The 144,179-nt window shown below is 35.0% G+C and overlaps 7 protein-coding genes across 8 annotated transcripts; 5 read left to right on the top strand and 2 right to left on the bottom strand.

The window, feature by feature from the left end:
* Window positions 1-11,139: 11,139 nt before the first annotated feature.
* Window positions 11,140-13,406, top strand: LOC148304360 (uncharacterized). The gene is made up of 2 exons (XM_088268461.1): window positions 11,140-11,337; window positions 12,771-13,406. The coding sequence occupies exons 1-2, from the start codon at window positions 11,150-11,152 to the stop codon at window positions 12,877-12,879; spliced, it is 297 nt and encodes a 98-aa protein (XP_088124587.1). The 5' UTR covers window positions 11,140-11,149; the 3' UTR covers window positions 12,880-13,406.
* Window positions 13,407-18,905: 5,499 nt separating this feature from the next.
* On the top strand, window positions 18,906-29,112 carry LOC148304359 (glucose-6-phosphatase 2-like). Its single transcript, XM_088268452.1, has 7 exons — window positions 18,906-19,054; window positions 19,131-19,295; window positions 20,554-20,763; window positions 22,307-22,434; window positions 23,003-23,274; window positions 26,091-26,212; window positions 28,002-29,112. Exons 1-7 carry the CDS (start codon window positions 19,002-19,004, stop codon window positions 28,213-28,215), a joined length of 1,164 nt encoding a protein of 387 aa, XP_088124578.1. The 5' UTR covers window positions 18,906-19,001; the 3' UTR covers window positions 28,216-29,112.
* A 7,465-nt stretch (window positions 29,113-36,577) lies between these two features.
* On the bottom strand, window positions 36,578-49,240 carry LOC148304358 (uncharacterized). 2 transcript variants are annotated; one of them, XM_088268493.1, is made up of 7 exons: window positions 49,160-49,240; window positions 46,372-46,722; window positions 45,590-45,693; window positions 43,326-43,483; window positions 40,677-40,751; window positions 40,002-40,117; window positions 36,578-39,568 (listed from the first exon to the last, which is right to left on the bottom strand). In XM_088268493.1, exons 1-7 carry the CDS (start codon window positions 49,160-49,162, stop codon window positions 37,985-37,987), a joined length of 2,391 nt encoding a protein of 796 aa, XP_088124619.1. In that variant the 5' UTR covers window positions 49,163-49,240; the 3' UTR covers window positions 36,578-37,984. The 2 variants fall into 2 exon arrangements, with proteins under 2 accessions (XP_088124619.1, XP_088124620.1); XM_088268494.1 differs by lacking the exon at window positions 49,160-49,240 and adding an exon at window positions 48,726-49,103.
* Window positions 49,241-50,048: 808 nt separating this feature from the next.
* On the top strand, window positions 50,049-56,213 carry LOC148304357 (uncharacterized). Its single transcript, XM_088268439.1, has 4 exons — window positions 50,049-50,204; window positions 53,254-53,424; window positions 53,865-54,011; window positions 55,263-56,213. Exons 1-4 carry the CDS (start codon window positions 50,174-50,176, stop codon window positions 56,063-56,065), a joined length of 1,152 nt encoding a protein of 383 aa, XP_088124565.1. The 5' UTR covers window positions 50,049-50,173; the 3' UTR covers window positions 56,066-56,213.
* Window positions 56,214-61,767: 5,554 nt separating this feature from the next.
* LOC148304356 (angiotensin-converting enzyme-like) lies at window positions 61,768-88,110 on the top strand. The gene is made up of 15 exons (XM_088268463.1): window positions 61,768-61,987; window positions 70,938-71,014; window positions 72,386-72,605; window positions 73,686-73,935; window positions 75,356-75,541; window positions 76,387-76,578; window positions 78,176-78,290; window positions 78,780-78,932; window positions 80,106-80,230; window positions 81,693-81,777; window positions 82,789-82,882; window positions 84,883-84,957; window positions 85,113-85,187; window positions 86,618-86,751; window positions 87,806-88,110. Exons 1-15 carry the CDS (start codon window positions 61,880-61,882, stop codon window positions 88,089-88,091), a joined length of 2,175 nt encoding a protein of 724 aa, XP_088124589.1. The 5' UTR covers window positions 61,768-61,879; the 3' UTR covers window positions 88,092-88,110.
* A 2,880-nt stretch (window positions 88,111-90,990) lies between these two features.
* LOC148304355 (uncharacterized) lies at window positions 90,991-94,210 on the bottom strand. Its single transcript, XM_088268458.1, has 3 exons — window positions 94,127-94,210; window positions 93,360-93,547; window positions 90,991-91,142 (listed from the first exon to the last, which is right to left on the bottom strand). Exons 1-3 carry the CDS (start codon window positions 94,139-94,141, stop codon window positions 90,995-90,997), a joined length of 351 nt encoding a protein of 116 aa, XP_088124584.1. The 5' UTR covers window positions 94,142-94,210; the 3' UTR covers window positions 90,991-90,994.
* A 12,126-nt stretch (window positions 94,211-106,336) lies between these two features.
* On the top strand, window positions 106,337-143,881 carry LOC148304354 (polypeptide N-acetylgalactosaminyltransferase 1-like). The gene is made up of 13 exons (XM_088268448.1): window positions 106,337-106,835; window positions 123,436-123,697; window positions 125,413-125,623; window positions 127,089-127,180; window positions 128,568-128,695; window positions 129,697-129,792; window positions 130,390-130,469; window positions 133,110-133,246; window positions 137,350-137,529; window positions 138,891-138,951; window positions 139,589-139,775; window positions 141,907-142,129; window positions 143,607-143,881. Exons 1-12 carry the CDS (start codon window positions 106,493-106,495, stop codon window positions 142,122-142,124), a joined length of 1,995 nt encoding a protein of 664 aa, XP_088124574.1. The 5' UTR covers window positions 106,337-106,492; the 3' UTR covers window positions 142,125-142,129; window positions 143,607-143,881.
* Window positions 143,882-144,179: the final 298 nt, after the last annotated feature.

The following is a 144,179-nucleotide window of genomic DNA, read 5'->3' as shown; positions in this document are numbered from 1 at the left end:
AAAGTGGTATTACCATGTAAAATTTTAATAAAAAAGGTTACGGTTGATTTGCTTTACCCTTCAAAGTAAAACATATCTTACAAAAACGACTTCGAGTTTATTTCGTGTCACACCAAGTGTTTCCTTAATTATTTTAACGTTATTTTACCACAAAGTAAATGCCGAAACAATAAATAAAATATTTTATTCACAATTATTAAAATCGATTGATTAAAAAAAATATCTGAAAACGTGACTCGTATAAAAGTTTATCAGGATTTTAATTAAGCGGTTGAATGTTTTGACATTTTTTGATATTTTTCCTAAAATCATTCATATTTACGAATAACCTTCGTCTTGTAACCTTTTAGTTTTTTTCAATAAAAACTGATTGATATTTACCCTTCACTTGTATGTTTTCCTGTGTCAATTGGAAATATAGGACTATGGCAATTATGATTTGACTTTTAACATGGTTAAAGAAATATTAATTTTTATCGGTCTGAGCAATTGCGACGCGCTTTTTATGGTTACTTCTCCGTCTTCATATTACCCTGGTAGCAGACAAGTTTTTTTTTTTATATAGATGATATATATATATTCGTCATTTTCGAAACCTTATCCGCACCCCAATGGAGCATAAGGCACTGCATCATATAAACGAAGTGTTATCTTGATCGTTAACACACGAAGGAAAGGTGATCAGCCCTCCGCTTCAGGAGGTACCAGTCCAGGGTACTTATTATTTATTATACCCCTTTCTGAAAATCGAACCCCGGACCTCCAGAACGGTAGCCAAGCGCGCTGACCATTACACTACGGAGGCGGAGGTCGACACACATATATATATATATATATATATATATATATATATATATATATATATATATATATATATATATATATATATATTTATATATTTATATATATATATATATATATATATATATATATATATATATATATATATATACATATATATATATATATATATATATATATATATATATATATATATATATATATATATATATATATATATATATATATATATATATATATATATATATATATATATATATATATATATACACACACAAAAACGTGATCATTGACTATTTGAAATCTTACTAGCTTAATTATTGCCGTGAAAAAAATCCCAAAGGATTTTAAACATGGAAGTATAATTTATTAACTTGTTAAAAATGACTACCTGCTTATTTTCTTGCCAAGCAAAAATGACTTAAATGGCCTTCCTGAACATTTTACGTTTTGCTAGTTGGTTACTTTCTCCTGTACGACTACGATATATTGTATATACACACACACACACACACACACATATATATATATATATATATATATATATATATATATATATATATATATATATATATATATATATATATATATATATATATATATATATATATATATATATATATTTACTAGCCATCTATGCTGGGATGAGGAACGCTTTTATTAAGCAGAGACTCTTCTATACACCCATTCTACCCATGATTTGTCAATCATGGGTAGAATGGGTGTATGTTACAGGTGATCCAATTCTGAAGCACCGTACAAGAATCACTAGAATTTTCACTAGTGAAATCTATTGGTTAGACAAAGAAGCTTTTTTATTGAGCAGAAACTCGACCGTCATAGGCTGGTTTAAGCAATCACGTTACACACGTGTAATATTTATTTATTTGTTTAAACTTCATATACAGAAAAGAAATAAGTACATTGGCGGGCATATTGCTAAAAAGCAATATTCTCCAACCAACCAAAAACAGACTAGTGATATTGGTCAAAATGTTAGACACCATATATAGCTGTTTGCAATCAAAGGGTAGATAGTACTTGAACATTTAAAAAAATCATAAATATCAAATTGACATTTAAAAAAAACGTAAATTAAAAAAGATGATAATAAGGTGGGCAAAGGAAAAAGGGAGTTTAGGGAAAGAGGTAGAGGGAAAACTAAGGGAGGAGGTGCGATGGACAGTTAGGATTTTATATATATACAATTATGGTGATGAAAGCAGAGTGAACGCTGTTGAAATGCGCTCCCTCAGACGAATGTGTGGGAAATCATTGTATGACAGAATTAAAAACGACGATATAAGGAAGGAATGTAAGGCTAAACGAGGAATAATTGAAAAGATTAGGAAGAGTTCTTTGCGGTGGTATGGACATGTGGAGCGAATGGATAGCGAGAGAATGACTAAGAAAATATATGTGGCGAATGTGAGAGGGAAAACAGAACGTGGACGACCGAAAAAGACTTGGCACGATCAGATCAATCAGAACATAAAATCTGGCGGTGTCAAAAGTCTGCGTAATCGGAGGGCATGTATGACTAGATGTATGGATTGGAAGGAGGTGAGGAGTGTATGTCAGGACAGGACGTTCCATCCTCTCTGCCTACCCCTGCGGGGAAACGGCGTAGTAGTAGTACAATTATGGTTATTCGACCAGTTAGCGTATGAAGCTACGGTAATTGGTCCATTGAAACATTAAATATATAAAAGTATTGGAGTAAAAAAAACTATTTATCTTTTCTCCACTAAAAATCACAGCTCGATTTGCTAACCACTACACTATAAACGCAGATATATCGCTCACTCCTTTCAACAACTTCATATATCAAAAATCGTCAATTTTCAGTTGTGCATGTTTTCAAAATGCCCAGAAAATGTACTTTATCCCAGTAAAAGCGGCAAATTTTTAACTTAATATCTACCCGTTACAGGGCAGAAAGTGTTGTTTTTGCATTTTGAAGAAAAGGTATTGTTTAATCGTTTTTTTTTTAATATACTAAATATTTTTCAAATGGAACAAACTCTTCACGTTTAACCTAAAAAGATTTGTTGCACAGTAAAAAGTTCAATAAGTGGCTTGATATTTATTTTTAATACATTTATTATATTCTTAAACTTGAATAACGATATCCCGAAAAATCAAGTTTTTTGATTTATGACGTTGTTGAAAGGAGCGAGCAATATATATGCATTTCCATACCCAATGGTCCATAGGGCACTGAATCAATTTGAGGCAATGTTAATTTGATCGTTTATTTTACGGAAACAATGTGATCAACCCTTTGATTCGTGTACCAATCCACAATTACGTATATAAAATAAATTTAAGAGTGCAAAAATACTTTTATTTATTTGCCCCTCACTGGGAATCGAACCCGGGATCTCCAGTGTGGTAGCCAAATGTGCTAACCACTGCACTATAGAGACAGAGAAAAAAATCTCTGACGATGTAAAGGCCAATATTTTTCCTTCTTCTGCAAATTACGGTAACATTTCAAATTAATTTTCACCTTTTCTTTCTTAAATAAGAAAAAATGTTTTTTCACTAGATGATATTCAAATTATCAAATTTTAATGATCGCAATTAATATCTGGTATTTGTTCGCTTAACTAAGTGAAAAATTCACGCTAATATTTGCTTAAAAGCAGAATAAAGAAAGGTTAAGTAAACACTTTGATTAGTATCTACACATTTTCAATCGTAAGATTTGTTGATTGGTTTTAATTATTTTTTCATAAATATTTCAACCCTTCTGACCTGGATAATTTCTCTAAGAAAAAAACGACGACCCGACTCCTTTGATAAAAAACAACGATGAAATATAAACGAGTACATACATCACGTTGAAACACGAAGAGGGGTAGATTTACTGTTTTTTTTTTTTAATTATCAGTGGGAACATGTACAATAGCGGGGAGGCTTCATTACTGTCATATTTTTAATTAATGTTTTACTTAGTAAATACCACTATTTATTAAAATTTACTTTGTTACGTGTTTCGATGCATTCCGCATCATTTTCAAACACATTTTCATATATTATTCTATTTTTTATTTATTTCATAAATATATAAAAATAAATAAAAAAAATACTATATGTATTACGGCTCTTTAGGCATGGCCTGTGTTGAGTGGAAATACTTTCATGTTTTAATATAGAAGTGATAATATAGAAGTATATAAAGTGTTGGGTTGTGGTCCCGTGGTTAGTGTCGCGGGCTCTTAAGTCAGAGTCTCTCGGTTCGAACCCACTCTACCACGATTTGATACCTATTTCTAATAATGAGCCGCTTAGGCTCACAGAAATAGTATGAAATTGAAATATTCGTGTAAATAATAAAAACACAAATATTTATCTTTTCTTTAGTAAATAAAAAAATAATTAAAAATGGATAGATTTTACCACAAAGTGACTGCCGATTAAACTAATGAAATTATTGCCATTTTGTTAAGTGTGGATTTTAATTATTTTCATATGAATTACACGTACTCACACGTATAGCAACAAAATTATAAAAAATCCAAAAAACAATTTTTTATTAATAAAATGGCACTAGCTGTAATTTTTTGAAAGTATAAAAACTTGTATTGATAAATATATATATATTGATGTGAAAACTAATTATTTACGTACATATTTTGTTTTTAAATATAAATTACTGACATATATAAAATAGAACCCAGTCAGGGATCCAAAATGGATGAATTGAAAAAATACTTTGTATGGTTGTGGTCCCGTGGTTAGTGTCTCAGACGCTTAAGTCAGAGTTTCTCGGCTCGACCCCTCTCTACCACAATTTGATACCTATTCTAATAATGAGCCGCTCAGGCTCACAGAAATAGTATGAAATTGAAATATTTTTGTAAATAATAAAAACACAAATATGTATTCCTCTTATTTTTAATATATATTATATCGTCTATATATATATATTATTTGTCCGCCTCCGTAGTGTAATGGTCAGCATGCTCGGCTACCGTTCCGTACCGTGGAGGTCCCGGGTTCGATTCCCAGGGGGGGGGTCAAATAAATATTAGTGATTTTTTCACTGTAATATTTATTTAATATTACCCTGGACTGGTACCTGAAGCGAAGGGCTGATCACCTTTCCTTCATGTGTAAATGATCAAGATAACACTGCGTTAATATGAAGCAGTGCCCTATGCACCATTGGGTGCGGAAAAGGGTATGATGATTATTATTATATAACATTAAACCACGAGTGTAAGTCCATCTCCAAGCACAAGAGCACAGTCTCTTTTATGGAGAGGCACAGCGAACCGAAATATAAAAGTCCTCCATATGTATAAATGATTCAAATGTATTATGTTATAAATAAAAATGTAAATATATTAAATGAATAAAAAAAAATATTATAAACGAGACCTACGTATGTAATCTGTTTTAAAATAAACAAATAAATGTTAAAATAAGTGATCTGAAAAAATACTTTATGGAAAGAAATATATGTAGCAATTAGTCATTTTTTATTATTTTGTTTTTACCTTATGTTTTGATATTTTTACCTATTTATTATACCTGTTAATTGTTTTTATAATTTGCCATGTTTTAGTGTTGGTTATTTGAAAAAAATTATACTACTTAAAAAGTAGACTGAATGCAGTCGAAATGCGATCTCTCAGAAGAATGTGCGACAAAACGATGCATGATAGATGTTCGAATAGTGAAATAAGGAAGGAATGCAAAGCTGAGATAAGCATTATCGATAAAATTAAGAAAGGTGTGTTGGGATGGTTTGGACATGTAGAACGAATGAGTGAGGAAAGAACGGTAAAACAAATTTATGAGGCGAATGTAATTGGGAAAAGAAGCAGAGGAAGACCGAGAAAAACATGTCACGATGAGGTATGCCAAATACTTGAAAGTGGTCAGGTTAGGAGTCGAAACAATCGGCGGGTATGTATGAGGAGATGCATGAACGTGGAAGAGGCGAAGAATGCAAAGACAGAGTGGTATGGCGTTCTATTCTCTCTGCCTACCCCTGCGGGGAAGCGTGATGGTTAGGTAGTTAGTTAGTTTTTTTTTTTAAATCTTTTTTGTAACTTTATTATTTGTGTTCCAGTCTTGTTAACCTTAATCCCATGTCCCAAAATGAGAAATAGAAATTACTCATCGGGAATATTATATATATTTATATATATATATATATATATATATATATATATATATATATATATATATATATATATATATATATATATATATATATATATATATATATATATATATATATATATATATATATATATATATATATATATATATATATATATATATATATATATATATATATATATATATATATATATATATATATATATATATATATATATATATATATATATATATATAGTCCGCCTCCATAGTGTAATGGTCAGCACGCTCGGCTACCGTTCTGGAGGTCCCGGGTTCGATTCCCAAGGGGGGTAAAATAAAATATAAGTGATTTTTTCACTGTAATATTTAGTCAATATTACCATGGACTGGTACCTGAAGCGGAGGGCTGATCACCTTTCCTTCATGTGTAAACCATCAAGATAACACTGCGTTTATATGACACAGTGCCCTATGCACCATTGGGGTGATAAGGGTTTATTATTATTTATTATATATATATATATATATATATATATATATATATATATATATATATATATATAAATATATATATATATATATATATATATATATATATATAAATATATATATATATATATATATATATATATATATATATATATATATATATATATATATATACACATATATATATACATATATATGATTTATGTATGTAAAATGTTTTGAAGAAAGAAATAAAATAAAATAAAAATTACTGTGTTTCGCCTGTGAGGTTTTAAATTTCTCACAAAAATAAAACTGTCAAATAAAAAATTAGGACACCTTTTTATCGAACTGAATTTTGTGACCAAATTAATCGGATGTTTTATTTGCTTTTACCGTTTCAAATTTACGTCATAATTCTTTTCAGCAAAGCCAGTATTAATGATGTATTTAACTGCAATAAAATGTAAATTTAGTCCAGAATTAGCTTCTTTAAAACAACCCTTTCATAATCAATTTTCTACCCCTTTTATAGTATTTTTGAAGAGTTAACTCATTAAATTTTCTCAGACAAAAAATGTACTGAATTTAGTGTCCTTTCAATGTAATAATTCAATTCAATTCGAACCCTTATCCGCACCATGATGGTGCATAGGGCACTGAATTATACAAACACAGTGTTATCTTGATCGTTAACACACGAAGGAAAGGTGATCAGCCCTCCGCTTCAGGTACCAGTCCAGGGTAATATTGAATACATATTAATGTGAAAAAAACACTTATATTCATTTGACCCCCCCTGGGAATCGAACCCGGGACCTCCAGAACGGTAGCCGAACGTGCTGACCATTACACTACGGAGGCAGACAATGTGATAAACTATGTGTAATATTACAAAGTGTTTCAATGTAATAGACCACGCGTAACTGTGGCTCAGTCGGTTTAAACGGAAAATAAAGAGTATAGAATGATGAAAAAAACTAATTTTTTCTTCAAACCCTTATCCGCGCCCCAATGGTGCATATGTCATTGCATCATATAAACGCAGTGTTATTTTGATCGTTAAAACATAAAGAAATGGAGATCGGCTCTCCGCTTCAGGTACCAGTCCAGGGAAATATTGAATAAATATTAGAGTGAAAAAATCACTTATATTTATTTGACCCCCCCATGGAAATTGAGCCTGGGACCTTTCTTTCACGTGTTAACGATCAAGATGACACTGCGTTTTTATAATGCAGTGCCCTATGCACCATTGGGGTGCAGATAAGGGTTTGCAGAAGAAAGTGATCACCTAAACCAAACCTGAAAATACCCAGGCTTCCATATTCTTCTTCGACTGCGTTGAAATGTCAAAAATTAACATTTTTATTTGTATATTGTAGAAAACCGAAGAGCGAATTCATTTACCTATTAAATTTATTAATACATTTTAATGAAGGTTGAAAATAGCGAGCAATAAATTAATAGAAAGAAATTTCTGAGTTGACGAATGGGTATATTATGCGCTGCAAAAAATATGGCCAAATTTCGAGGCTTTTCAAGCACCCCTACTGCCAAAGGGGGATGTTTTACATACAATTAATTTTTTTTTTTAATATTCGGAAAGCGCTTAAAAATAATATTCCTTTAATTAACCACCAAATAAATTTTACTTATAGTCCATTATTTGATTCAACATCGGCTAAGCAAGATTCGTCAATATCCAATTCAAACCACGCCCACTCCTTTCATCCCACGAGTATATAAGCTGGTTCAATAATATGTTAACCCTAGTGCATGCTTAACCTCGGCTCGTAACGCATGTTTGTGCTGAAACCTTTAGTGCATGTTGGTCTTCGGGTCAACCAAAAATCGCATGTGTTAAACGTATTGTGTAGTTTTAAGTGAGTAAATAGTGCTATGGTAGTGAAGGGTAGTATTATATTATTTATTGATTCGGCATTAACTTTGTGGAATGACATGATTATTTTATTAAAATTAAACAAAAATGTTAATAAAATTAGTATATAACCACTCACCGAGATTTTTACGTCTACCGGTTTCGAGACGTACCCGTCTCTTCGTCAGGACAATCACTAACACAGCATGCAAACAATACTACCCTTCACCACCATAGCACCATTTACACACTCAAAATGGTAAATGGTGCTATGGTGGTGAAGGGTAGTATTGTTTGCATGCTGTGTTAGTGATTGTCCTGACGAAGAGACGGGTACGTCTCGAAACCGGTAGACGTAAAAATCTCGGTGAGTGGTTATATACTAATTTTATTAACATTTTTGTAAAAAAATAAAAATAAGTAAAAATGACTAACCACAAAGTAAATGCTTTAAATATTAATAATATTGAGAATATTAAAATTAAACACTTGAATAATCCACTTTATCGAGTTTTATTTTTATTTACGACTAGTTTCGAAAACGACAATTGTTTTCATCTTCTGGTACACCTTATGGATTTTAATAATTGTGCATAAAATATTTTATTTATTGTTTCGGCATTTACTTTGTGGTAAGACAAGTTAAAATAATTAAGGAAACACTTGGGTATAAGTAGCGGTATAAGTGAGGGGTAAGTTGGGGGAGGGGGTTAGTCAAGGGGGTGGAGTTTGAATATATATATATATATATATATATATATATATATATATATATATATATATATATATATATATATATATATATATATATATAAATATACAGACATACACATTTGTACATATATATTAATATATATTCGTGTATCTCAGTGCAGACGGCTAGAGTACCTGCCTAATTAACGATATATCGTTATCATTCGTAAAAATAGACAACAGTTTATTTCCGGATTTAGCGGATTTAGCTATAGTTAAATTCTATTTTTTTGTAAATACAAGTATTAAAGTATATCATAAAATGAATATCTTAAAAGATTGTTGACACGAATGCACTGCAATTATGCCAATCGTAAAAAAAACGGGTTTTTATGCCAAATGAAAGGATCTACAAACATGTAAAAGAAATAATCAAAGCAGTACCTATATAATAAATGGGAGAGTGGGAACATGAGTCTACTTATTGCTCACTCCTTTCAAGAACGTCATAAATCAAAAAACGTCAATTTTCAGTTGTGCATGTTTTCGGAATGCCCAGAAAATGTACTTTATCCCAGCAAAAGAGGCATATTTTTAACTTAATATTTACCCGCTACAGGGCAGAAAGTGTTGTTTTTGCATTTTGAAGAAAAGGTCTCGTTTAATTATTTTTTTAAATAAACTAAATATTTTTCAAATGGAAAAAAAACCTTCAGGTTTTACCTAAAAAGGCCTGTTGCACAGTAAAAAGTTCAATAAGTGGCTTGATATTTATTTTTAACACATTTCATTATTTTTTAAACTTAAAAAACGTTCTCCTGAAAAATCAAGTTTTTTGATTTATGACGTTCTTGAAAGGAGTGAGCGATATATACAAAGTACGTGTGAAGCTAGGAAGCGAGTGTTTTTGCCTAGAATTTTCACTCATGAATTACATGAAATTATAGTAACTTTAAACATAAAGAGTAAATCCACTCACGAATAGGCATAGGCTATGAAACTTATAAAGTTGAAGCCTGAGTAGGGACATGATAAACGGTGTTGCGTAAGCCGTAGCTAGATTTCAGAGTCACTTGGACGTGAGGTAATTAAAAAAAAATAGAAGCTAGGACTGTATGCCAGGGTTAGGATCGAAGGAATGTGCGGCTGAGGTAGGTATAATTGGGAAGAATAAGAAAAGAAATTTAAGAAGATTTGGCAACGTGGAGAGATTGGTTAAAGCGCTTTATATAGGAGAGTGGCAACTAGAGTCTACACAGCATGTGTGACTAGAAGTTAGGATTGTATGCCAGGATTAGGAATGAAAAAATCAGAAGGAATTTTTAGCTGAGACAGGTATAATTGGGAAGATTAAAGGTCTATAAGATCTTTAAGAGACTCGCAAAAGCATTTATATATGTAGTTCCTCCAGGAATAAAGTACTCGGATCGTGTTGATTCCTCGTATTTCCGCATCCTTCTCCAATTTCCTTTCTCGTGTCCATTCATTCAATATCTTTCCCTTTGTGACCCAAACACGCCAGTCAAACTAAAGTAAAAAGCCTACCAAACAATTCGCTCACTCCTTTCAACGACGTCATAAATCAAAAATCGTTCAGTTGTGCATGTTTTTGGAATGCCCAGAAAATGTACTATATCCCAGTAAAAGCGGCATATTTTTAACTTAATATTTACCCACTACAGGGCAGAAAGTGTTGTTTTTGCATTTTGAAGAAAAGGTATTTTTTAATTTTTTTATTAAATATACTAAATATTTTTCGAATGGAGAAGAAACATGCCGGTTTTACCTAAAAAGATCTGTTGCACAGTAAAATGTTCAATAAGTAGCTTGATATTTATTTTTAATACATTTCATTATATTCTTAAACTTTAAAAACGATCTAAAAATCAAGTTTTTTTATGTATGACGTTGTTGAAAGGAGTGAGCGATGCGTGACTAGATGTATGGACGTGAAGGAAACTGTAGCAGTGTATGTCAGGACAGAAGAGTGTATGTAGTCTACGCAATCGGAGGGCATGTATGACTGTATGCAGTAGCGTGCTCAGAGAATTAATAAGGGTAGGGAGTAGAGGTAGGTAGTAAGGTAAGCTAGCTACTGCTTACTAGGGTATATCAGACTCGCACTCCTCTATGTAGGAGCCATGCTGGCTATAAATATCCTGCCTTTGTTTCCAGGGATTGAGTATGAAGTGCACTTTGCTGATTCTGATGGTCGCCGTGAGCCTGGTGGCCTTCATGGCCACCAGGGCGGTTGGCTGCGTCGGCGACCTGCCCATGAGGCCCAGGAGGCCTGCCAGATTTGGGTCCACACAGGAAGTGAGGGACTACGCGAGGAAAATCCAGGAGTTCTACTCCATCATCGGCAGGGGAAGGTAGAACGATTTTCTATACTTTTGAGCTCATTAACCTTAGACCACGGGACTTCATATTGAAAGCTGTCCCGCCGCATTCCCAGATCTGATACAGAAGCATCTAGGCTTCCTGACAGACCTTCTCTTGCGAAGCAAGACTACGGGACTTGTTTCAATGTGCCTAAAGGAGGAATTCACAGAATTATAATTCAGAACGCGGACGTTTGCGCAATATATATATATATATATATATATATATTATATATATATATATATATATATATATATATATATATATATATATATATATATATATATATATATATATATATATATATATATATATATATAATAATAATAATAACCATATCCGCTCCCTAGGTGGAGCATATGGAGTCCACAAACTGTCTCCAGGCTTTTCTGTCGGCTGCCAGCTCCCTTGCATCCTCCCAAGTCAGATCCGCGTCGCGAAGTTCTGACGAGAACTGCCTACGAATTGTCAGCAATGGTCGTCCTGGGCGGCGCGAACCTGATGCCTTGTAAAAGAGGCAAGCTTGATTAAGGCTCTCAGGAGGCATGCGGAGTACGTGGCCAAGCCAACTGAATCGCCTTTTTATATATATATATATATATATATATATATATATATATATATATATATATATATATATATATATATATATATATATATATATATATATAAATATATATATATATATATATATATATATATATATATATATATATATATATATATATATATATATATATATATATATATATATATATATATATATATATATATATATATATATATATATATATATATATATATATATATATATATATATATATATATATATATATATATATATATATATATATATATATATATATATATATATATATATATATATATATATATATATATATATATATATATATATTTTTTTTTTTTTATCTAAATTTGATTTTTTTTAGATTATATATTGAAAAATTCTTTTAAATAAATTCCTTACCTTTCATTAACTCTTTTCTTTTCTAAATTATAAATATTTATTTCGAAGACTTAACAGTGAGTATTTAGAAAAATGAACCAATAACATCAAATGATGTCTAAACCCATTAATATGTGACTATCTATTAATATGAAAATTTATGTAAAATACTAGTAAAAAAATTTAAGAAATATATAGTCATGACTACATTCTTTACATGTGTTGCCTCAGTGCTCCCCACAAATTTAGAGCCCGTCATACATTTTGCCCTGGCATTACTAATAATTTATTTTTTAATTTTCGTCTTTACAGATATGTAAAATGAGCCTCTGTGGATAATAATCAGACTTCCTAACAATTCAATTTTCAAATTTTGTCTTTACATATATGGAAAGCGAGGATCTACGGCTGAAGCAGACGTCCTAATGATTCGATTTTCAATTTTTGTCATTACAGGTATGGAAAGCGAGCCTCCACGGCTCATGGCATGTCTGGCCGTCAAACACCACCCAAGAAAGCGATGAGACCGTACAATGTATTCGACATGCCCTTGCAGTTCTACTAAGCATTTGATACGAAACCTGGCAAACGTTCTGACAATTCGTCCACCGCTATGAACACTTCAGGAGTCTAAGGAAAACTATAACAAAATAAATAAATATCTTTCAATCTAACTAACTAACCGTCACCCGCTTCCCCCCAGAGAGGATAGAACGCCACTGCACTCTGTCTTTGTCTCCCCTTCCACATTCGTGCATCTCCTCATACATACCCGCCGATCATTCAGACTCCTGACCTTCACACATTCAATTACTTAATATTTATTTATTTATTTCAAAACATATTACATACATAAATCATTAATACATATAATATTCCCGATGAGTAATTTCTATTTCTCATTTTGGGACATGGGATTAAGGTTAACAAGACTGGAACACAAATAATAAAGTTACAAACAAGATTTTTTTTTAAATAACCAAAACTAACACTAATACATGGCAAAATATAAAAATAACAAACAGGTATAATAAATAGGCACAAGAAGCATATTTAAAAGAAATAAATGAGAAAACACAAGGTAAGAAGCATATTTAAAATAAACAAATGAGAAAATGTAAAAAATGATAAAATATAAAAAACGTAAGGTAAAAACAAAATAAGAAAATATGACTTATCACTACATATATCTTTCCATAAAGTACCCTCTCAGATCATAAGCTATAAAATACCTAACTAACCATCACACCGCTTCCCCACAGGGGTAAACAGCGATAATATAACACCACACCACTCTGTCTTTGCGAACAATCTTCTCCCCTTCCACATTCGTTCATCTCCTCATACACACCCCCCGATTATTCCGACTTCTGACCTGACCTCTTTCAAGACTTTAAATACTTGCTCACACCAAATTTTCCTCAATCTTCCCCTGCATCTAATTCCATCCATATTCTTCACATACATCCGGTTTACCGTTCTTCATGTACTCATTCCTTCCACTTATCTAAACTATCTCAATGCACCCTTATGTTAGAAATTACTCAAATTTAAAAATTAGAATATTGCTTAAATTATTCAAAACATAAATGATTAGATACCTAGAATGGAATATAGACGTCCGGGTATTACACGGCCCACGACCTGCCATCGAATGGTTTAAGTGATCACCCTGTGTACGCTTACCATCTTACCCATGATCGACAAACTAATTCACCTACCTACATAAATACTCCCTAGTTTTATATTTCATTTTTAAACGTGCGTCTGAAGTAGATTTTTAAAAATTAACTTATGTAATTTTTAATATAATTTAAAAATAAAATTAATAATCTAGTATAATTTGTAAAATATAAAGTACAATTAAAATGTAAATTTGTTAAAGAAATCACTATAAATATGTTATTATAACTTAATTATATAGTCCGGTTTTGAAGCTATATATATATATTAGTCCGCCTCCGTAGTGTAATGGTCAGCACGCTCGGCTACCGTTCTGGAGGTCCCGGGTTCGATTCCCAAGGGGGGTAAAATAAATATAAGTGATTTTTTCACTGTAATATTTATTCAATATTACCATGGACTTACCTGAAGCGGAGGGCTGATCACCTTTCCTTCATGTGTAAACGATCAAGATAACACTGCGTTTATATGACGCAGTGCCCTATGCACCATTGGGGTGCGGATAAGGGTTTTATTATTTATTATTATTATTATTAAATAAAGAAGCGAAATTATAAAGAAGCGGTTAGCTTCGAAACCGGTAGACATTATAATTAAAATATTTACAGTGATTTTTAAACAAAGTTACATTTTATTATTTATATTCAAAGCATTTACTTTGTGGTCAAACATTTTAATTGATATTAGTAATGTTAGTAAATAACCACTCACCGACTACTTCTGTCTACCGGTTTCGAGACGTACCCGTCTCTTCGTCAGGACATACACTACAATTTAACAATCATGCGAACAACACTACACCACACCCACTTAGTACTATTCACATACACTATCACTACACATGCAAAACATGCAGAGTGAGTTGTTAGTCCCACCATGCTTTTGGGAAACTAAACAATAAAGTAAAAAATGTAATATAATATAAAGGGTCCGCCAAATAACTTTTTTTTTTTGAAAATGCTATAAGTGCTATCGAGTGTAGCTTCGGCTGTGTGGCACGTAGCGCCGTCCTGTTGAAACCAAATGTTGCCAATATCCTCCTCTTCAATTTTTGTGAACAAAAATCCGTTCAACATGGCCCGATAACGATCGCCATTGACTGTAACGGCCACTCCTTGCTCATTTTCAAAGAAAAATGGCCCAATTATGCCTCTGGACCAAAATCCGCACCAAACAGTGACTCGTTTTGGGTGTACCGGCTTTTCAATGTATGCGTGCGGGTTTTCTGTGCCCCAAATACGACAATTTTGCTTGTTTACATACCCGCCAAGATCAAAATGAGCTTCATCCGAAAAGATGATTTTTTTGGCAAAATCGGCATCTTCTGTAAGTCGATCGCAGGCCTACTCAGCGAAGCGAAAACGCATTGGATGGTCAGTTGGCTTCAACTCCTGAACCAATTGGACTTTGTATGGCGTCATACCAAGGTCTTTATGCAAAATTCGTCTCAATGATGTCTCCGAAATGTTCAATTGTTGAGAACGACGGTGAATTGATGTTGATGGCGCTTCACGCACACTTTCTGCCACAACATCGATATTCTCGGGTGTACGCACTGTTTTTGGCTTTTCACGCTTTGGTTTATCGATGAGGATGCCAGTTTCTTTCACTTTTTTCACAAGATAACGAACATACGGAGCTGACGGTGCTTCTCTTCTTCCAAAAACCGTACGCAATTTTCGCACACATTCTGCAACATTACCATGATTTTCAAAGTAATGTCGCAATATTTCCCAGCGTTGTTCAAGCGTATACACAACCATATTCGCTCAGCGGAAGGATAAAACTAATTATCTGTCAAATCAGACATGAGCTAAGTGTTACCATTCACGAAATAAGCACTAGTTGAAAAAAAAAACTTTAGATGGCGGACCCTATATAATATATATTATGTATGTCCTGACGAAGAGACGGGTACGTCTCGAAACCGGTAGACAGAAGTAGTCGGTGAGTGGTTATTTACTAACATTACTAATATCAATTGAAGTTACATTTTAATTATACAATGTAAAATCACAAAGTTAGTGCTTTATATATAAATTATAAATATAATATATCCATACTATCACTAACTCTATATTTTTATAATTTTTTCGGGTTATATATAAGTTTCTCGGGTTGCCCGTACAAGAATTCGCTACATATCGTCTGAATTGACAAAAATCACTAATTATATCAACTACAGTCCAATGATGATAAATTTCATAAGGTAACATATGTATTTTTTGCCGAACAGTTGATATTCGTATATAGAGGTATTGTTTTTTTTCTCTGGAGAGAGGCATATAGAATTTATTAACTCTATCAATTAATATGTATTTTTTAAATGATTAACTCGACAGTCACTTTGTGGTTACATCAATCGATTTTTAATTTTCATTTTCTTGGTACCACCACATTTAAAAAAAACTATTGTGTTTGATAATGTATTGTTTACGTGTTTTGATGCATTCACCATCATTATCAAACACCGTCGAAGCTTACAGGTCATAAGTGGTTTAACTACACTACTTAGTAAATACGTTACCTTTTTGCTTTAATCCCAGGCCAGGTCAGTGAGGGTTAACTATACTGTATAGTAAATAGGTTACCTTTTCACTGTAATCCCAGGCCAGGTTAGTAGGGGTAAATTATACTACATAGTAAATATATTACCTTTTTTGTTGTAATCCCAGGTCAGGTCAGTGAAGGTTAACTATACTGCATAATAAATACGTTACCCTTTATTGTAATCCCAGGCCAGGTTAGTAGGGGTTAACTATACAATATAGTAAATTCGATACCTTTTCACTGTAATCCTAGGCCAGGTTAGCAGGGGTTAACTATTCTATATAGTAAATACGTCACCTTTTTGCTGTAATCCCAGGTGAGGTCAGTGGACGTTAACTATACTATATAGTAAATACGTTACCTGTTTACTGTAATCCCAGGCTAGATCAGTGGACGTTAACTATACTATATAGTAAATTCGATACCTTTTCACCGTACTTAGTAGGGGTTAACTATTCTACATAGTAAATACGTTACATTTTTGCTGTAGTCCCAGGCGAGGTCAGTGGACGTTAACTATACTATATAGTAAATTCGATACCTTTTCACTGTAATCCCAGGCCAGGTTAGTAGGGTTTAACTATACTACACAGTAAATATATTACCTTTTTGCTGTAATCCCAGGCGAGGTCAGTGAGGATTAACTATACAACAAGGTAAATATATTACCCTTTCACTGTAATCCCAGGCCAGGTCAGTGAGGGTTAACTATGTTACATAGTAAATACGTTACCTTTTCACTATAATCCCAGGTCAGGTCAGTAGGGGCTATCTACATAAGTTAGTAAATACTTTTTTTATTTTTTGCTGTAATCCCAGGCCAGGTCAATTGAGGTCAAATAACGTTTTGGTATAAAATTAGATATATATGATATATTTATTTGATCCTTTAAAAAATAAGTCGTTTATTTTTATGATATAGGTTAGGTCCCGAATTTATATTTATTTTAATGTATAAGAATATTTTAAATTATTGTGGTTTTATGAATATTAATTACCTTGATAGTTGATAATTTTAAGGACAATATTTATACTGATAACTTTTTTGTAAATAAACATACATATACCGTCGCATTTAACTACGAGTTTTATTTGTAAATCCCTCATAACTCCCCTCTTTCAGATTTTGTATTCGCCTCCGTAGTGCAGTAGTCAGTGCGTTTGGCTACTGTGCTAGAGATCATGAGTTCGATTCCCAGGGGGGATTAAACAAATACTAAGGTTTTTTGTCCGCCTCCGTAGTGTAATGGTCAGCACGTTCGGCTACTATTCTAGAGGTCCCGGGTTCGATTCCCAGGGGAGGTCAAATAAATATAAGTGATTTTTTCACTGTAATATTTATTCAATATTACCATGGACTGGTACCTGAAGCGGAGGGCTGATCACCTTTCCTTCATGTGTAAACGATCGAGATAACACTGCGTTTATATGAAGCAGTGCCCTATGCACCATTGGGGTGCGGTAAGGGTTTATTATTATTATTAAGGTTTTTTTAATCAGTCTAATATTTTCATATTATTTTTTGACATCTCATCAAAGATGAAGAAGAATATGGAAGTCTAGGCATTTAGGGGGTGACGACCGTCGTGATCGGAGAGTTGCAAAAAGAAGAAATATTATTCTTACATCTTTAAGAGCCAAAAAGCAGTTAATGATGAACTATTATAATCGTAAATATTCCTTAATTTAGAAAAATCTTCATATCAGCCTGTCTGTTGTTTGGAAAACATTTCGTGTCTTATTTGAAAAAGCCTTTCTTGAACCTTAAAAGAGTAAAAAAAAATTATGTAAGAAAGATATCTTGAAGGGACCTAGATGAATAGACAGGGATGAGGTAAAGTCGAAAAAATTTGTTCAATCAAACGAAGGAATGTCGAATATTTGGGATACGAATTCAAACCGATACCAACTTTTGGAAGAAATAATAATAAGAAAAGGTTTAGAAGAGGTATGAAAAGTATGAAGAAGTCCTGTATCCATAACAAAAGAAAGTGGGACCTTTCAACAATTCCACTAGATGTACATCAACTAGAAAAATACAAGACAAAATGCTAAAAACTGCCAAGATTTTCATAAAGGGTTTTCTGCAGATAGGATAGTAAGGATATGGAAAAAAAAGTGAAAAATACATCACAAACACCTACACTAATTAAAATAAATCTTTCTAGAACTCATTTTGCAATTGGCGGGAATCAAACCCGCGACGTTAGTTTCGTAGTCGAGCGTCCACCTAACTACGCGGCGGCGCCTTATAATGAAATACATGTTGAACTTATAACCCCGTTTTTATGTAATGATGCCTATCTAGGTAGGTAATAATAGTGTCAATATAAAATCAATACATTACTTGGCAACACCAATTTTTAAAATTATTTTTTGACATCTGTCACACTGTTTTTTTTCCCAATGTCGGGATCGATTTGAACAATTTTCTGTTGTTTTTCAACAGAAAACATGGAGTTTGTGTACGCGTATGGTGCGGGCTTAATTGAAGAAATACAAAAATAGTACGATAGTTTTGATTTAATGGAGTCCGATAGATTTTAATGTAGTGTTATGTTATTTTGTTGTTTTTTGTTGCAGTTTTTTGGGATACGATGAATTCTTCACTACTGTCAACAAATTGGCGGACCCACACTATTGTTTCTCATTTATTTTTCCGATTGTTTCTATTTTTGATTCCGTATTCGCCTCTGAGTTCATTCTCGTCACCGCAATTGGACAATGGCTGAATGCAATGCTTAAATGGTAGAGTATTGATTTTATTCACTATAAAACTAACTACTAACTAACCATAACGCCGCGTCCGGTAGGCAGAGAGAATAGAACGCCACACCACTCTGTCTTTGCAAACATTCTACGCCTCTTGCATGCATCTTCTCATACATACCCGCCGATTGTTTCGATTCCTAACCTGACCGCTTTCAAGTATTTGGCATACCCGATCGTGCCAAGTTTTTCTCGGTCTTCCTCTGCTCCTGTTTCCAATTACATTCGCCTCATAAATTTGTTTTACCGTTCTTTCCTCACTCATTCACTCCACATGTCCAAACCATCTCAACACACCTTTCTTAATTTTATCGATAATGCTTGTCTCAGCTTTGCATTCCTTCCTTATTTCACTATTCGAACATCTATCATACATCGTTTTGTCGCACATTCTTCTGAGAGATATAGTTATAATATTAATAATAATTTAGATAATTTATATAGTGCATTTACGTAAAATACTACCTCTGGGGGGAGGGGGGTTCACCGTGATTGAATTGTGGAAGAGGAGATAGTGGAAACGATGAAGCAAACACACTCAAAATGCTGTAAATAAATTAACTGGTTAAATTATAAGCTATGTAAAAAAAACATATTTTCTGGCGTTTCTCATGTATGTGTGATTATAATCCAGGATTCGGACCTCACATACTAATATAAGAGTTTCTGCTCAATAAAAAACTTCTACGCATCGCCAGTGGGTAAGAGTGACACACGATAAGTGCTTTGATTTTGGTTTATTAACTAAATACATGATAAAAGTAATTATTTTAAAAACGGCAAAATACCGCCGCATACGGGCGTCTCTCAGGAACAAAGTTGACGCGGTTAAAAGGTTAATGAGTTATCAAAATAATAATGAAACAATTTATTTTTTTATTTTTTTTTGACTTTCTAAATATCATCTCACTCTCACTGTTTCTTACTGTAAGTGGAAGAGCATTCTACGCCATCAGTCTCGCAAACAGCAAAGGTAAGCTTGCCAAATCAAGTGCGCTGGTTGCAAGCAATCTCTTTGAGATACTCTGGAGTCATATTATGTTTATAATATAGTAGCGTGTGGTCCCACGGTTATGGCGTAGTGATAATACTTCCAATATTTCCAGTTTATGCCAGGATTTGTACTACCAACGCCATCTATTGACGATACAACACAACCAAATCATTACACATTTTACTTACTGAACAAACCATGTTTTATCAAATCTCTAGTGATCAATATGGTCCCCCGTTCCAGGATTCTGGCGGAGCACCGCCCGTACTGGTGGATCAAGGAGACCCGGTTCTACGAGGTCCGCGGGGTCGCCAAGCCGCAGCTGCAGTGCGGCCCGCAGACGTGCGAGACCGGGCCGGGCTCGCCCAGCGGCCACCTCATGTCCGCCACCTCCGTGCTGCTGCTGTTTGGCTGCTGGATCCTGACCTTGAGGAGGAACGCCAGCAAGGACGGGTGAGAAAGGACACTTAAGGAAGGAAAACTTGTATTTTGCATATTTAAAGCCTCGTAACACATTGTAGTCGGGCGCTTCGAACAATAGATTCTAGCCTATAGCGGATGTTTTTCGCAATTACCGCAAAAATATATCGTTTTCTTAAAATTGACACAATTTCTAGACCAAATAATATTTTGGATTGAAATTTTCAAAGAAATCATATATGACATTTGATCATCAAAAATTAATTGTAATCATAATTTTTAATTAAGTATTCCGTATTTCACAATTTTAGAAGCATTGTAAACTCTAAAAAATAGTCCTCCCCTCCGAGGTATCATTCCTTATACAATGCTAATAAATTCAAATAATAAAATACCAAACAGTGAACAAAACAGTGCGAGGGGTATGAAAAATAGTCCAAATAGAGAAATGACTCAAACTAAACTGGAGATTGAGATCGCGTAAAAACTCTAGATTTCTGGCGATGCCTTTACAAGCGGCACACTAGCCAATCCGGACAAATACTCAAATAAGGCATCTCAAATAACGTGGACAGACTATCGCCTAGCACCCAGGTAGCAAATTACCCTTCAAGGCGTTTTATTTCACGCTGATAACAAACCCGTATATTGCCGTTTCCCGCCGAAAACTGACAGTCGACAAAAACGGCATTTGCCGTGTCCTGCAGTTGACCGACAGTCCGCGAAAAACGGCAAATGCCGTGTCCCGACGATAATGTGTCAACTTTTTGGTAACAACACTCCTTTATCACATTGTTGTCGGGTGGTTTTGTCATGTTAATATATTAATTAGAGTCGGTGTTGCCCGCTAATTATTATACTAATTAGGGTCCTATACTTTTTTTTAACCTATCCGCCTACCGGCCGCCAAACGTTGGCGGTAGGTATGTTTTTACATTTGCAAATCAGCCGCCGTTTAAGCCACGCCCCCATCCGTGGTAGTTCATATTATAAAGATACTTTCCTGTGATATCTACAAATCAGTAAAGAAAGCTTTTTGTAATGCATTATTTCTTATAATTTTAATACAAATTTATTGACGACACTTGACCAAAGATGTCCCTGTAAGGATAGAGTTATCCTTTTGATTGAAAAATCAACTGAAATCAGTGAGAAATCAAAACTTTACATCCCAGGAGTAATGTTTTATTGAGTTATTTTTTTTTCATGTTAATTTATCACATTTCTGATCTAGACACACGATAAAATACGTGCGTAATAGTAATATGTACCATATTTATTGGTAAAACAGTAAAAGTTATAATTTTATGAGATGGCGTGATTGGTCGGCCTGTTGAACTGCGCACTAAACATCAATCTGTTTAGTGCGCGGTACCTTTCCTGCATTAAAGATTATTCCTATGTTTGTTCTCGTTTTATCAGGTGCAAAATATTAGCGCCCCCTTGTTTGACAACCCATATCACCTCCCCTCCGGGCGGGGCAACTTTCTCACTTGCGGATACATTCAATTAGTGTCTTTATATACATGTTTTGAAAAATAAGTTTAGTTTATTTCATTGTGATTTTGTTGAACAGGCACGTTGAGGTATGGCTTCGCAGAATCCTGTGGATATTGTCGGCAGCGCTGCTGGTCATCGTCGCGCTGGCCAGGATGTTTGTGGCGACACACTTCGTCCATCAGTGCGTCCTTGGAGTTCTTATCGGTGAGTCATGCTGATGAAACGTTTGCATGTCTCTGCTGAATAAAATGCTTATTCTACTCAACCATAGGTGGTGTACAAAACCAATTAATAATGAATTAGAAAATAGAATATTAATAAATCAATAAAAATATAAAGAATATACAATATATATAAAGAAGTTCCAGTAATTTAAGTAGTGTGGTTGTCAATCACGGGTAGAATTGGTGAATGTTACACGCGTGCAAAGTGATCACTTGAACCGTAAATGCCCAGACTTCCATATTCTTCTTCATCTATGTTGAGATGTCCGATCCTTATCCGCACCCAACGGTGCATAGGGCACTGCATCGTATTGACGCAGTGTTATCTTGATCATTACTTACATGAAAGCAAGGTGATCACTCCTGCGCTTCAGGCACCAGTCCAGGGTAATATTAAATAAATATTGGTGGGTAAAATCACAAATATTTATTATCACCACCCTGGGAATCGAACCCGGTACCTCCAGCACGGTGGCTAAACACGCTAACCATTACACCATGGAGGCGGACATATTGCTGACTAATAAATAAATAACGTTTATTTTTAGGCGCGCTGACGACATACTTCGTCTCAAATCGCCTGCTGAAGCCGTTCTTGGAGCTGGACCGCGATTTCGAAGAAGAAGACACCAAGAGGGCGGCCTCCGGCCAGCCGCCGCAACAACAGCCGGACAGCACTACCAAGTACCTGTACATGCGGCTGCTGGGACTGCGCATCATCCTGAACGCGGGCTACGCCAGCTTTCTCATCTTCATCGCCTTCTTTCTCTACTGGGGACTCAAGTTCTTCGGCTTTGACCCTCTTTGGAGTGTCAAGCTGGTGAGAAAGCTATTGCAATGTGTTTGTTATCATTTATATTATTACATTTTCGACAGACTTTTCAGACTTCCATATCGTAGTAATTTTTTTATTATTTTCTTTTATTTTTATTTTATTGAAAGGAAAAACAACAGTTACAATACATATATCGCTCATTCCTTTCAAGAACGTCATAAATCAAAAAACTTGATTTTTCAGGAGATCGTTTTTAAAGTTTAAAAATATTTTACCATGTATTAAAAATAAATATCAAGCCAGTTATTGAACTTTTTACTGTGCAACAGATCTTTTTAGGTAAAACTTGAATGTTTTTTTTCCATTTGAAAAATATTTAGTATATTTAAAAAAATAATTAAATAATACCTTTTCTTCAAAATGCAAAAACAACACTTTCTGTCCTGTAGCGGGTAAATATTAAGTTAAAAATATGCCTCTTTCGCTGGGATATAGTACATTTTTTGGGCATTCCGAAAGCGTGCACAACTGAAAATTGACAATTTTTGATTTATGACGTTCTTGAAAGGAGTGAGCGATATGATAAATCAGAATACAAAAACAAATCATGAGTACCAATTACAGTTCTTCACAACTATGTATAAGAGAGGTCTGTATAAAGGAAGAGACATGAGACAAGGATGGGATAGAGAGAAAAGGAGATGGCAGTGATAGGAAAAGAAGAAAAGGAAAGGACAGGGAATAGAATTACCCTTTTAGGTATATAAGATTTCGAACAATTTAGCTTTAAAGTTTGAATGTTTGAAATACATCATACAGGAGAAAGTGACCAGGTGCATTTTTTACAATAACGTGATCATTGACTATTTGATATCTTACTAGCTTAATATTGCCTGAAAAAATCCCAAAGCGATTTTAATCTTTGAAGCATAATATATTGACTTGTTAAAAATGACTAACTGCATTGATGTTTATTTTGTTGCCAAGCAGAAGTGACTTAAATGGACCTCCTGAAAAGTTAGTTGGTTTTTTTCTCCTGTACGACTACGATATATTATATATGTAGTATATATGTACACCGACGCAGCCAACCGCCTGGTCGCCATGAAGGCTACCAGGCTCACGGCGACCAACAGAATCAGCAGAAGTATAATACGAGGGGAGATTAAGAAATTCGCGGAATGACAGGGAAGGATAATGAAATGAAACATTGAACTATTTTACATTTATTACATTTATTAGATCTGTCAAATAACTTATTAATACCATCGAAAAAAAAAAATTGTGTCGGGCGTTAAGATATCTTACTAGCTTTATATTGCCCTGAAAAAATCCTCAAGGATTTTTAACTTGGAAGTATAATATATTGACTTGTTAAAGGATTTTTAACTTGGAAGTATAATAAATTGACTTGTTAAAGGATTTTTAACTTGGAAGGATAGTATATTGACTTGTTAAAAATGACAAAATGCATTAATGTTTATTTTGTTGCCAAGCAAAAGTGACTTAAATGGCCCTCCTGAACACTTGGTCACTTTCTCCTGTACGACTACGATATTCTTCTTTATCTCAACATAGATAAAGGAGAAAATGGATGTCTGGGTGTTTACAGAGCTTATGACCTGTCATAGGGTGGTTCAAGTGATCCATTTAAACGCGTGTAACATCACCATTCTACCCAACGTGAATGAACGACTACATTTGACTGTTATAAATTTAAGTATTATATTCAATAGTATTATTTTCTTCATCAAATCTTCAAACCCTTATCCGCTTGTATTTTATATATAATAATATAATAAAACCCTTATCCTCACCCCAATGGTGCATAGGGCACTGCATCATATAAAGGCAGTGTCAATTTCCAGTTGTGCATGTTTTCGGAATGCCCAGAAAATGTACTATATCCCAGTAAAAGCGGCACATTTTTAACCTAATATTAAACTCCATTTGAAAAGTGTTGTTTTTGCATTTTGAGAAAAGGTATTGTTTAATTTTTTTTTTAAATAAACTAAATATTTTTCATATGGAGAAAAAACCTTCAGGTTTTACCTCAAAAGATCTGTTGCACAGTAAAAAGTTTAATAAGTGGCTTGATATTTATTTTTAATACATTAAAATCAAGTTTTTTGATTTATGACGTTCTTGAAAGGAGTGAGCGATATATGAAGAAGAATATGAAAGTCTGGGTGTTTACAGGGCATATGACCTGCCATAGGATGGTAAGGGATCACTTTACGCACATGCTACCATCACCATTCTACCTACGATTGACAACCACACTATTAAAATTTTTGGAACTCATGCATATATTATTCATCTCGTGACACTGTACATGTGGGTTCACTAGAGCCGTCTATGGGATCATCTATCTCAACTCTTTAAAAGCTTTTACGTTTAACAGGTGGCGCTGCCATTGCGGTAAATATATGTAATAAAATACCTAGGTAACTACCTATACATTTTATTAAGTACTTACAAATAGTACCTACATAAAACAGTTCTACCACCAGATGTCGCATGCGTCGCACTGAATAAAACAATAGACATCAGATAGAAAAAATATAATATTGTTAACTGTCAGAATCAGATAGATAGAAATTTATTGCAAAGATTAATTAAGAATAAACTTTTATTGTCGTTTCTTTAATTACAAAGCAATACATTGTTTATTTTATTATTATACACCCACTTTACATATTATTTACACCCAATTTACGAAGGAAAATATTACCACGTTATGTATATATATATTTTTTTTGAACATGATTTTGCCTATCACAGATGTGTATATAACCATAAATCTGAGCTGGTGAATATTTTGTCATACATTGGTAATATTTTTTATTTTCTTTTTCCAGGCTTTCAAGTGGTGTCCTTCACCCGACTACCTGCACTACGATACAACTCCACTTTTCGCCATTGTGGAATCTACTGGCTTGGTGCTGGGTACTGCCATTTGCCTGACGCCATCGGTCAAACGGTATGTATAAAAGCCTGTCGACGGAATGCAGTACATCTATCGTTGACGGAATGATGTCGAATGGTGTCCAAAGAACGCAAACGATTTCTATGGATTTTGTTGGCTGTTGACAGAATGTAGTGTATTGCTGACGGAATGTTGTATATTGTTGACGGAATGTAGTATATTGTTGACGGAATGCAGTGTATTGTTGAAATGTAGTATTTTTTTGACGGAGTACTGTCTGTGAATGGTTGGATGTAGTCTGCCGTTGCCAGAATGTTGTTAATTGTTGACGGAATCGGAACGTAGTCCATTTTCATTAGATTGAAGTAAAGTGTAGTGTAATGGTCAGCGCGCTCGGCTACTGTTCTGGAGGTCCCGGATTCGATTCCCAGAGGGGGGTCTAATAAATATAAATGATTTTTTCACATATTTATTCAATATTACCCTGGACCGGTACCTGAAGCGGAGGGCTGATCACCTTTCCTTCATGTGTTAACGATCAAGATAACACTGTATAAAATGCATAAAAAAAGAACTCCACCGACAAGACACACAAGGTGGCTTGGTGGGTCTCTGAAAAAAAAACAAATTCTACCTATGTAAAAATTATGATTTAAATAAATATATACAAATAAAAAAAAATTAAAAAAACTGCGTTTATATGATGCAGTGCCCTATGCACCATTGGGGTGCGGATAAGGGTTTGAATGAAAAATGAAAAAGTGTGAAGGAATGTAGTGTTAATACACTAATACAATAATTTGCGGCAAATAGTCTTTTATAGACGACATGCAGTATATTGTCATTGGAATGCAGTCTATTTATGACGGGATATAGTCTATTGTTGACGAAATGTATTGTACTATTATTGGTGAAATGAAGTATTATATATTGCGACAAAATGTTTTAAATTGCAATTTTTTTTGTCAGAATATAGTATATTTTCTGACAATATATCGACGTGCCCTACGTAAAGTGCTCTAACTACATTTATGTCAATTTTGAGATATTTGGTGTACGTTATCAACAGACCGTTATCTACAAATAAAAATAAATTAAAAAATATATTTAAAAAAATAAATTACGCCTAGTTTTCAGGCGTATAATACGCTATCTACATGGAATTTTCGAAATGAACGGAACTTCTAAAACGCTAACTGCTTAATTTTGACAAAGCATAAAGTTTTAAAATGATTTAATCTATTATTTTATCATGTTTTTGAATGTATAATACTAGTTTAGAATTTCAGATGAAACCGTTAATTAATAATAAAAAATATGTTAAAAAAATCTCCTAAGCTCTCTCCTGTAAAGTAACATTTGGAAACCCGGTATGTGTGTTATTGTGCGGGAAGCCAGAATAGGATATTTAAAAGAAATGCTTACTTACAGTTTGTTTACTGATATAAATTCTTACACTTTAATTACTATCGATATTAACTATTATAATTTATCTAATTGATTATGGAACTTTGAATTAAATATGAAGCTAAAATATACGTCCTTCAGAAATCAAGCGATGTAGCGAATCCCGGTCTCCGCGCTTCGGTTGGCCGCTTTTGTTGAATCCGCTCGGGAATCTCCGTGGCGAATTTGTATATTTCAGTGTTGTCAACCTGACAACACCAAATGGCGTGGCCAGACACCTACAAACAGATTTGCATATAGAGTACTTTACGTAGGGGCCGTCGATACAGTCTGTTAATGACAATATATAGTCGATTGTAGTCTTTGGTTGTTGGAACATTGTATATTGATGACGGATGTATTTGGCATGGCAGAATTAACCTTTTTCAATATTCAGTTTCAGGTACAACTCCAAGAAGCACTCTCTGATCATCTCTATCCTCGGCGGTCTGGTCCAGTGCTACATCTTTGATCGTTGGATTTCAAACATCGATAAAGAGAGTGCTACCTTCTTCTACGCTATGCATTTCATGGCTAATCTCATGCGTCCAGTCTTTTGCCTGCGATTCATTCCGATGTTTTCCATGCTCAAATACCCCTTCACCTCATAGAGACAAAATTAATCATCAATTGATTCGGCAGTCACTTTGTGGTAGAATCTATCCATTTTAACCTGTCCGGGAGTATGGACGTAAATTAACGTCAGTGCAAATATTCCTTAACCTTTTAACCGCGTTAACTTTGTTCGTGAGAGACACCCGTGCGCGGCGGTATTTCGCCGTTTTTTAAATGATTACTTTTATCATGTATTTAGATAAGAAAAGATTTATTTTCCTAAACAAAAACGTTCAATGGGATTCATTGTGCCTTTTTGGTACTCTATAATACACTTGTGTCACATTATTCTTGAAATATATAGTAAAATAAACAAATTAGATCGTAACATAAATAAATCAAAGCACGCATCGTGTGTCACTCTTACCCACTGGCGATGCATAGCGTCGAGAGTGCGACAGATATAGAGCATGATAATGGCGTGGACTAATTACGGACCGCAAGAAAAATCAGGGATCTGTTCTTTTATTTATCCTTGTGATGTTACAAATTATTAGTCAGATATTTCAACAGATGTCATAAGGCCAAGGATTGACGTATTATTTTATCCAATGTTCCACACCATGAAACAATCCCTCCAAGTTGTACTGAGGTTCGAAACTTGGAGCAAAGTAAAAACACATACGGTTATGTCAGCCGCGTATGGGCATGTTTTGCGAAAACACATATGGTTATGCGAGCCGCATGGATAAAGGAGTATCGACGTTAATGAACATCAAAGTCCGTCTGTCAGTTAGTATGATGTAACTGTATAGCAATGACATCTGTGGATATTTTTGTGTAATTTTGTCTTAATTGAAAAATATTTCAAATAGGTGTTTTTTTATTAAATTATTTAAACATAATTTCTATCTTCATAATATAACGATTAAATGAAAAAAAATAAATAAAAAGAGCATCCCCAGAGAAAGTCGGACACCAATTGTTGTACTCCCGGAAAGGTTAATGTAAGTTTTACTTAGTAAATATTTTATGTATTATTGTTAAATCAAATACGGATTTTTTGAGTCTACTAAGTTGTATTTCATATATAATACTATAATAAAACCCTTATCCGCACCTCAATGGTGCATAGGGCACTGCTTCATATAAACGCAGTGTTATCTTGATCGTTTACACATGAAGGAAAGGTGATCAGCCCTCCGCTTCAGATACCACAAAATCAGTTCTGTCCATGTTTCTCCCGATGTAAATACATAGTCTTTCCGCACATGTTGACATATTTAACTTGACATTGTATTTGAAAAAAGGTGTAATAACGTTGTTGCTGCACCAAATGAGCGATATGGTGCTTGAAAATGTTGCGAAATGCATCGAAACACATCGGCTGTCCAAATTCAAAACACAGTAAGGGACATTTTTTTTGTAGTACGTTTTTTTTGCATTTTTGGACGTAGTAGATTCTACATCATTCGAACATCTATCAAACATCGTTTTGCCACACATTCGTTTGAGGGATCGCATTTCGACTGCATTCAGTCTGCATTCATCTTTCTTTTGCCAACTCCATGCTTCGCTTCCATACATAAGGGTTGGAACCAGAACTCCATTGTGTACTGCCAGTATAGCTTCCGCTGATAGATTTTTATTTGCTAAAACTGATTTTTTTGGGTATGTATGAGGAGATGCATGAATGTAGAAGAGGCAAAGAATGTTTGCAAAGACAGAGTGGTGTGGCGTTCGATTCTCTCTGCCTACCCCTGCGGAGAAGCGGCGTAGTGGTTAGTTAGTTAGTTAGTTAGTTAGTAGATTCTACTTACTCCAAAAGTGCAAAAAAACGTACTACAAAAAATGTCCCTTACTGTGTTTTAAGTTTGGACAGCCGACATGTCACAAGAGATTTTCAGACATAGTGGTAATTACTAAGTACAATTTTAATTAAAAACAAAATAAATCACTGAAACAACTCGAATGACAATTGACAAAAAAATTAATACATTTTTTTTAAATTTTCTAAATTGTGTAAATTTCAGGCGTTACCCAGTATGCAAAATAATCCAGGTTTGGATGTGGCATACAAATTATATAATGATCTGTCTATAAACCATATCAATTAATTTTTTATCTATGTTTAGACTGCTCTTATAGGAGTATGTGAAATTGTTAAGTACATGTACAGTGGAACCTCTTATAACGAGTAATTCGCATAAAGGGCAGAAAAAAAGGGAAAAGGTTGCTCTCTTACGAGCGACATTTCGCATAAAGAGTCGCAGGGAAAGGGCAAGTCCCTTTTTTATGGCATTCACTTGTGAGCCGAGACTTCAGCGCCAGACAAAACAAAATAATGTTTCTTTTTTGCTTGTTGTACGAATTACCCGTTATGAGAGGTTCCACTGTACTACAATGGAAAAACTTGATTTCTTTTATAAAACCAATGTGATATATTTTTAGTTGTTATATATGCCTTCTAAAGGTTAGTTGAAATCTTTTTTTAAATTCTGAATGTAATTTTTTTTTTGTTAAGGAAAATTGGGTGTCAACACTTTTTAACCTTAAAGCGCCCATGAGCTGTTTGCGAAACAGAGATAATAATCTTATCTTTTACAGGGCCGAGGGCATTGAATGATGCCAATCCATGGTCCCATAAGGGACCACAGGATGAATAAAGGTTAAAATTACAAACCTAAATTTTCCACATTGTGACAAATTGATATTATTTTTGTTATTTATTTCGTATGTGATTGTTGACCAAAGTTTCTACGCATAATTTTCTAGATTATAAGAGTGTTGTGATGTCTGTCAATAAAAACTAAATGTAAATGTTGCCTTTTATTTATATATGACATGTCATAAATCATGTTTTAAACATGTTTTGATATATCGCTCACTCCTTTCAAGAATGTCATAAATCAAAAAATTTGATTTTTCAGGAGAATGCTTTTAAAGTTTAAAAATACAATGTATTAAAAATAAATACCAAGCCACTTATTGAACTTTTTACTGTGCAACAGATCTTTTTAGGTTAAACCTGAAGGTTTTTTCCCCATTTGAAAAATATATAGCATTTAGAAAAAAAATCATTAAATCATACCTTTTCTTCAAAGTGCAAAAACAACACTTTCTGGTACATTTTCTGGACATTCCAAAAACATGCACAACTGAAAATTGACAATTTTTGATTTATGACGTTCTTGAAAGGAGTGAGCGATATATCACGTCATAAATCATATTTTCTATTGGTCGTACATATATACGACCATACTCTTGGAAGGGTTAATTTTATTGATAATGCATTGGAGGTTTGTATAAGTGTTATGTATAAATTTGGGAGGAATTTAGAATGATCGAAATCATAAGTATGATACAGAAAAACACGCATTGTCAAGAGTGGCGGCATATATCGCTCACTCCATTCAACAACGTTATATATCAAAAATCTTCAATTTTCAGTTGTGCATGTTTTCGGAATGCCCGTAAAATGTACTATATCCCAACAAAAGCGGTATATTTTTAACTTAATATTTACCCGCTACAACAGAAAGTGTTGTTTTTGCATTTTGAAGAAAAGGTATTGTTTCATTATTATTTTAATGTACTAAATATTTTTCAAATGGAGAAAAAACATTCAGGTTTTACCTAAAAAGATCTGTTGCACAGTAAAAAGTTCAATAAGTGGCTTGATATTTATTTTCAATACATTTCATTATATTTTTAAACTTTAAAAACGATCTCCTGAAAAATCTAGGTTTTTGATATATGACGTTGTTAAAAGGAGTAAACGATATGTGTTCCTTCAAGTTTCTGATGTTTCTCCATCAATGTAAGCCGATTGGTCAGTCAGCTTCTTAACCCTTTGCCTGTACCACATACGGGCAAAAAATTGACCTTTGCGGATTTAATTCAATCATTCATTCAAACCCTTATCCGCACCCCAATGGTGCATAGGGCACTGCATCATCCAAACGCAGTGTCATCTTGATCATTATCACATAAGGGAAAGGTGATCAGCCCTCCACTTCAGGTACCAGTCCAGGGTAATATGGAATAAATATTAGAGTGAAAAAATCACTAATATTTATTTGACCCCCCTGGGAATCGAACCCGGGACCTCCAGAACGGTAGCCGAGCGTGCTGACCATAACACTACGGAGGCGGACAAAATTTGCAGATTTAATTTGATGGATGCAGATATACTTTGATTGGAAAAAGGAACAGAGGAAGACCGAGAAAAACTTGGCACGATCAAGTATGCCAAATACTTGAAAGTAGTCAGGTTAGGAGTCGAAACAACCGGCGGGTATGTATGAGGAGATGCATGAACGTGGAAGAGGCGAAGAATGTTTGCAAGGACAGTGGTGTGGCGTTATATTCTCTCTGCCTACCCCTGCAAGAAAGCGGCACGATGGTTAGTTAGTTTTATTTTATTTGATGGATATATAATCTCAGCCTTGCATTCTTTCCTTATATCACCATTGCAACATCTATCATACAGGGTTTTGCTGCACTGAGAGATGGCATTCCGACTACATTCAGTCTACTTTCATCCTTCTTCAGCCAACTCCGTGCTTCACCTCGATACATTAGGGTTGCTACCAGTACTGGTTGCGCACTGCCAGTTCAGCTCTCGCTGTTAGGCTCAATTCAGCATTGGTTATTATAATACTAAAATAAAACAACAAAATAGCTTATCAGCATTATTTTAATGCAATCTCTTACAAATACTACTCCTTTCAGTAGTTCAATAGGACAAATTTCATTATAACTTATTTCATACACTTACAGGTATACCAATTGATGAACTATACCCAAATTATTCCATACTTTTATTGCTAATTCACAATATATACAAAATATTAAAAATCAAATGTAATAACGACTTCATCACATATTCAAGAGACTAACTAAAATACTTTTTTTAAATAAAAAATTGAACCTAATATACATCAAAAAAATATCTTATTTATAAAGTTTTTGAAGTGGTCAAGATAAGATTGCAACTGGGACATAATGCATGAATATGTAGGTACATATACATATATATATATATATATATATATATATATATATATATATATATATATATATATATATATATATATATATATATATATATATATATATATAAAACTCAGTATGTGTCCGGTCTAGCACATATATCGTATTGTTGGGTAATATATCCAAAATTAAACAAGGTTTATTTGGTTGAATTCTTCATTTACTTATGTATATGTTAATACGTGACGCGTTTCGTCTTCTTGGGACATTATCAAACACTGAGTGTTTGATAATGTCCAAAGAAGACGAAACGCGTCACGTATTAACATATCGCTCACTCCTTTCAAGAACGTCATAAATCAAAAATTGTCAATTTTCAGTTGTGCATGTTTTCGGAATGCCCAGAAAATGTACTATATCCCAGCAAAAGCGGCATATTTTTAACTTAATATTAATATATATAAATATATATATATATATATATATATATATATATATATATATATATATATATATATATATATATATATATATATATATAAATTCATTTCTATAAAATTATGGCTGGCATGCTAGAATATTATATCATGGAACAAAAGGGACCAAGAAATCATCATAGAACTCAACAACCATAATATCCACATATGTGGAGTGTCAGAAACCAAAACCAAGGACAAGGAACGTCTAAATTCTCCAATATATTTATATATAGTGGAAAATAGAAAGGTCATTTTAAAATGTTACTATTATTGCCATACAATTTCTGCTAACCACCGCACCAATAACGCGGATTGACAAATTTAGTTTTACAAACTTAATTTAGCAAATAATATTTAGTTTTGTGTAAATAAACAATTTAACACATCGCTCACTCCTTACAAGAACGTTATATATCAAAAATCGTCAATTTTCAGTTGTGCCCATGTTTTCGGAATGTCCTAAAAATGTACTATATCCCAGCAAAATTGGCATATTTTTAACTTAATATTTACCAGCTACAGGGCAGAAAACGTTGTTTTTGCATTTTGAAGAAAAGGTATTGTTTAATTATTTTTTTAAATATACTAAATATTTTTCAAATGGAGAAAAAATCTTCAGGTTTTACCTAAAAAGATCTGTTGCACAGTGAAAGGTTTAAGTTGCTTGATATTTATTTTTAAAACATTTTATTGTATTCTTAAACTTTCAAAACGATCTCCTGAAAAATCAAGTTTTTTGATATTTGACGTTGTTGAAAGGAGTGAGCGATAAAATTTCATGGGTAAAAATAGTAGTGAAATATGGCCACGCCATGAACTTCTCATTTTGAGCAATTTTGATTCGAAAAAAAAACCACCAACAGATTTCAACAGTAATTTTGAATTAAAGTAACATTAGTATTTGCTTATACGATTATTCTTATACCACTGAAAAACTTCCCCATATCTCCACAACGGCAATCGTAATTTTTTTAGTTATAATTTTTTTTAAACAAGGACATTTTTGACTTACAGTTTATTGCTAGCAGTTATTCAATTTATAACATTATTTTATCACTTTTTTTTTACAACACCTTGCTTTTTAAAATTGCTCTCCGTCTTTTACAAACTAGACAAGCTTACGCGAATACCGCTAAAACTTCTTTAAGTGGATAATTCTAGTTTTGCCCCAAACACTCTCGTATTATTGCTTATGATACTCCTTCTAACCCTTGTCCGCACCCAATGGTGCATAGGGCACTGCTTCGCACGGAAACAGTGTTATCTTGATCGTTAAACACACAAACCAAAGGCGATCAACCCTGCGCTTCAGACCCCAGTCCAGGGTGACATTTATTGAGTAAATTAAGTAATTAGAATGAATAAAACGCCGATGTTTATTTTGACCCCCCTCCCCCATGGCAATTGAACCCGGAACCTAGGGCATGACAGCAAACACGCTAATTGCTACAATACAGAGGCGGAGGTGACCATATACAAATGTAAATTATGAAAAAATTGCAGTAATAATTATTAAACAATTACTGTAGTGTATTCTGGTAATTTCGTAGATTGGCATAAGCGAGGGACGCGCAAGGAATAGAATCAGGTAAGGAGTTGAGGGGGTGAGGGAGAGGATCAAAGGAAGGGGTCATACGATGGTCAGATTACCGAGGATAGATAGTAATTTAATGGTAAAGGAATAAACACAATTTCTATGTAAACTTTGCTTAAAATTTGGGAAAATCATGATTAACTAATTACTTTTTACATCACACACAGAATTTTTGAGTCTACTAAGTTGTATTTTAATAAAAACACATAAAAATTAATAATAAAAAAACACGTAATACTAAGAATGTTTGAAAATGCCATAACTAGGCGAAAAAATAGTCAGGATATTAATTTTTATGCGTTTTTAATAAAAAAAAACAACTTAGTAGACTCAAAAAATCTGCGTTTAATAAAACAATTAATTCAATTAAAATGGAGTTCTAAAAATTAAACGCCAAATCGATAAATAAATCATAATTGGTATGTTTTCCTTCTAAGGCATCCATATCTAAAATTATAACAACAAAACAGTGGTCAGGTTTACGATATTAAGGAAAATATTTTTTATACAATTAAAAAAAATACATAATAACGGGCGTCAAAAAAAAAACTAATACTAAAACGTTCTCACATCACAGAAAATCACAGACGTGAGATTTTGGTGTATCGAAAATCGGGCAGGACGGTGAATGCTAAGTTCGCCTGAACCGCCATCGGCCGGTTATAGAGACACGCGTTTGACCCATTCTCGAAAAAGAAAAATCGTCCCAAAAAAATCACGATACATAAATTTGAAGCATTTTTCATTGCAACGATAATTGCATACGCTATAGATACATATTTCAACCATACGTCACTAAAACCTCTATGGTTTCCTTCACACCGTGCTTCCATACCGGTGTGCGAATATATCGTCGTAAGAAACAAGCGCCGGCATTTGTTTGCGCGCCAAATTTTCTCGGGTATACAACGTACTAATCCAATTGCAGGCGGATGTTTCTTGCGACAATATGACTGTACCCCCGGCAAATAAGGTATACAATGGAACCTCTCGTAGCGAGCATAATCATTCCGGAATCTTAATCGTAAAGTGAAACATTTTTTGTTTGGACTGGCGCTGAGGTGAGTGAATGTCGCAAAAAAGGGACTTGCCCTTACCCTGTAAGGGAGCATGTTTGTTAACCGTCCCTTCCCGGTGTTGTGTACCTAGTACACATTGCTTCTAATAACCATAATATCTCTATAAATATAATAAATACAGAGCTAAGATTTTAGGTATTCCTCCATAACATATTTACGCATGGATTTAAAAAATAATATTAATAATAGTCAGAATTTATGGGGTACATCGGACGTATTTTGTGAATATCGGAAACAAATTCGCGTATAAATAGCGCGTGAAGAGTGCGCGGGAACCGCGACACTATATTCGCATCTCACCCTTGCATACATGCACTGTGCAAGCGTGAGGAGCTCAAAGCTCAATGTTCTCAGGCTAGCTAGCGAATTAGCAGCAGTCGCTCTTGAGCTTGCGACAAGAGTGGACCTATGCTTGTTCCGTGAGCGTTGCCAGATGGTTTTTTTAATGTTTTCAGCAAATAAATCTAAATTATTAAAAAAATTTACTTCATTTATAATAATTAAGGGGATTAGCTATGAATGTCCGTATTTTTCCGATTTAAAATGGCTATTTTTTTATTGTGTAGTGACTACCCAACACCGGGACGCGCGTTTTATTTGAGCACCGGAAGGGAAAGGTTAAGGCAGTAACTTTTTCACTTTTTTTTGCTCGTTTTGCAAATTATGCGCTGTGAGAAGTACTTGTTATAAGAGGTTCCACTGTAATTATAAAATTAAATACATGAAAATTGTCTACATCTTAAAACCTACTTAAATTAGTTTTATTTTAAATGTCTAATTCTCCATTAAAAACCATATTAAGTATAATCAACTCACCAAACATTAGATGTTCAACATTTTCGGCGTGTCAAAATTTAATAAACGCAATATAATTTCCAGTAGCTACATTCAAAATTGCATGTATTAACTCTTACCGCTCTGTAGGCCAGACATTCTGGCCCGTATGATTCTAGTAGGCAGCTCCGTGGGCCACAATGTCTGGCCCGGCGCAGGTATCACTTTGATCACTGATTTCTCTATCACCCAAGTGTATTCTACCAAAAATATTTGAGATAAACGCGGTTAATCATCGCAACATATTGAATTAACCAACATTTCTTCAATAAAACTTTCCATTACTTAGATATAATCTAGGAAAAATAGATTATCATTTAGGGTGATAGAATATTTGTCATACGCTCATATTTTTTGGGACAGTCAATCGTTACCCTTCATTTATGACAGTTCTCCAAGGACACTCCCACTTTTTGTGACCATATTTTCTTGTTTTGTGGAGCTATTATATTTCAAAATTATGTGATATTACTGTTAGTAGTTGAAATAACAGAAATTGCATTTATTTATGTGTTTATAATAAATATTTTATAGTTAATCCGCCATGGAAAACGATGAAAGTTACACTTTCAAGTTCAGTTATAAAAACGAATGGTCATACGAATTGCCAGACAGAGTGTCCCAAAATTAAGGAGCCAAAATGTTTATTTTAATGGTAGAAAGTTATGAGAAAATATGGTCAGAGTGGAAAAGGTTAAAATCATTTAAAATGGAAATGTAACGTTTTGACGAGGACCTCCACAATTACAGTATTGATAATACGTACGATTCCGAATGCCGACCATACAAATTAAAATTAATTGTTTTAAACACGATTTATAATTAAATTTTTATTTAAGTTTCATCAGCCGTCATAGTCTCTGTCGCAGCGGTCGTCGTGAGTCCAGTAACTGGCGCTCCGGGACACCTCCATGGGATCCCGCTTGGGCCTCCCGGGGCGCGCCTCGCGCCTCCCGGCCGCCTTGGCCTTGTCGTCGCCCTCCGCCCACTCCGCCTCCTCGGTCCGCTTGGCGCCCCACTTGGCGTCGCTCGCGTCCTTCTTGGCCCCCCTGGACTCGTCCGAGTCTCTCCGCCGCCAGTTGGAGTCTTTCTCGTCGTTCTCCTTGCGCTCGCGGTTGTAATTCCGGGTGTCGGAACCGCGCCTGTCTTTCTGCCTGGCTCCCGGATTACTCCTCCTGGCCTTGTCGCCGTTCCTATCCAATTCCGGCTTCTCGGGACTCTCGCCGGACTCCTGACTCGGCTTATTCCACATCAGCGTTCCCGTTTCGAACTGTAGCTTCTTAAACCGCTCTTCTTGGCCTTCTAAATCATCCTCGACCGAATTGTTTCTCGGTTTGAGCTCCCTCGCTTCCGCGTTTTTTCTCTGTCCGGCTCGGAGATCGCATTTGGCCGGCAGCGGCTCGACTTCGCAATCTTTGAACGTATTATTGGCGTCGTCTTTCCATCCCTGACTCCACTCGGAGTCTGTCGCGTCGTTTGGCGAGCCGTACGCGTTTGTATTTGAAGTCTTGACTTTCTCGAGCAGCCCGGAGCTTGCATACTGTTTACGTTGCGTCTCTTTATCTTCATAATCCGGCTTGTCGTAGTACTGTTGACTTGCACTGAAGCTTTGCATATTTGAAAAGGTGTCTTCTTCATTGGGATTCCCGTTGGCCTGCTGTCTCCAAGAGTTGAGGTCGAGTCTCTGCGCCAGTCCCGACGAAGGCATCTTGGGAGCCGGAGCGTCCGATTTTTTACTGATGGCCGGCGGAGGTGTGTTCCAGAAATCGCCAGTCTCTTGGCTCGCCGACGTGACTTGCTTCTGTCGCGGCGTGAAATTGGGCGGCGGCACGCTCGGGCAGAATTTGGGAATGCCCAGATCGTCGCTGCTATCCAAATGAGGTATGTTCTGTTCGTGAAACTCAAAGTCGCTCTTGACGCTACTGTTGTGCACCATCCTTGATCCGGCACCTAGAATCGGCCGCGGTTTTCTCTCGGAATGGAAGTTATGCGCGCCGTTTGCGTTTGCGTACTCATTATTATCTGAAAAGTTTGATTCCGAGACGCCGGAGCTGTCGTACGAAGAGTCGAGTGGATTCCTCTCATCGAAGACTTCGTCTCTGTACTTGGGGTGCTCCGCGTCGTGCCTGGCGTCCCCGTTGCTGTGTATAGACCAGCGGTCGCTGGAGTCCGACTTGCGCGGCTTGGCGGGCCTGGGCGCGGCGTCCTGGGCGGGCGCGGCGTCGTCCAGGTGGCGCGCGTAGAACTCCTGCAGGTACTTGGGCAGCGGCTCCAGCTTGTACAGGCACTGGTCGGAGAGCAACAGCAGCCAGATCTTGCAGGAGGGGGCGGGGGACTGGCGGGATATGAGCAGCTTCCTGGCGCTGATCGAGAGGACCTCCAGCTTGTCGGGCACGCACTGGTACAACTTGCGGCCGTGCTGCATTAACTGAAGAAAAAAAACAATACTAAGTATCGGTTTGTCGGATTGAATTCTACATTTATTTATGTATATGTTAATACGTGACGCGTTTCGCTTTCTTAGGGCATTATCAATCTAGTGTTTGATAATGAAAATTGGACAGATATTCCCCTTTGCTTTATATTTAATTTTAAATCAAACACAGATTTTTTGAGTCTTCTAAGTTCTATTTTACGAACAAAAACACATAGAAAATTTATATTGTGATAATTGTTTCGCCTTAACTCGTTGTTAATAAATACAAATTAGAAGACTGAAAATAATCTGTGTTTGATTTAAAATTAATACATAAACTAAAATGGAGTTCTACAAATTAAACGCCAAATCAATAAATACCCCTTTGCCATTAAAATACTAATTTTTTCGACTGTGTTATTTCAAAATCAGTTTATATATTCACCTGGACATTTAGAGTGCGTAGGGCCAGCTGGGTGTTGCACTCCAGGAGTTCGATGCTGACTTGGACAATCAGTCTCGCCAGAGTTACCAATTCTTCCGCGCCCAACATCTTAGATTCTGAAGAAAATAAAGTTAGTTTAGAGCAAACTGTGCCGAAATAATGCGCCCAAGATTCACATTAAAAAATATATCTATCTATCTAATATGGAGTCCACAAACTGTCTCCAAGCTTTTCTGTCAGCTGCCAGCTCCCTTGCATCCCCCCAAGTCAGAACTGCCGACGAATTGTCAGCAGTGGTCGTCCTGGGCGGTGCGAACCTGATGCCTTGTAAAAGAGGCAAGCTTGATGGCAGCTCTCGGGAGGCATGCGGAGTACATGGCCAAGCCAACTGAATCGCCTTTTCTTGACGACAGTTGTGACCAAGATTTGCTGCGTCCTACGCCTTATCTCTTCATTCCTCACAGAGTCAAACCACCGTACGCCTAAAATTCTCCGCAGACACCTATTCTCAAACTACATCTTTCATCTTTGGCAATATTATTCTTGCTTATTTTAGATTTTTCTTAGTGAATAAGCCATAAATTTTGTGTGTAATGTGTATTAATTATGAATAAATAAATTTAATTTAATTTAATCCATCTCTTTCAAAAATCATAGTCATATTAATATATCTACCAGTATAAATGTCAGCCAGAAGCGAAGCAGCATTCACGAGGTACTGGTCGGCTCCTTCCAGAGATATCTCCAGCCCTACAACAAATAGTAATATTGATATAATATAGATGAAGAAGAATATGTAATATAAAAGAATATAAGAAAGGATTGTAAGGCTGAACAAGGAATAATTAAAAAGATTAGGAAGAGTTCTTGGACACGTGGAGCGAATGGATAACGAGAGAATGACTAAGAAAATATATGTGGCGAATGTGAGAGGGAAAACAGAACGAGGACGACCAAAAAAGACTTGGCACAATCAGATCAATCAGAACCTAAAATCTGGTGGTGTCTAAAATTTGCATAATCGGAGGGCATGTATGACTAGATGTATGGATGTGAAGGAGGCGAGGAGTGTATGTCAGGACAGAAGAGTGTGGCGTTCCATCCTTTCCGCCTACTACTGCAAGGAAACGGCGTGCTGATAGTAGTAGTAGTAAGAAGAATATGGAAGTCTGGGTTGGGGCAAAGTCTCTACTTTTAGAGGCTTGTCTGCAGGTAGGATGGTAAGGATAGGGAACGTAAATGTGAGAAATGCATCACAAACATCCAGATCAATTAAAAATAAACGTTTCTTGAATTCATTTTGCAATCAAACCCGCAACGCCAGTTCAGCAGTCGAGTGTCTACCCAACTACGCCACGGAACCTGCCTACAAAAGGATTTTTTTAAACATTTATTGTTATGGCAGAGCGTGTTTTTCACAACAAACAAATGCATTATTTCAACACATTGTAGTCGGGCGCTTCGAACAATAGAATCTAGCCTATAGCGGACGTTTTTCGTGATTACCGCCAAAATATATCGCTTTCTTAAAATTGACAATTTCAAAACCAAATAATATTTTCGATTGAAATTTTCAAAGAAATCAATCATATATGACATTTGATCATCAAAAATGAATTATAATCAAAAATTTTAATTAAGTATTCCGTATTTCACAATTTTAAAAGCATTGTAAACTCTATAAAATAGTCTTTCCCTCCGAGGTATCATTCCCTATACAATGCTAATATATTCAAATAATAAAATACCAAACAGTAAACAAAACTGTGCAAGCGGTATGAAAAATAGTCCAATACGTGAAATGACTCAAACTAAACTGGAGATTGAGATCGCATAAAAACTCTGAAAAGATTTCTGGCGATGCCTTTACAAGCGACACACTAGCCAATCCGGACAAGGCATCTCAAATAACGTCAACAGACTGTCGCCTAGCACCCAGGTAGCAGATTACCCTTCAACGTGTTTTATTTCACGGTGATAACAAACCCGTTTATTGCCGTTTCCCGCCGATAACCGACAGTCGACAAAAACGGCATTTGCCATGTCCCGCAGTTGACCGACAGTCCGCGAAAAACGGCAAATGCCGTGTCCCGCCGACAACGTGTTAATCTAATTTTATTTCTGATAACATCTATTGTATTCCTGCCAGTGCTCTTTACTATATATTTATTTGTTGATTTGGCGTTATTTTGTAGAACTCCATTTTAATTTATGTATTCATTTTTAAATCAAACACCGATTTGTTAAGTTGTATTTTATTAAAAAAACACATCAAAATTTATACTGTGACGATTGTTTCGCCTTTGTTTGAAAATGCCATAACTCGGCGAAACATCGGTCACAATATTATTTTTTATGTGTTTTTAAATAAAATACAACATAGTAGTCTCAAAAAATCTGTTTGATTTAAAAATTAATACCCTTTACAGTCCGCCTCCGTAGTGTAATGGTCAGCACGCTCAGCTACCGTTCTGGAGGTCCCGGGTTCGATTCCCAAGGGGGGTAAAATAAGTGATTTTTTCACTGTAATATTTATTCAATATTACCATGGACTGGTACCTGAAGCGGAGGACTAATCACCTTTCCTTCATGTGTAAACGATCAAGATAACACTGCGTTTATATGACACAGTGCCCTATGCACCATTGAGGTGCGGATAAGGGTTTTATTATTATTATTATTATAACCTAAATATATTGTATACCCGTACACAGGCCATGCCTTTGTGGGATCTTTTTTGTATTATATTAAAATAAATATAAGTGAATTTTTCACTGTAATATTTATTCAATATTATTACCCTGGACTGGTACCTGAAGCGGAGGGCTGATCACCTTTCCTTCATGTGTAAAAGATCAAGACAACACTGCGTTTATATGACGCAGTGCCCTATACATCATTGGGGTGCGGATAAGGGTTTTATTATTATTATATATTTTTTTGTAATTGTATTTATATTATATTTTAAAATGCAAAAGAATAAAAAAACAAAAACTTGCTCTTGAAACAAATCGAGTATGTTACGCAAGGCATTACTGCACGCCTGTCCAAAATTAAAACACAGTGAGGTACATTTTTTGGCATTTTTGGACTAAGTAGATTCTACTTAATCCAAAAATGAAAAAAAAACATACTACAAAAAAAATGTCCCTTACTGTGTTTTAAGTTTGGACAGCTGAGCGTACATTATAAATACATTTAAAATGTTATTTCCCGTTTGTGAAAGGACCCTATTAACAGGATTGATGCGGCTTTGGATATTTTCACGTCATCCATTCCCAGGGAATGTGAAGCCCCAACGGATTGGTGTGCGAAGGGTCTCACCGTCGATCTTGTCCGTCATGGCCTCGATGAAGAGGTGGTGCAGCCGCTGTCCCACGAGCTGCGAGTGGGAGAACCACATGGAGCAGCAGAGCAGCGACACGCGCGACGCCATGCGCACGTCCAGGATGGCCGCCGACGAAATGGCGTCCAGCGCTTGCCTGGAATATATCAACAGCAATTATAATTTACATAAGCGTTATAATTTCCTGTAATGGCCCTGCCATTTCTCATTCGCACTTTTATTATCCTACCTAGAAAGTCGAGGGACTTGTCATGTGTTGTCCGGCTTGGTGCGAGACGCATTCCCATGGCCATCATAAATCGGTAAAACATTTTATGATTCCCTATCCTAAAGCAAGAGGGTTTCTAAAATAGTCTAATTTGGTATTTCGTGAGAGCCGGGTGTAACATAACTTAACAGAGCTGTTTGGAAACACATGAGTATTGATATATATAGCCTGGAACGACTAGTTGTGATCGGTAGCCGGAGGGAAAGAGAGGGAGAGGAAGATCCCCCACACGATGGACCGATCAAATTAAGGCAGCAGCAGGCACCTCGGTGGTTGGAGCGCTACGTGCAGCGCAGTCAAGGGATAACTGGAGAAGTCATTGCTTCCACAAGGGTCACAACCCTCAGCAATGAGGAATAAGACGGAGAAGAAGAAGAATTATAATTTACATAAGCTATTTAATTTCCATAATGTACATTAAGCTGAAACAAGTATTATCGATAAAATTAAGAAAGGTGTGTTGAGGTGGTTTGGACATGTAGAACGAATGAGTGAAGAAAGAACGGTGAAACAAATTTATGAGGCGAATGTAATTGGAAAAAGGAGCGGAGGAAGACCGAGAAAAACTTGGCACAATCAGGTATGTCAAATACTCGAAAGCGGCCGGGTCAGGAGTCGTAATAATCGTCGGGTATGTATGAGGAGATGCATGAATGTAGAAGAGGCAAAGAATGTTTGCAAAGACAGAGTGGTGTGGCGTTCGATTCTCTCTGCCTACCCCTGCGGCGAAGCGGCGTGATGGTTAGTTAGTTTATTTTTTTTATAACCACAAGGTGACTGTCGAATCGATAATAAAACTGTTCAGTGTATTTTTCTCGATCAAGTATGCCAAATACTTGAAAGTGGTCAGGTTAGGAGTCGAAACAATCGGCGGGTATGCAAAACAGCGCTGTACAAAATCATAGAAATATTATAATTATAAAAGAACGTGCATATATCGTCCTGTCTCAGCGTACGCGCAACGAGTGACACGATACAAAGATCGCGGGTGAGTCTAAATACACATACATTCTCAAATACTGTGAAACGCGTGTAAAAAGCATGTAAACAAGCAATACTGGATGCGATTTGTAAATCGCGTGCACAATGTCAGAACCTGAGTTCTTTCCACGCAAGCGCACCGAGACCCGCAAACCAACATCCATATCAACTTTAAACGATATTAATGACGGCATCCGACGTACAAAAAACGCCTTCAATACTAATGTGTACAATGAACAGAAGCACATACTCTATTGGATTGTTCTTAGTGCGCACGTTGCTTAGACAGTTTACTTTTAAGCTTGAAGACTGAAGTTAAACAGTTATTGAATATTATTAACCTGCGATTTACTTAATAATTTAAATAAATAAAAATTAATAATAATAATAAAACCCTTATCCGTACCCCAATGGTGCATAGGGCACTGCATCATATAAACGCAGTGTTATCTTGATCGTTTACACATGAATGAAAGGTGATCAGCCCTCCGCTTCAGGTACCAGTCCAGGGTAATATTGAATAAATATGACATTGAAAAAATCACTTATGTAATATTGAATAAATATGACAGTGAAAAAATTAATTGACGATATTTTGTATCTGTAATTATAGAGTTTTGGATTTATGAAGATGGCGTCTAGATGTGCATATTTGATATCTAGTACGTAGTAAGTACGTGTATAAGCATTAGATGCCCAGCTTCCTTTCTACAAAAAGTCACCGACCGCCACTGTTGTCCACTACCCGGAATTTTACCGTCCGGCAGTCAAGAGCACCGATCCGTAGAAATATGGACAAAAGCAGAAGCCAAACATCGTTTTAAAACGCTAACTGACGTGCTGGACGGTAAAATTCCGCATGATTTCTTGTAGTGCACAAACGCCCTAAAGTCTTGCAAAAATTTGCTGGCAAATAAAATGTTAATATAAAAAGTCATAAACTGTGGAGTGACAGTGACCACTCCACGAGGGATATAGAGATGGGAGTGTTACCTTAGCATCTGCGGCTGCGTACATGACTTGGTGAGGATTGAGTCAATGTGCTGCAGCTTCTGATTGGTCAATATTCCATCGTCCTGTGGAGAGAGCAAGCTCACCTGCGGGCAAAACGCGCAATTAGTAAGAGAGTACAAAAATCCACATTTTTAATTATTTAAAGGTAATAAAACCTGCAGGTAAAATATAGGGAAGGTGAAGGTGGAAAAATAAATCACAAACACCCAGACCAGTTGAAAATACAACTTTCTGGAACCCGCGACACCAGTTTCGCAGTCGAGTGTCTACCCAACTAAGCCAGGGCGCCTGTCAAACACAACATAGATTGTTAATTAATCACCAGCTGTACCCCGCCACACGTTGTTATGGCTCGGTTTGGTTTAATGGAAAAGACATAAAATATAAATCACACATTTCTATAATTTCATAATGCAATAAATTTATGTTACCGTTCTTTCCTCACTCATATGTTCCACATGTCCGAACCGTCTCAACACACCTTTCTCAATTTAATCGATAATGCTCATCTCGGCCTTGCATTCTTTCCTTATTTCACCATTCGAACATCTCTCATTATATTTTTGTATTGAGAGTATGGATTAATTAGTTTGTATGAAATGTGGTTTTCTAAAAGAGGGCGTTACTAGTTTTATTTTATACTAGGTTTTCTAAACCGGCCGCTGCAAGGTCGGATAACACAGAAAATAAGAAAAATGACATTGAAAATGTGTTAATTTCATTTGCACATGGAAAACTTTTCAAATGGATGTGATTTCTACCTGCTTTATTAAGAAGGCATATCTCTCATCGATGTACAGCACCGACTGGCTGTTCTCATCCGACAGGCTTCCAGTGCCACAGAAATTCCTCTCCTCCTGCGAGACCTTCCGCGCCTGGGGCGCCTGTGCGGGGGATGCCTCCGCGGGCTTGTTCAGCACGTGCACGTTGGCCCCGTAGGCCGGCGCGGCCATGCCTGGCTTCTGCGGCCGCGGGGTGGGCGCGCTGGGCTGGACGGGGGCGGGGAGGGCCGGGGGCTTGGCTCGCGGGGGGGCCTCCGCCTCGGGCTGGCCCGGCCTGCGGAGCTCCTTGTTCTTGCCGCCGTAGCCGCGGCCTCGACCGCCTGACGAAGCCTGCAGGGAAATCGACAAGGGTTTATTTATGTATCAACCGTTTTAATGCGGACCGTCGATATATCAAATTATCGGGTAATATATCCAGAATTCAACACGGATATTGGATTGAATTCTACTTTATTTACATATATGATATGTGACGCGTTTCGTCTTATTAAGACATTATCAAACAAAGTCATTGTCAATGAAATAAAAAAACACGACATTATCAAATCGACAGCCCCTACGTAAAGTACTCTATCTGCAAATCTGTTACTTTACAGGAGAGAGCTTAGAAGAATTTTCAACGTATTTTTTTTTATAAATTAACGGTTTTATCTGAAATTCTAAACTAGTGTTATACATTCAAATACACTATAAAATAATGTATTAAATCGTATTAAAACTTTATGCTTTGTCAAAATTAAGTAGTTAACGTTTTAGGAGTTCAGTTCTTTTCGAAAATTCCATGTAGATAGTGTCTTATATAAAATTCTTCCGCAATTTTGGCATAATATGTGAAAAATGGCTCCGCGGTAAAACGGTTAGATTTTAAATCAAACACAGATTTTTGAGTCTACTAAGTTGTATTTTATCGTTTAAAAAACACATAAAAATCAATATTGTGACAATTGTTTTGCCTAGTTATGGCATTTTCAAACCAATGCTCAAACAACCAAGAAGCCGGAAATTGGATCAAACAAAAGAGGAGTAATCTAATTCTCTCACTCTCTCCTTGTGGTAATACCACATTTCGCTCACTCCTTTCAAGAAGGTCATAAATCAAAATTCATCAATTTTCAGTTGAGCATGTTTTCGGAATGCCCAGAAAATTTACTATATCCCAGCAAAAGAGGCATATTTTTAACTTAATATTTACCCGCTACATGGCAGAAAGTGTTGTTTTTGCATTTTGAAGAAAAGGTATTGTTTAATTATTTTTTTAAATATACTAAATATTTTTCAAATGGAGAAAAAACCTACAGGTTCTACCTAAAAAGATCTGCTGCACAGTAAAAAGTTCAATAAGTGGCTTGATATTTATTTTTAATGCATTGTATTATATTTTTAAACTTTGAAAATGTTCTCCTGAAAAATCAAGTTTTTTGATTTATGACGTTCTTGAAAGGAGTGAGCGATTTATTAAAGTGAAAGAAATAACATGTCGCTAGCAAACAAAAAAATTACATCCTGATATATATTTAGAACATACAGCATCATGCTTTTTATCAAAAACAATGTTTTGAAACATATAAAAATGAAAATGGGAAAATTTTCTTTGATATTTGTAAGATTACAAAAAAATATGGAGTAAGTAGATCTTATAATAGTAAATATATAAGGAAAAAACACTTCTCCTGCATAAAAAGGTTATGATAATTTTGACATATCGCTCACTCCTTTCAAGAATGTCATAAATCAAAATACTTGAATTTTCAGGAGAACGATTTTAAAGTTTAAAAATAAATATCAAGCCACTTATTGAACTTTTTACTGTGCAACAGATCTTTTTAGGTAAAACCTGAAGGTTTTTTCTCCATGTGAAAAATATTTAATTTATTTATAAAAATAATTAAACAATACATTTTCTTCAAAATGCAAAAACAACATTTTCTGCCCTGTAGCGGGTAAATATTAAGTTAAAAATATGCCTCTTTTGCTGGGATATAGTACATTTTCTGGGCATTCCGAAAACATGCACAACTGAAAATTGACGATTTTTGATTTATGACGTTCTTGAAAGGAGTGAGCGATATAAGGAAAAAACACTTCTCCTGCATAAAAAGGTTATGATAATTTTGACATATGGAAGGAAAGGATGAATGATAAACATCACGAAAATATATTTTAAATCTGTTGATGTTTTAAAATTGATATATGAAGAAATTAAATACATTGAATAAAATATTTTGGACAGTGCAATATCAAAAATCACAAGATGAGGATTTGAAATAACGTGGAAAAGGGATTATTAAAACGTAAGAATAGAAAAACTGTGGAGTTTTATCCTCTTTGCCTACCACTGTAGAGAAACAGCGTGCTGGTTATTTTTTCAGTCAATAAAAGTAAGCACTAATACATCTGATTTCCAATGAGTAATCGAAGCTAGAATGACTCAGATTGTAGTTTTTTCGTAAGATCCAGTTTATCAACATTGAAAAAAACTGCCGGAATTTTAACGCGGTTGGAAATTTCCTCACTTTAACATGAGATCACGTTGTATTTTCGACTAAATCTGTGTCGGTTTTCATAATCGGCAAAAAATTGTTTTACAGCTGTCACTGATCCGAAATCGTGCGTTCACGATAGAAAAAAGTCCAGCGTTAAAGTCGCAATTCGGATTTAAATAGCCGATACGCAATCGGCAACTAGATGGCATAAGTGGAACACGAGTTGCAGATGTTAATAAAACAAATGTTGACACAGGTTTCGGCGTAATATCAGAAATATTTACCATTTTTAGTACACAACAAAACAATTGGCAGGCGCCATTTATTGGCTACAGTGTTGCCAGAAGTGCAACAGTTTTTTGTGTGATGAAATTATACGGAAAACGAGGATTATTGTTCAACGAGAGAAGAGAGGAAACTTCTCATGCATATAAAATTGAGCATAGGGTATCATTATAGTAAATAACAATAAAATATTTTTAATTAATCTTACGCCACGGTAGTCATTATATATTTACATTATGCATAGTAAATATTACAATATAAAAACACTTTAGAACCCTGTGGGAGTCGAATATGGAACCTTAGACTAAAATCTTTTCTGAATCCTAATAGTGAATCTCAGATTCACGAAATACATAAATCTATGTAAAAAAATTAAACCACAGTGACGTTCGTTTTACTCCCAAATAAAAATATTCGAATTGCGAAAATTAATATATGGTGTGAATACTGTTACCTCTTTTTCAGAAAATAAAGATATTCGTGTGTTATATGTGTTAAAATTGAAAACATTAGTCCATTAGTCATTAGTATTAATCCATTCGGAAAAAATACAAAACGTTTATTCTAAAGTATTACAGTGTGTAATACATTTTACGTCTAATATTTTAATCAAATACGATTGAAGGAGTTTGAGGTAATGGTCATAGGTATTATATGGATGATAGCAGCCAAAGCAGAAGGGCTTAGGATTGCATAATTGTATCCGTACAAGTGTGTATAAATTGGGTTAGTTTCTGGCGTTACCGCTAATATGCACGTGAAAACAGTCAAACCAATATGCGCAAGCATTTTCTAGGTAGGTATTTGAAAAGTTCCAATCCGCCCGACATATCTCATTTTCTCTATTTGTTTATTTATCGATGTGGCAACTTTAGAATTACGTCAAATGCACTTCTCGTACGTGTAGTGGATTTGTTTGTATTTCGGTTCGTGATTTCGGGATTGAGTACCACAATTTCGCGTGTATCTAATGCCATTAATTTCTGCTAATTTATTAAATAAACCCGTCGAAAATGGCGCAGAATAACGTCAACATGTCGCTAGGTGAGTGTCACGAATGAGAGAAATTCGGCGGATGTGAATCCTATTTTTGGAATAATGCTCGACTATGGCTCAACTTTCTCGTATACCCACGCGAATGACAAAATAAAATATTTAGGTTATATTTATATGGCCGGGCGATTAAAAATTGAATCATATAAACAGTGATATACACGCGGAAATTAGTTTTAAGTGTTACTTCTACCCTTGTCATGCTGAAATAAATATATGATTTAAAATATGGTATAAATTCATATTTTGTATACAGACTGCCATTTACACATGGGGAGATGTTTGTAACTGCTATGGTCGCTAGCTTCGCTTTCCTAGCTAAGATTATTTGAGCTTTATAGCAACATTATTCAACCATTCATTCCTGCAGTAGTTAGCTCTTTCACTGTTAACTTGGGTTATGTTATTTGTCCAATCTGACACCTTGCATAGTCAGAATGCAAAAAACATCCTTTTATCAGAAAAATACTGATTTGCAGTCAAATAAACAATATCTCAACTCAAAATTTACTCTATGTATTAATTTTAAATCAAACACAGATTTTTTGAGTCTACTAAGTTGTATTTTATTAACAAAAACACATAAAAAATTATATTGTGACAATTGTTTCGCCTTGTTAGGGCATTATCAAACGAATGTTTCTTTTGATATTTGTTCGACATTCGTTTGATAATGCCCTAACAGGGCGAAACAATTGTCACAATATAATTTTTTATGTGTTTTTGTTAATAAAATACAACTTAGTAGACTCAAAAAATCTGTGTTTGATTTAAAATTAATACATAAATTAAAATGGAGTTCTACAAATTAAACGCCAAATCAATAAACAAAAATTTCTCTACGAAACATTGCAATAAACTGCACAAAAGCTGTTATCATTATTCAAAAATAGCAATACAATGTAATTTATTGTTTCGGCATTCACTTCGTGCCAAGATATGATTAAATTAAAAATAAAATACTTGTTTTTTTTACCCGTTGAGTATTATGTCATGACTAGTTTATATTCAAACCCGTAGATGGAAGCATCTGTAGCTTCTGAAACTAGTCTTAACAATATTTCAGCATTTCTTCTCCATGTTATAATGGATAAATGTAAACGTTGTGTTTCACTCTCTCTCGCTGCTCGCTGATAGTGTGTGAAGGAGACGTGTATTTACCAGTGCTTACTATTTGTTTTATTAAAATTAAACACTTGAATAAACCACTTTATCTAGTTTTATTTTTATTTACGACTAGTTTCGAAAACGACAGTTGTATTCATCTTCTGGTACAAATTAAAACTAACGAATAAAAATATATTTAGGTGTATATATAGGTTAATAAATATAGGGAGGGGGTTAAGGAACAACATTTTTTGTAAAAGGAAACATTGATAATAATGGTGACGTATTTTGAAACAGTATATTATTAATTATTGTTTTATCTGAATTAAAATTTTTATGTATTTTTAAATTTATTTAGATAAGATTGATAAAGACATAGAAAGGAGAGGGAATGCTGGGAACAGAGTGAATGGTGCACTAAAATCAGTTTTAGCAAATAAAAATCTATCAGCGGAAGCTAAACTGGCAGTACACAATGGAGTTCTGGTTCCAACCCTTATGTATGGAAGCGAAGCATGGAGTTGGCAAAAGAAGGATGAAAGCAGACTGAATGCAGTCGAAATGCGATCCCTCAGACGAATGTGTGGCAAAACGATGTTTGATAGATGTTCGAATGATGAAATAAGGAAAGGCTGAGATAAGCATTATCAATAAAATTAAGAAAGGTGTGTTGAGATGGTTTGGACATGTGGAGCATACGCTCCACGAGTGAAGAAAGAACGGTTAAACAAATTTATGGGGCGAATGTAGTTGGAAAAAGAAGCAGAGGACGACCGAGGAAAACTTGGCACAGTCAGGTATGTCAAATACTTGAAAGCGGCCGGGTCAGGAGTCGTAATAATCGTCGGGTATGTATGAGGAGATGCATGAATGTAGAAGAGGCAAAGAATGTTTGCAAAGACAGAGTGGTGTGGCGTTCTATTCTCTCTGCCTACCCCTGCGGGGAAGCGGTGTGATGGTTAGTTAAATTTATTTAAATGTATTTTTAATTTTAATAAAATAATCATGTCATTCCACAAAGTTAATGCCGAATCAATAAATAATATACTTACTATTTGTTATTTTATTATTATTTTATGTGTAAGACTTTTTTTTTCTCTGTTAGTGTATTCATTAGAGTATTTTTATATTAGAAATTGTATATATATATATATATATATATATATATGTATTATGTTAAAGGCATTAGCCGTTCAATAAATAAATAAATAAGTATGACAGGCGCTGTGGCGTAGTTGGTGACACTGTGTTGGCGAAACTGGCGTCGCGGGTCCGATTCCCGCCAGGTGCAAAATAAATTCAAGGAATATTTTTTTTCAATTGGTCTGGGTATTTGTGATGTATTTTTCACATTTAACTTCCCTATCCTTACAATCCTACATGCAAACAAGACTCTAATAGGGGCTTTGCGGGTTATTCCTTTAAAAAAAAAACATATACCGTAGAACAGGGCTACTTGAACTTTGATGTGGTACTTGAGCCCAGTATAAAAAAATATTTAGATTGTGGTGTCGATAGAAGTATCGTGACAATAAGTGTCACTTGTCAGGGAAACAATGAATCATGTCGATACGTTCATTATAGTAGACAAAATACAGATTTAATTTTTTTTTTGTACTGTGCTCAAGTAACACATCAATGTTCAAGTAGCCCCGTTCTACGGTAATCACATATATAAGACTCAAGTGGTGAAAAGAGTGTTTTATGTATAATTTGACACGATCGGGTATGCCAAATACTTGAAAGTGGTCAGGTTAGGAGTTGTAACAATCGGCGGGTATGTATGAGGAGATGCATGAACGTGGAAGAGGCGAAGAATGTTTGCAAAGACAGAGTGGTGTGGCGTTCTATTCTCGTGTGATGGTTAGTTAGTTAGTTAGTTATGTATAATTTAGCAATACATTAATATGTACATATTATTTTAATTTTTCAGATGACATCATCAAGCAGAACAATTCCCGGAATTCGGGCAGGGGTCGCGGAAGAGGCAGGGGTCGAGGCGCCTTCCGGGGAGGTCGCGGCAGAGGCGCTCCGGTGACACAGCGACTGGGCCGCGGAGGTCAGGCCACCGGACCAGGTCGTCTGGCCGGGAGAATTGGAAGAGGTATAAATATAACATCACTGTTGTCTAAAAGCGCACCAATATTTAGCCCTTCCCTTACGGTGCTAAGAACTGGCGCACCGGTGATATGTATTTTGTACACCATATGAAGTTTAGTCCACCTCCGTAGTGTAATGGTCAGCATGCTCGGCTACCGTTCTGGAAGTCCCGGGTTCGATTCCCAGGGGGGTAAAATAAATGTAAGCGATTTTTTCACTGTCATATTTATTCTGATCACCTTTCCTTCATGTGTCAACGATCAAGATACACTGCGTTTATATGATGCAGTGCCCTATGTACCATCGGGTGCGGATGAGGGTTTGAAGAAGAAGTATCTATTATATTTTATATTGATATTCTCATTTTTCAAGTCGAGTTGTAGTAAATACATATCACCCGGAGGGGAAGGTTGACAATCTGATTGCATATAAGAATCGTTGCAGGTGTAGGTCGAGGAGCTACGGCTGTCCCGCGAGGTCGTAGCAGGTCGAGATCGCAAGGTCGCGTCCCGGGCAGAGGAGGGGTCACCAGAGGTCGCGCTGTACCGAGAGGTCGCGTCTCCAGAAGAGATACCATGCCAAACACTGTCGGTGAGTAAATCTATTGTTTAATTTTATAGTATTTACTTATTCTCCATCTTATTCCTCATTGCTGAGGGTTGTGACCCTTGCAGAAGCAATGACTCTTCTCCAGTTATCCCTTGACTGCGCTGCACGTAGCGCTCCAACCACCGAGGTGCCTGCTGCTGCCTTAATTTGATCGGTCCATCCTGTGGGGGATATTCCTCTCCCTCTCTTTCCCTCCACGCTACCGATCACAACTAGTTGTTCCAGGCTATCCTCGTTGCCACGCGCAAAGTGTCCAAAGAACTGGAGAATCCGTCGGGTACAGATATTGGCCAGAGACAAGCCATACAAGCGTAGTTCCTGGCGAATGGACTCATTGGTGCGTCTAGCTGTCCATGGAATTCGGAGCATGCGCCTCCAACACCACATTTCGAAGGCATCAATTTTTCTCCTTTCTGCTGCTTTTATAGTCCATGTTTCAGCAGCATAGAGAAAAATGGAGTGGACCAAGCTTCATCTTGGTGTTGTTACAAGAACTGGAGAATAGTATTTAAGTTAAATTATAAATAAAACACCTGTTTTTTACTACTTGAATATTATATTGTATTACTAGTTTCGGAAGCTACAGGTGCTTTCATCTACGGGTTGAATGTAAACTAAAGATAAATTAGAATTAACGTTTGAAAAATAAAAATAAAATATTCTCTAGTGAAGTTCTAGTGATTCAAGAATAATGTTTCAAAATTAGTTCTCGATAATATAGAACTTTCAAGAATTTGAGTAGTGTGGTTGACAATAATGGGTAGAAATGGTGCTTTAGTTTATATTTAAACTCGTAGATGGATGCATCTGTAGCTTCCGAAACTAGTCATAACAAAATAACACAAAACTGGTAAAAAACAAGAGTTTTATTTATATTATTTTTTATATAGAACTTCCAAGAATTTGAGTATTGTGGTTGTCAATAATGGGTAGAATTGGTGAATGTTACACGTGTGTAAAGTGATCACTAAAACCAGACTATGACGGTCGTCAGCCCCGTAAATGCCCAGAATTCCATATTCTTCTTCATCTTTGATGAGATGTCAAAAAATTATATGAAAATTACTCCTGTAATTGAAGATAATCCAGATTTTGTGAACAAGTATTTGCACACACTCAAAATGTTGTTTTATTTATAATTTGGGTGCTAGATATGTGACTTTTCTTCATATGTTGTTCTTTTTTTATTATATTATCTGTGGTACCATGATTGCTTTATGATTTTTTTTCCAGTACAAGCCCGAGGGAGGTCACGCTCGCGCACACGCTTCCAGCAAAACAACAACAATAATAACTCTTCACAGTCGCGATCACGCTCCAGATCAAGATCAAGAAGCAGACTCAACACACAACAACCTAATTTAAGAGGCAGAGGCCGCGGAAGAGGCTTCTCAACCAGAGGAATCTCAACAAACCTCCTGAGAAATGGCAAATTCAACCGCGTAGGACTGCGATCCGACCAGATACTAAAAGCCCAGAAATTATCTTACGTTCAGAATAAAATAGACAGGGCGAGAGCCAATCAGGGTGTGATTCAGACGCAGACGTTCACGCGGTCTAGATCTCGTTCGCGGTCCAGGGCTCTGACCCAAGCGCAGGCGACGAGACTGACGATTAGTGTTGCCAATGACCGCGCAGGGCAAAGACGCCCGCTCAATCGCAAGCGCCGAAACAGCCTCTCCGGTAACTCAATCGGGTATCTGGACAAGGCAGCACTTGCCCAGCTAGCGAATGAGGTCATCAGAAGAGGCCCGGGCAGCGTGAGGTCGATGGGGTCGAACAGATCGCGGCGGTCCATGCAATCCGTCAGATCAAACCGATCCGCAAGAGGCAGAGGCCGCGGGAGGGGCCGCGGATCGTTCAATCGACCCATATTAAACCCCAGACTCCAGCAAGAAATAGCGGCTATCCAAGGAAAGGCATTTTCCAACGGCACGGCGACTAGCGATAGCGTGGCCGTTTCCGGGTTGAATAATTTTGCCCCGACGCCGCATCGTACTACCACCAGCTTGAGTGAGAGATTCGCAAACATGTAGACGCGGACAATATATATTATTTTGTGTGTGACAAGAGTGCTAAGAGACTGCACGGCTGACTATCGTAACGTTTACTTTAAGAGTTTTTTTTTTTAATGCAGTTTGTGTAATTAATAAATGAATATATTAAAATTATGCGCATTATTTACATACTGTTTTTTTTTCATCGATACAGTGGTAACTTAATACAGAAGTACCACTTTACGTATTAATTTTAAATCAAACACAGATTTTTTTGAGTCTACTGAGTTGTATTTTAATAACAAAAACACATAAAAAATTTATATATAGACATTCGTTTGATAATGTCCTAACAAGGCGAAACAATTGTCACAATATAAATTTTTATGTATTTTTTTAATAAAATACAACTTAGTAGACTCAAAAAATCTGTGTTTGATTTAAAATTAATACATAAATTAAAATGGAGTTCTACAAATTAAACGCCAAATCAATAAATACAGTAATACCACGCTTAACACATTCTTGTTGGCCACATAACCACAAACCTGAATTCCGATCTGTACAATATTTTTTGACATCTCACGCTCTATCAAATGTAAGCAAGTATGTAGAACGTTTATAAGCGTCTCCCGCTCTCTACCAACAGTATGCAAAGGACGCTTTTAAGCGTTTCCCGTAAACAATGTGTTGACACCACCCCTATTTATGGTGTTCAGTGCCAATTAACTGGATCCACGCGGCTCGCATAACCGTATGTGTTTTAACAAAACATGCCCCATATGCGGCTGACATAAGCGTTTGTGTTTTTACATTGCTCCAAGTTTCGAACCTCAGTTCAACTTAGAGGGATTTTTTCATAGTGTGGAACTTGGATGAAATAATACGTCAATCCTTGGCCTTATGACATCTGTTGAAATATCTGACTAATAATTTGTAACATCACAAGGATAAATAAAAGAACAGATCCCTGATTTTTCTTGCGGTCGGTAATTAGTCCGCACCATAATCATGCCCTATATCTGTCTCACTCTCGACGCTACGCATCGCCAGTGGGTAAGAGTGACACACGATGCTTGCTTTGATTTATTTATGTTACGATCTAATTTATTTATATTACGACATATTTCAAGAATAATGTGACACACGTGTATTATAGAGTACCAAAAAGGAACAATGAATCCCATTGATCGTTTTTGTTTAAAAAATAAATTGTTTCTTAACTAAATACATGATAAAAGTAATCATTTAAAAAACGGCGAAATACCGCCGCGCACGGGCGCCTCTTAGGAACAAAGTTAACAAAGGAACGGTTAAAAGGTTAAGGAAAAAATATGCAATCTTTTACTGGAGGATTGCATTATATTTATTCTGTTGTGTGTAAAACATATTGCTTGAACATATTGTAAACCAAGCGATTGCAATGGATCTTCCTTGAGCGAAATAAAGAGTTCACACATTCGTGGAAGCCTGAGTGTGATAACAATAGTAAGGTAGAGGAAAGGCAATTGAGATGGTATGGGCACATAGGACGCAGAGAACCTGAGCATATTGTAAACCAGGCGATCGCCATGGATCTTCCTCGAAGGACATCTAGAGGAAGACCAAAAAATTCATGGATGCTGCAGAAAGATAACATGATTCGAAGACATGGCCTAGGTGACGTTGTATATGATAGAAGGACCTACAGCCTGAGGACGAGGAGAGCTGACCCCAACAGCCTACAAAGATGATAAGTTGGGATGGAGCCAGGAAGAAGATTCTGTCGTGTGTAAGGTGTGTGCATTCACAATAACTTAATATACATGTACTACATTACTGTTTTGTCGTTTGAAATGCATTATTTTTTTAATATAAAATCCTGATAATTGAACACTGCGTCCAAAAATGGCAGACATTCGTGCAAGAATGTCTGCCAGTATATATATGTATATATATATATATATATATATATATATATATATATATATATATATATATATATATATATATATATATATATATATATATATATATATATATATATATATATATATATATATATATATATATATATACATATATATATAATTATGAAAGAGAAAAAGAAGACACATGGAATATTTCTAAAGTAGGACTTGAATTAAATTTTAATTAATTAATTTGTAAAATAAACTTACTTACCATCACGCCGCTTCCCCGCCAGGGTACGCAGAGAGAATAGAACGCCCTCCAATCTGTCTTTGCCAATAATCTTCGCCTCTTCCACATTCATGCATCTCCTCACACATGCACGCCGATTATTCCCACTCCTGACCTGAGCACTTATTTACTTAGTATTTGAAACACTTGATCGTGCCAAGTTTTCCTCGGCCTTCCTCTGCTTCTATCACCAACCACATTCGCCTCATAAAATTGTTTTCTGTGAAATGTAATCTGCACCATTATATTATAATACGCTCTCTTCTGTCTAGGGTTGGTACCAGGACTCCATTGTGCGTCAGTTAATTGAATGACTTTTGATAAGACAGTACCAATCAGAGATTTAAACATGCATTTGGATAAAAAATAAATAAATGCCAGATTAGAAAACGTCGTGTGTGGTGTTAAACACGCCATCTCACATATCAAGAAGCCATTGTGAACCACATATCGCTCACTCCTTACAATAACGTCATAAATAAAAAAACTTGATTTTTCAGGAGAACGTTTTTAAAGTTTTAAAATATAATACAATGTATTAAAAATAAATATCAAGCCACTTATTGAACTTTTTACTGTGCAACAGATCTTTTTAGGTAAAACCTGAAGGTTTTTTCTCCATGTGAAAAATATTTTTTTTTATTTATAAAAATAATTAAACAATACATTTTCTTCAAAATGCAAAAACAACATTTTCTACCCTGTAGCGGGTAAATATTAAGTTAAAAATATGCCTCTTTTACTGGGATATAGTACATTTTCTGGGCATTCCGAAAACATGCACAACTGAAAATTGTCGATTTTTGATTTATGACGTTCTTGAAAGGAGTGAGCGATATAAGGAAAAAACACTTCTGCATAAAAAGGTTATGATAATTTTGACATATGGAAGGAAAGAATGAATGATAAACACCACGAAAACATATTTTAAATCTGTTGATGTTTTAAAATTGATATATGAAGAAGTTTTTTTTTTCATTTGAAAAATATTTATTATATTTAAAAAAATAATAAAACAATACCTTTTCTTCAAAATGCAAAAACAACACTTTCTGCCCTGTAGCGGGTAAATATTAAGTTAAAAATATGCCGCTTTTGCTGGGATATAGTACATTTTCTGGGCATTCCGAAAAACATGCACAACTGAAAATTGTCGATTTTTGACATATGACGTTGTTGAAAGGAGTGAGCGATATGTGACTGTCTCGCTATTGTCAAAGCAAGTCTCGTCACAGAGCGTGGACACGACTGGAAGAATCGCACATTGTCGTCTGTCACCAGTCGAATCAAATGCCCAAATGTTTTTTTAAAGTAATTATAAATGCATCTACAGACGTCTGCACAATACTTCGTTCTATCGTGATTAAAGACTTTAAAATCGTAACCGCTGACTGTCCGTGATTTTCTATGGGCGCTTGTCCACTACACGGAATTTTACCGTCCGGCACGTCAGTTAGCTTTTTAAAACGACGATTGGCTGGGATTGGCTTGTGCTTTTGTCCATCTTTCTTCAGATCGGCGCGTGAACACGTTGCGCGTAAATTCGATCACGCTAAACTGTCGTACTCGCTTCATTTTTCAAAATCGGACTGCCGGATGGTAAAATTCCGGGTAGTAGACAATTGTTCATAGGGCGCTTGTCCACTACCCGGAATTTTACAAAAAAAAATAAATTAAAAACTAGAAATATGAATGGATTATTATCAGACGGGAGGAATATCTAATTTAACATACGCAACCTATAGGGGATTGCATTAGACTCGTTTTGTGTTTATAACAGCCGATATAATCAATATTTTCATTCATCATTATCTTGTGGAAAATTCGCCTTCGTAAATACGTTATTTTCGTAAGTTGGTAATGAGTGACGTCACAGAAACGATGGACTTATATTAATATTGGTATCATTGTTAAATTTTTGTCGGTTCTATTTATTGATGTCTATGGTCCAAACTCCCAACCCCCTCCCCTCATATTTGTATAACTCAAATGGTAGTGTAGTGGTAAACAAACAATCCATACTACTACTATTACAGCCATATTATTATAAACCATAGACAATAAACCATATGACGTCATAAAACGTTCGATGACGGAAATTTGATGACGTATGCAAACGCACGTTTTTCGTTTTACTCAAATATCTAAAGTTTAAACCGTAATATCTCCCAAACTTCGTGTAAGACTCGTTTTGTGTTTATAACAGCCGATGTAATCAATATTTTCATTCATCATTTTCTTTTGGAAATTTCGCCTTCGTAAAAACGTTGTTTTCGTAAGCTGGTAACGAATGTCGTCACAGAAACGAATCCACACTACTTCTATTACAGCTCAATAAAGCAGATACAAAAAGATGACGGATAGCGGTATCCGTTTAACGTTTTATTCAAACATCTAAAGTTTAAACCTTTATATCTCTCTTAGTTCTCTACAGATTTCAATTAGAATGTTATCGATAGTCTTGTGATTTTTATTTGATATAAATTTATTAGCCAATAAACCAACATCGTGACAAAAATCTATTATAGGCATGTATGTATATATGAATACAAACAAAACATGTTCTCCAAACACGATACAGTATTGTTTACTTGTATTGTAATGTGTTTCCAGTACCTACGAAGATATTTGGTTACGCTGAGTAACCAGAGATTCTTTTATTCTCTTATACGCTCAAAAGAAACTGGATGTCTCCTTTACGCTACACTGGATAGACACCCAACATCGCTCAGTTCTTCGCTTGCCTCTGTACGAACTTGGCGTGTCTTATGGTCTTCGAAAACCATACAAAAAAACATCGCGCATGTCGTATACACAACCAGTCATTTAATTACGCAACTAAAAGTAAAGAAATAATAATTAAAAAAAACACCGAATTGTAAGCGTTCGAGACGCCATTTTGTAAAAGAATTTTGAATTTGGCACCCGCCGTTTTCTGTGACATTTTAATGTTAGTACCTGTTCCATTTGTTGACATATATGTCGCTCACTCCTTTCAACAACGTCATATATCAAAAATCGTCAATTTTCAGTTGTGCATGTTTTCATAATGCCCAGAAAATATAGTATAAGTGGTCAGGTTAGGAGTCGTAATAATCGAAGAGGCGAAGAATGTTTGCAAGAGAGAGTGGTGTGGCGTTCTATTCTCTCTGCCTACCCCTGCGGGGAAGCGGCGTGATGGTTAGTTAGTTAGTTAGTTAGAAAATATGCTATATCCTAGCAAAAGCGGCATATTTTTAACTTAATATTTACCCGCTACAGGGCAGAAAGTGTTGTTTTTGCATTTTGAAGAAAAGGTATTGTTTAATTATTTTTTTAAATATACTGAATATTTTTAATAATAATAAAAAAATATTCAGATTTTATTACCTAAAAAAATCTGTTGCACAGTAAAAAGTTCAATAAGTGGCTTGATATTTATTTTTAATACATTTTGTTAATTTTGAAAAATCCAGTTTTTTTTATGTATGACGTTGTTGAAAGGAGTGAGCGATATTTGAATTCAGGCACCCGTTCCCTAATATGCAGTGATTACACTTTTTAAACGCAACTTTCGTTATTATTTATGGCTGTTGAATTTGTGATTATAATCCCAGATAAATATTTGTGATAAACTAATTTTAGATAATAATAACTTAATATGTATTGATTAATTAAAATATACGTGAAATAATGTTGAAAACATTAAAAAACATGTGTTTTGGGAAGACTGGAATGTTTTGGTTGATTTTATTGGCCGTTTTCGCGGTTCCTACAAAATGCCAGGATTTTTTTCAGCAGGTAAATATATATATATATTTTAAATATTACATTAAAAAATAATGAATTAAATACTTATTTAAGGTAGCTTATAAGGGGGTTATGAAAATTCACTGTGAAAAATATAATGCTTTGTTCACATACATATTTTTTATTTGAATAATGAAACATATTATTTTTTGACATCCCATCAAAGATGAAGAAGAATATGGAAGTCTTTTCAGATTTTTTTGTACTTATTCTACCTAGTTGTATTTTATTAACAAAAACACATAAAAATTTAATATCGTTTGAAAATGCCATAACATAAATTGTCACAATATGAATTTTTTATGTACAACATTTTGAGTGTGTCCAAATACTTGTTCACAAAATCTGGATTATCTCCAATTACAGGAGTTACTTTCATATTATTTTTTGACATCTCATCAAAGATGAAGAAGAATATGGAAGTCTGGGCATTTACGGGGCAGGCGACCGTGATAGGCTGGTTTTTTGATCACTTTACACACGTGTAACATTCACCAATTCTACCCATTAATGACAACCACACGACATTTTTTATTAGATTAAGATTTGGCCGCCTCCGTAGTGTAATGGTCAGCACGCTCGGCTACCGTTCTGGAGGTCCCGGGTTCGATTCCCAAGGGGGGTAAAATAAATACAAGTGATTTTTTCACTGTAATATTTATTCGATATTACCCTGGACTGGTACCTGAAGCGGAGGGCTGATCACCTTTTCTTCATGTGTAAACGATCAAGATAACACTGCGTTTATATGACGCAGTGCTGTATGCACCATTGGGTGCGGATAAGGGTTTTTATTATTATTATTAAGATTTGGCAAGAGGCCGATTTCTATCAAACTTTTTTTATTTATTTTAGAAATCTAAGATTCAAAAAAACTGTTCTATTGTTCTTAATTTAAAGTATCCCATTCAAATTAGGAACAAACAGTTCGGACAATCCCTTCCTGTTTCCCGCCCAGAACCTACTGAGGCGGAAAAAGCTGCAAGTCTGCGATACTAGTATTAAAAACAGTGTCAATAAGTATCAATGAGTGAAAATATTAATACACAATGGTTCTAAAATAGACTCATTGGGGGTTATTCCTTAAAAAATTGTAAAAGCAAATTTATGAGGCGAATGTGAGTGGTAATAGAAACAGAGGGAAACTTGCCATCATCAAATACTTGAAATTATTACTAAATCGCTCACTCCTTTCAAGAACGTCATAAATAAAAATACTTGATTTTTCAGGAGAACGATTTTAAAGTTTAAAAATATAACACTATGTATTAAAAATAAATATCAAGCCACTTATTGAACCTTTTTCTGAGCAACAGATATTTTTAGGTAAAACCTGAAGGTTTTTTCTCCATTTGAAAAGTATTTAGTTTATTTAAAAAAATAATTAAACAATACCTTTTCTTCAAAATGAAAAAATAAAATTTTCTGCCCTGTAGCGGGTAAATATTAAGTTAAAAATATGCCTCTTTTTCTGGGGTATAGTACATTTTTTAGGCATTCTGAAAACATGCATAACTCAAAATTGTCGATTTTTAAGTTACGTTAAGTGCTCTAACTACATTTTTGTCAATTTTGAGATATTTGGTGTATGTTATCAACAGACCGCTATCTACAAATATAAATAAACAAAGAAATATATAAAATAAATTACGCCTAGTTTCAGGCGTATTAGACGCTATCTACATCGAATTTACGAAATGAACTGAACTCCTAAAACGCTAACTACTTAATTTTGACAAAGCATAAAGTTTAAAAAAAATTATTTTTTCTTTATTTAGAATTCTTTTGCGTTACATAAATTCAAAAACAAAAAATATTTATAAAAAATAAAAATGAATACAAAAAAAAGATCCCACAAAGGCAAGGCCTGTGTGTGGGTATACAAAATAAATAGTCATAGTACAGGGTATAAGGGTATAGGTTTCTAAGTATAATTAGTTAATACAAAATACAAAAAACTTAATTTAAATACAAAAAAAAAATACTTGACTCTCAGGGAGCAATTTTTATTTTATTTTTTTAATTAAAACTTAAACATAAAAAAGATGACAAAGTAAAAAAGTAAAAAGCTAGCGATCGTGTGCTAAATGAAAAAGGAACTTAAATCTGTCTCTTTTATAAATATTCTAAGCAAATTTTTAATTTTACACGAACTTAGGGAATTAACATCTAACAAATAGTCTTTGTGGAATAAGTTGAACAGTTTTGGAGCTATGAAAAATGAGTGTCTTTGCGCAAGTCTGACATGATTTAATACATTATTTTATCGTGTTTTTGAATGGATAATATTAGTTTGGAATTTCAGATAAAACCGTTAATTAATAAAAAAAATAATACGTTGAAAAAATTTCTAAGTTCTCTCCTGTAAAGTAACAGATTTGCAGATAGAGTACTTTACGTAGGGGCCGTCGATATATCATTAATCTCATGACTCACATGAGCTCACAAGAGCCATCTATACTAGATTAAGAAAGCTTTTATTTTATTCAAAAAGGGTATTTAAAGTCTTCTTCTTCCTGGCTACATCCCAGCTTATTGTCCTTGTAGACTGCTGGGGTCCGCTCTCCTCGTCCTCAGGCTGTAGATCCTTCTGTCCTGGACAACGTCACCTAGGCAATCATGTTATCTTTCTGCAGCATCCATGAATTCCTCGGTGTTCTGCTAGATAACTCTCGAGGAAGATCCAAGTCTTTCTCGGTTTTCCTCTGCTTCTTTTTCCAATTACATTCGCCTCATAAATTTGTTTCACCGTTCTTTCCTCACTCATTCGTTTACGGCCATTCCGTTTACGGAAGAGAATTTAAATTAATTTTCTGACATCTCAACATAGATGAAGAAGAATATGGAAGTCTTGGCATTTACGGGGCTTAGTGTATTTATGTCTTACCACAAACCGAATGCCGAAACCATTTATAAAAATGTACATCTTCATTTTTGTACCTTCACTGTATACATTTTTTTTATTCATTTAATATATTTACATTTTTATTTATAACAGAATACATTTGAATCATTTATACATATGGAGAACTTTTATATTTCGATTCGCTGTGCCTCTCCATAAAAGAGACTGTGCTCTTGTGCTTGGAGAGGGACTTACACTCGTGGTTTAATGTTATATAATAAAAGATATAATAGTTTTTTGTATATTTTTTTAAGATTTAAATGTATAGAGCTTTAATATATTATTAGATTAAAACCAATATTTTTAGCTTTTTCCACTTTTTTTATTTGACCAGCGACCGGGTTTCGTCGTTACCGACATCATCAGACTGGTGATGTCGGTAACGACGAGACCCGGTCGCTGGTCAAATAAAAAAAAAAGTGGAAAAAGCTAAAAATATTGTTTTTAATCTAATAATATATTAAAAATGCAATTCCATCACGAAGTGTCAGTGGATAATATAAATGTAAATAGCTTTAATTTTTTCTTAAGAATTTTTATATCATGAATTTTTTTTTATTTCTTTAGGGAGTTTATTGAAATGTTTGATTGCCAAATATTTGAAGTTTTGCTGAAATTGCTTGGAAATTGCTAAAATTGCTTGAAATTTTGGAGTAGAAAAATCGTTGGTATATATTTCATCATTCAAAATATAGTTCATTCGAAGTAACGGTGCACTGCGAAGATAATAGCTCACGTTTACTTTAAACGATTGTTTTTAGTCTTAATTATATCTAAAACTTTCTTACTGTAAATATACGATGTTGTGTGCTTTCTCCATATTTTAGTAAAAAACAAAAATATGTCGCATTTTATAATTTCAATATAATCTCTTTTGCATTTGGTCATCAATCATGGGAAGAACGGTGAATGTAAACCAAAGGGCGCTTGTCCACTACCCGGAATTTTACCGTCCGGCAGTCCGGTTTTGAAGAATGAAAGCGACTACGACAGTTTAGCCTGATCGAATTTACACGCAACGTGTTCACGCTCCGAATAAAGATGGACAAAAGCACAAGCCAATCCAAGCTAATCATCGTTTTAAAACGCTAACTGACGTGCCGGACGGTAAAATTCCGTGTGATTCCGTGTAGTGGACAATCGCCCAAAGAGAGTGATCACTTAAACCAGCTTGAAAAACTTATAAATCAATTTTTAACACACTCCAAGAGGGATTTAAATGTAAATCATTTTAAAAATGCAGAAAGTGTATTACAAAACAATATAGATGATTATTTCTTAATTCATGAAGCGAATGTAGTTGGTAATAGAAGCAAAAGATGACAAACAAAATTTTGGTCAGGTCAAGAGTCGTAATAATCAGCGGGTATGATTTAGACCTTTATTTTTATCAAATGAGTGATTATTTTCTATTAAGTGATTGGCAAATTCAGAATAATTATTATTATTAAGGCATTTTCTATGCTCTTTACATCAATGTTAAATTGTTAAATTTCTAGATGTTTTTCCTATTTACATTTTAATTATAAAATGGAAAATCACAAAGTTAGTGCTTCAAATATAAATCATACAATATGAAATTATTAAATCGCACCAAAACGTAACAATTATACAAGCTAGAATTCCTGCTTACTTAAAATCATTTATAATGGAAATGTAACGTTTTGGTGAGGCCCTCCCAAATACTTAACTCAAATTCATATCAAGTTGTACGAGGGTGGCGCCATTTGCTCATTTCTGGTTGGAATTATTTGGTAGAAAGTGGTGTGCTGCAGACGTTCTGCATTTGAGACCTACGGCAGCAATTTAGCGATGACACACGACAGATGATGGAGAAACCGCGACGCGTGTCGTATGACAAATTGTTAGCACTCTCGCTCGAGTGGAACGGCTCGGCGAACGGAGTATAGTCTGCACTTAAGTCTGTCCTACTTGTAAGATAAACGGAATCATGGAATTTAAAAGTACCCTACTAACGTATCTGTGATCCTCGTATGAGATTGACTTCATAACGAGAAGTCCATCTCTTCTTCCTGACTTCATCCCAACTTATCGTCTTTATAGACTGTTGGAGTCAGCTCTCATCGTCCTCAGGCTGTAGGTCCTTCTATCATATACAACGTAACATAGCCCATGTTATCGAATCACGTTATCTTTCTGCAGCATCCATGATTTTTTTGGTCTTCCTCTTGATGTCTTTCGAGGAATATCCATGGCGATTCCTTGGTTCACAATATGTTCAGGTTCTCTGCGTCCTATGTGCCCATACCATCTCAATTGCCTTTCCTCTACCTTACTATTGATATCAGTTTGATATCTTTATTATAAGCTTAAATAATAAAAATGAAAATGGTATTTTCTGGCGTTTCTCATGTGTGTGATTGTAATCCAGGATTCGGACCTCACATACTAATATAAGAGTGTCTGCTTAGTAAAAAGCTTCTTTACATCTCACCAATAGATGTCTCCAGTGAAGTTCTAGTGATTCAAGAACAAGGTTTCTAAATTGGTTCATATACTTATACAGAACTTTCAAGAATTTGAGTAGTGTCGTTGTCAATAATGGGTAGAATTGGTGAATGTTACACGTGTGTAAAGTGATCATTCAACCAGCCTATGATGGTCGTCAGCCCCGTAAATGCCCAGACTTCCATATTCCTCTTCATCTTTGATGAGATGTCAAAAAATGATATCAGTTAGTTGTTTATATATGTTGGAGTCAGCTCGCTTCGTCCTCAGGTTGTTTGTCCTTCTATCTTGGAAAACATCACCTAGGCCATGCCTTTGAATCATGTTATCTTTCTGCAGCATCCGTGAATTTTTTGATCTTCCTCTAGATGTCTTTCGAGGAAGATCCATGACGATCGCCTGGTTCACAATATGATCAGGTTCTCTGCGCCCTATGTGCCCATACCACCTCCAATTGCCTTTCTTCTACCTTACTATTGATGCCTGTTACAGCCAGGCTTCCATGAATGCGTGAGCATTGTACTTTGCCTCTAAGGGACACTCCAGCTAAGCATCTAAGCATTCGCATTTCAGCAGTTTCTAGTTGCCTAGAGTAGGTGTTATACATCGTCCAGCATTCGGAGCCATAGAGGAGTGCGGGTCTGACAATTCGCTCACTGCTTTCAACAACGTTAAAAGTTATCAGAAATCAGATCAACGTTATCAGAAATCTAAAAAAAAAACTTGATTTTTCAGGAGATCGTTTTTAATGCTTAAGAATAAAATGAAATGTATTAAAAATAAATATCAAGCCACTTATTGAACTTTTTAATGTGCAACAGATCTTTTTAGGTAAAACCTGAAGATTTTTTCTCCATTTGAAAAATATTTAGTATATTTAAAAAAATAATTAAACAATACCCTTTCTTCAAAATCCAAAAACAACACTTTCCGCCCTGTAGCGGGTAAATATTAAGTTTAAAATATGCCGCTTTTGCTGGGATATAGTACATTTTCTGGGCATTCCAAAAACATGCACAACTGAAAATTGACGATTTTTGAAATATGACGTTGTTGAAAGGAGTGAGCGAATTGTTTGGTAACTAACCAACCATTACGCCACTTCCCCGCAGGGGTAGGTAGAGATAATAGAACGCCACACCAATATGGCCTCGCATAAAATCTTCGCCTCTCTAACATTCATACATCGCCTCATATAATACATGCACGCCGACTATTTCGACTCCTGACCTGACCACTCTCGAGTATTTGAAATACTCGATCATGCCAAGTTTTCCTCGGTCTTCCTCTGCCTTTATTACCAACCACATCACCTCGTAAATTTATCCAACATATGATTTAGATATTACGATATAATTTATGCACGGTATTACGATGGGTATGTTAGTAGCTGCTGTATGTAAGTGCGCGATACGGTGCATAATTTTCTAGGTCAGATGTACTGGTAACAGATTACATTCTATTACCGCTGTTTTGAATAAAAAAACGCATTTTTTTCTCTAAATATCTCAATGTTGCCAGATAAATAAATTTATCTATAAATCCATAAACACAAAACGAGTTTTACACAATCCTTTATAGGTTGAGTATGTTTAATTAGAACTTATTAATCGTCTGGAGCGTCTTCAGAATCATGGTATTCGCTTTATTTTTAACTTAAGGAAATGTGACCATGTTTCACCCTGTCGCACTGAATTAAAATGGCTTCATTTTAAACAACGCATAAATTCACAATCTCTCGCCCTACTATATAACATTCTTCACGACCCCAGTGCACCAATTTATCTTGTAGAAAACTTCGTTTTACCTTTCTGATCATGGTCTATCTTCCCAAGAGAGAACACTCTCCATTCCTTGCCACAACACAGCATTCCTCAGTAATTCCTTTACTGTCCAAGCGGCTAGACTCTGGAATGAACCACCTCTACACGTAAAAAATGCACCTTCAAAAAACGCCTGAAACATCATTATCTTACCTTAGAACCCTAACTGTCCATCTCCTCCTCCCCTGACCCCTCCTCTCTTCCTTAAACTTGCTACCTGATTCTACCTATTTATCATTAGAATCCTAACTGTCCATCAAAACCTCCTCCCTTAGTTTCTCCTTCTACCTCCTTCCCTAAACTCCCTTTTTCCTTTTATCATCTTTTGTAATTTATGTTTTTTTTGAAATTTCTTATTTACGTTTTTTTTAATGTTCAAGTACTATCTACCCTCATATATCGATTGCAAACAGCTTTATATGGTATCAAACGTTTTGATCAATATCACTGGTCTGTTTTTGGTTGGTTGGAAGATATTGCTTTCTAGCAATAAGCCCGCCAATGTACTTATTTATTTTCTGTACATGAAGTTTAAATAAATAAAATAAATAAATTAGATATTCCTCCCGGGTGATAATACCCTATTAGCTTGATGATTGACACGGTTTAAAAATGATAACTTGACAATTTTTCAGTCAGCGCGATTAAAATTCATTTCCCTACTGTGGACGCGTGTTGGGTGGTCATTAAAATATAAATGTAATAGAGTTTTATACACTCATTCCTCATAATTCACGAATCACATGTTGTTCAGTTACATATTATAAGTAATCACGATTTTCCACTTGAATCTGTCCTTGTGTCCACAAGATGGCGGCCGGATGTTGGTAATATAAATAATTATTCTTCTCTTATCGTTGTCATTTTATTCCGACATTTTTTTTTCTAGATTATACTATAAGAATAATTATTTAATATCAGAAAAGAGCATATATCGCTCACTCCTTTCAACAACGTTATATTTAAAAAAAACTTGAGTTTTCAAGAGATCGTTTTTAAAGTTTAAAAATATAATAAAATGTATTAAAAATAAATATCAAGCCGCTTATTGAACTTTTTACTGTGCAACAAATCTTTTTAGCTAAACTTGAATGTTTTTTCTCCATTTGAAAAATATTTAGTATATTTAAAAAATAAATTAAAAAATACCTTTTCTTCAGAATGCAAAAACAACACTTTCTGCCCTGTAGCGGGTAAATATTATGTTTAAAATATGCTGCTTTTGCTGGGATATAGTACATTTTCTGGGCATTTCCACAATTTTGGGCACTCTACCACAATTTGATACCTATTTCTAATAATAAGCCGCTCAGGCTCACCGAAATACAATAGTATGAAATTAAAGTATTTTTGTAAATAATAAAACACACAAATATGTCCGCCTCCGTAGTGTAATGGTCAGCACGCTCGGCTACTGTTCTGGAGGTCCCGGGTTCGATTTCCAGGGGGGTCAAATAAATATTAGTGATTTTTTCACTGTAATATTTATTCAATATTACCCTGGACTGGTACCTGAAGCGGAGGGCTGATTACCTTTCTTTCATGTGTTCAACGATCAAGATAACACTGCGTCCATATGATGCAGTGCCCTATGCACCATTGGGGTGCGGATAAGGGTTTGAATGAATGAATGAAAACTGATTTTAGTGCACCATTCACACTGTTACCAGCATTCACTCTCCTTTATATAAAATTTTAATCTATGTATAATATATTTTTATTGTTTTATTTTAATTTGTTTCAGGGAACAAATACGAATCTTGGAGAAGCCATGGAGTTCCTGAGGGAATATGATCGGGAAGCAGCTGGAATGTGTTACAGGTAGTAAAAATACCAAGTAAATAATAAAAAGTTAAAAAAACTTGTACAAATACAATGTTTAAATAATGTAGATTAAGAATGAAAAGCAGTAATACAAAACTAAAAAAAAATCATAATATAAATACAATATATAAAAAATACACATTATAAAATACAGAGTAAAAATGCAAAGCTAATAATATAATGTAGTATAAAAACAAATATTTTGCATATCACAATATATTAGAATTAAAAGTACAAAAAAAAAAATATAAATATATATATATATATATATATACATATATATATATATATATATATATATATATATATATATATATATATATATATATATATATATATATATATATATATATATATATATATATATATATATATATATATATATATATATATATATATATATATATATATATATATATATATATATATATATATATATATATATATATATATATATATATATATATATATATATATATATATATATATATATATATATATATATATATATATATATATATATATATATATATATATATATATATATATATATATATATATATATATATATATATATATATATATATATATATATATATATATATATATATATATATATATATATATATATATATATATATATATATATATATATATTACAAAAAAAAAATCCCACAAAGGTATGGCCTGTGTATGGGTATGCATTATATTTTAGGTTATATGTAAATGGCAACGTTACAATAGATATTATCAGAAATAAAATTAGATTCAATGTATTAATAATATAAACTACAATGCAATTCGTGAGAGTCTGGATGGTTCCATTCTCCTCACATGTGCATACCATCATCCCTCACACGCGCATACCATTGTCATTGCTAATATATCGATGTATTCTGTTAAATTCCTAAATAAAATTAAATGATCGATCAGGTATCATGGCACAATCAGGTATGCAAAATACTTGAAAGTGGTTAGATTAGGAGTCGTAACAATCGGCGGGTATGTATGAGGAGATGCATGAACGTGGAAGAGGCGAAGAATGTTTGCAAGAACAGAGTGGTGTGGCGTTCTATTATATTCTACGGTTAGTTAGTTAGTTAGTTTTAGTTAAAATGAAATGAAACTACCAGGGTAACATCGGCGCAGTGGAGCCTGGACGGTTCCATTCTCCTCACATGCGATATATCCCTCATACGAGCATCCCATTGTGATTGCTGATATGTTCTGTTAAATACCCATATAAAATCAAATAAAATGTACCAGGGTAACATCGGCGCAGTGGAGCCTAGATGTTTCCATTCTCCTTATATGAGCATAAAATTAAGTTCTGTTAAATTCCAAAATATAATGAGATGAAACTACCAGGGTAACATCGGCGCAGTGGAGGTTCGTGACCAACATCACGGAGCACAACCGGCGGCGCATGAGCGAGGAGCTGGCACTGAGCGCCAAGTTCGAGCGCGTGTCCTGGCGCCGCGCTGCCTCCTTCGGCTGGCGTCGGCTGCCGGATGCGTCCGCGCGTCGCCAGCTCGCCAGGATCGTGCTGCCCAGCCGGGCTGCGCTTCCGGACGACAAATACTTCGAGGTGAGGATGTTGCGGTCATATGAGACCTTTCCAGGTCTCGTGGTCAGTAGGCTACTGAGCCTGGGTACAATCGTGGACCCAAAGAGGTACAGCTGGGTATATCGAGGATCTCCAAGATGGTGTGGCCATGTGATAGGATTTGAAATTTCAAGAACCGGTTTGCCCTTTGGGTACTGCCCCTAACCCCCTCCCCTTTAAAAATATTTTTTACTATTATATAATTATTAAAAATTTTACTACTATATAATTATATAAAATATTATTCATTTATTTGTTTTTTATTCTGCACTTAAACAGAACATTCATATAACAACTGAGAATGCTCCAAATGCTGAAGCGTAAATCATTCACGATATTATTTTAAAGTGCAATAATTTTTTCATTATTGTTTTTTCATCTTTCCAAAAAAAAATTCTCTTCGTGAGGTTCAAATATTTTTACAACGTGGCGAACCAAGTTAACTGAGCGTGCTCCAATATCAATCGGAATATTGTGTGACAACAAAGGGTTAATCAGGTTCAGTGCTGCAGAACAGCGTTTATTATTTAATATAATTTTGTACTTAAGTTATACACATTTATACATAAACATATATTTATTATTATTTTTTTATTGGACACTGTCTATCCTCACTAGGTATTTGAAGATACCTGTTCTGAGGTAGGCAGGGTATGCTTATTCGTTTTATAATACAGCTTTATATATATTTTAATGATAATATAAAAGTGGTAAGACTGAAATAATATGAAAAAATAATTATAAAAAGAAAGCAAATAGAGAGTTGAATTAAAAGAAAAGTAAAATCTAAAGGAGTAATATTATAAAATTAGAAAATAGGATTATATAATTATAAAACACTGACACATAGATTAATCACACACAAACTTTTATTTGCTGCTCCAGCTGGGTTAAGGATAGGTTTGGCGACTTTAAAAATTTTAAGCGCCGGTTCCTGAATCCCACCACTGATCATAGGCTGATGAAGCTGGACAAGTCCTGTGAATACCCAGACATCCACATTCTTTTTTATCTATGTTGAGATGTCAACAATGACTGAATTATGTTTTATTTTTATTTTAGATTCAGCAGCTCATCTCAGAAATGAAGGACGTCTTCAACAGCGCCAAGATTTGCCCTTTCTCTCACAACATACCCAACCAGAGCGGCTCTTCTTCCTCATACCCTCGACAGTATGACCACCCCCATCAGTCCAGGAGTTACGATCGTCCGAATCCATCTCCACCGACCTACCAATCCAACGGACACCAGAACCAGCCCTATGACACCTCGGGTTATGAAGGATACAGTCAATATCCCTACCAGACACCAGGTATTATTTTAAACTAATCATTGTCTTCCCCTTCTGCTTGGTGTGGGCCATGTGGCCTGTTTTTAAGAGGGGTTAGCCCCCTCCCAGCTGTCAATCCATTTCTTTAGTGTTCTGCCCGAGAGTTGTCTACCTTGGAGTTAGCCGTGCAGTGCAATGTGGGGGAGTCTGAATGGTTCAATTCTTATTTATCTCTTAATTATCTTTATTTCTTTCCATCAATTCATTGGAATGACGAATACCGTTAGTAATAAAGGTAGAGGAAGGCCGAGGAAAACTTGGTATTATCCGACCTTAATGTATGGAAGGAAGCATGGGGTTGGCATAGGAATGAAAGTAGACTCTTTAGAGATCTCCTTGACAAATGTGGGGAAAAAGGATGCATGACAGATATTCGAATAGTGATATTTGGAAAGAATGCAAGGCTGAGAAGAGATTTATCAATAAAGTTGACCGTCAAAACACATTAGCATCATCATCAGATATATATATATATATATATATATATATATATATATATATATATATATATATATATATATATATATATATATATATATATATATATTCAAACCCTTATCCCCACCCCTATGGTGTAAAGGGGACTGCATCATATAAATGTAGTGTTATCTTGATCTTTAACACATGAAGGAAAGGTGATCAGCCCTCCGCTTCAGGTACCAGTCCAGGGTAGTATTGAATAAATATGAAACTGAAAAAATCACTTATATTTATTTGACCCTCACCTGGGAATCGAACCTGGGACCTCCAGAATGTTAGCCCAGTGTGCTGACCATTACAGACGGAGGCGGACAAATTATTTTTGGCCTAGTATACTAGAGTCGAAATATCGATTGTCAGATCTAACTAACTAACCATCACGCCGCTTCTCCGCAGGGGTAGGCAGAGAGAATAGAACGTCACACCACTCTGTCTTTGCAAACATTCTTCGCCTCTTCCACGTTCATACATCTCCTCATACATACCCGCCGATTGTTACGACTCCTAACTGACCGCTTTCAAGTATTTGGCATACCTAATCGTGCCAAGTTTTTCTCGGTCTTCCTCTGTTCCTTTTTCCACTTACATTCACCTCACAAATTTGTTTTACCGTTCTTTCCTCACTCATTCGTTCTACATGTCCAAACCATCTCAACACACCTTTCTTAATTTTATCGATAATGCTTATCTCAGCCTTACATTTTTTCTTTATTTCATCATTCGAACATCTATCAAACATTGTTTTGCCACACATTCGTCTGAGGGATCGCATTTCGACTGCATTCAGTCTGCTTTCATCCTTCTTTTGCCAACTCCATGCTTTCATACATAAGGGTTGGAACCAGAACTCCGTTGTGTACTGCCAGTTTAGCTTTCGCTGATAATTACAGATCTCTGATGATTAATTAATAATTTTTTTCAGTGGATAACACCCAGAGCTACTGTGACATGCAGCTAGATCCAGACATTTCCCGAATCCTGGGGCACTCCAGGATAGAGAGAGAACTGCTGTATGTGTGGAAGAGCTTCAGGGAGAAGACTGGACCAAAGTTGAAGAACAAGTTCATGAGATACGTTCAGCTGGCTAACCAAGCTGCAAGATTGAACGGTCAGTATCTACACAGTATATTCAGCCACATTCTGAGAATGTGGCGTAAATTTATGGTCCCGTATGGGACCACTAGGCGATCAAAGGTTAAGGCCATACTCGCATTAAACTCAGTTATTTTTTGACATCTCAATATAAATGAAGAAGAATATGAAAGTCTGTGTATTTATAGGGCTTATGACCGTCATAGGCTGGTTTAAACCAGTATATACAGTTTAACCAGTTTATACAGTATCTAATATAAAAATACACTAATGAACACACTAATAGAAACGCAAAAAGTCTTAAACATCACTGAAGTGATCACTTTACACACATGTAACATTCACCAATTCTACCTATTATTGGCAACCACGCTACTCAAATTCTTGGAAGTTCTATATATATATATATATATATATATATATATATATATATATATATATATATATATATATATATATATATGATCCAATTTTGAAACATTGTTTAGAGACATCTATTGGTGAGATGTAAAGAAGCTTTTTTATTAAGCAGAAACTCTTGTATTAGTATGTGAGATCCGAATCCTGGATTATAATCACACACATGAGAAACGCCAGAAAATACGAATTTCATTTTTATTATTAAGCTTATAATTTGACCAGATAATTTATTTACAACATTTTGAGTGTGTCCAAATACTTGTTCACAAAATCTGGATTATCTCCAATTACAGGAGTTATTTTCATATTATTTTTTGACATCTCATCAAAGATGAAGAAGAATATGGATGTCTGGGCTTCTTCATCTATGTTGAGATGTCCATTTCTTAAATGTATCTTACTACTCGAGAGATTAATGTTTGTGTCCTTATATCCAACCAGCCTTCTCCGACGCTGGAGAGCAGATGAGGTCCTTGTACGAGGAACCAGAAATAAGGGATGAGCTGTCCGAAATATACATCCAGCTTCAGCCTCTCTACAAGCAGCTATTTACTTATGTCCGGAGAAAGCTGGTCAGGCGATATGGGGAAGCTAGCGTCCGACCTGATGGGCCCATTCCAGCACATTTATTGGGTATGTTTTAAACTTATGTTTTGTGCTGACGTTTCTTGGTGAAACTGCAATTTATATGATACACCAACAATAATATGAAAACGAAAGAGTCTTCGCTTAATAAAAGCTTTCCTCATCCCACCATAGATGTCTCTAGTGAACTCACGTATACTGTGTTACGAGTTTAATCAATGCTTATTTGGCTAATGCCTTTAACATAATATAAAAATACACAAATAGAGAAACAAAAAGTCCTGAACATAAAATAATAATAAAATAACAAATAGTAAGCACTGGTAAATACACGTCTCCTTCACACACTATCAGCGAGCAGCGAGAGAGAGTGAAATACAACGTTTTATCCATTATAACATGGAGAAGAAATGCTGAGAAAGTACCGACCTCAAGGTGGATAACAATATATTAAATAAATCTATACTTACAAAAGCATTGGCTAACATGTGAAGCTGCGGAATGGGAGAGAACATGGCATAGTTTGCATTATGTACAAATACCGTGAATATAGATTTTTGCCTAGTACCTCTTCGACGCACGCTAAGCTTCATTTGATTTTATTCTGATGTTCACTCTCTTTTCCATCTCTAGAAAACATTATTCTCAAATATAAGAAATCATCTCCGAAATTTCTCCATTTATGGTACAAATATTTCACACCCAGATTCATTCATATCTTTCAAAAATCATACCTTTTTTTTAACATTCATCTTCAAATCACTTATTACAAAGAAAACACTTCGTTTTTTACCACTTGAGTTTTATTATAGACTACATGTTTCAGAAGTTAAACTTCCATCATTCAGGTCTGTATAATAACTAAAATATAAAATATAAAATTGTTCTATAAATAAACGAAGTGTTTTCTTTAATCATTGTAACATGTCTTACCACAAAGTTAATGCTGAAACAATAAATAAATCACTTATTCATCTTTATGCTTTGTTTATGTTTTATTTATTTAAACTTCATATACGGAAAATATATAAGATGCACAATTGTATCAAGTCCAAACGAAAATGGACACGATACACAATTTTTGAGATACATGATGTAAAAATTATTTTATTTATTGTTTCGGCATTAACTTTGTGGTAAGACATGTTACAATGATTAAAGAAAACACTTGTTTTTTACCACTTGAGTTTTATTATAGACAAATAGCGGTCTTGTTAGTAATTATTTTTCGGAATTTGCAAATCACATAATAGATACTAATCACTCATTTCACTCTCATAAATTAAAATTATTACACCTTGTTCCATATAAAGGCCAAATTATGAATTATCTTGAAAATTAAGAAATCCAAAAAAACCTAAATTCTAATAAAAATTTATTAAATGATATATTGTTTCAAAATTCTTCACCTTTGCTTTCCATTTTTCCTTTGTTTTCAAACTCCGCCCCTTGACTAACCCCTTCCCCTTACTTTCCCCTCTCCTTATTCATAGAACAATTTTATATTTTATGTTTTAGTTACTATACAGACCTGAATGATGGAAGTTTAACTTCTGAAACATGTAGTCTATAATAAAACTCAAGTGGTAAAAAACAAGTGTTTTCTTTAATCAATGTAAAAATTAATTAAACCATTGCATTTCAGGCAACATGTGGGCGCAGAATTGGAAGTCTATATCTGATATTGTCATGCCTTTTCCCCAAACTCCAAACCTTGATGTTACGTCAGAGCTTTTGCGTCAAGGATTTACTCCTTTAAGGTAAATTTGAAACAGATTAAAGATATTTTAAAATACTTTAGAAATGAGGACATTGATGTGCATAACCGGAAACATGTAAGAGACCAAATAAGAAACATGGAAATTGGGAAAATGTGTAGTACAGAGGATATAGTTGGATGGAATTACCAGCGAAGATGATTCGGGAATGCCCGTGTCAATAGAATACAAGAAAAAAGACTGCTTGAAGTTCTCTTCAAGAGAACCCAGACGGAAGAGGACCACCTGGAAGACCTCCAAAGCGGATAGGGTGACAGCTACCAAAATAAAACAAAATTAAAAAATGCTTTGCAGGAGAGGTCTGTCAGGAAGCCTAGATGCTTCTGTACAGATCCGGGAATGCGGTGGGACAGCTGTCAATAGTCCATCTAGTGGAAGATCTTTTATTTCCTTTACAATCTTTGATGTCTCCCATGATCATTAGCTTTTCAAGGGTGCTATCATCATTGTTCGGTATTTCTGATGTTTCAGGATGTTCCAGCTTGCTGAAGAGTACTACAGTTCCATGGGTTTGAAGGCAGTTCCTCCGGAGTTTTGGAGAACCTCAATGCTGTCCAGACCCTCAGACAGGAGCGTCCAGTGTACCGCCAGCGCATGGGACTTCTGCAACAAAATGGACTATAGGTAACCCCTCAATATTTGCAATAGTACCATGTATATTTGAATCCATAACTTCGTTGTGAACGCTGTCAGCAAGTTTCACGAATGGTGATCATGCAGGAAGAGAAAGATTGGACATGCTCATGGGTTTTTATGGACTCCTGCTCAGTACGCAGGGCTAACAACCTGGTAGGTTTACTAGTGCAGGCAATCTGGTGGGTTTGCTAGTTTCATTGGGTACCTACTCATGACCGACTTCTGTATTTTTTAGATGGGAATTGCTGGAATTTGTTTCTTCTAAATAAATAATTTATATAGTTTAATTTAAATCTGTGTTGGGAACAGGAGGGGTAATCTAGTGTGGGCCAATCGGGAACTTGTCAGCATTTGCTCATTGCTGGGAGGAAACCACATTGCACTCCTCGGGAGAAGCCGGACTGCTGACTGTTCGCTCACTCCTTTCAAGAACATCATAAATCAAAAAACTATATTTTTCAGGAGAACGTTTTTAAAGTTTAAAAATATAATACAATGTATTAAAAATAAATATCAAGCCACTTATTGAACTTTTTACTGTGCAACAGATCTTTTTAGGTAAAACCAAAAGGTTTTTTTTCCATTTGAAAAATATTTAGTATATTTAAAAAAAATATATTAAATAATATATTTTCTTCAAAATGCAAAAACAACACTTTCTGCCCTGTAGCGGGTAAATATTAAGTTAAAAATATGCCTCTTTACTGGGATATAGTACATTTTCTGGGCATTCCGAAAACATGCACAACTGAAAATTGGCAATTTTTGATTTATGACATTCTTGAAAGGAGTGAGCAAGTTGTCAACAGGCCTTCCGTTCCACTAGAAGGGGGTTTGGCATTTTGTGTCCTAAATAACGACTGGTTATTAAGTCACCGCATCTTCATGTTGTGTGGTCATGTCGTGGAAGAATGTCAGTAAAAGATTGCTAGTTCGTTGACTTTGGTTTATTCTTTATTTAAGTTACTAGGAGCTCTAAGTAAGTGACTGCTTTTAAGAAGAGACTAACCTAGAATGTCACTTGCCAGACTACATGGGTATTCACACGGTTGTTGTCATCACTGTGTCAGATACCCACATTCCTTCCATTTATTAATCTTTCTATCCTTATAAAACATACGAAACCATCTATCTGTTCTAAGATATTTCATAATTTTTTAGAATCAAGCAGTGTACGGAGATAACTATGCAGGACTTAGTTTCCACACATCACGAGATGGCACACATCCAGTACTACTTACAATATTCTGACCAGACCCAAGTTTTCAGAGATGGAGCTAATCCAGGTGAAATCTTTTGGATATTAATATATGCCTGTTTACAAATGCCTTTTATACATCGCTCACTCCTTTCAAGAACGTCATAAATCAAAAATCGTCAATTTTTAGTTGTGCATGTTTTCGGAATGCCCAGAAAATGTACTATATCCCAGCAAAAGAGGCATATTTTTAACTCAATATTTACCAGCTGCAGGGCAGAAAATATTGTTTTTGCATTTTGAAAAAAAGGTAATATTTAATTTTTTTTTTAAATATACTAAATATTTTTTTAAATGGATAAAAAATCTTCAGGTTTTACCTTAAAAGATCTGTTGCAAAGTAAAAAGTTGAAAAAGTGGCTTGATATTTATTTTTAACATATTGTGTTATATTGGGCTGATTTTCATGAAAAAATTATATGAAAAATACTCCTATAATTGGAGATAATCAAGTATTTGGACACACTCAAAATGTCGTAAAAAAAACTATTTTATTATTCATAAGTATAAACAGTAAACACTGAGTGTAAGAACCTCACCAAGTACAAGAGCTTAGTCTCTTTTTTGGAGAGGAACGGTGAACTATTGTAGTATTACACTGTTCATGTGTACATGTAATGCATATCTCTATCACTCCAAATGCTGGACGACATATAAATCCTTATCTAGGTTACTAGAAACTGCCGAAATGCGAATGCTTAGGTGGTCAGCTGAAGTGTCCCTTACATACAAAGAGCTGTAGCATTCGAGGAAGCCTGGCTGTAACAGGCATCAATAGTAAGGTAGAGGAAAGTCAATCGAGACAGTATGGGTACATAGGACGCAGAGAACCTGATCATATTGTGAACTAGGCGCCATGGATCTTCTTCGAAAGACATCTAGAGGAAGACAAAAGAGTTCCTGGATGCTGCAGAAAGATAACATGATTTGAAGGCTTGGATTTAGTGACATTACCAAGATAAAAAGTCATACAGCCTGAGGACGATGAGAGCTGACACCAACAGTTTACAAAGACGAAAAGTTGAGATGGAACCAGGAATGTAACATATGCATATATCGCCCATGATATGTATGTTTTGGAATGCCCAGATAATGTACTATATCCCAGCAAAGGCATATTTTTAACTTAATATTTACCCGCTACAGGGCAGAAAGTGTTGTTGTTGCATTTTGAAGAAAATGTATTGTTTGATAATTTTTTTTAAATATACTAAATATTTTTCAAATGGAGAAAAAACCTTCAGATTTTACCTAAAAAATCTGTTGCACAGTAAAAAGTAAAAAAAAGTGGCTTGATATTTCTTTTTTAATACATTGTATTATATTTTTAAACTTTAAAAACGTTCTCCTGAAAATCAAGTTTTTTGATTTTTGACGTTCTTGAAAGAAGTAAGCGATATACCATACATTTGCATTTGTTCCAGGCATTTATCATGTACATTTATCTCGCATTCTGTTAAATAATATTGGTTTCGTTAAATCTGTTTCAGCATTTCATGAAGCCATTGCGAATGCAATGACTCTCTCAGTCTACAATGTGCCGCACCTTCAAAGGATTGGACTTTATAATAACAGGTAAAAAAAACTACAACTTTATGTACAGGATGGTTACAATTTCATGTAGACTTACACTGAACACTCCATTTTTACGGTAGAAGTGTTCCACATGACACCGTGTAATTTTTTTTACTGTAATAATGATTTGATTATGTGGATAGGTTTCATTGTAATCAATTCAGAATATAAAATATTTAGTTTTATAAAAAAATTGCATAACCCGTAAGCTGCGGATTGCATCTATTGTCGTTTTTTATAGAAATACCGTTGACTGCGGATCGCATGCATAGTCGTTTTTCAACTTTACGTACTTATATCAACACCTATGGATAATTTTTTGCACTTAAATTTGGTTCGAGGCATGGATGAATTAGTTCTCTTTGATTTATTGTCATAAAATATCAAAATTATTTAAATTTAGTGTCAACTTTATCGTGAATACTACTCGCCGGTCGGCTCGTGCTCCGCAGATACGACAGCCGCGTCTTCTATACAGCCGCCATACTTTAGGCCGCGAGTCCGTAAATGTTAATATTTTTGTGTAAATACACCATAAAAACATAATAAGTAAAGTGCATTGTGTACTGTGAACATCTATGATGGATATCCGAAAGTTTCACTACAAAAAATAGGCAAAAATATGCTTTTTTTGTCAAAAATATTGTAATGTAAAATAATCCAGCACGGGACGGAAAGTTTGACACTCGAAATCGAGCAGCTTAGAGGTTAAATTATAAATAAAATGCTTGTTCTTTACCACATGAGTATTATATTGCTACGACTAGTTTCGGAAGCTACAGATGCTTCCATCTACGGGTGTGAATGGTGGGTGGAAGTTATGGTAAACATTTTAGACATGATTTGAAATACATAATTACTAGTACATATGTTAGAAATGGATTTGTATGTGAATTTAAATAATATTTGATAATATAATGTATAGTTAAATCTGGAAATGTTGGTTGAGGACCTCTTCTACAGCTCTATCTAAATCTATAATGTAGTTTTCTTGATTTTTCTCCAATACAGGACTACAGATAGCTATGAAGTGACTATGAACTTCTTGTTAACGATGGCTTTGGAAAAGGTGGCCTATCTTCCATTCGCGTTTCTTGTGGACCAAGTAAGAAATAATTTTTGTTATCATAAATGTAAGTGGACCGGGAATTAAACCATTATTTTGCTGTGTCAAAAAAAAACATATCATTGATATACTGGCAAAAAACGTTAACTTTAAAATCCCTGTTTTGTAATGTTATGACGGACGCGACGCGTGCTCGTGCGCGAAGACACTTTGTGATCAGCGTACGCGTGCCCCCGATGACGTCCCTATTAAACAGGACACTTTAGTCCCCTTTTTTGTCAGGAGGCAGGTTGGACTGAAGCGAGTATTAAATAATAACACAGTATCGACTATTTATATATTTGTTTATTTAAAAACAACAATACGGCAGTCAATACTCATGTGCTTCCAAACAGCTCTGTTAAGTTATGTTACACCCGACTCTCACGAAATACCAAATTAGACTATGTTAAAAACCCTCTTGCTTTAGGGTAGGGAATCATAAAATGCTGTACCGATTTATGATGGCCATGGGAACGCATCTAAAGCCGGACAACAGGTGACGAGTCCCTCGACTCCCTAAAAAGGACAATAAAAGTGGGAATGAGAAATGGCAAGGCCATTACAGTTTGAATAATCCCTATTATTTAAAGCTTTTAGCGTTAATGAAATACCCGCTATTAAACGTAAAGCTGAATTTACTTTTAAAACCACATATATATGACATTTCAAACTACTTGAAAAGAACTACTAGAACGTTGAAAACTTTATATGTAATACTGCATCATGGAGTCAACATTGCATATTTTCAAGCTGACGTTTTTTGCCTGTAAATCCACGATATACAGATTGATCACCTCAAATTGGCAGATTTACAAACCAAAATGGATGCCTTACACATCAAATAAGACGTTTTACTAAATAAATTGGCCTTTTTATTGTATTTTATAATAATAAATAATAATAACAAATAATAAAACCCTAATCCGTACCCCAATGGTGCATAGGGCACTGCGTCATATAAACGCAGAGTTATCTTGATTGTTTACACATGAAGGAAAGGTGATCAGCCCTCCGCTTCAGGTACCAGTCCAGGGTAATATTGAATAAATATTACAGTGAAAAAATCACTTATATTTATTTGACACCCCCCTGGGAATCGAACCCGGGACCTCCACAACGGTAGCCGAGCGTGCTGACCATTACACTACGGAGGCGGACGGTATTTTATAATTTAAGAAAATATATATATTCAAGTTTACAGGCGGCGGATAGTATTGTTTCAATCTAGTTTTAGTAAAATTGCACTGTAGACTATATCTGATCTATAAACAGTAACACATTGCGAGACCGAGTAAGAAACACTTATATCCGGAACATGTATAAGACGGATGATATTGTGAGGTGGAGATGATAACGAAGGCGATACCGGAATGAACATGTAAACAGAATATCAGAAGACAGACTTCCACGTATCGCCCTTCAAGGTAACCCTGAGGGACGCAGACCCCCAGGCAGAACTCCGAAAAGGTAGAAAGATAGCTGGGAGTCAACATCCCAAGAGCGACAAGCGGAGGCACAAACAGATCCTTAGGGCGTTTTTCCACTACACGGGATTTCACCGTCCGGTTTTGAAAAACGAAAACGACTACGACAGTTTAGCGTGATCAAATTAACGCGCAACGTATTCCCGCGCCGAATAAGAGCACCAATCCGAAGAAAGATGGACAAAAGCACAAGCCAATCCAAGCCAATCATCGTTTTAAAACGCTAACTGATGTGCCGAACGGTAAAATTCCGTGTAATTCCGGGTAGTGGACATGCGCCCTTAGGATCCACAAAAAAGAAAGAGAAGAAGAAGAAGAATTACTGTAGACCAAGATGATCCAAGCTTTTAGCTTAATATTTCAATGGTACCTACGTGTATGGACGTAAACAGGTTCCAACCTGACCGTTTTTATAAAAATTGTATAACTCTTGATCTACCCAGAATAATGTTTATTACTATATACCATATTTTGGATCTAATATTTTTGTTCATTGTATCAAATACTTTCCAGTGGAGATGGCAGGTTTTCGAAGATGGAGTGAAGAATATGAATTCAAGATGGTGGGAGTTAAAACTGAGATATCAGGTGATTCTTTTTTACCAGCACTGTTTAATGTAATGATTTATTTATTTTCACGTCTTTTTAATAACTCCAATTCATGAAAAAATCATACACTCACCAGACAATTTGAAAAAAGGGTATTTGTCAATGATTGACCATATATTTATTTTATATTTAAGGGAATAATTCCACCAGTACCAAGATCAGAGGCTGACTTCGATCCAGGATCAAAATATCACATCATTTCGGATCAGGTAAGAATTCATAATCAGCTAGTAAAATGTATTAGCCAGATGCAATTTTGTATATATTATTTAATATTATTATATTTCTTTGAAACATGGCACCTTGCAAGGGCCCAGAGCAGTCGTGTACTAAGCTTTGAGAATAGGTGTGTGCGGAGAATTTTAGGCGTGCGGTGGTTTGACTTTGTGAGGAATGAAGAGATAAGGCGTAGGACGCAGCAAATCTTGGTCACAACTGTCGTCAAGAAAAGGCGATTCAGTTGGCTTGGCAAGGCTTCAGAAAAGGCAAGCTTGTAATCAAGCTTGCCTTTTTTACAAGGCATCAGGTTCGCGCTGCCCAGGACGACCACTGCTGACAATTCGTCGGCAGTTCTCGTCAGAACTTCGGGACGCAAATCTGACTTGGGAGGATGCAAGGGAGCTGGCTGCCGACAGAAAAGCCTGGAGACAGATTGTGGACTCTATATGCTCTACCTAGGGAGCGGATATGGTTTAATAATAATAATAATATTTCTTTAATTTGGGCTTAGAAAATGATCTGGAATGCAACACTGGTCGCAATAGATATGAGAAGAAGGGGTATGGAGATTTATTGTTTGTTATATTTATTTATTTATTAATTGAACGGCTAAAGCCTTTAACATAATACAAATATACAGTATCCAATATAAAAATACACTAATGAATACACTAATTGTCTGCCTCCGTAGTGTAATGGTCAGCACACTCGGCTACCGTTCTGGAGGTCCCGGGTTCGATTCCCAGGGGGGTCAAATAAATATAAGCGATTTTTTAACTCTAATATTTATTCCATATTACCCTGGACTGGTACCTGAAGCGAAAGGCTGATCACCTTTCCTTCATGTGTTAACGATCAAGATAACACTGCGTTTGTATGATGCAGTGCCCTATGCACCATTGGGGTGCGGATAAGGGTTTGAATGAATACACTAATAGAGAAACGAAAAGTCTTAAACATAAAATAATAATAAAATAACAAATAGTAAGCACTGGTAAATACACGTCTCCTTCACACACTATCAGCGAGCAGCGAGAGAGAGTGAAACACAACGTTTAAATTTATCCTTTATAACATGGAGAAGAAATGCCGAGAAAGTACAGACTTCGAGGTGGATAACAATATATTAAATAAATCTATACTACCAAAAGCATTGGCTAACATGTGAAGCCGCGGAATCGGAGAGAACATGGCATTGTTTGCGTTAAGTACAAATACTGCGAATACAGACCGATATTTTGATATTGTTGTATATCTCTTGTAAATAATTAGCAAGGAAAAAAAGATCAATTCATAATAAATAAAAAAACCAGAATAATAAGAGATAGTGGTATTTACCAAGTGGAATTTGAATGAAAATAGATAGCTTTTACCGCAACTGATTGTGGAATCGAATAATGAAATCACATTTCATTTTCAGGAATACATTAAATACTTCTTTGCTACCGTGTTGGAATTTCAAATATTCGACCAGCTGTGTCAGGCTGCTGGACACGTGGGTCCTCTACACGAATGCGACCTCCACAGAAGTCGAGAAGCTGGCAGAATTTTGAGGTAATACCTTTATCTTCTTATTCTACTTGTGTCTTGTCAGATCACTTCAATGCTTGGGATTACTCTGGCAAAGGTTGTCGATTCTGCGCCATCTAGAACAACTCTTCTGTCCCTTAAAAGAAGGTTTAAAAACCAAGATTTTTGAGATACCGTCAAGTTGAGACAGCTATATGAATATTGTTTTATCTAACTAACTAACTAACCATCACGCCGCTTCCCCGCAGGGGTAGGCAGAGAGAATAGAGCGCCACACCACTCTGTCTTTGCAAACATTCTGAGCCTCTTCCACATTCATGCATCTCCTCATACATACCCGACGATTATCACTACTCCTGACCCGGCTGCTTTCAAGTATTTGACATACCTGATACTTGTGCCAAGTTTTCCTCGGTCTTCCTCTTCTTCTTTTTCCAACTACATTCGCCTCATAAATTTGTTTAACCGTTCTTTCCTCACTCATACGTTCCACATGTCCAAACCATCTCAACACACCTTTGTTAATTTTATCAATAATGAAAGCAGACTGAATGCAGTCGAAATGCGATCCCTCAGACGAATGTGTGGCAAAACGATGTTTGATATATGTTCGAATGATGAAATAAGGAAAGAATGCAAGGCTGAGATAATCATTTTCAAAATTGTATTATCTTTTTTTTCCGCCTCCGTGGTGTATGGTCAGCTTGTTTAGCTACCGTGCTGAAGGTCCCGGGTTCGATTCCCAGGGGGGGTGAAAATAAATATTAGTGATTTTACACTGTAATATTTATTTAATATTACCCTGGACTGGTTCCTGAAGCGCAAGAGTGATCACCTTGCCTTCATATAAGTAATGATCAAAAAAACACTGCGTCAATTCGATGCAGTGCCCTATGCACCATGGGGTGCGGATAAGGGTTATAAGTAAAAAGTAAAGTAAGTAATTATCTTTTGGGGCTATTTTTATTTAATGATAAAAAAAAAATCACAAAAGCAGAAAAAGCACCAAACCAAAGCCTTGAGGGATTCCTTTAGTGGTTTTCTTTATTTTTGAAAAATCCAAACATTTTGGTTTCAGTGAGGTGATGCAGATGGGTGCTTCGAAACCAACTTCGGAAGTGATACGAAAATTGACCAGGGGAAAATCGAGCAGAATATCCCCGGAGTCCTTGGTCAAGTACTTCAAGCCTCTGGAGCTGTGGCTAAGAGTCCAGAATCGGGATGAGCCAATAATTGGATGGAATACAAACTACGAAGATATGGCGCTGTTTTCGCCATTCAGAAATTGTGGAACAGTCTCAGATATTAGTCGAAATGTTTTGTTTTCTTTTGTGGTTATTTTAGTTTTGTTTAAAATATGGTAAATAATTTATTGTAACTGCAGACAGTTGGTAGAACTCCATATTAAATTGTTGGGTAATATATCTAAAATAAAACAAGGTTTGTTGGATTAAATTCTACATTTATTTTTGTATATGTTAATAAGTGGCGCGTTTCGTCTTCTTGGGACATTATCAAACACTCAATGTGTTCGATAATGTCCTAAGAAGTCGAAACGCGTCAAGTATTAACATATACATAAATAAATGTAGAATTCAATCCAACAAACCTTGTTTTATTTTGGATATATTACCCAACAATGGTAAATAATGTTTGTTAGCTGTTCAGATCCCTTCTTTCAATCTGAATTTAAACCAGGACCCAGGATTTTTCTTTCTCAGGAGAAGTAGCATTTGAAATACTGTACATATACAATATTTTGAGTGTGTCCAAATACTTGTTCACAAAATCTGGACTATCTCCCATAACAGGAGTTGTTTTCATATTATTGTTTGACATTTCATCAAAGAAGATTTTTTGAGTAGTGCGGTTGTCAATAATTGGAAGAATTGGTGAATGTTACACGTGTGTGAAGTGATTACTTAAACCAGCCTATGATGGTCGTCAGCCCCGTAAAATCCCAGACTTCCATATTCTTCTTCATCTTTGATGAGATGTCAAAAAATAACTGTACATATAAATGAAATACTTTTTTTAAAAATGATTCACCCACAAAGCCTCTACTTTCAAAGGCCTGTCTGCAGGTATGATGCTTCTTAGGATAGTGAAGTTAAATGTGAAAAACACATAACAAACACCCAGACCAATTGAAAATAAATCCTTCGTGAATTTATTTTGCACTTGGTGAGAATCGAACCTGTGACTCCATTTTCGCAGTCGAGTGTCTACTCAACTACGCCACGGTCCCTGTCATAAATGCAATTTTTAAATAGATTATCTTTGAACAATTTGTCATTATTATTTATCATCTAGTTCATGGAACAAACACATGAGAATAGAAAGTAAATTGAAAATATACAAAACATTTGTTCGACCAATAGCCACTTATGGGATTGAGGCAAGAGCAGATACTTCCAGAACAAAATCTCGACTTGGAACCTCCGAGATGAAGACTCTCCGATCCATAACCGGAAACACATTGCGAGACCGAGTAAGAAGTACCGACATCCGAAGCATGTGTAAGACAGAGGATATCGTGAGATGGGGATGACAACAAAGGCGATACTGAAATGATCATGTAAACAGAATGTCAGATGACAGACTTCCACGTATCGCTCTTAAAGGAATCCCTGAAGGACGCAGACCCCCAGGCAGACCTCCGAAAAGATGGAGAGACAGCTGGGAGTCAACATCCCAAGAGCGACATGCGGAGGCACAAACAGATCCTTTGGATCTAGAAAAAGAAGAAGAAGATACACCCACTATATACCTCAGGGACCACTTTCCTTTGTAGCTGTCACTATCAAGTTATTTTCTTGTCTTTTAGTAGTTTTATGTATGAATAAGAACCTAACTAACTCAATTGAGATCTCTTAGTTAGAATAAGTTAAGGCATAAGATTGTTCTAGATGTTGTATGAAATTGTACAAATTTTGTGTAACATAAAGCTGAATTAGCGGTGTCGAATTTGTTTTTTTTTCCTCACCCATTATTCCTAATTTTGCGGTCAGATTGTGGTTGTGTGGTTGGTGGGTAGATCTAGATTCGATTACCTACCACAATGTCACAACTTAATTCCTCTTCGGTAATTTTTAAATTCATTTTTAATTTAATTTTAAATTCATTTTTAAATACAAGCTTTCTTACGCTTATCTAATAAAAAGAGTGAAAATTAAATCAAATGTCGAAAAATATATATCTTTATATTATAAAAATATATATAACGTAATACTTAGTATAAATAATACTTGAAATAAAACTAAGTTTTTGAGATATCACATTCTTTTATTCAAGAAAATTAAAAAAATATTCAAAAATTATATGAAAAATATATATTTTTAATATAAAAATAATTACATTTATATATACTTAATATGGCAGTGTCAGTACGACCTTAAAATATTTAAAATAATATATATGTTTATATATATATATATATATATATATATATATATATATATATATATATATATATATATATATATATATATATATATATATATATATCTTCGTCCTTGAGAATTCCATATGTAGCAGTGATCCGGTTCAAAGTTGACGGACGGTGTCTGGAAAAATCAAATTTCAAATCATGATTTCAGGCGTCTCTTAGTATGTGAAATAATTCGGAAAGGATCTTGCATATATTAAAAAATAAGGGTCTCTGCTTAATAAAAAAGCTTACTCAAATCAATCATAGATGCTGCCAAGAACTCACACACGAAATGACGTGTAAATTATGCGGTATACGGGCTCCAAATAACTTCAGCAGTAGCGTGGTTGTCAATCATGGGGAATGGAAAATGTTACACATGCATAAAATAATTACTCAAACTAGCCAATGACAAGTCGTAAGCCCTGTAAATACCCGTGAAAAAATCACTTATATTTATTTCACACCCCTTTGGGAATCGAACCCGGGACCTCTAGTGCGGTAGCCGAGGGTGCTAGCCATTACACCACGGAGGCACACAATGGAAATTACTCATCGGGAATATTATACATATATGTGACTTATGTATGTACAAAGTTTAAAAATAATGTGATTTGCTACGTTCTGTTTGCAACAGTGAAATGGGGCAAATAATACAAGTAATGGCAAGTAATACAAGTAATGACAAGTAATACAAGTAATAGCAAGTAATACAAGTAATGGCAAGTAATACAAGTAATGGCAAGTAATACAAGTAATGACAAGTTATACAAGTAATGGCAAGTAATACAAGTAATGCAAGTAATACAAGTAATGGCAAGTAATACCTGGCGTGGTTCAGCAGTAGGGATAGTTAGGGCAGGCAGCTGCGGCTACTCCCGCAGGATACAGCCGGGATGTGAACCCGGGAAGAGGTTCCGCTCCAGACGCGATGTTGCAGAACGGGTAGTTGGGGCAGGAGGCCGCCGACACTCCCGCGGGATATCTGGGAAGAGAACACACAGACAAAACTTAGTAGCAAGATCTGCCGTCCTGAAGAAGCGCACATGCCGTCTTGTTTATTGGAGGAACCCAGATTTGTGGACAAGGTTTTGGACGCACTTATTATGTTGTGAGTTAGAGATAACTGGTCAAATTATATATTTAATAAAATGTAGAATGTAATAACAACTAAGTATGTAGTTTTTTTCACATTATTTTTATTTGATCAGCAACCGGGTTTTGTCGTAACTGACATCATCAGACTGGTATGTCGGTTACGGTTGCTGGTCAGATAAAATTTAAAAAAAACTACATACATAGTTGTTATTTTATTCTATAAAATGCAGTTCCACTAAGAAATGTGAGTAAAATAAAAAATAAAATATAGGTATGTGCTTTATAAAAAGCTTACTCAAATCAACCATAGATGTTGCCACAAACTCACTCAAGAAGCGACGTGTGAATTTTGTGATATGTATATGTGCTTACGTAATTACAATCTGTATTTAAATAATTCGTCAAAATGACCAAATATGGTATTGTAATACATATAAATGATATTTGAAAACATTTTTTAAAAGTAAAAAGCTTGACTTGAAGTGAGTTCGGAACCTTTCGTTTAAAAAACCCTGTATATAAACATACTAGTACCCATATACATATCGCTCACTCCTTTCAACAACGGTATATATCAAAAAGCTTGATTTTTCAGGAGATCGTTTTTAAAGATTTAAAATATAATAAAATGTATTTAAAATAAATATCAAGACACTTATTTAACTTTTTACTGTGCAACAGATCTATTGAGGTAATACCTGAAGGTTTTTTCACCATTTGAAATATTTAGTATATTTTAAAAAAATAATTAAACAATATCTTTAGGAGATAGGAGATAGGAGATTTTCAGGAGATAGTTTTTAAAATTTTAAAATATAATGAAATGTATTTTTTCTAAATATCAAACCACTTATTGAACTATTTACTGTGCAACAGATATTTTTAGGTAAAACCTGAAGGTTTTTTTTCCATTTGAAAAATATTTAGAATATTTAAAAAAATAATTAAACAATAAATTTTCTTTAAAATGCAAAAAATACACTTTCTGCCCTGTAGCGGTAAATATTATGTTTAAAATATGTCTCTTTTGCTGGAATACAGTACATTTTCTGGGCATTCTGAAAACATGCATAACTGAAAATTGACGTTTTTTGATTTATGACGTTGTGGAAAGGAGTGAGCGACAGGTGTCGGCAAAAATAATCATTTTAAGTTAACCGTTAACTCGTTTATCACAGAACTACTGTTTTTAACTAGCGGCTATTTGCCTTTGCACATTAGTGTAGCGTTCTAGTTCTCTGCCTACCCCTGCGGAGAATCGACATGATGGTTAGTCAGTAAGTTATATATCGTAGTCGTGCAGGAGAAAGTGACCAACTAACAAAACGTAAAATGTTCAGAAGGGCCATTTAAGTCACTTTTGCTTGGCAACAAAATAAACATCAATGCAGTTAGTCATTTTTAACAAGTCAATATATTATACTTCCCAGTTTGAAATCCTTTTACATTTTTTCAGGGTAATATTAAGTTAGTAAGATATCAAATAGTCAATGATCACGTTTTTGTAAAATAATGCACTCGGTCACTTTCTCCTGTATGACTACGATGTATGTATATATATATATATGTATATATATATATATATATACATTTATATATATATATATATATATATATATATATATATATATATATATATATATATATATATATATATATATATATATATATATATATATATATATATATATATATATATCGCTCACTCCTTTCAAGAACGTCATAAATCAAAAAACTTGATTTTTCAGGAGAACGTTTTTAAAGTTTGAAAATATAATACAATGTATTAAAAATAAATATCAAGCCACTTATTAAACATTTTACTGTGCAATAGATCTTTTTAGGTAAAACCTGAAGGTTCTTCCTCCATTTGAAAAATATTTTATATGTTTAAAAAAATAAATAAACAATACCTTTTCTTCAAAATGCAAAAACAACACTTTCTGCCCTGTAGCGGGTAAATATTAAGTTAAAAATATGCCTCTTTTGCTGGGATATAGTATATTTTCTGGGCATTCCGAAAACGTGCATAACTGAAAATTGTCGATTTTTGATTTATGACGTTCTTGAAAGGAGTGAGCGATATATATGTATATATACTCACTCAGCTGCTCTGAAGAGAAGGGGCGCTTCTGGTAGGGCATTGTAAGCTAGAGGCTTGGGTTGTCCATCAGCAAAATGCCTCGCGAGCAGTGCGTTGTCGCAGTTGGGGTAGTCTGGGCAGAGGGCGGGGAACAGGCCAGCCGGGTACTCCCTTGCCCAGGCGCACGAGACGAAGAAGAAGAGGAATGCCTGAAAACAAATCATGAAAATTGCACTTATAACATTTTGAGTGTGTCCAAATACTTGTTCGCAAAATCTGGATTATCTCCAATTACATATTATTCTTTGACATCTCATCAAATCAAGGTTTCCAAATTGGTTCATATATATAGAACTTCCAAGAATTTGAGTAGTGTGGTTGTCAATAATGGGTGGAATTGGCGAATGTTACACGTGTGTAAAGTGATCACTTAAACCGGCCTATGACGGGGTCGTCAGCCCCGTAAATGCCCAGACTTCCATATTCTTCTTCACCTTTGATGAGATGTCAAAGAATAATATGAAAATAACTTGTTTATTGATTTGGCGTTTAATTTGTAGAACTCCATGTTAATTTATGTATTAAATTGAAATCAAACACAGATTTTTTGAGTCTATTAAGTTGTATTTTACTAACAAAAATGATGAATGAAAATATAGATTATATCGGCTGTTATAAACGCTTAACGGTTCTAATACAATCCTTTATAAGTTAAGTATGTTAAATTAAATATTGCTCCCGTCTGAAAATGGTCCATTTAAAACACAGATGGGGCAAACATGACTTACGACTTTTGTGTTCATCTTGATTTCTGCTTTGGGCACTAAATCAACGTCACTCGAATCAAAATGTCAACCGACACTGAATCGATCGATCTCATTTGTCCCTATATATACCAACAGCCTCCACCGCCTTCTATTATACGTGCCTTGTTCGATGTAAACAATATTGATATTCAGTTATGCGAGACTAAGCATAGCCGATTATCAATTATAACTTATGCATACTTATGAGTACTATCAAAATTACCGAGATGGCATTCTGGCCAGTGAAAAAAATCACACTGAAAATAACAAAACTAGCTATGATATTCAGATTTTTTATATAAGTATATGAATAATTAAACGATAATAGATGTTAAAAATATAATATGTTGTTTTGTGAAATAATATAATAATAATAATAATAAAACCCTTATAATGGTGCATAGGGCACTGCGTCATATAAACGCAGTGTTATCTTGGTCGTTTACACATGAAGGAAAGGTGATCAGCCCTCCGCTTCAAGTACCAGTCCAGGGTGATATTGAATAAATATTGCAGTGAAAAGATCACTTATATTTATTCTTACCCCCCCTGGGAATCGAACCTGGGACCTCCAGAACGGTAGCCGAGCGTGCTGACCATTACGCTACGGAGGGGGACAGAAAATAAGAATTTGAGTAGTGTGGTTGTCAATTTGACCAGATAATTTATTTACAACATTTTGAGTGTGTCCAAATACTTGTTCACAAAATCTGGATTATCTCCAATTACAGGAGTTATTTTCATATTATTTTTTGACATCTCATCAAAGATGAAGAAGAATGGTTGTCAATAATGGGTAGAATTGGTGAATGTTACACGTGTGTAAAGTGATCACTCAAACCAGCCTATGACGGTCGTAAGCCCCGTAAATGCCCAGACTTCCATATTCTTCTTCATCTTTGATGAGATGTCAAAAAATAATATGAAAATAATAATAAATAATTGTGAAATAGCAAAGGGTAAATATAATCTATGTTTTTAATAATATAATATATTGCCCATACCCAAATTTAAAAGCTGTCTGACATGACGCTCACTCCTTTCAAGAACGTCATTAATCAAAAATCGTCAATTTTAAGCTGTGCATGTTTTCGGAATGCCCAGAAAATGTACTATATCCCAGCAGAAGCGGCATATTTTTAACTTAATATTTACCCGCTACAGGGCAGAAAGTGTTGTTTTTGCATTTTGAAGAAAAGGTATCGTTTAATTGTTTTGTTTTAATATAATAAATATTTTTCAAATGGAGAAAAAACCTTCAGGTTTTACCTAAAATGATCTGTTGTACAGTAAAAAGTTCAATAAGTGGCTTGATATTTATTTTTAATACATTGTATTATATTTTAAAACTTTGAAAACATTCTCCTGAAAATCAAGTGTTTTGATTTATGACATTCATGAAAGGAGTGAGCGATATATAAAATAGAACCCGTTCGGGGATCCAAAATAAATTATATGAAAAAATACATTATGGAATGATATATATTTAGTGTGTAGTCATATTTTCTTTTCATTTTTCATTGTTTTTTTTTCACTTTTTATATTTTCTCATTTGTTTATTTTAAATATGCTTCTTACCTTATGTTTTTCTCATTTATTTCATTAAAATATGCTTCTTATGCCTATTTATTATACCTGTTTATTGTTTTTATATTTTGCCATGTATTAGTTTTGGTTATTTAAAAAAAAAAACTTTTTTGCAACTTTATTATTTGTGTTGTCGAAATGCGATCCCTCAGACGAATGTGTGGCAAAACGATGTTTGATAGATGTTCGAATGATGAAATAAGGAAAGAATGTAAGGCTGAGATAAGCATTTTCGATAAAATTAAGAAAGGTGTGTTGAGATGGTTTGGACATGTGGAGCGTATGAGTGAAGAAAGAACGGTTAAACAAATTTATGGGGCGAATGTAGTTGGAAAAAGAAGCAGAGGACGACCGAGGAAAACTTGGCACAATCAGGTATGTCAAATACTTGAAAGCGGCCGGGTCAGGAGTCGTAATAATCGTCGGGTATGTATGAGGAGATGCATGAATGTAGAAGAGGCAAAGAATGTTTGCAAAGACAGAGTGGTGTGGCGTTCGATTCTCTCTGCCTACCCCTGCGGGGAAGCGGCGTGATGGTAAGTTAGTTAGTTTATTTGTTTTCCAGTCTTGTTGACCTTAATCCCATGTCCCAAAATGAGTAATAGAAATTACTCATCGGGAATATATGTATATATGACTTATGTATGTAATATGTTTTTTTTTTCATTTTTAATCTATGTTTTATCGGGTTGTGGTCCCGTGGTTAGTGTTGCAGACTCTTGAGTCAGAGTTTCTCGGTTCGAACCCACTCTACCACAATTTGATACCTATTTCTAATAATGAACCACTCAGGCTTACAGAAATAGTATGAAATTTAAGCATTTTTGTAAATAATAAAAACACAAATACGTATTCCACCTTTTTTTTAAATATATCGTAGTCGTACAGGATAAAGTGACCAACTAACAAAAGGTAAAATATTCAGGAGGGCCATTCAAGTCACTTTTGCTTGGCAAGAAAATAAACATCAAGTGATTTTAAAACGAAGTTACATTTTAATTATAAAATGAAAATTCACAAAGTTAGTGCTTCAAACATAAATTATATATTTATTGTTTTTTGATATCTCATCAAAGATGAAGAAGAATATGGAAGTCTGGGCATTTACGGGGCTTACGACCGTCATAGGCTGGTTTAAGTGATCACTTTACACACGTGTAACATTCACCAATTCTACCCATTATTGACAACCAAATACTACTAAACCTAATACTACTCAAATTCTTGGAAGTTCTATATATATGAACCAATTTAGAAACCTTGTTCATGAATCACTAGAACTTCACTAGAGACATCTATTGGTGAGATGTAAATTTTCCAAGAATTTGAGTAATGTGGTTGTCAATAATGCGTAGAATTGGTGAATGTTACACGTGTGTAAAGTGATCACTTAAACCAGCCTATGACGGTCGTTAGCCCCGTAAATGCCCAGACTTCCATATTCTTCTTCATCTTTGATGAGATATCAAAAAATAATATGAAAATAACTCCTGTAATTGGAGATAATCCAGATTTTGTGAACAAGTATTTGGAGACACTCAAAATGTAGTAAATATATTTATTGATTTGGCATTTAATTTGTAGAACTCCATTTTAATTTATGCATTAATTTTAAATCAAACACAGATTTTTTGAGTCTACTAAGTTGTATTTTATTGACAAAAACACATAAAAAATTATACTGTGACAATTATTTCGCCTTGTTAGGGCATTATCAAACGAATGTGAAGATCAAATGGACTACGGTCCTTATGTAGCTATACAATTCTAAGTGACAGTTTTAACACGTGCAGCAATAATTTATGGGAGACATCAGTAGCTAATGGGGGATGTAGGTACGTACCCTTATATTTATTTTCTGGGAAAGGAAGAATTTATTGACATGGCCATATTTTAGAGAATTAATATTTCAAAGCTTAATACAATTGTTGGTAATATTATTTTTAAGAATTTATATATGTAGATGTAATTATTAGTTTATCAATAACGCATCATGCAACCGTTTACATAGAGAGAGATGATTTTTGCGTTAGTGATTCATTTTGTTTTCTCATTTGCGTAGTGGGTAGACGCTTGACTGCGTCGCGGGTCGTCAATTGTCTGTGTGTTTGTGATCTATGATCTATTTTCAGGCTTTCAGGACGCCTTCCGTGTTCAATTCTCGTTCATTTCAGTTCCTGAAATATAAACGCGGAAGTAAAATTGAAGTATGTACATATTTTTAAATAATTTAAAAATAACAAACGATAAAACAATGTAACATGCATTCTTAAAACAGTAAAACACTTATAAACAATAGCGTCGTTTTAAACATGGTACTTATGGCAGAAAATACCCATGTTAATTGAATAATGTTTGCAAATGAGGCGCCGAGGCGTAGTTGGCTAGACGCTCGACTGCGAAACTGGCGTCGCGAGTTCGATTCCCGAAAATTGCAAAATTAATTCAAGAAATATTTATTTTTAATTGGTCTACGTATTTGTGATATATTATTATTTTTCATACCTACCTTCCATATACTATGTCTTTAAAACAGAGGCTTTGAGGATTATATATTTTTTTATAATCACAACCTTTTGAGTGTGTCCAAATGGTTGTTCACAAGTTCTGTGTTTCTCTACTTAGGAGTCATTTTTATATTAAAATCTCAACATACTTTCCTTTCAACAACGTCAAATATCAATAAACTTGATTTTTCAGGAGATCGCCTTTTTAAGTTTAAAGATATAATGAAATGTATTAAAAATACATATCAAGCCACTTATTGAACTTTTTACTGTGCAACAGATCTTTTTAGGTAGAACCTGGATGTTTTTTCACCATTTGAAAAATATTTGGTATATTTCAAAAAATAATTAAACAATTAATTTCTTCAAAATGCAAAAACAACACTTTCTGCCCTGTAGCGGGTAAATATTAAGTTAAAAATATGCCGCTTTTGCTGGGATATAGTACATTTTTTGGGCATTCCGAAAACATGCACAACTGAAAATTGACGATTTTGTATATATTATGACGTTGTTGAAAGGAGTGAGCGATACAGAGTTTTTTTTAATTAGGGACATGGAATTTGAGAAAAGTCTTAATGTTGAGAGTGTTTACATACTACTCTCAAATTTAATTAAAAATTTATCTCAATTTGAGGGTAGACTATCGACATTCCATACGCAAATAATGATTCTGTTGTTAGGTACGTAAAACTAGTTTTAGTTTAATTCAAATTGTATATACAATACTTGTTATGGTTCATTAATATTGATGAAGAGTACCTACTTGCTGAAATCCAGACTGACTATATCTAGAGGGACCTAATTTATGTATATAAAGTATGTAGATGACGCTTAGCGGATTCCTACGCAGTTGAAGGTCGTTTAGTTTGACTGTATTTAAATATAATTTTATTTTATTTATTTTATTTATTCGGGAATTGTACAGCTTACATATAAAAATGATATAATAAACAATAGTTACATTAACAATAATAAACATTACATTACATTGACAAAAAATAGTTACGTTAAAAAAAAAAGCCAATTAAACAATTCCACATTTATGTTATAAAATTCCATATTTTGTATATTAAAAGCATTCTTAACTTTGTAGTATGGTAATGTAATACTCTCCTTTTATTTTATGTATTAAATTTTAAATCAAACACATTTTTTTGGGTCTTTTTTTAGTATATTAAGTTGTATTTTTTTTTAAATAAAATATAAGAAGACGGAAGTCTAAGCATCCCAAGGCTTACGACCTGTTGTTTGGTATATATATATATATATATATATATATATATATATATATATATATATATATATATATATATATATATATATATATATATATATATATATATATATATATATATATATATATATATATATATATATATATATATATATATATATATATATATATATATATATATATATATATATATATATATATATATATATATATATATATATATATATATATATATATATATATATGTTTATTTATGTAAATAATTCACACGTCATTTCATGTGTTACTTTCATGTGTTGCCAGCATTTCTGGTTGATTTAAGTAAACCTGTATGTTTTAATTAGCTCAAAATTTTTATTTGGAAGAGGCGAAGATTGTTCGCAAAGACAGACTTGTGCGGCGTTCTATCCTCTCTGCCTACCGGTGCCGTTATGGTCAATTAGTTATTTAGTTAGCTAAAACCGTACAGTTAGAAGCGGGACTGAAAGAGGTACGACTCTAAGTCATTTCCATACTAAAACGATTTATTATTATAATTATTTGTAAAATTGGACTGTCGCTCTCTTGCAGGCGTATTCAGTAGGAAGAGTACTTAGAGGTATGTGCGTACTTATTGATTATTCTCCAGTCCTCCGGCATCTAGGCGCAAGGCGTGGCGGTGTTAATGGTCTTAATAGCGTCTCGAAGGTGTTGACGCATTTTTTAAAATGCCGGAAGGAGGAGAGCTGTCGGCTGGTGTAATTCGGAGGTCGTACGATGCAAATTGAGTCACATATTATCCAAGTAATGTTGTTACTCAATTGCAGGAGTCTGATTTAATTGGATACGATATTGCGTAGTTTGGTTAGGGCAGGAGTCTGCTACTTCTTGGACCAAAAGAGCCAAGCGTGAGAAGCAAAACAGTTCGTATGTTTTTGGGGAGCCAATAGGCTTTTGTTACGATGTTGGATTATTGGCTAATAAATTAATATGAAAAATCACAAGACATCTATAAAATTCTTATATTATTTATTGATTCGGCATTAACTTTGTGGAATGACATGATTATTTTATTAAAATTAAACACTTGAATAAACCACATTAATGAGTTTTATTTATATTTACGACTAGTTTCGAAAACGACAGATGTTTTCATCTTCTGGTAAAAATTAAAACTTAATTTAAAGAATTAATTTGTACCAGAAGATGAAAACATCTGTCGTTTTCGAAACTAGTCGTAAATATAAATAAAACTCATTAAAGTAGTTTATTCAAGTGTTTAATTTAATAATAAAATAATAAATAATAATAAAACCCTTATCCGCACCCCAATGGTGCATAGGGCACTGCTTCATATAAACGCAGTGTTATCTTGATCGTTTACACATGAAGGAAAGGTGATCAGCCCTCCGCTTCAGGTACCAGTCCAGGATAATATTGAATAAATATTACAGTGAAAAAATCACTCATAATTATTTTACCCCCCCTGGGAATCGAACCCGGATCCTCCAGAACGGTAGCCGAGCGTGCTGACCATTACACTATGGAGGCGGACGAAAATAATATTAAACCTGTAAATACATAATACCTTATTGCATTCAGTTTCAACATTTACATTCTACAACATTTTGAGTGTGTCCAAATACTTTACACGTGTGTAAAGTGATCACTTAAACCAGCCTATGACGGTCGTAAGCCCCGTAAATGCCCAGACTTCCATATTCTTCTTCATCTTTCATGAGATATCAAATAATTTACATTCTATTCAAATGTAATCGATACACTATTGTGACACAAATCTAGTATGGAAGTGAGGCATGGAGTTGGCAAAAGGGCGATGAAAGTCGACTGAATGCAGTCGAAATGCGATCTCTCAGTGCGGCAACACCGTGTATGGTAGATGTTCCAATAGTGATTTAAGGAAACAATTCAAGGTATTACCTTTTTTATTACTTATAGCCCTTATCCGCACCCAATGGTGCATAGGGCACTGCATCGGAGTTTCTCGGTTCGAACCCACTCTACCACAATTTGATACCTATGTCTAATAATGAACCGCTTAGACTCACAGAAATAGTATGAAATTGAAATATTTGTGTAAATTCAATTCAATCAGATTGGTGTAGTTCTTTTTTCTCTGCCTACTCCTTCGGAAGCAGTTTGATGGTCAGTTTTTCTTAAAGTTTTTATTATTACGCTTAAAAAACTGTATAATAATACTAATAAATAATCCCCATTTTTTTCCGCATTGCATAATTGGCTTAGATATTTGGTATTAAAACATCAAACCAAGGACCTTGATTTTTTTCAGTTTGAAAACAAAACCACTGCTTTGTGAATCTGATGGTCATCCGAGAATATAGTTAACCCTTACAAACCTGATACAGGTGACCATTAATGACGACACAGATCCAATTTCATCCATGCCGAAAATATTTTCAGGTATACAACGTACTAATCATCGTTCTTTAGTCATCATCTATATATATCGCTCACTCCTTTAACAACGTCATATATCAAAAATCGTAAATTTTCAGTTGTGCATGTTTTCGAAATACCCATAAAATGTACTATATCCCAGCAAAAGTGGTACATTTTTAACATAATATTTACCCGCTACATTGCAGAAAGTGTTGTTTTTTTTATTTTGAAGAAAGGGTATTATTTAATTATTTTTTTTAAATATACTTAAAAAATTTTAAATGGAGAAAAAATATTCAGGTTTTAGCTGAAAAGATCTGTTGCACAGTAAAAAGTTCAATAAGTGGCTTGATATTTATTTTTAATACATTTTATTATTTTTTTAAACTTTAAAAACGATCTCCTGAAAAATCAAGTTTTATAATATATGACGTTGTTAAAAGGAGTGAGCGTTATGATAAAATTAGTAAAGGACATTGGTGCCATAAACCAAGCTAGGACACAAAATGCCGAACCCTCTTCTAGTGGAACGGAAGGCCTGTTGAGGACAGTCAGCAGTCCGCCTTCTCCTGAGGAGTGCAACGTGGTTTCCTCCCAGCAATGAGCAAATGCTGACAAGTTCCTCATTGGCCCACACTAGATTATCCCTCCTGTTTCCAACACAGATTCATATTCAATAAAACATGTTTTTAGCTAAAAGTTACAGAAAATCCACTCCCATCTGAAAAAAAATCACCTTCTTTACACACATAACAACTTTTCCAGCATTTCTACATATCTATTATTTGACTAGATACCGGATTTCGTCATTTAAGATATTTTTCAAATGGAGAAAAAATATTCAGGTTTTAGCTAAAAAGATCTGTTGTGCAGTAAAAAGTTCAATAAGTGGCTTGATATTTATTTTTAATTCGTTTTTAAGACAGGCGATATGAAATGTAGTTCCACCAAGAAATGTCAAATTTAAAAAAAACAATATTTGGTTTATTAACCAACATAAATACCAGTCATTAACGCGTCGATTCGTTGCAGTGCCCTGTGCACCCCTTGAGTGCGGACACAAGGTAGAAGAAGACGAAAAGCGTGAATATAATGCTAAAGAAACTAACTCGTGATTTTCATTGCAGCTAACTGCGGGTTAATTTTTAAAAATACATTGATTTTAATTATTTTATTTTTGTACGAAATAAATGTCAAAAGTACTCGCTTCTCAAATCGCTCACTCCTTTCAACAACGTCATATATAAAAAAAAAACTTGATTTTTCAGGAGATCGTTTATAAAGTTTAAAAATATAAAAGAATGTATAAAAAATAAATATCAAGCCACTTATTGAACTTTTTACTGTGCAACAGATCTTTTTAGGTAAAACCTGAACGTTTTTTCTCCATTTGAAAAATATTTAGGACACATATTTTAAAAAAATAATTGAACAATACCTTTTCTTCAAAATGCAAAAACAACACTTTCCGCCCTGTAGCGGGTAAAAAATTTAGCTGGGATATAGTACATTTTCTGGGCATTCCGAAAACATGCACAACTGAAAATTGACGATTTTTGAAATATGACGTTGTTGAAAGAAGTGAGCGAAATGACATAATCTAGATTACGCCCATACAATTGAATTATTTATTATTTAAAATTGAAAAAATACGAGATGGCTTTAAGATGAATCAAGTACCTACCTAACTAGTTTCGCCTTTTTAGATTATTTATTAAAATAACAGGTTTGTTAAGTTTGATCTGCATATATTCTAATTATTATAATATTATTATAACATAAAAACAGTCATAACAGAATTTAACATCATCATTTTATTAAAAAAAAAAACCTTCGTAAATCATATCAAGGATACACTTTTTGATGTGAAACGTCTTAGACCTTGATAGATAATCGATAAAACAGGCCAACACATATCGCTCACTCCTTTCAACAACGTCATATTCAAAATCGTCAATTTTCAGTTGTGTGTGTTTTCGGAATACCCAGAAAATATCCTATATCCCAACAAAAGTGGCATATTTTTAATTCAATATTTACCCGCTACAGGGCAGAAAGTGTTGTTTTTGCATTTAAGAAAAGGTATTAAAAAGATCTGTTGCAAAATAAAAAGTTCAATAAGTGGCTTGATATTTATTTTAAATATATTTTATTATATTTTTTTACTTTAAAAACGATCTCCTGAAAAATCAAGTTTTTTTAAAAAAATATGTTAAAAATATTGTTGAATGGAGTGAGCGATATTTTGGTGCCCGCGATTTTTTAACTGTCATTTCTGTGCCACGGCAACCCAGTTGCCATGTCCACCCTGTAACCATGTCAATCCTGTAACCATATCAACTCTGTTACCATGTCAACCCAGTCTACCCAGTTGCCATGTCAACAATGCAACCATGTCAACCCTGTTACCATGTCAACCCGGTCTACCCAGTTGCGATGTCAACACAGTAACCATGTCATCGGTCATTTCTGATCCACGGCAACCCAGTTGCCATGTCCACCCTGTAACCATGTTAATCCTGTAACCATATCAACTCTGTTACCACGTCAACCCAGTCTACCCAGTTGCCATGTCAACAATGCAACCATGTCAACCCTGTTACCATGTCAACGCGGTCTACCCAGTTGCCATGGCCACACTGCAACCAATTGGGTTGGAAAATATGACGAATAAGACAAATAAATGAGCTTTGTGACAAATCTTAATTGATATAAGATATTGAATCCATTGTGTCTATTGTATTGTCGTATATGGTATATTGTATTGTTTTTTTAGGGATCAACTTTATTAATTGAATTATGAATTCTACGCATCCACTATTATTTTTAAGACATATAAACTAAATATGCTATAAATCCTTGTACATAGGCAAGGAGAATTTTCTATGGCAACTAATAAATATTTAAAAAAAATCAACTCGGGACCTCCAGCTCGGTAGTCAATCGTACTAACCACTACACGAAGGCAGACATTCATTAACTGTCCATCACATACGAGCGTACGTGATACGCTCGATTTTCTGGACCATTTCCGTATCACATTCGCGCAGGGAGTCCGCAAAAACGGACGAACGCGGGAAAAAAATAGAAGAGTATCTCTCTATTATTGTCTCAACTGTAACATGGGTCTGTGTATTCCGTGTTTTACAATTTACCACACTAATAATACTTTAAAATATTATTCTTTCCTGTAACTCTTGATAGTGAAAAAATAATATACAAAAAATAACAATGTATACTGTTTACAATGGTTTGCAAAGTTTGAAATTACATAAGCGCTTAAACCCATCCTAAATGCACTTATTTTGGTAAAATTTGTCAGGTGTGAATACAACGAACATTGTTTTCATAATTCTGTGGAAAATAAGGTGATTTTTTTGGCTAATTTTCGAAAAAAATACATATAGTAGTGTGGTTAATTCATTCAAGTAATTATAATCACATCGCCCTAGCGATAAATTCCCCTTCGAAGGCTGTATCGACGTACAATGTCATGATATCCAAATTTCAATGAACAGCATAGTGACATCTATTGATTTATCTTTAAAGCTTTATTATTGATGTATACATAAATTCATTTTCAGTGAATATATTTTTAAATGACTGGCGTCAACGCTAGTGAAGCGCCACCAGTGTGTTGCCAGATGTAAAAATGAATCGATCAATCATACCATATTTAATCTTTGAATCATACCAAACCCATATGTTATTTTAATTTTCCGTATCAGCGATCATAGTTGCATAGGACACTGCATTATATGAGTATGGTATAAAATTGAATACAAAATTAGGATGTTTTCGCAGCTTTTTAATCGATCAAAAAAAATTATATCCGATCTGTAAATTTGAAAACTGAAACCCTGAATATCTATATTATGTATGAAAAGATAAATAAATAAAGTAAGACTTAATTAAAATATGTTTTTTTTCCATTTGGTTTCTGAATTATATCAAACCCAACCAAACCTAACCCAACGTCCAAGTAACTTTGAAATCTAGCTACAGTTTACGGATTTTTTGTGAATTACCTAACATCCAAGTGACTCTGAAATCTAGCTACGGCTTATACAACACCGATTATCTTATGATAAGCGGTGTTTTATAAGCTAGGCTTCAACTTTAAAGCCTGCGCCTATTCGTGAGTGGATGTGAGTTACTATGATTTCATGTAATTCATGAATAAAAATTCTAGGCAAAAACACTTGCTAGACAACTTACGCAATTCCGCTTATCATCTTTTTACATAGACTCAAACTTTAAAAGTTTTATAGCCTTTCCATAATTGTGAGTTGGTTCACTCTTTATGCGTAAAATTTCTTTACTTTCATGTAATTATTGAGTGAAAAAATCTAGACAAAAACATTGACGAAACTGGTAGTTATATTTGAACCAAAGTACCTACTTAGGCTTCTAGTACGCTGGTCACGTCATTATTATATTTTACATGTGGCAACACTCGTCACCTGTTGCGGCGTGTCAACATTCGATTGTCATTCGAACATTTTGTGAACAATAACAACGTCAAACATGGTCGCGATACCGTCCGGAGTGTGAGTGTCGCTAGCTCTACCTTCAATAGTTTTTTAAGTTATATTTCTAACAACAAAACGGTCCAAAATGTTGAAAAGGTGGCTGTTCAGGAGACGCTTCTCCTTCCTCCTCAAATCGTTCGTGTTTTTCTTTCTGTTTTCATCCATATTTCTAATATTCAAATCGCGCAAAAAGGAGGATGCTTACGAGATGATGTTTTTGAAGAGCGACGAGCCCGTGACGGCCGAGGATAGGTTATACGAAGAGGAAATAAGGCAAGATGAAGCCAATATAGTGTTGGGACTCGGTGATATGGGGGAAGAAGTCATTTTGGAGGGTGAAGAGCATGCTAAGGGGGAAGAGGATCTCAAGAGGATTGCGCTGAACGAATGCCTCAGCAAGAAAATATCGTTCACTCGGACTTTAGAAGGTAGGCGAATAAATAAACTAATTTTATCAAGTGTTTATTTCATTAATTAATTATTTATTAAACATATGACACGGCGTTCAACTGTCAAAAAATTTGTATAGTAGAATCTCGAGTATTCGTTTCAGGAGTTGTACGAATACCGAACCATTTTTATTCGTGTTTGAATCTATTGTGTTTTCGGAATTGATCTGATTCAGACAGCTATATTATGATTGTTTGTTTAAAATAAAACTTTTATACATAAAACAATATATAAGTAAAACATAAAAATATCTATAAATTATTAACAAACTTATCTAATTAATGTGTGTTGAGATGGTTTGGGCATGTGTATCAAATGAGTGAAGAAAGGTTAGTTATGGGTATACAATGCAATACATAATTTTTAGATGTATATATTTTTTAACTCATAGCCTTTCAATAACTCTTTTCTTTTCAAAACCATGTAATTATTTCGAAGAAAAATTTTTAAATTTAATTTATTTTAAATGCAAAAACGGTGTTTTAAGAAAACAATCAATTGCGTAAAATGTTACCTGGATTTAGAGAAAATTAAGTTGCGACTTGACGAATACTGGGCCTTAAACAAAGTCATGAAACGAATGTGTTTAGTAATAGGAAGCAGGGGAAAACCGATAAAAGCTTGACATGATCAAGTATTTCAAATACTTGAATGTGGTTACGTCAGATGTCGGAATAATCGATGTATATGTCGCTCACTCCTTTCAAGAACGTCATAAATCAAAAAAGTTGATTTTTCAGGAGAACGTTTTTAATGTTTGAAAATATAATACAATTTATTAAAAATAAATATCAAGCCACTTATTAAACTTTTTACTGTGCAACAGATCTTTTTAGGTAAAACCTAAAGGTTTTTTCTCCATTTGAAAAATAACTATTTTATTTTAAAAAAATAATCAAACAATACCTTTTCTTCAAAATGCAAAAACAACACTTTCTGCCCTGTAGCGGGTAAATATTAAGTTAAAAATATGCCTCTTTTGCTGGGATATAGCACATTTTCTGGGCATTCCGAAAACATGCACAAATGAAAATTGACGATTTTTGATTTATGACGTTCTTGAAAGGAGTGAGCGATGTATGAAAAGATGCATGTGAAGCGAAGATTGTGTGCAAAGACTGATTGGTGTGGCTTTATATTTTCTCTGCCTACCCCTTCGGAGAAGCGGCGTGACGGTTCGTTATAATATTATTTAGAACATTTTGGTTGGAAGAATATTCCATTTGATTTTCATGGATGCCGGTTATGAATTCTTCGGCAATAAGCTAATTATACTACTATTATCAATACAGATTTTGAGCACTAAACTTCTTTTTTATGTATTAATTTTTAAATCAAACAGATTTTTTTGAGTCTACTAAGTTGTATTTTATTAACAAAAACACATAAAAAAATAATATTGTGACAAATGTTTCGCCTAGTTATGGCATTTTCAAACGAAATATTAATTTTTTATGTGTTTTTGTTAATAAAATACAACTTAGTAGACTCAAAAAATCTGTGTTTGATTAAAAAATTAAAACATAAATTAAAATGGAGTTCTACAAATTAAACGCCAAATCAATAAATAAACTAAACTTCTTTATTACGAGCTTGGCGAATGGCGGGTTGTGCGAATGGCGGGTTGTACGAATACGGGAGCGAACGAATCGCGAAAATTTGCCGTATATCTTTATTTCTTATTAATAACTTGTAAAGTAGAATGTATTTGAAAGTTGTAGAGTACAGTTCTATTGCCAAGTGAACTGGTACACTCAATGCATTGTCTAATTTCTTTGGGAATATCAATTTCCGTCAGCGAAATTGCATTAAATAATGAATTTCTCATTCGAAAATGCACATATTTCTCACCGAAAAATAACAGGCTAACTAACCTTCACACCGCTTCTCTGCAGTGGTAGGCAGAGAGATAGAACGCCATAATTAGATTTACAAACAAATTAAGTAATACGCTACTTAGCGCGGGTATTTACCCGCTAAATTTGCAAGCTAAATGAATCAGCCCTTAGCGGGTATATTTTCCACATATCGCTCACTCCTTTCTACAACGTCATGTATCAAAAAACTTGATTTTTCAGGAGATCGTTATTAAAGTTTAAAAATATAATAAAATGTATTTTAAAATAAATATCAAGCCTTTTTACTTTGGACTTTTTACTGTGCAACAGATCTTTTTAGGTAATACCTGAATGTTTTTTCACCATTTGAAATATTTAGTAAATTTAAAAAAAAATAATTAAACAATATCTTTTCTTCAAAATGCAAAAAATACACTTTCTGCTCTGTAGCGGGTAAATATTAAGTTAAAAATATGCCGCTTTTGCAGGGATATAGTACATTTTCGGGGCATTCCGAAAACATTCACATCTGAAAATTGACGATTTTTGATATATGACGTTGTTGAAAGGAGTGAGCGATATACCCGCCGATTATTCCGACTCGTAACCTGAGCACGCTCAAGTATTCGAAATACCTGAACATGCCAAGTCTTTCTCGGTCTTCCTCTGGTTCTATTACCAACCACATCCGCTAATACTTAACTTTTTTTTGCATTTATTTAAGAATGGATCATTCTCATGATTTGTTATTATTAGCTAATAAATTAATATGAAAAATCACAAGACTATCGGTAGCATTCTTATTGAAATCTGTAGAGAAGTAAGGGAGATGTGAAGGTTTAAACTTAACATAATTTAATAAAACGAAACACGGACACCGCTATACGTCATCAAATTTTACGTTATCGGGTGTGTTATGGGGCGTACCCCTTTATGTATCTGCTTTATAGAGCTGTAATAGTAGTAGTAGTCCGCCTCCGTAGTGTAATGGTCAGCACGCTCGGCTAACTAACTAACTAACTAACTAACCATGACGCCGCTTCCCCGCAGGGGTAGGCAGAGAGAATAGAGCGCCACACCACTCTGTCCTTCTGCAAAAATTCTTCGCCTCTTCCACGTTCATGCATCTCCTCATACATACCCGCCGATTGTTACGATTCCTAACCTGACCACTTAAGAAAGGTGTGTTGAGATGGTTTGGACATGTAGAACGAATGAGTGAGGAAAGAACGGTAAAACAAATTTATGAGGCGAATGTTAGTGGGAAAAGAAGCAGAGGAAGACCGAGAAAAACATGGCACGATCAGGTATGCCAAATACTCGAAAGTGGTCAGGTTAGGTTAGTTAGCTGGAATAATAAAATAAATTTTGACGCGCTATTTAAACAAAAAAATAATAAAACGTTAACGCGTTTGTGTATTTTAATACCGTTAGTCGAAGCTCGTGATATTGCAATTAAAGCACTCATTAATATATATATATATATATGTATATACAGTATCTACTCAATGAATTAGGGCCACGCAGAATTTCACGCAATTTCTCAATTCAAACAGGAATAACTCAGAGAAAACCTTGAATAAAACAAAATTGAATTTTATTTACACATGAAAACTTTATTACGCTTAAATTATGCATATATTTTCATATAAATATAGTTAGTATTTAGTATTTCCACCTTTGGCAGAAATAACTGCCTCAATTCTTTTTGGCATACTTAAAATGCACTGTTTTATCATGTTTTTTATTTCTTCGTCTTCTGACCAAATTTTTTGAATATTTTTTTTTAGATAGTCTACTGTCGGATTTGGAAATGAGTATACCTTATTTTTAACATGCTCCATACGTTTTCTATAGGATTAAGGTCCGGAGAATTTCCAGGCCAGGGGAGCAAGGGCAGATTTTTGTTAGACAAAATTTTTATTATTGATTTAGCCCGGTGGCAAGGTGCCCCATCCTGCATGAAGGTGTATGGACCTTCTGTTGGGTCGAGTGTATGGTAGAAGGGCAATAAAATTCGTTCGAGGACCTGCTTATAGGAATTTCGGTTCATTGTTCCTTCCACGAAAAACAACGGCCCAGGTAAATTGTTAATAATACATGACCATATCATTGTTGCAGGGGGGTGTTTGATAACTTTTACCACACAGGCCTCATTGTAACGTTCCATTGGTGTTCTCCTGACGAATCGACGGCTCTCTGTCGCGGCTTCTAACTGGCACTCATCACTAAAGATGACCTGAAAAATAATGAAAATTTAAGTTTAATTCAAATATATAAGTTTATTTACTAAAATGATATGTTGAAAATTCAATTTAAATAAATACCTTTTTCCAATCATCTACCGAGTAATTTCGATGTAGCCTGGCCCATTTTAATCGATCCGCTTTCATTCATGGTGTCAATTTTGGTACTTTTACAGGGCGCCTGCATTTTAGATTTACTTCGTAAAGACGTCGCCTCAGTGTTGATACCGATATATTTATACCCTCTTCTTCCAATTTTATTTTTAATGTTTTTGCTGATGCACTACGGTTTTCTAAGGCACTTTGAACGATTTTTCGATCAGTCCTCGGTGTTGTTTTTCTAATCCTACGACAGTTCTTTCGCCGATTGCTGGTGGCGGGTGACTGATTTTTTATTGATTTTGAAATTCGGTCCACTGTTTGACGAGAAACGTTTTCTTTTTTTGAAATTTCTCTATTAGATAGTATTCCTAATTTCAGTATCACTATAACACTAGACTTTTTTTCCTCAGAAATGTCTTTACTTTTTCCCATTTTGTCCTTTTCAAAAAAAACACTTGTGTTTACAAAAAAAAATTATACTTTATGAACTAAAATTAAAAATTAAGTTTTTTTCACAAGACACGATAACTATATAACCTCTCTGAACAAAACAACAACCAGAACTCAAGAAACTTCACTAATAAATGAGATAGGACTATTTTTTGAACTTTCAACTATCTGTCTACCTGTGCTAATTAGGGACCTTTCTCAGAAAAAGGGTTTGAAATTTTGTAAAGGCTTAAATAATCCAGGTATATTTAACATATTATTGAAGGTAATATACATGATATTAGATGTCAATAGAAAACTTAAAGTATTTATGTAAAATAAATATAATAATCCAAAAGATTTCAGAGTATTCAAAAAAATAATGGGTGGCCCTAATTCATTGAGTAGATACTGTATATATATATATATATATATATATATATATATATATATATATATATATATATATATATATATATATATATATATATATTTTATTTTTTTTTTTTTAATTACTAAGATATATTTTATCACAACCTTTAAAATAATAATTATAGTTAAAAAAAATTAAGTATCTAACTAGCACGCCTCTTTCCCGCCGAGAGGATAGAACGCCAAACCAATCTGTCTTTGCAGACATGATTCGCCTCTTCCACATTCGCGCATCTCCTCATACGTACCCGCCGATTATCCGACTCCTGACCTGACTGACCACTTTGGAGTGTTTGAAACACTTGAGCATGCCTAGTTTTCCTCGATGTTTTCTAGGGATGGAAAGATTGATAAAGATGAAGAAAGGAGAATGAATGCTGGGAACAGTGAATGGTGCACTGATTGATCAGCTATTGAATTGAATTGAAACCCTTATCCGCACCCAATGGTGCATAGGGCACTGCATTATATAAACACAGTGTTATCGATGATCGTTAACACACGAAGGAAAGGTGATCAGCCCTCCGCTTCAGGTACCAGTCCAGGGTAATATGGAATAAATATTAGTAGTAGTGAATATATTTCTTTAAAAAGGTGATGAATTAAATTTATAATATAAATATTTGTCCGCCTCCGTAGTGTAATGGTCAGCACGCTCGGCTACCGTTCTGGAGGTCCCGGGTTCGATTCCCAAGGGGGGTAAAATAAATATAAGTGATTTTTTCACTGCAATATTTATTCAATATTACCATGGACTGGTACCTGAAGCGGAGGGCTGATCACCTTTCCTTCATGTGTAAACGATCAAGATAACACCGCGTTTATATGACACAGTGCCCTATGCACCATTGGGGTGCGAATAAGGGTTTTTTATTATTATTATATATAAATGTAACTTTGTTTTAAAATCACTATAAATATTTTATTATAACTTAATTATAATGTTTACCGGTTTCGAAGCTTTAATTAAGCTAGTATTAATCAGTCTTGATAAAGAAGCGGTTACCTTCGAATCCGGAAGGCATTATAATTAAGTTATAATAAAATATTCATAGTGATTTTAATACAAAGTTACATTCTTATTATAAAATGGAAAATCACAAAGTTAGTGCTTCAAATATCGTAGTCATACAGGAGAAAGTGACCAAGTGCTTTTTTTTTTACAAAAACGTGATCATTGACTATTAGATATCTTACTAGCTTAATGTTGCCCTGAAAAAATCCCAAAGGATTTTAAACTTGTAAGTATAATATATTGACTTGTTAAAAATGACTAACTGAATTGATGTTTATTTTGTTGCCAAGCAAAAGTGACTTAAATGGCCCTCCTGAACATTTTACGTTTTGTTAGTTGGTCACTTTCTCCTGTATGACTACGATTTAAATCATATAAATAAAATTATTTTTAAAAAAATGTCACCGACAAAATGTAACGGATACCGCCGTAATCGCGTAATCGAAAAAGTAACAGTTACGATTAGGCACATCACTATTTGAATACAACAGCTAGTTTCACGATTTTGCCATATTGTAACACATTTTATAAATGTTCCGTTCACACGGGGTCATGTCACATTAGCTCATCATGTCTTCGGCGACCTTGCAAGAGCGAATGATTGCATCCGGTTGAGTTATGGTCTCCGGCGAACGCAAATCTCGGCGCCACAAATTGATCGAGGCCTTCCCCTCCTAACACTTTAAAAAAAAAAAAGCTAGGGTTGTTTGTTTGTTGGGTCCTTGGGACGTTCAAGGTTGAAGAGGGGGTAGGAGCTGTTTCTTATTTTAATTTTTTATTTTATTATTTTATTTCTTATGAGTGGGTCTTTATTTTGTCTCTAAGGGACACTCCAGCTGACATTGCAGCAATTTGTAAATATATGTATATGTTCATATATCGCTCACTCCTTTCAAGAACGTCATAAATCAAAAAAACTTGATTTTTCAGGAGAACGTTTTTAAAGTTTAAAAATATAACACGATACTGTATATTGAAAATAAATGTCAAGCCACTTATTGAACTTTTTACTGTGCAACAGATCTTTTTAGGTAAAACCTGGATGTTTTTTCTCCATTTGAAAAATATTAAGTATTTTTAAAAAAATAATTAAACAGAACCTTTTCTTCAAAATGCAAAAAACACTTTCTGCCCTGTAGCGGGTAAATATTAAGTTTAAAAAATGTGCCGATTTCGCTGGGATACAGTACATTTTAGGTAAAACTTAAATGTTTTTTCTCAATTTAAAAAATATTTAGTATATTTAAAAAAATAATTAAACAATACCTGTTCTTCAAAATGCAAAAACAACAGTTTCTGCCCTGTAGCGGGTAAATAGTAAGTTAAAAAAATGTACCGATTTCGCTGGGATATAGTACATTTCCTGGGCATTCCGAAAACATGCACAACTGAAAATTGACGATATTTGATTTATGACGTTCTTGAAAGGAGTGAGCGATATGTTCGCCTGATAAATTTGTTTAGCGGTTCTTTCTTCACTCATTCGATCACATGACCAAACCGTCCCAACACACCTTTCTTAATTTGATGGATAGCGCCCATCTCAGCCTTGCATTCTTTCCTCATATAACTATCGGAACATCTACCATACATCGTTTTGCCTTGCAACTAACCGAATTTAGACCAGAAATATGCAACTCAAGAAATATGCAAATATACAGAAATAATTAATAATTAAATTTATACATAGGGTAATAATTTTGCTTTGTCCATGAATAATATTGAAATAGCTATTGAGGTTATGATCGAGTCGAACATTATCTCGGCTTAGTGCTAGTACTGTCTTGTGATGCAACAAGGCGTTATCGCTACGGGAGGGGTGTTCTGTAGGCTATCGACAATTCGAACACTCCTTTCAACAATGTCATAATATATCAAAAAACTTGATTTTTCAGGAGATCGTTTTTATAGTTTAAAAATATAATACATTATAATAATAAAACCCTTATCCGCACCCCAATGGTGCATAGGGCACTGCTTCATATAAACGCAGTGTTATCTTGATCGTTTACACATGAAGGAAAGGTGATCAGCCCTCCGCTTCAGGTACCAGTCCATGGTAATATTGAATAAATATTACAGTGAAAAAATCACTTATATTTTATTTTACCCCCCCTGGGAATCGAACCCGGGACCTCCAGAACGGTAGCCGAGCGTGCTGACCATTACACTACGGAGGCGGACAAATATAATACAGTGTATTACGGAAAAATATAAAACAGTGTATTAAAAACAAATATCAAGCCACTTATTGAACTTTTTACTGTGCAACAGATCTTTTTAGGTAAAACCTGAATGTTTTATCTCCATTTGAAAAATATTAAGCATATTTTTTAAAAAATAATTAAACAGTACATTTTCTTCAAAATGCAAAAACAACACTTTCTATAAATATTAAGTTAAAAATATGCCGCTTTTGCTGGGCTGTATATTTTATGGGCATTCCGAAAACATGCACAACTGAAAATTGACTATTTTTTATATACATTTTTGAAAGGTGTTATCGAATAGTATGTATACCCAGTCAAGTCGTGGTTTGGCTGTCAACATGTCTGATGATTTATTTCCGAAAAATGTGATTGTTCTAGCCAAAGAATGAATAATTTACTAGAAATCCCTTTTTGCAAATCCAGAATCGCGCAGACACTCATTTTTCATAGCTCCTAAACCTTTTAATTCATTCCACAAAGACCATATGTTAGAGTCTAACATAATAAATGTCACAGTTAGACATTTGTTATCTAAGTTTATTTCGATTTTAAAATTTACTTAAATTATTTATTAAAAAAAAAAACAGATCTAACTGTTAAATTCATTACACAAAGACTATATGTAAGACATTCATTATTTATTAATTTTTTTGACATCTCATCAAAGATGAAGAAGAATATGGAAGTCTGGGCATATACGGGGCTGACGACCGTCATAGGCTGGTTTAAATTATCACTTTACACACGTGTAACATTCACCAATTCTACCCATTATTGACAACCACACTACTCAAATTCTTGGAAGCTCTATATATATGTATATGAATCAATTTTGAAACATTATTCTTGAATCACTAGAACTTCACTAGAGACATCTAATGGTGAGACTGCCATATTCTTCTTCATCTTTGATGAGATGTCAAAAAATAAAATGAAAATAACTCCTGTAATTTGAGATAATCCAGATTTTGTGAACAAGTATTTGGACACACTCAAAATGTTGGTAATTATCTACGATTTAAAAAATTGCTTAAATTATTTATTTAAAAAAACAGATCTCAAACCTTCTTCTTTTAAACGTATAACTCATACAGTACATATTTGCTAGTTTTTTTTTAATTTTCATGTATTTGATTGTTTTACTAATAATTTAATAAATTTAATAATAATAGAGTAAAAATCACTTATATTCATTTGACCCTTCCCCCCTTAAGAATCGAATTTGGGACCCCCAGTACGGCAGCCGAGCGTGCTAACCTTTACACTACTGAGGCGAATTATATAAAATGCAGTAATAAATTTCATAATTAAATTGAATAATACATTCACGCTCTATTAGAACGACCCTCATAAACGTTCATATGTCAAACTTGTTTTTGATTGCTATTATATTTTTTTTTAGTCGTAATTCCTGCTGGTGACTTTTTTGACCAATTTTCAACAAAAGTGGAACGCGGCTGTTAGATTAAAATATGTTTAATTTATTTAATTATATAGGGCGACCTGTTGACCGGTAAATGATTGGCCTTTTAATTCAAATTCTACTCGATGAATGCGCTCGACCCTTTATTTGCACGGTGAATGCGGTCCACGCAATACCGCGTAAAAAAAGTACTCGCAAAATTTTGAGTGTTTCAAAAATTTCGTTCACAAATTTTCGGTTCGTCCGCTAGGGAGATGTGAGCAACGTGTAATTTAGTTTTAATTTAATTTAATTTTTTAAATGTTTATTTTAATTTTTTTAATATTGTCCGCCACCGTAGTGTAATGGTCGGCACGCTCGGCTACCGTTCTGGTGGTCCCGGGTTCGATTCCCAGTCATAAATAAAAAAAACTTGATTTTTCAGGAGAACGTTTTTAAAGTTTAAAAATATAATACAATGTATTAAAAATAAATATCAAGCCACTTATTGAACTGTTCACTGTGCAACAGATCTTTTTAGGTAAAACCTGAAGGTTTTTTCTCCATTTGAAAAATATTTAGTATATTTAGAAAAATAATTAAACGATACCTTTTCTTCAAAATGCAAAAACAACACTTTCTGCCCTGTAGCGGGTAAATATTAAGTTGAAAATATGCCGCTTTTGCTGGTATATAGAACATTTTCTGGACATTCCGAAAACATGCATAACTGAACATTGACGATTTTTTATTTATTTCGTTCTTGAAAGGAGTGAGCGACATATATTCGTCTATTCTAATGGACAAGTGTCTGGTACGCCTTTTTAAAAATTATTCATGCATTTTTATTGATAATAATCTTATCAACTTGAATTTCAATTTAAAATGCATTGGAGAAAAAAAAGTTGACAAAAATGCGCTCTGTCAAATACAGTGTCAATCCGGGATAATGATTGGCTTAGCCAAGATTATTGAATAATAAAATATTAAATATTTATATTTATTTATATATATATATATATATATATATATATATATATATATATATATATATATATATATATATATATATATATATATATATATATATATATATATATATATATATATATATATATATATATATATATATATAAATATATAAATAAATATATATATATTTATTTGATTTAGGAGATCAGGGCTGTCCAAAAAATTGTTAAGAATTTTGTATAACAGAACCAGATCAGTAATTACCCTTCTATCACTAAGATTTATCAATTTCAGCCGCTTCATTATCCAATTATAATCTAACTCAACAATGGGTATATTTAGTTTAAAATAAATGTATCTAAGGAAGTTGTGTTGTACTATCTGTACGCTGTCAGCGTGTATAGCATTATGAGGAGACCAGACTGTGGAGCCGTGTTCCAACTGACTTCTTATTACGGCAACGTACAGGGCCTTCAATGCATCAATAGATTTAAAATCCCTTGTTGCCCTAATCACAAAACCAAGAGTTTTATTTTATTTATTGTTTCGGCATGAACTTTGTGGTAAGACATGTTACAATGATTAAAGAAAACACATGTTTTTTACCACTTAAGTTTTATTATAGACTACATGTTTCAGAAGTTAAACTTCCATCATTCAGGTCTGTATAATAACTAAAATATAAAATATAAAATTGTTCTATAAATAAGGAGAGGGGAAAGTAAGGGAAAGGGGTTAGTCAAGGGACGGAGTTTGAAAACAAAGGGAAAATGGAAAGCAATGGTGAAGAATTTTGAAACAATATATTATTTAATAAATTATTATTAGAATTTAGGTTTTTTTGGATTTCTAAATTTTCGATATAATTCATAATTTGGCCTTTATATGGAACAAGGTGTAATAATTTTAATTTATGAGAGTGAAATGAGTGATTAGTATCTATTATGTGATTTGCAAATTCCGAAAAATAATTACTAACAAGACCGCTATGATGTTCTTTAATTCTAATCTTTAAATTTCTCGCAGTTTGGCCAATATATTTTGTTATCACAATCTCCACACGAAATTTCATAAACACCACTTTTTTGTAATAAATCAATTTTAGATTTTGAGTTATCGAGGATTTTATGTAAATTATTATTTGTCCGCCTCCGTAGTGTAATGGTCAGCACGCTCGGCTACCGTACTGGAGGTCCCGGGTTCGATTCCCAGGGAGGGTGGAATAAATATAAGTGATTTTTTCACTGCAATATTTATTCAATATTACCCTGGACTGGTACCTGAAGCGGAGGGCTGATCACCTTTCCTTCATGTGTTAATGATCAAGATAACACTGCGTTTATATGATGCAGTGCCCTATGCACCATTGGGGTGCGGATAAGGGTTTGAATGAATAATATGCAGGTTGGATATGGGAGGGTAAGATTTTCGAAATATTTTTAGTTATTGAACCTCTCCTTATTTATAGAACAATTTTATATTTTAGTTATTATACAGACCTGAATGATGGAAGTTTAACTTCTGAAACATGTAGTCTATAATAAAACTCAAGTGGTAAAAAACGAAGTGTTTTCTTTAATCCAAGAGTTTTAGGTGCTTTGTTTACAATCTCACTGATATGCGCTGCAAATGACAATTTATCATCAAAGATGATACCAAAATCTTCAATTACACTTCCGACTTCTCTCCTCTTACTCTTAGACGATTCTGACCTGGTCCAGCGAGTTAGCAACTGATTTTATTTGATCTTTGAATGTCACAAATAATAAACACTGCTATTTGCAGCTATCACTTTCACCTTCATTGTTATCAGGCAGGTACGAGTGAAAGAGACAGTGTTCCTTTTATGTACTGACCGCTTTTACTTTTCGATTTCAAACAATCATCGTGTCCATTTTACCATTTTTTTTAAATTGAAGGTGGCCATAAATATTTGTGTTTTTATTATAACTAGTGTAATGGTCAGCACGCTCGGCTACCGTTCTGGAGGACCCGGGTTCGATTCCCAGAGGGGTAAGAATAAATATGAGTGATTTTTTCACTGTAATATTTATTCAATATCACCCTGGACTGGTACTTGAAGCGGAGGGCTGATCACCTTTCCTTCATGTGTAAACGATCAAGATAACACTGCGTTTATATGACGCTGTGCCCTATGCATTATTGGGGTGCGGATAAGGGTTTTATTATTATTATTATTGTTATAACTAACTAACTAACTAACTAACCATAACGCCGCTTTCCCGAAGGGGTAGGCAGAGAGAATAGAACGCCACACCACTCTGTCTTTGCAAACATTCTTCGCCTCTTCCACTTTCATGCATCTCCTCATACATATTCATTCATTCAAACCATTCATTTTGTATTTATTTATTATTTATATTTTATTCATATTTTTTTGTATTTGAATTAATGTCATGTAATGCAAAAGAATTTAAAATAAAGAAAAAAAAACCCTTATCCACACCCCAATGGTGCATAGGGCACTGCAATGGTGATATAAGGAAAGAATGCAAGGCTAAGATAAGTATAATCGATAACATTAAGAAAGGTGTGTTGTGAGATGGTTTGGACATGTGGAACGAATGAGTAAGGAACGAATGGTAAAAGAAATTTATAAGTCGAATGCGGTTGGAAAAAGGAGTAGAGGAAGACCGAGAAAAACCTGGCACGATCAGGTATGCCAAACACTTGAAAGCGCTTAGGTTAGAAGTCGAAATAATCGGCGGGTATGTATGAGGTGTATATTGTCCGCCTCCGTAGTGTAATGGTCAGCACGCTCGGCTACCGTTATGGAGGTCCCGTATTCGATTCTCATAGGGTCAAATAAATTTAAGTGATTTTTTCACTCTAATATTTATTTAATATTACCCTGGACCGGTACCTGAAGCAGAGGGCTGATCACCTTTCCTTCGTGTGTTAACAATCAAGATAACACTCCGTTTATATGATGCAGTGCCCTATGCACCATTGGGGTGTGGATAAGTGATTTTTTTTCTTTATTTTAAATTCTTTTGCATTAATAAAAAAACCCTTATCCGCACCCCAATGGTGCATAGGGCACTGCGTCATATAAACGCAGTGTTATCTTGATCGTTTACACATGAAGGAAAGGGTAATATTGAATAAATATGACAGTGAAAAAATTACTTATATTTATTTTACCCCCCTTGGGAATCGAACCAGGGACCTCCAGAACGGTAGCCGAGCGTGCTGACCATTACACTACGAAGGCGGACAAATTTTGCATTACATGACATAAATTCAAATAAAAAAATATATGAATAAAATATAAATAATAAATAAATACAAAATTAATGGTTTGAACGAATGAAAATTTATGAGGAGATGCATGAACGTGGAACGGGCGAAGAATGTTTGCAAAGACAGAGTGGTGTGGCGTTCTATTCTCTCTGCCTGCCCCTGCGGGGGGAAGCGGCTGACGTTTAGTTAGTTAGTAAGGCTTGTTATATTGCCGTTTTCGCGTATATTGCTACCAGTGGCGTGCCTAGGGTTTACCAGTAAGGCAAACTCACTATTTTTCACATTCGTGAATACATGATGTACCTATAATTTCTTCGCCTCATATCATTCCCAGTATATAGTAAGCACCCAGAAAGTATTATAAATATAAACAATGTATTGTAATCATTGTAAAAATATGCATACATGTAACTTTTGTAAGGTATAGCCATCACCTTTAAACAAAGAAAATGTTCACTATAATAAAATATCTTCCTCAGATATCAACCATCACCAATAAGTACCATCACCATATAATAGCATGCGTAGTGTTTAATAAACATATAATCGCACGATAATTTAAATACAGTCACACATTAATTATGTATTTTTAATCATTTGGTCTAGATTTATTCATTTTTATTTGGAGTTTTCGGGCTTTTGGGCTTCTAGGGAAGTACCGCCACTGAATTTGCTACCATAATTAAACCTTATCAGTGTCATAAATTGTCACATCGCTATTTACAGCTCCGCTGTGGGCCGCTTTCAAAATATCATAAAATTGACATTTTTACAACTCTTGTGATACGTTTTAATGCCCTCCGATAAGATTACTTTTTCCTGCCGACTGCCTGCCTTCTGCCACGCGTTCTGTGTTCGCATGCAGCGGTGCGCAGGGCACCGCGTCGCCGGTGTTTTAGCGATTTTAGCAATATGAAGAAGTATATGGAAGTCTGGGTATTTGCAGGGTTTACGACCCGTCATGGGCTGAAACGTTCAGAATTCTAACCATGATTGATAACCACACTATTCAAACTCATATATGTGTGTGTGTGTGTGTATGTATATATATATATATATATATATATATATATATATATATATATATATATATATATATATATATATATATATATTTATATATATTTTTTTTTTTGCTCACTCCTTTCAACAACGTCATGAGTATATCAAAAATCGTAAAATTTCAGTTGTGCATGATTTCGGAATGCCCAGAAAATGTACTATAGGTATCCCAGCAAAGGCGGCATATTTTAACTTAATATTTACCCGTTACAGGGCAGAAAGTGTTGTTTTTGTATTTTGAAGAAAACGTATTGTTTAATTATTTTTGTAAAAATAAACATGAATATTTTTCAAATGGAGAAAAAACATTCAGGTTTTACCTAAAAAGATCTGTTGCACAGTAAAAAGTTCAATAAGTGGCTTGATATTTTTAATACATTTTATTATATTTTTAAACTTGAAAAAATCTCCTGAAAAAAAAGTTTTTTGATATATGACGTTGTTGAAAGGAGTGTGCGATATGTTGAACATTTTGATTGTGGGATGGTCGCAGTGCAGACCCCCACCTTGCTGACATGGTCAGGTAATGCATAACTGTCGGCGTGAGGTCAACCGGACCGGGCGGGCCATTAACAAGTCGTGTCGTATTTGACAAGGTGACAGTTATAAAAACACGTTGCACCAATCAATGAATGAAACTCGTCACGCCTGACCAAAATATTATATGAGTTGGTTAGTTCAAATGTTTACCACATTACATAATTACAGTTAATTAGTTAATATGTTTATCATATTACGTAATGACAGTCAGTTAACATGTATACCATTTTACATTATGGGGTATATAATGTTTACCATATTACACGATGTTTATAATGTTACACAAAGTTTACCATATTACACGATGTATATCATATTACACGATGTTTACCATATTATACGATGTTTATCATATTACACTACCATATTACACGATGTTTATAATATTACACGATGTTTATAATATTACACGATGTTTATCATATTACACAAAGTTTACCATATTACACGATGTTTACCATATTATACGATGTTTATCATATTACACTACCATATTACACGATGTTTATAATATTACACGATGTTTATAATATTACACGATGTTTATCATATTACACAAAGTTTACCATATTACACGATGTTTATCATATTACACGATGTTTACCATATTACACGATGTTTACCACATTACACGATGTTAACCATATTACTCGATGTTTATAATGTTACATAAAGTTTACCATATTACACGATGTATATCATATTACACGATGTTTACCATATTACACGATGTTTATAATATTACTCGATGTTTACCATATTACACGATGTTTATCATATTACACTATGTTTACCATATTACACGATGTTTATAATATTACACGATGTTTATAATATTACACGATGAAACCATATTACACGATGTTTATAATGTTACACAAAGTTTACCATATTACACAATGCTTATAATATTACAGGATGTTTATAATATTACACGATGTTTATCATATTACACAAAGTTTACCATATTACACGATGTTTATCATATTACACGATGTTTACCACATTACACGATGTTAACCATATTATACGATGTTTATCACATTACATTTCTCTCCTATTCCAGACTACCGCGAGCCCAAGTGCGCGCACGTCCAGTACGACGCCGAGCTACCCTCGGCCTCGGTCATCATCGTGTACCACAACGAGCCGCTGTCCGTGCTGCTGCGCACCGTGTGGAGCGTGCTCGGCACGGGCGGCCGGCACGTGGAGCAGGTCGTGCTCGTGGACGACTGCTCGTCCAACGTGGAGCTGCACGGCAAGCTGGACTACTACGTGCGCACGCGCCTGCGCGGGCGCGGCGTCACCGTCGTCAGGCTGCCCGAGAGGTGGGCCCCTCTGCTGCAGTGCAGCGCGACGATTTTTATTTTTATTTTATTTTATTTTTAGATAGTATTCGCATTTATTATTATTTACCTTGCTTATTCGGCTGTCCAAACTTAAAACACAGTAAGGGACATTTTTTTGTACGTTTTTTTTTGCATTTTTGGACTAAGTAGAATCTACTTAGTCCAAAAATGCAAAAAAACGTACTACAGTACAAAAAAATGTCCCTTACTGTGTTTTGAGTTTGGACAGCCGTATTACGTACAAGGTTTATAGATCATTTAGTGGATTTTCGTTTCTTCTAGCTAATTAAACATGTTTTTATTTGAATCTGTTTTGAGCAAACATAGATGAAACGGAATGTGCACATTTATTGAGCTTATGACCTGCCATCGGCTGGTTTATGTTTACAGGTAGAATAGTGAATGATCATTCACTGTTCTACTCATGATTCTCGCCAACTCGGACTTGAAGCGGTGATACTCAAATAAAAGTAGTCTCTGCTTAATAAAAGCTTTCCCTGTTCCAACATAGGTGGCTGTTGTGAACTCACATGTACTGGGTCACGAGTTTGATGAGTATATATAGGAGTTCGAAAAATTTATCCAAGAGTAGTGTGGTTGTCAACCATGGGTAGAATGGGTGAATGTTACACAAACGGGACAGGTCGTAGGTCCTGTAGATACCAAGCCTTCTATATTCTTCTTCATCTATGCTGAGATGTCAAGAATATTAAAAAATAGCTAATTTAATACTCTTCTTCTTCTCCGTCTTATTCCTCATTGCTGAGGGTTGTGACCCTTGCAGAAGCAATGACTCTTCTCCAGTTATCCCTTGACTGCGCTGCATGTAGCGCTCCAACCACCGAGGTGCCTGCTGCTGCCTTAATTTGATCGGTCCATCGTGTGGGGGATCTCCCTCTCCCTCTCTTTCCCTCCAGGCTACCGATCACAACTAGTCGTTCCAGGCTATCCTCGTTGCCACGCGCAACGTGTCCAAAGAACTGGAGAATCCGTCGGGTACAGATATTGGCCAGAGGCAAGCCATCCAGGCGTAGTCAAGCCATACAAGCAATTTAAGAGTAGTAAACAAGTATTTGGACACAATTAAAATGTTGCAAATACAAAAAAATGGCCTACGGATTCAAAAATGTTCAAACGTACGTAGGTATTTTATTTTGAATTCAAGTTTTACTTGGTAAATACCACTTTTTATAAAATCTATTGTGTTGACACGTGTTTCGATGCATTCTGCATAATTTTCACACACTGTGATGACACTTCTAACCCTTATCCGCACCCAATGGCGCATAGGGCACTGCATCGTATCGACGCGGTGTTATCTTGATCGTTACTTACATGAAGGCAAGGTGATCTCTCTTGCGCTTCTGGGACCAGTCCAGGGTAATTTTACTTCATGTGTTAATTATCAAGACTGTGTTATATGATGCAGTGCCCTATGCACCATTGGGTGCGGATAACGATTAGAAGAAAAATAAATATTAAGTGTAAAATCGCTATTTTCAACCCCCCCTGGGAATCGAACCCGGGACCTTCCAGCGCGGCAGCCAAACACGCTTACCGTTACACCATGGAGTTGAAAATAACTCCCATGTGCAGTTACCCATATTTGTGAACCAAGGATTTGGACACACGCAGAGTGTTGTGAGTCTATCTTTGATGTGTGAAGTATCCGCTGATGGCCGTTCCCCCCGCAGGTCGGGCCTGATCCGGGCGCGCCTGGCGGGCGCGCGCGCGGCTCGCGGCGACGTGCTGGTGTTCCTGGACGCGCACTGCGAGTGCGTGGTGGACTGGCTGCGCCCGCTGCTGCAGCGCATCAAGGACGAGCGCCGCGCGGCCGTGGTGCCCATCATAGACGTCATCGACGCCAAGACCTTCTTCTACAGCACGGCCGGTCACAGCTTCCAGGTGAGTCCTGCTTCTATAGCACGGCCAGTAACAGCCACACATGGCTAGCCACAGTTTCCAAGTGAGTCCTCCTTCTACAGCACGGTACGCCACAGCTTCCAGGTGAGTCCTGCTTCTATAGCATGGCTAGTAACAGCCACACATAGCTAGCCACAGTTTCCAAGTGAGTCCTCCTTCTACAGCAGAGCCAGATATGCCAATAAAAATATTCATCAGTAAAAAATCTGACGTGCTACTTTTTTTTCGCTTTCGTTTTTGAATTCAGCTATGCAAAGTACATAAAGATCAGGTATTTCCATACAAGTTACAAAATATAAATATATAAAACCCTTATCCGCACCTCAATGGTGCATAGGGCACTGCGTCATATAAACGCAGTGTTATCTTGATCGTTTACACATGAAGGAAAGGTGATCAGCCCTCCGCTTCAAGTACCAGTCCAGGGTAATATTGAATAAATATGACAGTGAAAAAATCACTAATATTTATTTTATCCCCCTTGGGAATCGAACCCGGGACCTCCAGAACGGTAGCCGAGCGTGCTGACCATTGCACTACGGAGGCGGACAAAATAAAAGTTCTAAATTGTTGGCCAGTGCTATTATTAATTTTGTGAAATAATATGTTGATTTCGAAGACCAATTTTCACACATCCAGTTATAGATCAAACTACGCAAACAGCGACCATTTATGTAATATGATTTATGCACAGTCAGAGTGTATGGCAATTGTTTACACGCGGGGGAATTCAGGCAGCTGTTCACACACCCGGCTGTTGACACTGTCACACGTTGACCACGTAGCCATGCGCAGGTGGCCACCTGATTGGTGAATAGCGCTTCACACGTTCTCTCGAGTCTAAAATCAAATAATGACTAGCCGAATTGGAATATTTGATTTTTCACGGTCAACGAGATGAAATATGACTAGGTTCTGATTGATCTGATTGTGCCATTATTGTTTAATAATGTATATATAAAGATCATTTCATTCAAACTCTTATCCGCACCCCAATGGTGCATAAGGCATATAAACGCAGTCTTATCTTGATCGTTAACACAAGAAGGAAAGGTGATCAGCCCTCCGCTTCAGGTCCAGGGTAATATTGAATAAATATTAGAGTGAAAAAATCACTTATATTTATTTGACCCCCCTTGGGAATCGAACCCGGGACCTCCAGAACGGTAGCCGAGCATGCTGACCATTACACTATGGAGGCGTATGTGAGGAGAATGGAAACACCCAGACTCCCTTACATTGCATTGCGGCTAACCCCAAGGTAGACGTCTCCCGGGCAGACTACCAAAGAGATAAATCGTCAGCTGGGAATCGACATCGCAGGAGACCAATCCCTCTTAAAAACAGGCCACAAGGCCTACCAAGCAGAAGAATAATAAACAATTTGTCTCGCTCAGTTTCTTTTCAGGATTCCTTTCGTTCTTATAAATTGTTTCTTTTTTTCCAGGTCGGTGGATTCACTTTCTCCGGCCACTTTACATGGGTGGACATAATGGAAGCAGACCTCGCTAGACGGGAGAGTGATATATCCCCCACTAGGTATGTTTACCCTTTCCGTGAGCTGTTCAATTAATACGCAGACTGACGTCATGAAACAAAATGCACTTTATTTACAAGCTACATGTCTGGGTCCCGTTCAAAGCAATCCCCTTCCTGACGCACACACAAGCTGATGAAACAACAATGCTCCAGCCCAAGGGTGGCCAACCCGCGGCCCGCGGAGCAAATCACACATTTTTTCCTTTAGTGTACACAAAACCACCAAAAGAACATTCCACCGTGCGTAGTTCGTATCATACCCCATACATGAGACTACTTCACTATCCTGACAATTTCAAGACCCGTAATGGCGTCAAGTAGTAAAGACGTTGGACTAAAGTAGAGAAGAGTAACAGAAGAACTGAGAAGTTTTTAAGACAGATGGAATATAAAATATTTTTTGTGGAATTTAAAACAAAGCCAACATGGCTGATATGCAATGATTCTGTTTCCATCTTGAAAATGTATTACATTAAACGGCATTACGAGGCTAAGCATGCAAATATGCAAAAAGTACCTTATATCTATCTTGTTTGCTTTGAATGATAAAGTAAATTCTGTTTTACGGCCCGGTAGGAAATCTCTTGTTCTAAAATCTGGCCCGGCTACTGAAAATGTTGGCCACCCAGGGCTTTTAACCTGGCATTTGGCCGGCTCGCTTGATCACTATGTACAACATTTTGAATGTGTCCAAATACTTGTTCACAAAATATCCAGAGATTATCTCCAATTACAGGAGTTATTTTCATATTATTTTATGACATCTTATCAAGGATGAAGAGGAATATGGAAGTCTGGGCTGACGACCGTCATAGGCTGGTTTAAGTGATCACTTTACACACGTGTAACATTCACCAATTCTACCCATTATTGACAACCACACTTCTCAAATTCTTGGAAGTTCTGTATATATGAACCAATTTAGAAACCTTGTTCTTGAATCATTAGAACTTCACTAGAGACATCTATTGGTGAGATGTAAAGAAGCTTTTTACTAAGCAGAAACTCTTATATTAGTATGTGAGGTCCAAATCCTGGATTTCAATCACACACATACTAATATAAGAGTTTCTGCTTTGTTAAAACCTTCTTAACATCTCACCAATAGATGTCTCTAGTGAAGTTCTAATGATTCAAGAACAAGGTTTCTAAATTGGTTCATATTTATAGAACTACCAAGAATTTGAGTAAGTGGTTGCCAATAATGGGTAGAATTGGTAAATGTTACACGTGTGTAAAGTGATCACGTAAACCAGCCTATGACGGTCGTCGGCCCCGTAAATGCCCAGACTTCCGTATTCTTCTTCATATTTGATGAGATGTCAAAAAATAAAAAGATCACTATGTACGCTTGTGTGACGCTCACCGTTTTGCCCGTGCTGTACAGGTCGCCGACCATGGCTGGAGGTCTGTTCGCGATGGACAGGAAATACTTCTGGGAGGTCGGGTCGTATGATGAACTCATGGATGGATGGGGAGGAGAGAATCTGGAGATGAGCTTCAGGATATGGCAGTGTCAGTATACTTACACATATCGCTCACTCCTTTCAAGAACATCATATATCAAAAATTGTCAATTTTATGTTTTGCGTGTTTTCGGAATGCCCAGGAAATGTACTATATCCCAGCAAAAGAGGCATATTTTTTACTTAATATTTACCCGCTACAGGGCAGAAAGTGTTGTTTTAGCATTTTGAAGAAAATGTATTGTTTAATTATTTTTTTAAATATACTGAATATTTTTCAAATGGTTAAAAAATAACATTCAGGTTTTACCTAAAAAGATCTGTTGCACAGTAAAAATTTCAATAAGTGGCTTGATATTTATTTTGAATACATTATGTTATATTTTTAAATTTTAAAAACGTTCTCCTGAAAAATCAAGTTTTTTGATTTATGACGTTCTTGAAAGGAGTGAGCGAATTGCGATTCAATATTTACATTAATTTATATATTGGATAATTTCACCTCCGTAGTGTAATGGTCAGCACGCTTGGTTACCGTTCTGGAGGTCCCGGGTTTGATTCCCAGGGGAGGGGTCAAATAAATATGAGTGATTTTTTTCACTCTAATATTTATTCAATATTACCCCGGGCTGGTACCTGAAGCGGAGGGCTGATCACCTTTCCTTTGTGCGTTAATGATCAAGACAACACTGCATTTATATGATGCACCATTGGGGTGCGGATAATGGTGTGAAGAAGAAGAAATATTGGATAATTTATATAGCGCCATTTATTAAAAACACATTTCAGATACGTTTTTTCAAAATTTCATTAATTGATTCGGCAGTCTTTTTGTGGTGAAACCTATCCATTTTTAATTAAAAAATTACTTAGTAGATATCACTATTTCTTAAATCTACTGTGACACGTGTTTCGACGCATTCCCCATCATTTTCAAACACCGTATTTGAATTTGGATTAATTTTTGGGCGAGCGAGTCCTTGCAAACTAGACTGCACCTGCGAGTGAGTAAGCTTCGTCTCGTATTAATTGAGTTTCATATTTTTCCAGGCGGCGGCAGTCTGGAGACCATTCCTTGCTCCCGAGTGGGCCACGTCTTCCGGGAATTCCATCCGTACAAATTCCCCAACGACCAGGACACACACGGTGACTTGATTTTTTGATAATCTAACCTAATCTAAATATTGACAAATAAAACACTTTGTTTTTTGATCCACTCACATTTATATTAAAACTAACTGGTTTCGGCAACAACCTGTTGCCCTCTTCAGGGTTCGTTTCATGACTAAACGGTTCAGAAAACCGAAAAAAAAAACCTAATAAATTATGATTATATGATGTACCAAGTTTATAAATATCCCTTTAACCTTTTAACCGCGTTAACTTTGTTCCTGAGAGACGCCCGTGCGCGACGGGCCGTATTTTGCCGTTTTTTAAATGATTACTTTTATCATGTATTTAGTTAAGAAACGATTATTAGTCAGATATTTCAACAGATGTCATAAGGCCAAGGATTGACGTATTATTTCATCCAAAGTTCCACACCATGAAAAAATCCCTCCAAGTTGAACTGAGGTTCGAAACTTGGAGCAAAGTAAAAACACATACGGTTATGTCAGCCGCGTATGTGGCATGTTTTCTGAAAACACATACGGTTATGCGAGCCACGTGGATCCGGTTAAATCTATCTAAATCCATCTAAAAACAATTTTTTCTGTAATATAATGTTTCCGTTTGTTATAGGAATAAATACGGCGCGACTGGCACTAGTTTGGATGGACGAGTATGCCAAATACTTCTTCCAAGAAAGACAAGACCTGCAGGTGATTTTGATATTAATAAGCCCATCACTATATACAGTTGGTTTTTTATGGTCTAACCATCTTATAGACCAAGGGTGCCATCCCGCGGCCCGCGGGACGCACGCGGCCCGCCGGGTGTCTTCTTGTGGCCCGCGGAGCATGTCACACATTTTTTTAAATTGTTCATAAAACTACTTTGTGTTTTGATCCACTCACATTTTTATTAACCAACTAGTTTCGGCAACAACGTGTTGCCCTCTTCAGGGTTACAATTATTACTAAATTTATATATAAATATATATGTATATTACATTAGAATTAAGGAACACATGAGATGTCTTAATAATAACAATTTTTCGGAATTCACGGACCACATCTTATCTAATAATCATTCGTTCAATTTTGAAGATGGGATAAAAATTTTGCATTGCAATAACAGAACTAGCCAAATTAATAATTTAGAGGTGTTAGAAATAAAAAAAAGCGGTTAAACAAAAATTAAATATAATTAATAACCAAATAAACGTTAGTCAAAGTCCCATTTTTAATATTTTTCCCATAAAATCAAACCCAACCTAAACAGAGTTATCCCCTTCCTTGCTCTTACCCCTCCTTAAAACACCATTACCCCCACCCCTACCCTTTTGAAACCCAACAACTTGTACACTGTTTTGTTTTATATATATATTTAGTAATAAATGTAACCCTGAAGAGGGCAACAGGTTGTTGCCGAAACTAGTTGGTTAATAAAAATGTGAGTGGATCAAAACACAAAGTATTTTTATTTCTCGAAATAATATATCAATATGATCCACAAAGTTAATGCTTTCAATATTCAAAACATGTTCATAAAACCACCAAAAGAACATTCCATCGTACGTAGTTCGTTTCCTATCCATAGGTAGTATTTCATTATCGCGACAATTTCTTCTATGGTGTATTCGTTTCAACAAACAATCACAACATTTTACGATAGACTTTTAAACACACATTGATGCTGCTATTACCGACTGACTAGAGTGCTCAAGGGTCAAAATACTTTGTAAAAGCTTGTTACGCCATAGCCATGATACTAGCAAAAAAATGGAACCAATCTTCGGATTGTAAAATGGTTGAGGAATGTTTGGAGAGTGTCGTTAAAATTCTGTGCCCAGAAAAGAAAACTAATTTCTCAAAAATAAGCCTGTCCCTAATTTAGTAAAAATGTTTGATTATCATTTTTTATACAGTCTATTAAAAAAAAACAGTATATTTCATGTTTGCTTTGAATAATCAAAGATATTTTTTTTTACGGCCCGGTAGAAAATCTCATTTCTTAAATTTGGCCCGGCTGCTGAAAAGGTCGGCCACCCATGCTAAAGACCTTTTTGAATTACCTAACGTCCAAGTGACACTGAAATCTAGCTACGTCTTATGCAACATTGTTTATCATGTCCCTACTCAGGCTTCAGTTTTATAAGTTTCACAGCCTATGCCTACTTGTGAGTGGATTTACTCTTTATGTTTAAAGTTACTATAATTTCATTTTGTCCGCCTCTGTAGTGTAATGGTCAGCACGCTCGGCTACCGTTCTGAAGGTCCCGGGTTCGATTCCCAGGGGGGGGGGTCAAATAAATATAAGTGATTTTTTCACTCTAATATTTATTCAATATTACCCTGGACTGGTACCTGAAGCGGAAGGCTGATCACCTTTCCTTCGTGTGTTAACGATCAAGATAACACTGTGTTTATAATGCAGTGCCCTATGCACCATTGGGGTGCGGAAAAGGGTTTGAATGAAAAATAATTTCATGTAATTCATGAGTGAAAATTCTAGGCAAAAACACTCGCTATCTCGCTAGACTTTATACATTAGCTATGAGTTTATCCATTTCAATGATTCTAAGTTAGCAGTGAAGTTACTTAGGTGTATGATTTTAATTCTTGATTTTACTCAGGTAGTGAATTTACTTGTTTATTCTTATATCTATGTGCATACTTACATTTCTATCAAATACTTACATTGCGCCTAGGAAGGCAACACGCTTAACTTAATATTACACTTAACTTATGATTAAGTAGCGTCTGTGTGCGGGCGGCTGGAATGGGCGGGCTCGTCGGGGGGGGCGGCAGGCCCAAGTGTGTTGGTGATATGATAATGTAGTGACAATGCTAAAGACCATTCATCTTCCCAATCATACTTGTTTCAGTCGCAGATTTCTTCGGATTTCTCCATTGGTAGCTCCTAACCCTGACATTACTAATTATAAACAGAATTCATATTTATGGCAAACTTTTACCAATAGGCTTTAGTCACGATGTTGGATTATTGGCTAATAAATTAATATGAAAAAATCACAAGACTATCGGTAACATTCTTATTGAAATCTGTAGGGAACTAAGGGAGATATTAAAGTCTAATCATTAGATATTTGAATAAAGCGAAAAATGTGATGCATTCTGAAAACATGAACAACTGAAAATTGAAGATTTTTGATATGTGACGTTGTTGAAAGGAGTGCGCGATGTGTGTGCGAGTGTATTTTTTTGTGAATTAATGTTTGTTATATACCATTTATCTATTTATGAAGACCTGTTATTAGTTTGTGTTAATTGTTTTGTTTACTGTCTTGTATTTGTAGTTTGTTTATTTTACTAAAATTATTTGATCTTTTTGTTTAGGACATTGTGAGTGAAGAGGACGTCGCGCACAGGAAGATGCTGAGAGAAAAGTTGAACTGCAAGCCCTTCAAGTGGTACCTGGAGAATGTGTATCCGGAAAAATTCGTCCCGGGAGAAAATGTTATCGGTCACGGGAGGTTAGTTTTCTTTTTTGGCACATTTATTCTACTACAGGTATTTGGGGAAGCTTGCCTACATTTTCCAAACTTTTATTCATATATTTTTGATTATAGGTGCCTCAATTTGAGATGAAACATCTATCTTTTTTTTGTACAAAAGAAGAAGAATTTCTGAACATACCAGGGCTTATGACTTGGCAATTTAGCAGGCTTTAGTAATCACTTTATATTATTTATTGTAACTGCAGACAGTTGGCAGAATTCCATATTGAATTGTTGGGTAATATATCCAAAATAAAACAAAGTTTGTTGGATTGAATTCTACATTTATTTATGTACCATATATCACTCACTCCTTTCAAGAACGTCGTAAATCAAAAAAACTTGATTATTCAGGAGAATGTTTTTAAAGTTTAAAAATATAACACAATGTATTAAAAATAAATATCAAGCCACTTATTGAACTTTTTACTGGGCAACAGATCTTTTGAGGTAAAACCTGAAGATATTTTGCTCCATTTGAAAAATATTCAGTTTTTTATTAAAAATTATTAAACAATAACTTTTCTTCAAAATGCAAAAACAACATTTTCTGCCCTGTAGCGGGTAAACATTAAGTTAAAAATATGCCGATTTTGCTGGGATGTAGTACATTTTCTGGGCATTCCGAAAACATGCACAACTGAAAATTGTCAATTTTTGATTTATGACGTTCTTGAAAGGAGTGAGCGATATGTTAATACGTGACGCGTTTGGTCTTTTTAGGACATTATCAAACACTGGCTAAAAACATTTACAATATCGCTCACTCCTTTCAAGAACGTCATAAATCAAAAAAATTGATTTTTCAGGAGAACGTTTTTAAAGTTTAAATATATAATACAATGTGTTAAAAATAAGTATCAAGCCATTTACTGAACTTTTTACTGTGCAACAGATCTTTTTAAGTAAAACGTGATAGTTTTTTCTCCATTTGAAAAATATTTAGTTTATTAAAAAAAAAATTTAAACAATACCTTTTCTTCAAAATCCAAAAACAACATTTTCTGCCCTGCAGCGGGTAAATATTAAGTTAAAAATATGGCTCTTTTTCTGGGGTATAGTACATTTTCTGGGCATTCAGAAAACATGCAAAACTGAAAATATACAATTTTTGATTTATGACGTTCTTGAAAGGAGTGAGCGATATGTTAATACGTGACGCGTTTGGTCTTTTTAGGACATTATCAAACACTGGCTAAAAACATTTACAAAATGTCCTTGTATACTGATAATAATTGCTATTATCACGTCCAGGATTACATATAATGGTGGGTATTTCGGTGGGTAATATGGATTTCTATGAATGTTAAGATAAGCCTAAGTTTCTAAGAATGTTTGACAATGTCCTAAGAAGACGAAACGCTTCACGTATTAACATATACATAAATAAATGCAGAATTCAATCCAACAAACCTTGTTTTATTTTGGATATATTACCCAACAAATCACTTTAAATAATTATATGGTGAGATGAGGTGATCTTTTGAGCAATAGATGACTCTAGTGAAATTCTAGTGATTCAAGCACTATGTTTTGAATTTAAACAATATATATAGAAGTTCCAAGAATTTGCGTAGTATGGTTGTCAATCATGGGTAGAATTGGCGAATGTTACACATGTCGCTCACTCCTTTCAAGAACGTCATAAATCAAAAAACTTGATTTTTCAGGAGAATGTTTTTAAAGTTTAAAATATAACACAATGTATTAAAAATAAATATCAAGCCACTAATTGAACTTTTTACTGTGCTACAGATCTTTTTAGGTAAAACCTGAAGGTTTTTTCTCCATTTGAAAAATATTTAGTTTATTTAAAAATATAATAAAACAATACATTTTCTTCAAAATACAAAAACATCAGTTTCGGCCCTGTAGCGGGTAAATATTAATTAAATAATGTGCCTTTTTTGCTGGGATATAGTACATTTTCTGGGCATTCCGAAAACATGCACAACTGAAAATTCACGATTTTTGATTTATGACGTTCTTCAAAGGAGTGAGCGATGTGTTAACCGGCCTATGACAGTCGTAAGACCCGTAAATGCCCCGACTTCCATATTCTTCTTCATCCGTGTTGGGATGTCAAAAAATAATATCCTCTTTATTAATTTTAACAAAACTTTTGTTTATTTTTTATCGCATCTAACAAAAATAGGAGGACTGGATTATGCTAATTTTCATAGGTGAGTACTACTACACTACTAATTAACCCATCCGCATATCACTTTTTTTCAAAACATGCATATAAATACACTAATTGAATGTATCCCCGCAAGTAAGAAAGTTGCCCCGCCCGGAGGGGAGGTGATATGGGTTGTCAAACAAGGGGGCGCTAATATTTTGCACCTGATAAAACGAGAACAAACATAGAAATAATCTTTAATGCAGAAAAAGGTCCCGCACACGCGCGGTCCAACAGCCGACCAATGACGCAGCCACGCCGCGCGCGTGGGTGCGACGTCAACGGCGTTCAAATTCAACCGAGTTATAAAAATAAACTATCTCATAAAATTATAACTTTTACTGTTTAACCAATAAATATGGTACATATAACTATTATGCACGTATTTTATCGTGTGTCTAGATCAGAAATGTGATAAATTAACATGAAAACTTGAAAAAATAACTCAATAAAATATTACTCCTGGGATGTACAGTTTTGATTTCTCACTGATTTTAGTTGGTATTTCAATCAAAAGGATAATTCTATCTTTACAGGGACATCTTTGGTCAAGTGTCGTCAATAAATTTGTATTAAAATTATAAGAAATAATGCATTACAAAAAGCTTTCTTTACTGATTTGTAGATATCACACGAAAGTATCTTTATAATATGAACTACCACGAATGGGGGCGTGGCTTAAACGGCGGCTGATTTGCAAATGTAAAAACATACCTACCGCCAACGGCTGGCGGCTGATAGGCTGATGGTTAAGTATGCTTTTGAGCATGTTCTCTATCTGTTTACATTTGCTTGAGATAAGCATACTTTTATTCACATACATCAATACTAGCACGCTCATAAGCAAACCTGTTCAGACGCGCTCGGAGCACTGTAGGCAGTCAACCATTATCGATTTTTGAGCATGCTTTACAGCCAATCAAAAATAAATCTAACAAAATCTAAAATTGTAGTATGTTTGTTTAAAAAATGTACAAATTTAAGCGTGACCTTGTACCTACAGCTTTGCAAAAATAAATATATAAAATAACAATAAAATCTAAAATTGTGGTATGTATGGTATGTATAATTTTTTACAAATTTATGCTTGGCCTTGTACAACTAAAAATTGCTGTTTGTATGTTTAAAAAATTGACAAATTTGTGCGTGACCTTGTACCTACATACAGCTAATCAAATATAAATCTAAAATGTGACAAAAATCTAAAAATGTATGTATGTATGTTTAAAAAATTACAAATTTGCACGTGGCCTTTTATGTATACATAATATAAAACCCTTACCGCACCCCAATGGTGCATAGGGCACTGCTTCATATAAACGCAGTGTTATCTCGATCGTTTACACATGAAGGAAAGGTGATCAGCCCTCCACTTCAGGTACCAGTCCAGGGTAATATTGAATAAATATTAGGGTGAAATACTTATATTTATTAAACCCCCCTGGGAATCGAACCCGGGACCTCCAGAACGGTAGCCGATCATGCTGACCATTACACTACGGAGGCGGCCTTGTATAGCTAATCAAATATAAATCTAAAAAAATTACCTACTCATAACCCTTATCCGCACCCAATGGTGCATAGGGCACTGCATCGAATTGACGCATTGTTATCTTGATCATTACTTACATGAAGGCAAGGTGATCACTCTTGCGCTTCAGGAACCAGTCCAGGGTAATATTGAATAAATATTGCAGCGTAAAATCACCAATTATTTTCACCCCCCCTGGGAATCGAACCCGGGACCTCCAGCACGGTAGCTAAACACGCCGACCATTACACCACGGAGGCGGAGAAAAAAAAATTAAAAAATAAAAATTACACCATGCTAAAAATTTTTACACAACATGAATTTAATAAAAATTACACCATGATTTTATGAATTGAAATATTCCAGGATAATGAACCCTTCCAAGCACCTCTGTCTGGACACGATGGGCGCCAGCAGCGATGAGACCTTCCCCGCGCTGGGCGTGTACGTCTGCCACGACCAGCTGTACGCCTCGCAGCACCTCAGTCTGACAGTGCACGGCCAGCTGCGCACGGAGGAGAAGTGCGCCCTCATCCAGTACAAGAGGTAACGACCAATAACAGTTAGTAACGACTAGTAACGGTTAGTACGCGTTACTTACGGTTAGTACGCGTTACTAACCGTTAGTACGCGTTACTAACCGTTACTAATTGTAAGTACGCGTTATTAACGGTTAGTACGTGTTACTAACGGTTAGTATACGTTACTAACCATTACTAATTGTTACTAACTGTTGTACTGGTTATTACATATTACTAACGGTTATAAAGCTTTTGTTACGGTTAGTAAGTTACCAACTAAGCCAGGAATATTAGTGGTGTTAGTAACAGTTATTAATCGTTAGTAACGGTCAGTAAGCGTTAGTAACGGTCAGTAAGCGTTAGTATCGGTTAGTAATCATTAGTATCGGTTAGTAAACGTAAGTAACCTTAAGTAAACATTAGTTACTGTTAGTGAGTGTTGGTAACGGTTAGTAAGCATTAGTAACGGTAAGTAAGCGTTAGTAACGGTTAGTAATCATTAGAATCGGTTAGTAAACGTAAGTAACCATAAATAAACATTAGTTACTGTTAGTACTTACTTGCTTACTGTTATTACTTACACTTGTTAGTAACAGTTAGTAAGCATTAGTAACGGTAAGTAAGCGTTAGTAACGGTTAGTAATCATTAGTATCGGTTAGTAAACGTAAGTAACCATAAGTAAACATTAGTTACTGTTAGTACTTACTTGCTTACTGTTAGTACTTACACTTGTTAGTAACGGTTAGTAAGCATTAGTAACGGTAAGTAAGCGTTAGTAACGGTTAGTAATCATTAGTATCGGTTAGTAAACGTAAGTAACCATAAGTAAACATTAGTTACTGTTAGTACTTACTTGCTTACTGTTAGTACTTACACTTGTTAGTAATGGTTAGTAAGCATTAGTAACGGTAAGTAAACGTTAGTAACGGTTAGTAATCATTAGTATCGGTTAGTAAACGTAAGTAACCATAAGTAAACATTAGTTACTGTTAGTACTTACTTGCTTAATGTTAGTACTTACACTTGTTAGTAACGGTTAGTAAGCATTAGTAACGGTAAGTAAGCGTTAGTAACGATTAGTGTTACTTATAGACGTCTAGTAGCAATTAGTCAGTTACTTACAATTGGAATGAAAATTATAAAAAAAAAAATTAAAAATATAAATATTTGTATTTTTATTATTTATACAAATATTTAAATTTCATACTATTTCTGTGAGCCTGAGCGGCTCAGTATTAGAAATAGGTATCAAATTGTGGTAGAGTGGGTTCCAACCAAGAAACTCTAACTTATGAGTCCGCGACACTAACCACGGGACCACAACCCGACTTAACTTTTTAATGTTTTAAATTAAAAAGATTATAAATTTGCATATTATCTTTTAGAGACGAAGATTCTGAACATGGAGTGGTAATGGATGACTGTCATCGGAAGCACAAAGACCAGGTGAGGAAATGAATTATCTAATAATGGTATAGCATAGTGGTAAGCAAGTTTGGCTGCCATTCGCCAGGTTTCAGGTTCAATTTTGGGAAGAAGAAACTCTTACTAGTGCATGTGATTGATGAATGCAATTATCAACAATCAAGTTAGCACTGCATTAATCCCGTGTGATGCCTTTAGATGGGGGTAAGGTGTCCGCCTCCATAGTGCAGTGGTTACCGTGTTTGGCTACCACGGAGGTCCTGGGTTCGATTCCCAGAGAGGTCAAAATATATAATTATTTTTTCACTTAATATTTATTCAATATTACCCTGGACTGGTAGCTGAAGCGGCAGGCTGATTGCCTTTCCTTCATGTGTTATGATCGCGATAACACTGCGTTTATATGATGCAGTGCCCTATGCACCATCGGGCGCGGATGAGGGTTTGAAGAAGAAGTAGACTAACTCTGGACTGTCCTACTCTTGGCGCTGTTGCCTCTCTTTAGTAAAATATTGATTTTTTTAGTGTATAAAGTGTAAAATTACTAAAAAACTAATTCATAAAAACATATTTTAGGTGGTTGTTCATTTTATCGATAATGCTTATCTCAGCCTTGCTCTGTTGGTCGGATATTCATAGTCTATCATTTCTCCTCCAGGCCTGGAAGCTGTTGAAGACCAACCAAATCCTCCACGTGGAGAGCAACCTGTGCTTGGACACCAAGGGTCTGCAAAGCGGAGACCAGCTGACGGCGTCGGAGTGCCAGCCCAAGGTCAAGACCCAGCTCTGGAGGCTGGAGTTCAACCAGCGGAACAACCAAGGCGCCCTGGAAACCAATTTGGAAGGTGAATCCTTTTATTTTTCAACTTGGTTTTTACCCACTTTATGCTTGTTCTTTTCATATTATTTTTTGACATCTCATCAAAGATGAAGAAGAATATGGAAGTCTGGGCATTTACGGGGCTGACGACCGTCATAGGCTGGTTTAAGTGATCACTTTACACACGTGTAACATTCACCAATTCTACCCATTATTGACAACCACACTACTCAAATTCTTGGAAGATCTGTATACATATATGAACCAATTTAGAAACCTTGTTCTTGAATCACTAGAACTTCACTAGAGACTTCTATTGGTGAGATGTAAAGAAGCTTTTTACTAAGCAGAAACTCTTATATTAGTATGTGAGGTCCGAATCCTGGATTATAATCACACACATGGGAAACGCCAGAAAATACCATTTTCATTTTTATTATTTAAGCTTATAATTTGACCAGACAATTTATTTACAACATTTTGAGTGTGTCCAAATACTTGTTCACAAAATCTGGATTATCTCCAATTACAGGAGTTATTTTCATATTATTCTTGTTCTTTTCACAAAAAAAGTATGTATGCTTAGCTGCAACACGGCTGTCCAAACTCAAAAAACAGTAAGGGACATTTTTTGTAGTAGGTTTTTTTTTGCATTTTGGACTAAGTAGAATCTACTTAGTCCAAAAATGCAAAAAAAACCTACTACAAAAAAAATGTCCCTTACTGTGTTTTAAATTTGGACAGCCGAACAGTTTAGAGACTAGAAGGAATGTGTATTTGATTACGCATTTTTATCCATTGTTGCGCGGTATGAGCGATAATCCTGAAATTATCTGGAGCATTGGTCTGTATGTTCCCGATAGTTACCTAAGACAGCGTCGGCATAGATTTTTTCCCATTCCTATATACAGGACCTATAATGGTCAGCGTGTTTAGCTGCCGTGCTGGAGGTCCCGGGTTCGATTCCCAGGGGGGTGAAAATAAATATTAGTGATTTTGCACTGTAATATTTATTTAATATTACCCTGGACTGGTTCCTGAAGCGCAAGAGTGATCATTTTGCCTTCATGTGAGTAATGATCAAGATAACACTGCTTCAATTTTATGCAGTGCCGTATGCAACATTGGGTGCGGATAAGGGTTATAAGAAAGTAAATAATATACTGAACCAACCTGCCGATGGTTATGCCTGTAGGAAGAGCTACCGCTATGTTGAACAATATCACACTGGATATTGATCTGTTCCATGTGTCTCAAGGAGTATTCCGAATGGGATTCTTCTACATCTTTAACCCTTTCAATGCCGGAAGGTATTATTATGGCCTTTCCCAGCAGGCCTTGATTTTTTTTTTTTAAATGTGAAAGCTTTTAGAAAGATGACTGTAACTTTGATAATATCTGTAAATTAAGTAATATTTTAGTATTTCTTAATCTTCCAATAGATGTGTCCATATATTCTAATTAAAAAATATATATTGCAATGAGATTTGATATTGGCATGCGACAACCTCAAAGAAGAGCGCTCATTTTGTATGGCCGGCCTGGCAAGCACGGAATTGGAGAACGCGTTAACGCCTTTGTGGCAGCAAAACGGCTAACAAGAGTCTTCATAGTCATTTTTACCAAGTTAATATATTATACTTACAAGTTTAAAATCCTTTGGGATATTTTCAGGGCAATATTAAGCTAGTAAGATATCAAATAGTCAACGATCACGTTTTTGTAAAAAATGCACTTGGTCACTTTCTCCTGTATGACTAATAAATAATAATAAAACCCTTATCCGCACCCCAATGGTGCATAGGGCACTGCGTCATATAAACGCAGAGTTATCTTGATCGTTTACACATGAAGGTGATCAGCCCTCCGCTTCAGGTACCAGTCCAGGGTAATATTGAATAAATATTATAGTGAATAAATCACTTGTATTTATTTGACCCCCCCTGGGAATCGAACCCGGGACCTCCAGAACGGTGGCTGAGCGTGCTGACCATTACACTACGGAGGCGGACGACTATGACCTGTATGACTATGATGTATTAATCATTGAATAAATTTAATTCAATTGAATAATTTAATCGTATGCTGAGCCACAAAAAGGTGTCCCAACAAGGCAGGTTTCTGGGACCTTTACCAACAATGAATTGGCGTTTCAGACATTAATCCGGACACGTTTGGGCTGCACTCGGACGAGAACGGCCCCGCGCCAGCCAACGCCAGCTCGCGCAAGAAGCCCCGCCGGCGGAAGGTGTTCAGCTCCAGCCGGAGCGCCGGGGACACTTCCGGGGACATCCTCGCCAAGCCGCAGTCCTTCCCGGGCAAGTTCCACGTGCCCGCGCGCCAGAGCGGCGCCGACAGCAACAGGCTGAGATAGCAGAGGTAGCACTTGATGACTCACTAACTAATAATAGAAACTTTCCGCACCCCAATGGTGCATAGGGCACTGCATCATATAAACGCAGTGCTATCTTGATCCGTTGACATGTGAAGGAAAGGTGATCAGCATCTAGGCTTCCTGACAGATCTGCTCTTGCAAAGGAATTTTTTTTTTTAACTAAGTTGTGAAATTTATTGAAAATTTGAATAAAATATAATTAAACCCTTATCCGCACCCCAATGGTGCATAGGGCACTGGGTCATATAAACGCAGTGTTATCTTGATCGTTTGCACATGAAGGTGATCAGCCCTCCGCTTCAAGTACCAGTCCAGGGTAATATTGAATAAATATTACAGTGAAAAAATCACTCATATTTATTCTTACCCCCCCTGGGAATCGAACCCGGGTCCTCCAGAACGGTAGCCGAGCGTGCTGACCATTACACTACGGAGGCGGACAAAATTTGAAACAACATAAAATTTGAAACAACATAAAATTTTATCCTGATTTTACTGTGAATTTACATTAAAATGCTTTCAATATCCCTGTCACTGCCAATCTAAATAAATACAAGTATGGAAATCCGTCACCAAATTTTCTAGAAGTACCCCGGTGCAGGCAGTGAAAGGGATTAGTATTTAGTTCAATTAGTCAGCTAGATCCGATTCCGACCCGACGTTGGCCGGTACACAGACGCCCACAACCTTGGTATTTTCACTATAATTTTCTTATCATTTATCGTTCACTTTGGTATTTTATAGATGATAGAATTGTTATTCCCAAAACCGGTAGTCATGAAGTATGGTTTTTAAGTCCGCCTCTGTAGTTTAATGGTCAGCACGCTCGGCTACCGTACTGCACGTCCCGGGCTCGATTCCCAGGAGGGGGAGTTGAGTTAGTTGTATGTGAGTTTTTCACTCTAATATTTATTTAATATTACCCTGGACTGGTACCTGAAGCGGAGGGCTGATAACCTTTGCTTAATTTATTAACGATTAAGATAACACTGCGTTTATATGACGCAGTGCCCTATGCACCATTGGGGTGCGGATAAGGGTTTGAATGAGTAGTTTTTAAGTGGTATTACTTAAAGTGAACAATGAATGATAAAAAAGTTATATTACCACACCACAAAGTTAAAAATGCTTTTTAAATACAAAACATATGATATTATTTCGAGAAATAAAAAGACTTTGTGTTTTGATCCACTCACATTTTTATTAACCAACTAGTTTCGGTAACAACCTGTTGCCCTCTTCAGGGTTTAATTTATGACTGAACAGGGTTTAATTTATGACTGAACTAAACCCTGAAGAGGGCAACAGGTTGTTGCCTAAACTAGTTGGTCAATAAAAATGTGAGTGGATCAAAACACAAAGTCTTTTTATTTCTCGAAATAATATATCGATATGATGCACAAAGTTAATGCTTTCAATATTCAAAACACAAAATATATTAACTTTTTATATTTCTTTCAGGAATTATTAATTCTAGACCAACGTACACGATTCTAAAATAAGAAATACATACTAACCAGACGGCAAATAGCTTGTGTATGACTCATCATTAGGAAAAAATAATCACTAAAGATATTTTTCATAAAAGTAATATATTAACACACTAAGGATGTGTGTTTTTTACGCCTGCAGAGCACTGACTATAGGATTCAATAATTATGTACCGTAGAACGGCTAGTTGAACTTTGATGTGTTACTTGAGCCCAGTACAAAAAAGAGATTTAAATCTGTGTTTGGTAGACCATTATCCGCACCCGAATGGTGCATAGGGCACTGCATCATATAGATGCAGTGTTATCTTGATCGTTAACACACGAAGGAAAGGTGATCAGCCCTCCGCTTTATGTACCAGTAGAGTGAAAAAATCACTTGTACACTTTGAATTCATTATTGTAGACAATAATGAACGTATGGTGACAATAAGTGTCACCCGTCAGGGAAACAATGAATCATGTCGATATGTTCATTATTGTAGACCAAATACAGTTCTAAATAATTTTTTTTGTACTGGGCTCAAGTAACACATCAAAGTTC

Source organism: Brachycentrus maculatus, unplaced genomic scaffold (assembly GCF_059751285.1).
Source record: "Brachycentrus maculatus isolate JH-2025_06_01 unplaced genomic scaffold, ASM5975128v1 h1tg000324l, whole genome shotgun sequence".
NCBI classification, from domain to species: Eukaryota; Metazoa; Arthropoda; class Insecta; order Trichoptera; family Brachycentridae; genus Brachycentrus; species Brachycentrus maculatus.
This window is presented reverse-complemented; position numbering and strand designations above follow the sequence as displayed.

Excerpts from the sequence above, each read along its gene's own strand:
- LOC148304356 (XM_088268463.1), top strand. The coding sequence starts at position 61,880 with ATGTTGAAAACATTAAAAAACATGTGTTTTGGGAAGACTGGAATGTTT. Across the intron at positions 61,988-70,937 it reads GCCAGGATTTTTTTCAGCAG|GGAACAAATACGAATCTTGG; the intron begins GTAAATATATAT and ends AATTTGTTTCAG. Across the intron at positions 76,579-78,175 it reads CATTCCAGCACATTTATTGG|GCAACATGTGGGCGCAGAAT; the intron begins GTATGTTTTAAA and ends ATTGCATTTCAG.
- LOC148304355 (XM_088268458.1), bottom strand. Across the intron at positions 91,143-93,359 it reads CTTCTCTTCAGAGCAGCTGA|ATATCCCGCGGGAGTGTCGG; the intron begins GTGAGTATATAT and ends TTCTCTTCCCAG.
- LOC148304359 (XM_088268452.1), top strand. The coding sequence starts at position 19,002 with ATGGAGTTTGTGTACGCGTATGGTGCGGGCTTAATTGAAGAAATACAA. Across the intron at positions 22,435-23,002 it reads CGTCCTTGGAGTTCTTATCG|GCGCGCTGACGACATACTTC; the intron begins GTGAGTCATGCT and ends GTTTATTTTTAG. Across the intron at positions 26,213-28,001 it reads CTGACGCCATCGGTCAAACG|TTTCAGGTACAACTCCAAGA; the intron begins GTATGTATAAAA and ends TTCAATATTCAG.
- LOC148304360 (XM_088268461.1), top strand. The coding sequence starts at position 11,150 with ATGAAGTGCACTTTGCTGATTCTGATGGTCGCCGTGAGCCTGGTGGCC. Across the intron at positions 11,338-12,770 it reads TCCATCATCGGCAGGGGAAG|GTATGGAAAGCGAGCCTCCA; the intron begins GTAGAACGATTT and ends TTGTCATTACAG.
- LOC148304357 (XM_088268439.1), top strand. The coding sequence starts at position 50,174 with ATGGCGCAGAATAACGTCAACATGTCGCTAG. Across the intron at positions 50,205-53,253 it reads TAACGTCAACATGTCGCTAG|ATGACATCATCAAGCAGAAC; the intron begins GTGAGTGTCACG and ends TTAATTTTTCAG. Across the intron at positions 53,425-53,864 it reads GGCCGGGAGAATTGGAAGAG|GTGTAGGTCGAGGAGCTACG; the intron begins GTATAAATATAA and ends GAATCGTTGCAG.
- LOC148304358 (XM_088268493.1), bottom strand. Across the intron at positions 40,752-43,325 it reads CATGACGGACAAGATCGACG|GGCTGGAGATATCTCTGGAA; the intron begins GTGAGACCCTTC and ends TATTTGTTGTAG. Across the intron at positions 39,569-40,001 it reads TACGCACTCTAAATGTCCAG|TTAATGCAGCACGGCCGCAA; the intron begins GTGAATATATAA and ends TTTTTTCTTCAG.
- LOC148304354 (XM_088268448.1), top strand. The coding sequence starts at position 106,493 with ATGTTGAAAAGGTGGCTGTTCAGGAGACGCTTCTCCTTCCTCCTCAAA. Across the intron at positions 123,698-125,412 it reads GTCGTCAGGCTGCCCGAGAG|GTCGGGCCTGATCCGGGCGC; the intron begins GTGGGCCCCTCT and ends TTCCCCCCGCAG. Across the intron at positions 133,247-137,349 it reads AATGTTATCGGTCACGGGAG|GATAATGAACCCTTCCAAGC; the intron begins GTTAGTTTTCTT and ends GAAATATTCCAG.